This window comes from Chaetodon auriga, chromosome 6, assembly GCF_051107435.1.
Source record: "Chaetodon auriga isolate fChaAug3 chromosome 6, fChaAug3.hap1, whole genome shotgun sequence".
In the NCBI taxonomy this organism is placed as follows: domain Eukaryota; kingdom Metazoa; phylum Chordata; class Actinopteri; order Chaetodontiformes; family Chaetodontidae; genus Chaetodon; species Chaetodon auriga.
This window is the reverse complement of record NC_135079.1, coordinates 16,445,831-16,567,726: the sequence shown is the minus strand read 5'-3', so window position 1 is coordinate 16,567,726 and position 121,896 is coordinate 16,445,831. Positions and strand designations below refer to the sequence as shown.

The following is a 121,896-nucleotide window of genomic DNA, read 5'->3' as shown; positions in this document are numbered from 1 at the left end:
GGCTGCTCAAGATATTCCAAAAATAGACCTTCCAAAAATGTAACGATTTGTCAGAGCAAGTTATGGCTACTATACTGGGACTGCAAGAAGTCTGACTGGTTAGCTTGTGTTGCTTGTGTTTTTCCCATTAAGTTCCATTATTTATAGTGAAGACATCTAGCAAGCTGCAGGAAGGCTCAGTAAAGCCATCATCACTGCAAAGTTTCTGCTTGCTGCAATCACCAGTCTATCACAGCAAGTATAAGTTGAAGTGCAGTTTGGCATGTATGGAACAGTTCCTTTGTTTAATTGTAAGTCCAAGACAAACCTTTAACTAAACGGAAATTAAATCTTGTGCATTGTGCTGTAGCAAAATAAACATCTGGTGACAAATAAAGCCTGAGGTCGCAAAGGCCTTCATTCAAGGTTTTTGTGACCCAAATGTTGGACTTGTCAATAAAAACTTTAATGTCAAACTGCCACCCATCCCAGTGACCTGCTCTGATAGGAAACAAGTTTTATCCCCTTGTCCCATCCATGCAACTGATCTTGTGAACTTTCCAAACAGCTCATCAAATCATCCACCTGAATAATAATAATAATAAAAAAAAACATTACACAATACACCTCTGAAGCTTTTAATTGGCTATTGAAAAGATAAACAGCTGTGACTAGTGGTGATTTGGCCTCAGGGGTGGGGTTTTTCAAACATCTACTCAAGTCACATATAAATGCAGCAGTGCACGTATGTGGTACACTTAGGGACTGTCCAGGTCAAACGGCTGTTAAACCATGGCAAAGCGCAGGTGTGCCACATCTTTAGTGGCAATAGCACTGCTAGGGTGCTTAGTTGGCACAAACGTTGAAGCTCAGGACTCAATCTGGCAGAAGTCTCCACCACAGATGTCAAAGGGTTCTGCACCTCCGCAGGCACCACAGGTCCTTCCTCGTCCTCCACCACCAAAAGCTCCTCAATATCCTCAGCCACCACAGGTCCAACGTCTATCACCACCGAAAGCTGATCCGTACCCTCAAGTGCCACAGGTCCAACCTCTTCCACTGCAGAGGGTTCCTCAGCACTCTCAGATACCACAGGTACAACCTCCTCCACCGCAGAGGGTTCCTCAGCACTCTCAGATACCACAGGTCCAACCTCCTCCACCGCAGAGGGTTCCTCAGCACTCTCAGATACCACAGGTCCAACATCCACCACTGCAGAGGGTTCCTCAGCACTCTCAGATACCACAGGTCCAACCTCCTCCACCGCAGAGGGTTCCTCAGCACTCTCAGATACCACAGGTCCAAGATCCACCACCGCAGAGGGTTCCTCAGCACTCTCAGATACCACAGGTCCAACATCCACCACCGCAGAGGGTCCCTCAGGACTCTAAGATACCACAGGTCCAACCTCCTCCACTGCAGAGTTTTCCTCATTACTCTCAGATACCACAGGTCCAACCTCCTCCACTGCAAAGGCTTCCTCAGTACTCCCCGACATCACAGGTCCAGCTTCCTCCACAGCAAGGGGTTCCTCAGTACTCTCCGACATCACAGGTCCAACCTTCTCCACCGAAGAAGACTCAATATGATAGAGCACCACAAATTCTTCCATCATGGCCACAATTCCCTCAATATTCTCCACCACCAAAGGCTCCTCAAAATTCTCAAGTTTCAAAGGTCCAACCTGCTTGGCAACTTCCTCAGTATTCTCAAACACCACAGATCCAAGCTCCTCCAGCACCACAGGTTCCAAAATATACTCAAGTGCCAAAGGTCCCACCTCCTGCGCCATCAAGGTTTTCTCAACATCCTCAAGCATCAAAGTTTCCTCAAGTATATCCTCGAACATTTCCTGATTTTAAATCTCCTGAAGAGCTGCAGGCCCCTCAACCACATCAACCATATCAACCTGAGGAAACACATGAATTGCATCAACCATATCAACCTCAGCAACCACATGAAACACATCAGCCATATCAACCACATCAACCGCATCAACCATATCAACCTCAGCAACCACATGAAACACATCAGCCATATCAACCACATCAACCGCATCAACCATATCAACCACATCAACCTACATCACCACAAGAACTTTCCATTTACCAGCCCAGTGCACCAAAGCAGCCTTCTTTCCAGAGCTGTGAGGTGGCCGAGAGCCAGCGAGTCCCATGTGGACCTTCTGATATTTCCGCTGCTGCATGTGAAGGGATTAGCTGCTGCTTTGATGGTCGACAGTGCTACTTTGGAAAAGCAGGTGGGTTTTTGACAAAACTGTTATTGTTCACCAAACAACAACCGGAGGTGCTTTTCTAGTTGTTCTGGTTGTTTTTGTTCAAAAATGCAATCCAGATCCAGTAACTTTACAAATGAGGCCGATATGTCACCTGATTTATCATCCTTCAGCACAACAGAAGAAATTACTTAAATTATTCTTTCATATGCTTAACTTTGATAAACTTTCCAAAAAAAAAGAAATCTGATCAATTACAGTCTAATTTTGTTATTCAGCCATGTTAGCATCATGGCTCTGGCAATGGCAATATTGGTCATGCCACCACTTTCATACAGAGTGAAATATCTTGAAGATCTTGGATGTGTTGTTGTGAATTTTCGGATAGCTATTGAAGCTCTCTGGTGTCATCATCAGGACACAATTTAATTTTTTCAGTATCTGCAAAACTGTCATTCCTGTCGGCTTTAGCTGCACTCTAACTGGTGCTAGTCTGGTGCTAGAGATGGTGAACATCAGCATGTTTAAACTGTCATTATGAGCATCTTAGTATGTTGATGTTTGCATTTGGCTCATTGCACAGCTAAAATAAACTCTCAAATAGTGAATCAAATCTTAGTCTTGTTACATTTGCTTTGGTCAATAATATCTAATCTCCCAACCAATCAATACCTGTTTTGATTCACCAGTGACTGTCCAGTGCACCAAGGATGCCCAGTTCATTGTGGTGGTGGCCCGAGACGCCACTCTGCCAAACCTCGACCTCGAGTCAATCTCACTGTTGGGACAAGGTCAACACTGTACACATCTTGACTCTAATTCAGAGTTTGCCATCTACCAATTTCCCGTAACTGACTGTGGCTCTGTTGTCATGGTAAGACCTTGGATTTTCTGTATTTTCCAACCAATAAAGACAGCTTTGAAAGATTGTTATCCCATTTTTTGTACCTTTTGTAGGAGGAGCCTGGTGTTATAATCTATGAGAACAGCATGTCTTCCTCATATGAAGTTGGGGTCGGGCCTCTTGGAGCCATTACCAGGGATAGCAGCTATGAGTAGGTGATCATTTTTAAAGATGTTTGCAGTGCCAAAATAAAAGTTCTGACCAAGAAACATAATGGCAGTTCTTTTTTTCAGTGTGCGCTTCCAGTGTAGGTACATTGGCACTTCTGTTGAAACCGTGGTTGTCGATGTATTGGATGTGCAAGAGCCTCTTCTACCAGTTGCTGCTCTGGGACCCATCAGAGTACACCTGAGATTGGCTAACGGACAATGCAATGCAAAGGGTTGTAATGAAGGTAAGTGTATGTTAGCCTTGCAGCATTGCCGTGTTCGTAGATCATTTGATAATGTTGGCTGTCACACTGAATGATTTCTCTGCTCCCACAGTGGATGTGGCCTATAACTCGTTCTACATGGAGGCAGACTATCCTGTGTCCAAAGTACTGAGGGACCCTGTCTACGTGGAGGTTCAGCTCCTCGAAAGGACAGATCCCAACCTTGTCCTGACTCTTGGTCGTTGTTGGACAACCACAAGCCCCAACGCTCACAGTCTGCCCCAGTGGGACATTCTGATAGACGGGTAACTAAAACACCAGTTTACGCTGTAATTTGCATGACAACATGTTCAGTTTTTGTCATAGTTTTAATGCAATGAAAACATTGACTTCCTAGTTCATTTTCATTTCTGTGTCATCGCATTAACCTAGTCTGTTCTCCATCCAGGTGTCCATACAGAGATGATCGCTACTTGTCCACACTGGTTCCAGTTGGTCCCTCCTCTGGTCTGGACTTCCCGAGTCACTACAGACGTTTCATTTTCAAAATGTTTACATTTGTGGACCCCAATTCAATGGAACCCCTGAAGGAACTGGTAATGAAAAGTATTTTATATATAGACCAAATATTTTGTATTGCTCTGCCAACACTGTTTTCCTCGTTCAGGTGTACATTCACTGCAGTACAGCTGTTTGCTCTGCTGGACTGGGACACTCCTGTGAACCATCATGCTTCCGAAAAAGTAAGAGATGAGTTTAGAATCTGCAGAATTCAGGAGCAATGTGCACTTAAATCTTACCATGTTTGTGTGTCTGTCTGTAGAGAGAGCTGTCAAGGCTGAGGGGCAGGAGACGTCTGAGCCAAAGGTTGTGGTTTCTGTTGGACCTGTGATCATGAGTGCATCTGAGCAGTAAACAGCACCGTCTCAAGCTCAGGAATTTGGCTGGGGCCATTTAGTGAAAGATTTGGGAGAGTAACATGGTTCAGTTACTAATGGTAAATGCATGTATTTGTAATGTTTGCAAAATGACTGAGTTAAAGGTGTGCTGCAGGAAGATCGCAAAGTTACTGTATTTATGTTTGCATTCAATATAACTGGCCATGATGTGCTTTAAAAGCTTACGTTATAAAACACACCTTTACAGTCTAATGGAATTTTGTCACTATGTCAACACTATGTCAGCAAGGTGTTTGGTGGTTTAATTGGCAGTGTTTGAGGCTGTATTTAATGGTGAAGTTGAATCGGACTGCAATATATTAAAAGTGTTTCTATTATTTTGTCTACCCTCATTTACATAAAGGAGGCAAACAGAATATCATTAACGTCTATCAATATGATGAAATTCAGCGCAATACCACAATTACCTACAGCATCAAAAATAAGCGTATAGTTAAATCAACTCCTGTCTTACTTTGTTGGTCATTTTCTGCCAACAAAAATAAATGTAAAATGCATTTTACGATTCACAAAGATATTATATGGATTAGACTGCACAAAAGTACCTTATTATTGGTAAATCATGTTCTTCCAAACTGCGAGAAAAGAGGAGATACAGCAGATGGTCTGAAACAGTAATGCATTACATTATATTTGATTATTTTTCCTGGAATCTGTGCTATTCAAATAAACATTCACTGTTGATTTTAATATTGAATTTTTAAGAATGGTGTTTCCAAAACAATAAAAGATGTAAATAAAACAAACCATAATTAATCTTTTGTCAAAATGTTTTCAGGAGATGAGTCATAAGTGTTGTATTGGACTTTCCTGTCCTCAACAGAGTCTATGAACAGTATTTGTCAGCAAACACACAAGCAACAAAAAGATAAAATTGGCAAAATTAAAAAAAAATGTCATTTTGATTAAATTTATCCCATACAGTCAAGTACCCTTTATATAGAGCAAGTTATACATTAGTACCACTTTGCAAAAATACATGTATAATACATGCTTGAAATTGTACTTTTACTCATAAAAAGTATTTGCAGCAAAATGCAACTCTTATTATTCATTATACCTCATTATAAAGAGGGCCAACTTTGTGTATTCATTTATCACTACATGCATGAGTAAATTGCTGTGTAATTTAATCTACAAATGCATCGTATTCATTGTGTTGTGTTATCATATATTATGTATATAAAAAATAAATATCTGAAGGAACTCATGACTACAGCTGTCAGGTATATTGTGGAATAATCAGTATTTACAATATTGCTCTCCAGAAGGCTGTTGTATAGAGGTATAAGGTTGTAGTACAAAAGACTTAAAGTCCCATATTTTGTTTTTTATTCACTTTCTGTGGAGAAGCTCCAGGGCTTGTTTTGACATAGCATGCTCACCACCACAGTCTGTCTTTGTCCTTCAGCCTAGAAAGAGACTTGTTATAATTTTCAAGTTCAAACCAAGCTGTGCAACTATGTAGAAACAATGTGAATTTTATTTTCAAGAGGATTTTCTCTTTAACAACATGGATCTGATCAGCTGTGATGCTAAAAAAGTTAATTTTCTGGAAGACTGTATGAGTTCTGTTCCCAGAATGAACTGGAAAAAAGGGTCAATATTTTAACACTATGATTCCACAAACTGAATAATTTCCGACTGATTGTTTTAATCAGCAACTTAAACCTTCACTAAGGACTTCAAATTTTCTTTACAACATGTTATCACCAGCCTTTTTGAAAACATTGTACTTTAGTAGAGGAGACCTTTGAGATTATTTACAGCTATGCTGAAGTGTGATCACAAATTTGAACTTGGCATTGGTTGTTTTGTCATTTTCCTTAATTTTCCCTGAGAGATATCAGTTGTTGTGTGATATCTCGTCTTCCTCCTGTAGTGGAGCATCAGGCAGTGTCATAACACCTAGCAATAATTGTTATAAGCTAAGTAACTTATGCCAGATATACAGTAATGTTAGCTTAAAAGCTCAAGTTAGCTGTCTTTCTTCATAAATACCAATTAGATGTTCAAGGCAAATTACATGATGTCTGAAATTTCGGTCAAATCAAATGCATGATTGTCCCAGACAGTGTGCAGGATGTAATTTTAAAAGCTTTAGCATACATCATGTTAGGCTATTAGCAACAGCCAGGTGGTTAGAGAGTTGTCAGCTAGACAACTATGTATAGAACTATTATATTCAGGGCTCTATACTTATATTTTTATGGACACATGTGTATTGAGTTAAAAACAATTAGGGACACAGTTCAATTTCAATTACTTTTCAGTTTAGGATTTTAATGCCATTTTGCCAGTGTAAAAACTTTAAGGGTGTTTCTCCTTGCCTTTCCAAAACCAAAAGAACAAAAACAGAAGTGTAAGGAATGGATTAGACAGTGTGTTATCTGCTATAATTTATCTACAGTAGTAACTTCCAAAGCCAAGGAACACATTATTAACTAACTACACTGTTTTGTAAGTCTACAGGACATGTGAGAAAGAGCCCCTTTGATGATTAGAGCATCCCCTGTGGGTATTGCCTCACTGTGTGGAGGCCGGTGCTGGATGCTATCAGAGTCTAGACGTACGTTAGCTGCTCTGTCCCGCTCTTTCTATTGGATTTGGGGAAACTCCAACAAACCCTGCCAACATTGCTTGAGATAGCATTGTCAAACAATTAGCGTCAGGCCTCATTCTAAAAGCCTTTCCTTATGTTAAAAGGGAAAAGATGAGGTTTGAAAAGACGGACAAGAATTCAATAATTCTGATCTTACATTTTCCATATTTATGACAAACTGCCTCTACACTGCATCCAAGAACAATTCTGTCTCTTGTTTCCGTTCCTGCTACACTGATCATCTATTGGTGAGGATGCTGGCAGTGTGCCTGGGACATGCAGCTTTAGCGTCAGTCTGTTAGCACAGTATCATGTTTGCAGCCATCAAGTGTATGTTTAAGATTCTCATTTGGAATTTGGAAAGGAATTTGAGAGAAGAAATATGAGTAAGACCGAGGAAGGAAGCTTATGATTTTGCACTTAAGTGAAAACTATCAAACTTACTGTGGACAGAATAGAGTCTTGTTTACACGCATTAAGTCAGTCTTAGCATAAAAAATTGTTTAAATAATGAAATGTAGGTACATGTAAAAAATCTTTTTCGGTGTTAAAAATGTCCCATCACACTCTCACACAAACATTCCCTTAATCAGTACCACATAGTGAGGTATTCACATTTTAAACAATAAAAGACTGCTGATGTTGACTCAGCAAAATCATATGGACCAAGTGGGAAGTTAGTTTTCAAATTCATTCAGAAAATTCATTTAGCTGTAAGTATTTACAAAATATCACATTATCATCATTATTACCCCACACTATTGTACAATCAGCAGTTACTATAACTAGATAATAAAAGTCCTGTACCTATTTCATCTGTTACCTTGTTAGCTACAATAATTATATAATAATGTATAGGCTCATATCTACAAGTGCCTTCCTAGACTTACAGATGCATTTATGCTTACATGAAACTTGGTGGCATGCTTGTCTTGCAGTGGATTTAAGGCTCTCTGTTTAGGAAACTTCAGCATGGTTGTATTTAAATTATGGTAGTATGAGTGAATATGTTCATAATAGGCTACATAGCAGTGAGGCAAACACCCAGACAGGCAGTTTGGGCTGAAATTCATATTATCGCAAACTGTTCCACATTCAGAGGAAAGATCAATATGTTTGCTATCATGCACCAGCAAAATAAACATTTGGTGACAAACAGCAAGGTCACACAGACCTTTGTTAAAGGTTTTTGTGACTTGTCAAGAAATACTTTAATGTCAAACTGTCATCCACTCATGACCTGATCCGATAGGACACGTGTTTTTATCCCCTTGTCCCATTCATACAGCTGATCTTGTGAACTTGCCAAATGGCTTATGGAATCATCCATCACCTGAATAATGTGATAAAACATTACATAATACACCCCTGAAGCTTTTAAGTGGCTACTGAAAATATAGGAAGCTGTGATTGGTGATGATTTGACCACTGAGGTGGGGTTTTAAATCACATATAAATGTGGTAGCACCCGTAAGTGGTACACTTGGGGACTGTCCAGGTCAAACTGCTGTTGAACCATGGCAAAGCACTGGAGTGCCACATCTTTAGTGGCACTAGCACTGCTCGGGTGCTTAGTTGGGACAGAGGTGGAAGCTCAGGACTCAATCTGGTCTGCACCACACTCAAAGGGTTTTGCACCTCCGCAGGCACCACAGGTCCTTCCACCACCATCACCACCAAAGGCTCCTCAATATCCTCAAGCACCACAGGTCCTTCCTCGTCCACAACCACCAAAGGCTCCTCAGTATCCTCAGCCGCCACAGTTTGCTCCCCATCCGCAACCACCAAAGGCTCCTCAGTATCCTCAGGCACCACAGATCCCTCCTCGTCCGCAACCACCAAAGGCTCCTCAGTATCCTCAGGCGCCACAGATCCCTCCTCGTCCGCAACCACCAAAGGCTCCTCAGTATCCTCAAGCACCCAAGGTCCAACCAGGTCTACCGCCAAAGGCTCCTCATTATCCTCAACGGTTCCATGATTCTCCACAGGAGCCGCAGGTCCCTCAGCCACAGCAGCCTGCAGTGCCACAGACAGCTTCTGTGAACAGGCCAACTGCTGTGAAGCAGCCTCCTGTCCAGAGTTGTGAGGTAGCAGAAAACACAAGAATCCCATGTGGACCTCCCGATATCTCAGCTGCCGGATGTGAAGCCATAAACTGCTGCTTTAATGGCCGACAGTGCTACTTTGGAAAGGCAGGTAAGGTTTTGAAAAGACTGTTGTTCTCTTCAAAGACAACTTTTTTCTGGTTGCCCTATGCTGACTGATTAAACAGTGTACTGTGAACCTCAATGGAGTATGCAAAAAGTTAAAGTATGATTGTACTTGAAGAATAATCTTGTAAAAAGGTTTTATGTTTTTCACATTTAGTCAGTAATATGTAATCTTTCAACCTATCAATGCCTGTTATTGTTTCACCAGTAACTGTCCAGTGCACAAAGGACGCCCAGTTCATTGTGGTGGTGGCCAGAGATGCCACTCTGCCAAACCTTGACCTCGAGTCAATCTCACTGTTGGGACAAGGTCAACGCTGTACACATGTTGACTCTAATTCAGAGTTTGCCATCTACCAATTTCACGTAACTGACTGTGGCTCTGTTGTCATGGTAAGACCTTGATTTTCTGTATTTTCCAACCAATAAAGACAGCTTTGAAAGATTGTTATCCCATTTTTTGTACCTTTTGTAGGAGGAGCCTGGTGTTATAATCTATGAGAACAGCATGTCTTCCTCATATGAAGTTGGGGTCGGGCCTCTTGGAGCCATTACCAGGGATAGCAGCTATGAGTAGGTGATCATTTTTTAAAGATATTTGCAGTGTCAAAATAAAAGTTATGTCCAAGAAACATAATGGCAGTTCTTTTTTTCAGTGTGCGCTTCCAGTGTAGGTACATTGGCACTTCTGTTGAAGCTGTGGTTGTCGATGTATTGGATGTGCAAGAGCCTCTTCAAGTTGCTGCTCTGGGACCCATCAGAGTACACCTGAGATTGGCTAACGGACAATGCAATGCAAAGGGTTGTAATGAAGGTAAGTGTATGTTAGCCTTGCAGCATTGCAGTGTTCGTAGATCATTTGATAATGTTGGTGTCACACTGAATGATTTTTCTGCTCCCACAGTGGATGTGGCCTATAACTCGTTCTACACGGAGGCAGACTATCCTGTGTCCAAAGTACTGAGGGACCCTGTCTACGTGGAGGTTCAGCTCCTCGAAAGGACAGATCCCAACCTTGTCCTGACTCTTGGTCGTTGTTGGACAACCACAAGCCCCAACCCTCACAGTCTGCCCCAGTGGGACATTCTGATAGACGGGTAACTAAAACACCAGTTTACGCTGTAATTTGCATGACAACATGTTCAGTTTTTGTCATAGTTTTAATGCAATGAAAACATTGACTTCCTAGTTCATTTTCATTTCTGTGTCATCACACTAACCTAGTCTGTTCTCCTTCCAGGTGTCCATACAGAGATGACCGCTACTTGTCCACACTGGTTCCAGTTGGTCCCTCCTCTGGTCTGGACTTCCCAAGTCACTACAGACGTTTCATTTTCAAAATGTTTACATTTGTGGACCCCAATTCAATGGAACCCCTGAAGGAACAGGTAATGAAAAATATTTTATATACAGTATAGACCAAATATTTTGTATTGCTCTGCCAACACTGTTTTCCTCGTTCAGGTGTACATTCACTGCAGTACAGCTGTTTGCTCTGCTGGACTGGGACGCTCCTGTGAACCATCATGCTTCCGAAAAAGTAAGAGATGAGTTTAGAATCTGCAGAATTCAGGAGCAATGTGCACTTAAATCTTACCATGTTTGTGTGTCTGTCTGTAGAGAGAGCTGTCAAGGCTGAGGGGCAGGAGACATCTGAGCCAAAGGTTGTGGTTTCTGTTGGACCTGTGATCATGAGTGCATCTGAGCAGTAAACAGCACCGTGTCAAGCTCAAGAATTTGGCTGGGGCCATTTAGTGAAAGATTTGGGAGAGTAACATGGTTCAGTTATTATTGGTGTGAAATGAAAGACATTTATTGTCTGAAGAGCCAAAAATGTGCCTCAGGCAGAATGAAATGGATGTATTGTAGTAAAATCTGTATTAAAGAAATATTGGCTTTGCTGTGCTGTAAAAACTTCATAATTATGTGTGTGCTTAATATATTTTTAATGTTGGTGACGTTCTAACAAGCCAGAAGCATTGGCAGTAATAATATTTTAGTTAGTTAGTTCTTTAGCAAAACGAAACACAATAGGCATTTCAATAAATGTTTATTGTAAATAAACAGTAGATATCCTATTTCGATGTCCTGATGTCATCTCAGAATCAAGTCTTGACCTCACAACATTCATGTAATCTTACCAGCGCTCTGTCTGTGTCGCCTTGGTCAGCAGACATACTCATTACTGACCAGACTTTTAAGTGCATTGATGAAATCCATTAATGAAATCCAACATTTTAGGATAATGCTTTATCTTGTGAGAGGTTGTAAAAGGGCTCTGTCTTTACTTTTGGTGTTAAATGTGATTTAGTTTTTGCAGCTTTAATTGTAGTGTTTTAAACATGACATATAACGATGGTGCTTTATTAAAACAAATTGTAAACTTGTGCACTATATACAGTGTACTGAATGCACCATCACAAAGACATTATTAACAGTGCACATCTTCACAAAAACAATTTTTCCTGATTGATGTTAGCCAGAGGCCTCTGATATTTTTATCTTATTCATTTATCTATTTTACATTCACAGATAGAGCATTAATGTGAACTAAAGAACACCCTTAAAATCTCTGTGGTCTGGACTTTTTTTGTAACAAGGACACCAAGAGTACAGAAAAGAGTTATACTGAAACACCCCGTATGTATAGGTAGAAAAAAAGTAATTAAGTCCCACTATTTGCAGCATTACTTCAACTCTCTTAAACTACAACACCAACTCCACAAAAGTGGGACACTGTGTAAAAGCCTGAGTTCCTGAGTCCATGTACTAAAATCCTTTGTACAATCATGTGCTCACAAAGTGGTGAACCTCGCTCCATCCTCCCTTGTGAGCGACTGTACATTTGTTATATAAACACATAATTATGTAGTGAAATTTTTATGTTCGAGTCATTCAAAACAAACCTTTTGAAGGTTTATATACTGAATGTTTACTTAAGATTGACTTTATTTTGTAACTGATGGAACACAATACATAGACAACCTTCAGCATGTTTTATTTAAACAAGTTTGAATGTACTATTGCCAAGTTTAAATAAATTCTCATTGTTCAGTAAACCAAACAATCTGCAACACTGATAAAAGCTTTGAAACATTTGTTTTGCATCATACAAGGCTCAAATGGCATTTTACAATTAAAGATAGGTTTACAAAAATGTCTGTTTTCAATCAAATGTGCTTTTACAGATCTGTCATCTAAATGTACACAACACTTGAAATTCTGAATGTAATGTCAAGGAAACCAGCCATCAGATTCCTACAATGGTAAACACAGCGACCCTAAGTGATGTGGAGGAGCATTAGCTGAGAGCTAACGTGTCATCATGATGCTTCTGTGTCCAAAGTGGCAGCTTTATTTTTCCAAGGAGAGATGTTACATATCTCATATACTTTGATTTGATGGTGACATTATCCCACGTCACAGTAACTATCAAAATATAGATTTAGTCAAAAAAAAGTGTCTTCTATACAATCAAATGAAAATACTCTTCTATTGTGACACATTATTTATTGCAGTGAATCAGATTCAGTATCAAAAGTATGAGTTGCCTCCCACTGAGCTGAGAGTGTGGCCACCAGGGGGCGATGCGACTTCAGAGGAAAATTTAAACTGTCACAAAGATCCACCAGTGAAATATCCACAGCCAGCAAGTGGTTGGGATATTAAACTGGACAGTACTTGTAACATCACAGCTTTGATCAGTTGTTTCTGTTCGTTTGTGAATCCTGAACTCAGATTTCTAACTGAACAGAAAGGTGATTTAATCGCATTACACATTTTCTGGCTCATGTGTTTGTCAGTCGACGGTGAAATACTTCCCCAATCCCCCAGTAACTCCTCCTTGTCAGTTATTGATCAATGATTGTCTTGCAAGTGAAATCTAAGTGCATTTACACCCCAACCTTTCCTCCTCCGGGTCTAAAGTTAACTAACGTGACAAATGTAACAGTTTGCAGTGAGAAAACAGTGTTGTGGCTTCTTATCAAAAATGAAACATGGACATTTTATTTGAACAATTTCAGGCACGGGTGACAATTGTTTGGTGTGTTTTCCTTTAACAACAGAGCAGGAGAGTCTTTGTTAGTTCTTGTTTTGTAGGTCCTTTCCATATACTCGTATGTATGTGGGTTTACCATCAATCACATAAAAAAAAACAAAACAGAATCTAAAGAAAAAAACAAACAAAAAACAGCACAGACCCCTCACCAAAATGTGTGCATGAAACGTTTGAGTCCTCTGTTGCTCTTTTCCTGCTCTTGAATGTTAAACCAGGCAAACACAGTGCGAGCCATGTGCGCTCACGCTCTGCCTCTCCACGTCAGTCAGACTTGTCCTTCTTTTTGCCTCCTCCTACGGGAACTTTGCTGGCTACCGCAGAGCCGACAGCAGTCACTCCTCCAGCTACGGCACACACTCCTCCTTTCACCAGCCCCACTCCCATGCCAGGCACGGCGGCGACAGAGCTGACGGCGGTCTTGGTGATGTCCAGGCTCTTTCCTCCTATCCAGGCCACACCGCCCACGGTTGCGCCTAAAGCTCCCTTGGTGGCACCGTACAAGCCCCCCGCCAACCTGCCAAACATGCCCGGCTGTGTCTGTGGGTGGTCTTTGTTGTTATCTGATTGAAAACAAGAGCAACGTTTTAAGATTCAATATGTCACAAATAACAACAAAGAGAAAGAGGACAGAAATGCTACAAACTTGGGCTACAAGAATTATTTACATTTATCTGATTATTTTCTAAATTAATGGATTGCTAAACCTAATGTTGCCAGACACGCACTATAACAGTCTGAGCCTGTCAGTGGCAAAAATGAGCACTTTTAGCGTACACTGATGATGCCAACCACCTGGAGGGATTACATTGCAGCAGTTTTGTGGCTGCAGCGCTTTCACTAAATACTGAAAAAAAGCTTAATAAATTTTTGTCTCCATCAGTCACTTTGACACAAAAATGTGGCGAAATAGGGTTCATAGCCAAATGGGGGACACTGAAATCATCTAGTAGACATGGACCAGCACCGATTGAAGACTCTGTACACAACATCACTTCCATTAATTGAAAATGAAATGTAGGTCAAGCTGAAACGAGTGCATTATTCAACAACATGATAGAGCACATTAATGTATTTGTTTATTTTGTAATGTGTAGGTATGTTGATCTTTTAAATCATGTTTATGTTTAAAAACAAATAGTATTTCTCTCTCGTTATAGACTTAATGTGCCAAACTACATATTCGAATAGTTTCTAACCAAAGTCCAAAGTCATTTTTGGTCCATTTTGACAGCGCTACAATGAACGGACTGTTTCAGTTCTATGATCATTACATTTTTTTAACAGCTCTGTTTCGCTCTTTCAGCTTAATTGATTAGATTTTAATTTTATGGGCTGCTGAAATCAAACACAGTGCACTCAAAACTGTGTCTGCTAAAATGCAGAAAAGTCAGTTAAAATGTCTTTGCCAAAGAAAGGACACAATCATAGCGGCTGACTACGGCAGAAACAGCTCATCACTAAGTCAAAGCCATAATCCTTTCATACAGTTTGGCCCACATCTCGCTCTCTGACTGAAAACTGTTCAACAACACACCCTCTGAACACATGGGGGTGAATAAACAGAAACGCCTCACTGTCAAAGGACACTCGCCACTGAACGTACCTGCTGCTAATGGCTCATCGTTGAGGTATGCAGGCGTATCCTCAGGCACCTGCTCCGCCTCACTCATCTCTCTGGGAAAATAAATTACCAAAGAGACAGTGAGATAATTAACACAGATACACCATAGGGAAAGATATGGGAGGAGGTTCCGTCTGGTACCAGCTTTCCTCTTCCTGTCTGTCTGTTATGATGTAAACTCTGCTCAGGTCTGTGCATGTTGCTGCATATTTGTCTGCTTTTACTCCTGTTAGTATGTCAAGATGGCAACAGCTGAAACATGACTTTTGCTTGTTTTTTTAATCCCTTAAAATGTGCACGGAGACGAACTCCTGGTTCACTTTGTTCGACCTGGTGCACATATGAGCTGATTTAGTGCGATTGTGATATGCTTACACATATGTGTGTGAATGTGTGTGTGTGTGTGTTATTAAAAGCCCTTGTTCCAAATAGACAAAATGTCTACAGGTGACAGTCTACAGGTGAGGAATGGAGTTGCAGGATCTACACAGTGTGTAAAGAAAATAAAGGAGCTTGCTCTGGGTGTGCAGCTGATCCTCAAACAAGGCAGACCTGTTCCCAGGGTCACAGCGGTACGGCAAGTTCAAATGGGGCTGAATTTATTAATGATGATACAATAAACAAAAAGGATTGATGCTGAAGTAACATGAAAAGTAATCAACACTGACACAAGCTGACAGAGTGGAGGACGGAAGGAGTCAATGATGCCTTGTTAATAAAGTGATGAAATCTGCTCAGACAAAGACGAAATTCAGCCATTGCGTTTGATGGACAAAGGGACTCCATAGACGCGTCTGCCAGCTGTGGTGGCATTTAACTGATGGGTAAACAACATTATCAGCCCGTGTATCCTGGTTAGCTTTCACGTGAAATGTTTTAAAGGCATATCTGGCTAAAGGCTGGACGTACAATGCGAAAGTTGTGGTGAAAAAATTAGCTAACGAGCTGCAGCTTAGCTACGTTAACTTAAGCTAACGTGAACCTAAAAGCAGCTAAAACACGACAGACACGGATGCTTCCCTGAAAGTTTGAAAAAAACCTGTATAATTTAATTTAGCAAAATTGTTGCCGTCTCATTGTTAAATGTCGAATAGACTGAATTTCGTGGTTCTTTAACTCGTCTGTGTGGTTGTTTTGCCTACAGACGCCAGAAGATAACGTTAGCTTGTTTGTAGCATCTTCAAGCCGAGACATCCAAACAGACACGTCACCCCCGAAACACAAAGCATCACTTTCACATTTTTCACCTTAAACCAGTCGATTTTTAGCAATATTTAGTTAACCTATCTGCGGATAGTGACGGTCATAGGGGCTTTCTTTGAGGCAGGCAGATCAGATAACATGCCTCACTTTTATCACACTTAACGCTCGCGGTTGTGCTGAAGTTGTCATGGCTGACTCCTCTCAACTGAACCCCAAATAACATTCAGCTCCTCCAGCTCTTACCTTGATCTGTAACGCAGACAGGCTGAAACACGAAGCGTGAGACTTGATACGAAGCAACCCAAATAATGCCAAGGTTCAGGGACATGCACCGATGTATCTGCGCCTGGTTCAGCTCGCTAAATTGTTTTGTGCCTAATATTTTGGAGCAGCAGCTCCTCAGTCTCCACCCATAGAAACACCCAGAGGTTCACACTGTCCGCAGCCTGGAGCTCCAGCTGCTGGCCGCCTGCACAAAAAACAATATGTGTGCCATTTAAAATGTTTTTTTTATATTTTAGGTCACTGTTTGGCACGCACAAACAGGGGATTTTGTTTTCAAATTCAGGCATATTTCATGACTAGGAAGAAAAACATCCCCTGCTGTTTGGGTTCCACATTCAGACTTTATTTCACGGTGAATTCATGCATATGTGAAGGAAAATGAAAAGATGAAGGTTTGTTTTGAACGAACTGTAACTCCGGCGGGAGAATTCACTGACCCAAAACCCCTTCAAAACACAGAAAACCTAAAAACACCCCCATAGGGCGAAGTGACGCACATCCTGTTTTTAAAATCTCCAACCAAAGATCGTCTCTTTAGTAAAGAGATGTCACGGCACGGTTTAAAAAAAACAAAAAAAAAAAAAAAAAAACAATCATGCCAGAAACAAACACCCCTTTACACAAGAAACTGAAATGTATTTTCATGGGAAGAGCGCACAAAGAAAGAGGAAAGAAGCTGATTTGTGGCAATATTCTCACTGAAATGATCAGGGCTTTCAAGCAGGCCTGCTTTTATTTGACTTCCTGTTTGAACATTTACATGGTACACATTCCTAATCAAAAATTTACGTTTAAGCACATTATATGATAACATGTTGATTTATCTCATTATCCCATGAAAAACAAAGGGGTTTTTCTTGAGAAAAGCTTAACTCAGTTGCTCCAGTTATCAACATGCCATCTGCTGTATACATGTTGGCACTCCTGATTTCTGATAAACAAATATAATAAGAGAGGAAACAGCCTTCTTTTTTCTGATGATAACAGCTTGATTATCTCATTATCTTGAAACAACAGAGCTCCTTTTCTCGAGATGATGAAATCATTAACTTGTGATCTTGTGTTAACTGCATTCAAAGTTAAAAAATAACTGCAGGCATTGGCTGCCCTTGTTGTCAACTGGTTCCTGATCTGATTTGTTTCTGTTCCCCAACATGTCTGTCTGTAAGCAGAAACTGTTTTAGAGAGGTGTCAGGTGTTTCTATTTTTATGTCTACCCCATTTATATCAATGAGAGTAGGTTGAATAACAGATATTGCTGTCTAAAATGCTTTTCAACAGCACTTTCATGAAGGGAGGGCTTATTGCATGGCTGTTAGACTGTGTTAGTTTAAGTGAAGTGTACCTGATGAATTTAGTGTATTTTTTTAAATTTTTTTTTAAATCCACAGTTTCCTCTTGTCACCCATTTTAATAAACATTTTCACACAGGAAAATTTGACATGTCACTGTAGGAAAAGCGCAGATGGAAATGATAAAATCAGTGATGGCTGAATTCCATTTAGCTGCTTCAGTTTCATGCAGTGGAAGAAGCATTCACATCTTTTACATGAGTAAAGATAATAAGACCACACTGCTACAAATACAATAGTCTGCTACAATAAAATACTCTGCTACAAGTGAAAGTACTTAAGTAGAAGTGTGGAAGTATAATCAGGAAAATTATTGAAAGTAAAAGTACTCAACACAGAAAAATTGCGCCTGTGACTGTTTAACTATTATATAGCCCAAGTAGCATACAGTTTACATGCTTGCCACCGTATGTTATGTCTATGACTGTCAGGGTTAATGGGACGCTGCGGCTGGGAAGCGGAAACACAGAACCACGTGACCCCAGTTGTGTTTCCCGCCTGTATTCGTAATGACTTATTTAGGACCCGGAAACAGCAGCAGAGTGACAGCTCGCTCCTGTAAAACCTGCGCTTTAGACAACGCGTGGATAAAGTTCCTGTATTTCAGAAGAAGGAGACACATTTACTGCGCCCGAATCGCTCCGGACTGCAGGATTAAACCTTCAGTTTTAGGCCGAAGTTTCCTTTTTGGACGTGAAACATCCCGAGTGGCTCAGCAAAGTCGTCGCCGTCTGTGCAGCATTGAAAAGGTCCGCCGTCTGGACAGACAGGTAGCCAGTGATGTTAATGACCGCCTTCTTATAGCGTTAATTATTATTATTATTATTATTATTATTATTATTATTATTATTATTATTATTATTATTATTGCCATAGAAGGTAACCACCGTTTGATAACAAATATAATTATTCCCTCCAGTTTCGCCCGCATCTGTCTGTAAAAGAAGTTCCCAAGTATTTGTTATTTTACTCAATATTCACAATAATATTATATTATAGTGAGACCATCCTCAGGAAGTCTTTTCACCTGGCTGACACTGCTCACTGTGAGGAGACAGCTGATGAAAAGGTGTCATGCAGGCCTCTCAGAGCCCCTCCAGTCTGTTTTTCGCTTTCTTTTTCCGCCTGGATGTTTGGGCTTCACTCTGCAGAATGATGTGTGTGCACATTTTGACACCAAAAGACTGTTTTCAGTTTCTCTAAGCTCACGTTAAATCTCACGTCAAGGCGTGCAGGTATAAGCAGGGCCTGGTGACATCATCATGTGCCAGTCATGGTGCAGCATGCAGTTTAGTGACGTGGAGCTGAAAGCCTCCAGGTCACACACACACACTGAGACATTTGTGTCCAGTATTTAGATTTTCTGGAATAAAACATATTAGCTTATTAATAGATTCTGGGAATTTTACAGTAATAATCTTTAGCCACACCAGACATTATTCTCTGGAGAGTGTTTACTGTCTCAGAACCACTCAGTGAACGCAGCAGGTGCAGCTGGTCGTGTGCACACACAGCAGATGTGTGGTATTTTTAAATGAATTGCTTAATCTCTCATGAAAACGTCTAAAATCTTAAAAACAGTTACATCCACTGTGAGATTTCTCACTGCGTCTACTCTGCATCTAAAACAAAACAATGCATCTTATAGTGGTGTGCCAAAGCAGACAGGGAAAACCAACTTTTGTGCTCAATTATCAAAATAATAATGAACTTTCTGCTCATCAGGGAGTCAAATCTCCGTCTGCATAGTCTACTTAGCATGCAACATTCCCATTTCCTGTTTCAGTGATGTGTTGTCTTGTGATATGTCTGTCCTGGTGTCACCCAGACTGCTGGCTGCATATCGACTGTTTGCTGATCAAACAAAGTTGATAATAGTAATAATGGTGAGACTCTAAACAGCTGATCAGGTCTGGAGAAGGCAAAAGTTGCTGATTTTCCAAAATGATGTTTTTCATGTGTAATGACAGCTTTGTTTCCAGCAGGCGGCAGTGTAGCCTCACTGTGTGCTTCTCCTCTCAAAGACCTCAGACTGAATGCAAGGAATGTGCCAACATGTTTTTTATTCAGCACTTGTGCAGCAGTGGAAAAACTTTGAACATCCAAAAGCAGTCATTATCTTTTTTTTTTTTTTTTGGTCAGGATTTGGTCAAACATACTTACACACATCATTTGATGCATTGTGTCCTCACTGACATGCTTTGCTAAAAGGTGATGGCCCCTTTTTGTGTAAAGGTAGTGTGTTTTCTGAAGGCCTGTTCTGTAACAAAGACTCGCCCTTTTGATTTTTGACATTTTCTGTATCTATACAGTCACCACAGTTTCAAGGTAGAGACCCAAGATTGCTGTCAGCAATTCACTATCTGACCAAATGTGAAATATGGTCACAATCTCCCCTTTTGTTCTGAAATTATGGTGTTGAATAATGGCCAGGAAAGTGTTTCTGCAGAACGTTATGATGTCCTGGGGATGATGACCTTTGACCTTTTGGATATAAAATGATATCACTTCATCATTTTATCCTTTTGTGTGAAATTTTTTGGACTCTTGAGTTATGGCCCAAAATGTGTTTTGTGAGGTCACGGTCATGTTTGACCTTTGACCATCAAATTCTAATCAGTTCATCCTTGAATCCAAGTGAACGTTTGTGCCAAAAGAAAAAAAAATTCCCTTCAGGCTTCCCTGAGACATCGCGTCATGATAACGGTTCGTACGGACAACTTGAAAACATAATTCCTCCGACCACAGCTGTCGCCTGCACCGAGACATGACACCTCAATGACTTTGATGACCCCGACAGCCTTTATTTTTATATTTCTGCTTCGTGTTTTGTTGTATGTCACCATGTGTAGTATTATGAGTGGTGTCTTAACATTTTGTCACAGTGCGAGCGGACACCTCATCCCTCCAGGGAGCATCGTGGTTGTACGAATAACATCACGTCCTGTGATTGGCTGACTGGTGTTTAATTTAGGGCTGGTTGGTCTTCAGAGGAGTAACAGGACAGGAGTCGCTGGTTAGCCAAAATTAGCTCTCCACCACCCTCCTTCCTCTCTGTGTGCGCAAACAATATACTCACACAAATTAGGACTCGCTGCTTTGTGGTGGTTGAAAGTGCAACAAAGATGCTACACAGACTGATATGTCATTAGTGAGCAGGTGGGCTAGCAGGACCGAGAGCTGCTGCCTCTCCAAGTAAGTAATGAAGAGGTTTCCATGGTTACCAGGCTGCCTGTTGCCATCCCTGTGTTGGGGAGGGGGGGGTCAAAGTCAGCTGTCTTCAATTCTGCTGTAAGTGGAGGGTTAAATGCTGGGGTTGCAGGGGAAAGGCCCTCATTAAACTTAACCAAATCCTTTAAGACACAGCTGACGAGTCGCTCCAGAGACGTTTTAACACAAGACTGTCCACAGGTTCAGACTGTCCACGGGTTCAGACTGTCCCCGGGTTCAGGCTGTCCCCGGGTTCTGGCTGTCCCCGGGTTCAGGCTGTCCGCAGGTTCAGGCTGTCCGCAGGTTCAGGCTGTCCGCAGGTTCAGGCTGTCCCCTGGGACAGGAGATGAGGATCTGATCTTTGATGTATCAGCTCCTCTTTTAAGTAAAGGGTTTTTAGGTTTGTACTTCTCTGAGTTGTGTGACCAGTTTACATTATGAGTGACGCCCTCCGTTCTCATGGAGATGATAATGCAGGGATGCACTGAGGGACGTTTTCACACGAGATGTTCCCTTAGAAAGGATGAACTGATTAGAATCAGGTCACTGTGACCTCATAAAACGTGTTTGTGGCCACAAGTCAGGAAATCCTCTGCTAATTATGACAAATTTTCACTTAAATATCTCATCCGATAAAATGATGAAGTGATCACATTTTATATCCAAAAGGTCAAATGCCACCTGCACTCTCACATCATAACGTTCTGCAGAAACATGTTTCTGGTCATGATTCAACACTGAAGGGTTGAAGGTGTGTGTGAATCGTCCATATTTTACAGTTTGTAGCTTCTTTGCAGCAGCGCCCTCATCTGAATCGTTGTCGTCCACCTCGATCTCATTGGGTCTGCTGATATTGAGCTTCAGGTGATCATCGTTGCATCATGTGATGAAGCTCTCTATCAGTCAGCTGTAAAAACAAACAACCGTCAATGAGCAGTGGACGTCAAGGAGGAGCATCTGTTTCATTTTTGATGTCCGGACGCAAACCTTTTCCCGCTGCTCTCGGCTGGTGTTTGGCTTTTGGTCGCAGCCTCTTAAGCTGTTAAAGGATTATCTGTTAGCCTGACTTTCTGGGTGGTAACGGTGAGCGCCGAGGTGTGCCCAGTGTTGTGGGACCATCCTAATTAGATAACTGTAACCCTCATATGAGCGGCTGCACTCCTGGTGGTCCCATACTGGGACACACTGGGACTCACTGGGAGACACTGGGCTCAGTTTTTTGAGTGTGGAGAACAGGCAGTGTAAAAGGCCAAGCAAAAGTGTGTGTGTGTGTGGTGGGGTGGGGGGGGGCTCTCAAATCCTCTTTAAGCCCTTTGTCATGTATACAGGGATTTATTTGCCATTAAAGAACAGTAACACATTTGTGCCACAATTAGGTCTAAGTGGACATTTAAAACACTGAAGGGCAGTTTGATCTCTCAGAAAATCAGCTTGGTGCACCTGTGCATTGGACTTTTTTTGAATGGAAATATATATATATATATATATATATAAAAAAACACAATATCATTTGAACCTGTCCTTGATTTTTGCCTTTTGCTGTTTTCAGTGTTTGCCTGACGACCTGCAGCCGTCTCAGCACAGTCGTTTTCTCTAGAGGAGCTCCCATGTTCAAGTTTCTCCTCTCTTAACATTTTCCCAGGAATCAAGTTGAATTTAGTAAATCCATAACATTGTGTTTTGTATATTTTGAATAACTATACTGTAGAATTCAAAACTACAATACGACAAGCAAATGCACACGGCATTAAAACTGTCAATTTTCATACCATGAAACCGGTGTACCGCCGCGACCCCAGTGTGCAGGACGTTTTCTGCAAGTGAAACTTTCCCAGATATGATCGGGGTCTGATCGTGTGGAGGTTTTGGGTCTGCTGCTACATCCGTGTGAGCCCTTAATAACTGGGCTGGTGATTTATTGCCTGTACTCAGCAGCGTCTTTTTGAGAGGAGCCCAGACAAAAGCCGAGACCCTCGCCCTCCCGCTGTTTTTAATAGTTCTTTAGGATGTGCAGGGGACAAAAAAACCCACAGTGGTTCAGCCTTGGAGACAGAGTGAAAGAAGATTGAGTACCTACAGAGAAAGTAGTTTGGAGATTTTTAAGATAGTTCAAAGTTTTCTATAAGTGTGTATTAGTTTCAAGCTTGCTGCTGGTTTTCTTTAAATATTCATGTTTCATTGAAAGAAAAGCCTTGAGACATCATCGTCCCATCGCTTCATATTCCTAAAAGGCTGCTGTTTTCTTGTCGTGTTGCCACTCCAGTGACCCCTCCACTCGGCTCCCGTCCCCTCCGGAGGGCGATAAGGCGCTGCTGGAGAAAAGCTCGTCTTATCTCCCCGCTGCCCTCTGAAGCAGTCGTGTTTTATGGGTTGTAGCTCTTTTGTTTGCTTGTTCGCTGCCTCTCCCTGATCACTCACACTCATTCCTCATGGAAGTTGTTTGAAGGCCTAGAATAGCTTTGGAAAAGAAGCCCCCACCTCCTCCCCCCTCCTCTCCTCTTCTTCTACTCCTCTGTTCCCTCTTTATTGAATCCCGCCTCCGTATCATTTATCTCTGCACCCCCTCCTCCTTTTTCCTCCGTTTGAGGGGGCCGTTAGGGGGCATCCTCTTTTCTCTCCCAGCTGGGTTTGTTGACACACAGTCAATCTACGGTTCCCTTTCACCTCTGCCACCCCTCTTTTTAACTCGCACCCCCAGCCCACCCCTCGACTCTACCCTCCGCTTTCCCTGAACAGTAAAGCTGCCACAGCTGTGGACTGTATTAGCATAGCTGCTGAGGAGCAGAGGGGGGTTGCTAAATATATTGCAGCCATTACCTTTTGTTCAACAGTTGACAGTTTTAAAACATTTCAGCCTCTCTCTGTGTAAAGGCGCTGAGGAGAAAAGGATGCCACGATGATTTCAGTGTAACAGCTTTTTAAATATGGGACACAGAAGACGGAGGGAAAGGAGGGAGAACAAGTGGAAATCACTGAAAACAAGCCGCTATCTAATGAGTGTGGTTAGGGGGAAAAAGGAGGGAAATTAAAAGAGAAGCACAATTAGAAGTAAAACATTATTTTCATGTCCGATATTCAAATGTCATTTGGACAAATGAGGCTTTGAGCTGATGGCACAGAGGGAAGGAAGCTTATATTAGAGCTCATCAACCTGGAGCCATGTTTCATTCAGGCTCAATGATCTGTTTTTCTTGCTCTCAACAGGTGTTGGAATGAACAGGTCCAGGTCCAGCTGGGATAAAAAAGCCCCCCAGCCTCCGGTCACTAGAATAACTCGCAGCTCCAGCTCCCAGGCCAGGCACAGCGACCCCCCACAGAACCAGGACTCCGGGCCGGGTCCGTATGGAAAACAACGAAAGAAGCAGGCGGACTCGGCTCTGGCCCAGGACCTCAGTCTGATGAGTGTGAGCGGACAGGACGGCGTACCGACGAGGTGAAGACACATTACAGTACCTGTTTTACTTTATTTAAAAAAAAAAAAACAGAAACCAAACATGAGAACAGAAATCAGGGAATTTTTCTCAAGATCAGTGATTAACAAACAGAAAAAACATGTCTGTTAGTAAATACATACCGTATGCTCGAGTATATCTCTACATGATTTCCTGTCTGTGATCCACTTCAGAATAAGACTAAGACTCTACAGCCACTCTAGTGTGCCAGTCTGTCATGTAGTCACTGAGATATTTCACAGGAAAAGTGGAACATTTGACCTGCTGGTGGCACTAGAGCAAAAATGACTCCTTGGCATCCTTCCACACTTCTTGTGTCATGTGGGTATTTTTCCCTCATATCTTTCTGGAAGGCCAGGGTTGGTGCTCATGCAGTACCTCAGGAAGTCATAGACAGAGTTTCTATCAAGGAAATCAGCAAATTAATTCTTTATATAATCTCTGATTTGCAAGTATCTGCAGAGAATCCTGTTTGGGAAGATCATGTCTCTCGATTATACTTTAATTATTTAATAAAAAATCATTTTGTTGGATCATGTTATGGGATGGGGATGTTTCATGCGTCTTTTCTTGCCTTGCTCTCCAGTAAAGGACAGATGTCCAAAGGCAGCAGTGAGCCTGTGCAGGCTGCTCCGTCCTCTGGGTCCAGACCTGGTCAGGGCAGGCCACTGGCCTTTCCTGCCAAGTCCTCATCCCGGGGCGGTCTGGCCTCTGTGGCTCGGCTGGTGAAGCTCGGCCGCTGTAAGAACGTGGTGGTGGTGGCTGGAGCAGGAATCAGCACAGCCAGCGGCATCCCAGACTTCAGGTTGGTGTCTTCTCTTTACTGCTGTACGAGTCTTTCAAAAGAGATATTAAACCCTTGAGATGATACAAGTGACTGTTAGCTGCTCTGTAATGAAAGCATCACTGGGATATCCCAACATGTGCATGTCAAAATGTCTGTACCTTCTTTCAGAACTCCAGGAACAGGTCTTTACGCCAACTTGGAGAAGTACAACATCCCTTATCCAGAAGCTATTTTCAACATCGACTACTTCTCCAACGACCCGCAGCCTTTCTTCTCCCTGGCCAAAGCTCTGTATCCTGGCAGCCACCGACCCAACTACATACACTACTTCATCCGCACACTGCACCACAAAGGCCTGCTGCTCCGAATGTACACCCAGAACATTGACGGACTGGAGAAGCGTGAGTGAGATCTTACAACGTGTCACTGTTTTCTTTCCTTGTCCTTGTTTTCTCTTAATGTCCATCATAATATTTGCTGACTTTCTTCACAGTGTGTGGCATCCCCGATGACAAACTCGTGGAGGCTCACGGTAGTTTTGCCACCGCTTCCTGTCACCTGTGCTACACTTCGTACCCAGCTGAGGAAGCTAAGGTACGTCCGACCCCTCGGTCAAACGTGATTCAAACTGACAGTAAGCTCCTGTGTTTAGTAAAGCTTCTGTCATTTCCGTTGGTTTCCCAGCACGCCATAATGAACGACAACGTGCCCACATGCTCATTCTGCGCTGCAACAGTCAAACCTGATGTTGTGTTTTTTGGAGAGGACCTTCCTCAGAAGTACTTCCTCCACACTCAAGACTTCCCCAAAGCGGACCTGCTGATCATCATGGGCACATCTTTACAGGTAAACACTTTGAATATCTGTGTCAGTACTTCAGATGGGTATTTTGTGTCCTCGGTTGTATCTGAGCAGAGATTCGCTGTTCCAGATTGAGCCGTTTGCCAGCCTGGTGAACACAGTGCGCTCCACTGTGCCACGCCTCCTCCTGAACCGCCACGCTGTGGGTCCCTTTGAGAAGGTCCCTCTGCGCAGAGGAGACCACGTGGAGCTGGGTGACCTGGAGGACACAGTCAGGAGGTTTGCAGAAATGCTTGGCTGGAACGCAGAGATTGAAGAGCTGATGAGGACTCAGGAAACACCGGTGGGTCCCATCTTAAGCTCTGCACGTCGTAAAGTAGTGTGGGATCATGGGAGTTTTTGTCTTCATTGTTGAACAACCCTCATTACTAATGGAAGTCTATGTGATGTGACTCAGGCAGGAATGAGGTCATGTTTTATAGCTTTATTCACGCTGGATTTAGTCACTGGGACGCTCCTTTGAGTTGTCTTTTAGACATTTTAATGTGTAAATGTTACATGTCGTACTTTTCAGAGCACTCTAAGATTGCAACATTCCTATGTCATTATCAGACACTGGACAGATATTGTCCTTTTTATCCCATGCATTCTCCCGTCCTTGTCAAAACCTGATACCTACATTACCCAGAATGGATCTTGTGTGTTATGCTAGTAGCAGCTAGCTGAGGATCAGGCTACAGAGGTCTGGTAATTCTTTCAGTCTCCATTCAACTTCACGCACAGTCAAGCACTTGGGGCAGGTTATCAGATGTCGTGCGCCTCCTTCTGGAGCCACAAAGGACTTAAAAACCCTTCTCACGCATGCAGTAGTTCCCCCCCATCAGACTATGATGTGTAAACTATGTAGAGGTTATGACTTTTTCTTTCTATGCCAATAATCTCCCTCTTTGCAGCAGAGCATCCCTACAAAGATAAGCAGCCCTCCATCAGTGAACGTCCAGACGCCGTGCCAGAGCAGAGGAGCCTCAGAGCCTCCCGTTAGGATGGAGACATCCAGGTCCAGACCAGGAGCTCCAAGAGCAACCAGCAGCGGCGGCGAGGAGACGGACTCCGAGACGGACAGCAAGAGCTCCGCCTCCTCCTGCCAGAGCAACTGATGCTGTGAGACAGTGTCCCATTCAGACTGTATCCTGTTCACTGAACACGCATGCTACTGTTCAGTTGCTCGTTTTCTTCTGCTGGGAAATGGAAATCATCTTACCTCTTCATCCATCCACGAGTCGGTTCAAACTATGTTCATATGTGAATTAAGACATAATTTCAAATGCAGTTTATCAAGCTCAACAAGCACATTTAAAGCACTTATTATAGAAGGAGGGTCCAAACAAAACACTAGTACATCAACGAGCCCTGTAACAAAAATTCAGAGGTTTCTTCAGCTGTTTTTATATGTTCCATGTCAGTAAACTTGTTAATGTTTAATATCAGCACAACACTGTATTTTAAGCAATATTTAATAAAGTATTGTGTATTTCACATCTTCACTGTCCTTTATGGTTTATGAAGTATGGGTCCAGAAATGACAGCTATTCTTATGACTCAGTTTATTAACATTTCAGTGGAAGCCTCACTACATAAAAGAAGTGTGTTGCTATTTACAGTATGTAAAGAATGTGCAAAAAGAACAAAACCGTTCCCATAACATATTCTTTCTACACAGAGGAGTGATCAACATGCAATTTAGATTCATCCCACTATGATTGTGGAGGGGAAAAAAAAAGAGCATAAAAGAAACACAGTGATCCACAGATTCATGACAAATGAGAGAAAAACCTGAAGGCGTGAGAGGAGGAACAGAAGATGGCCACTGAACTGTTTTGATAAGTACGAATGTTGAAACGTTGCAGACGAGGAGCGCTGAAGTTGTTTTTGAGGCTCGTGGTGACCCAAATGCCTCGCTAAGACACTTAATGTTGCTTTTCCCTTGAATTTATGACACACCAGTATGTCTGAAAAAAGTCACATGATCCAAGAAGGTGAGTCAAGGTCGAGTCACCTCCTCTGTGCCTGTGTGAAGTCCAGATGATTGAAATATTGGTTTTATTCTTATCTGAATTACTCTGTGTGAGCAGGCAGTCGTGGTGATTCACAGGTCTGGTGAAAAGTGTGCTCATGATTATTCACTATTCAACAAGTGAACTGTCACCATTTCCTGTAATAAAGACACATGTTCTCTGGTCAAAGTGATTTCCACTTCCTCTGGATCAATTATCAGTCATCCAGAGCAGGCTTTCAGGTTAAGAGCCGAATCTGTATCAGCAGAGAGCGAAGTCACTCAGTTTATACATACACTAAGACTGGATTTATATAAAATTAGCAAAAATTTCAATCTAGAAAAAAAAAACCCACATCACTGAGAACTGATTTTAACATCATGCAGATTTGGCAAAAGGAGTGTGGATTACAAAACAATCACTGCAGTTTACAGAGTTCTTCATCAAGAGGCAGAAACAATCTGTTTGCTATCGTCCACCACGTGTGTGATCGTCCAAAGTGTTGATTTTAAATGAAGTCGTCGTCGTCTTGTCCAAAAGCCAACAAGCCCTGAATTCAGAAGGTTTCCTTGGCGACTAATTGGTATACAACATTCATGATAATGACACGACCACGTATCGACTCGCTGAGAGCAGCAGGAGAAAAGTACCCACACCGACGCTGCCTGACAGCTAAATATACATCAATCCTGTGGTCCATGCTGGACAGGCCCCATGGTTTTAAACCAGAGCTACATGCACTGTCTCATGATTTCATGTTTAAATGTGTGTGTATAATGTGCACTTGAATCATCTAGAAAGAGTGGACAAAATCATCAGGTAGCAATAAAAAAAAAAAAACAAGCCCAACTTAAAAAAGTGAAAAACAAAAGCACAGGTGAAGGAATGATTATTCAGCCTCCAGCTCACTTGTGACATAACAACAGTTCTTTCAGTGAGACACACGATCCAGCAAAAATTATATTATTACCTCTATTCTCTCTACTTAGGGAGCAATAAAATAAACGATGAAGGTGCAACAGTAACCATGGAGGCCTCTTATGCGTTATGATGTCACTGCAGAGTCTTTCTGCCACACGTCAACTTTAGAGAACGGCGGCGACGGTGCCTCCAGAGCTTCCTGTGACGTGTCGAGCTGCGTCCCAGTTCAGGGCTGGATCATCAGAGGTCACATTAATACACTGAATATGTCCCACTTTAAAGGAAACTGACTGACTGCCTCTCTATTTTCTTCTTGGAGGCGATTCAGTGCGGCCCTCTATATCCTTTGCAAACCCGTGAACAGCTAAATGATTTGGTCAGGTGATCCTTCTCAATGTTAAATTGTGAATTATCGCTTATCAGATTTTGCATTTGCGTTCAGGTGGTCATCAGTCACTGGTAAATATATCTAATGGATATTATGTGGATACTTTTACCTGCGTTTGTTATATGAAACATTAAAATTCGTGGAAATAGGAGCAGAAACTTTTCTGATGTAGATCTTCTGATTGACGTCTGCTTGACACTCTTTATGCAACATGTAACTGATGTCATTTAGAAGGACCCACCTTCAAATGATCCAGACCTTGAAATGGGACATAGCTTTAGGTGTGTCGGGGCCTTCGCTTAGCCTGGAACCTGTGGCCTGGGTGTGCAGAGGACTAGTCAGAGTCTGATCCTGAGTTGTCCTCAGGTGGATCACAGAGAGTTTCCTCAAGAGGTGCTAACGTCCCGTCGGGCCTGACCCCCATTGGCCGGATCACGTTCTGCCTGTGGACACAAAAAGAAAAGTGTCCCGAGGTTAGATGTGGGACCTCAGTGGACGTGACTGTCTTCACGTACATTTTCAAAGTAAACAAACCTCGTAGACAAAACCCACCTCAGTTCAGTTCAGGACCCTTTGTGTGCACGGACAGTCTTAAGAGGGCTTTCCCCAGTACATCTTTACTCTCTTACATGCAGAGCTCAAGGACCCTCTCTCGACAACCCCATTCCCCCCCACCATGGACACTCGCCCCTGTCTGGCCGTCCTCTCTGCCCCCCTCCCCTCCTCTCCTGTGGAAGTTTAATTACAGGATCAGTGCTCAGACTAATCTCCTCAAAGCCACGGCTGCCCCTTCATCCTAATCCAATTATACCTGCACTGTGTGTCACCACTGCCTCTAAGATGATTTATCAGAGAATTATCCATCAAAGATTTAAAAAGGAGCCATTTGCATTCATTTGAAAGAGAATCAGATATCAAATGGCCATGTAATTCCTTCTGATTCCCGCAATTAAACTGAACTTAACCCACAGGTTAACTTCTGTAAATGGTTACGGAGGAGACCTGTGATGTGGTCAAATCTGAAAATAATAACACATCTTTTCAGAGATGAAACCAGAGAGAGAAGCACCAGCAGTCAACAGCCTCCCACCACTCATCAAAGTCAGCAGGTGCAATGAGGACTAACAAGACAAAACAAACAAAAACACGGAGCATCAACTCTGCCAATTAGAGGAAAAAAAAGAAGTCCCTCCACTCCTCCTCCTCAGCAGTGACAGATGTAAGAGGGGATGGTGGGTGGGGATGCAAAATATGTGCTAATTGGAGGACCAGTTAAGCATTTAGGGGAGCACATTCTTGCAGGGCCCTGACCGATCTCCTTAGAGCCCGCACTGAGGAAGCACCTCTCCGTCCTCATCACATATCCTTTACAGAGGAGGAGGAGAAGAAAGAGGATGCAGCCTCGGAGAGGAATCTTCCTCTCCTGGGCACACGTGCCTCATTACAGCTCAACCCCCTCTTTGGCTCAACAATGACGAGGTCAGCTTTCTTACGTCTGCACATTTGTCCGCCTGTGTCTCTTCCTCTTCGTCCACGTTCCACCCGAATTGCTTTGTCTAGTTATGCCTCTGTCTCAGTCCACTCCCTGTCTGGCCAATGACTGACTCCTCAGCATGAGAAGAATAAAGCCAGGACACACCTGTTATTAAAAAACCTGAATGCGACACATAAAGGAGCCGGGACAGACAAGCAAGCTGTATGCGCCAATTAGGTGATAATTACCAGAGTGGCTGGTAATGATGGTGCAGTGGCGTGCCGGCAGCTTCCCTTTACTGCAGCTGAATGCTGCGGCGTGCTGGCAGTCCAGGCCTAATTGAAGCCGCAGCTAACGGCGAGAGATTCTTCTTTTGATGAATGGGTTGGCAGGCAGCGAGCTCAGTGTTACCTTTGTACAGGCTTGACTAACTGTAGCCTCCGCTCGCTAAGGAAAGGTCAACACAAATACAGCGCGGCTTTTTGCAGAGGAAACAATAAATAATATGAATAATTTGAACAGGGGAAGCAACAGTTGTCCAGACAGGAAAAGTTAATCATCTCTGAGTCTTTGCTAGAGAAACACAATCCATCATTCGTCAAAGACTTCTGTGGCATCTTCTGTTTGTCCTGTTTGTTTCTTAGCTGGCAGAATATCAGAAACATTCTTTACCCCAATCCTTCTATTGAATTTTCCATTCTATACAGAGGCCAGAACACAGTGCCAAAACATTTTTATGTGGATCCAGATGCAGGTGCAGAGGGTACCTCTGCCAGGATCTCCCCAGGTGTGTTAATTAGTGGACATGTCTCTCCTACCACAGGTATATTCCAACAAACATCTGGACCTGCACCGGCAGGCTGCTCTGGTGCTGCGAGGTTTGTTTTCCACCACTGAAGAGTCAGACAAGGCTGGTTCAAATGAATGAGGGACGTGGTTGTTTTAAGGCATAAAAAGATTTAAACTATTTCCTTCGTGTTTTTTTTTTTTTTATCTGTACTACTGGAAAACACAGAAATAAATCAGAATAAACTTCAGACGTCGTCTGACTGAGGAGTTTAAGATGCTGACCATGTTAGTGAAACATCCCCAGTTCAAGTCTGGGCAGGGACCGTTTCTTTCTTCTTTCCCCCTCATGTCCTGTCACCTCTCTACTGTCTGCTTCAGACAGCAGAGCTCCATAAAAACAAACCTGCACAGCATTCGTGTTCTCTGAGTCCTTTCTTCTTTAGTATATTTACCTTGACAACTTGTCGAACATATTGACGAGTTTCTGGGCTTCGTACTCCTTCTGCTCCTCTGTCATCTCTTCGATGGGGTTTGGCATCGGCTCCTCCACGTGACCCGTGATGGGGTTGATGCTGGAACAAACGCATGAGCAAGCTTAACGTACAGCTGATTCATACGTTACCAATACACACTAATGTGCTGAAGAAGCTGATGTGAGATTGTGCTTTATTCTGAGCCCTGTGCAGAGCACTCACAAGGGTTTTGCAGATTTGTATTCCTCTGTGTCTGAGTCTTCATCCTCAGAGTACTGAGTCTCTCCTCTTCCTCCTGCGAGAAGTCCTCGAGCCACCAGGAGTCCTGCTGCGTTTCCATATCCCGTGTACTTCAGCAGGTTGTCAACTGCAAGACCGCACCACAGACACACAAAGTCATGAAGTGACACGTGAATGTTAATGTGCCACGATGAGCTGTGCTGTACCCCCCCACCACCACCAACACCTGACCACTGTGCCCCCCCAACTCACCGCTTTCTTTGCAGAGGACAAAGAGAAACTCTGCAGCCGTCTGCTTCACACCCATGTCAACATGCGTCATAAGGCGAACCAGCTTGTTTCTGATGGTGGTACCAATTTCTGGCCTGATCTTCACATCTTTCAGTGGGGGAAGTACCTAGAGATGCAGAGGTTAGGATCCTGGTGAGATTTCAGTACTTTACTGAGACACTTCAGTGAGGCAGATGCACGCTGTCCAGATTATAGGAGCACATAAATGCACCAGAAATGTCATATACTTCATTATAGTCAGTTTAAACGTGTTGGCGGCTACTGTACCTGAGCTTTAATATATCTGCGGATCTCCCTGTGGTGTCTGGATCCTTCAGTCAAAAGGTTGAGCACCGGAGTCAAACCCTCTTTGTAGTTGGAGCCCTGCTTGGAGAGACACAAACCACAGACACTTCACAAGCTGAAACAGTGGACAGATTTTAACCCAGGAGTGAGGAACCTCTGTCATCACGCATGCGGCTCTCAAGTCTGTTTGATCTGGCCCACGCAGCCATTCATTAATACTAAAAAGCAAAACTGAATAATAAGATAAACCAACATAAAATAGCAGTCCCTGAATGCAACACGCCCACAGCAATTACATGATCATGGCGCCTGTCAAGGAAACAAAAGGAGGTGCAGAGTATTGCAGTTTTTCGGGAGAAATAGACGAACCAGTTTGTGGTGAGTGAGCAAACAGCTGAGCAGCTGAAACCTCAGTCAGAAGGAGAATTCGTGAAGGAGTGCCTTGTTGTCAATTGTTCCCAAGTGTCAGTTTCTCTGGAATAATTCACAGAGATGAAGAAAAAACCCGTTGCGGAAACTCAGTGACTGTAAGTGTGTGTGATTTGGCCTTCATGGTGGACATTAAGAAGAACCTCTCAGAGCTGAACCTCAAGCTCCAGCAGCTTCTCAGCTCTCTGCTTTCAAATGTGAAACTAAAGCTGTGGCAAGTGCAACTGTACAGGGGTACCACAAATGTCACAACACCGTTTCAGTTACAACACATGGAAATTTACTCCACTTGTATTACATGTACTATAATACTGTATGTTTCAGTGCTCAGACATATTGGACAAGTAATCAGTCATTTTCAGTGTGTAGACAATGCTGCCGGTTCTCTCTGTATTCACGGCAGGGGATGAACTTTACCTTGTCGATCCTTTTCTCCATGAAGTCTAGTAACACTTGGACTGCATCCATGTTTTTCCCTCCATATTTCTCTTGTCCTCCCTGGATGGGAACTTCGATGAGGACGTCCAGGCAGGACACAGGCAGGTTATTCAGCAGGTTGACGGCATGGCTGGAGACAAGAAAAAAAAGAAAATCACATAGATCTTTACAAAGACTTGTAACAGTCGAGTCAATAAAATCTAATAATAAAAATAATGAAGCGAAGAAGATGAGAAAAAGATGAAAGCTTTGGAACAACAGCTTTTGAAAAAGCTTTGGAGCATTTTGTCTGTATTATGATTGCGGTGAATACTGCCAACACCAAATATCACAGGTTTATGTTGGTCAGTAGGTCGGAATCCCAAAACCATGACACCAGTTCAGCCACACAAGAGGAATGTCAGTCACTTATACATGACACTATTGAAATTTCAGTCTATAGCCACAGATGCATTCCTGCATTAAATTACCCTGAGTATAAGATACTGCTGCAGTATTACAACAGCTAAGAGTATTAAGAAGACGAAACACCCAACAAGACACCAAAGGGACATCTCCGCTGTCCTCTATCAGACCTATCAGTCTTAATTCGCAGTGAGCTTCTCTCTCTCTCTGACAGCTGCTCGGTGGACACTCAGCGCTCGTCCAGAGGGGTGCTTACATGCAAATCACAAGGTAGTTTGCTGAGTGGTGGAAGCACTTGGTCAATCTTTGTCCTTTTCTATGCAAATCAATTTCAAATGAAGTTTGACAGCAGAATTCTAGTAAAATATGAACAGAGGTGAGAACACACATTTCCATACTGTAAGCTCTGAAACACTGATGCATTTCACAGGTTGTAAAGTGCAGAGCGTCTTCACTCAATGTTCAAGGTGTAGCTCACTTAAGGACATTAAACTTCCCACCTGTGTGCTTCCTCTGTTTTCTCCTCCGTCTCAGTCTTCAGCATCAGCAGATGACGCAGGATGGCAGCGATGAGTCGGAACTGGTGGTCATCCTCCTGTCAAATCAAGAATGAACACAAACCTGAAGTCCAAGCAGACGGTTTCATTGTGCAGAGATGAAGCAAAAACAATGAGGTAAAAATACTTCTTGGCTGTCCTGGCCCTTGAAGGGCCAAACTGGCTAGACCTTCTCACACATTACATTTATGTTACTGACAGTGTGTGAGCTGATGTGTTTTAAGTGTATTTCTCTTCCTGATACAGAATGTAATTTAACAAACATGATGAATGGTTAGTAATAGGGATAATTTGGCTGCTGTGGGGGGTCAGATGTAATATCTTTGTGAGATAAACCTTTACTGTGACATAACACGCTCTTACACTCACCTCACCACCAGTGTAAGACAGTGTGAGGTTGAACAAGGCTTTGAGGGCTTCCATCGCTCTCTCATTGTCCTCTGCAGGCATGGGCGGGGCCTGTGGATCTGGACGGGCCGCTTCGTAGGGACCAACCCAGCACACATCCAGGGTGTGCTCCAGCACCTCTGACAGTAGTCTCACAGCATGCCACTCTCTCCTCAAAACCCCTCTCAGATCAGGTCTCAGGGCAGACAGCAGGAAGAGGAGGCGCAGGGAGAACAGGCCCACCTCGTGGTGCCATGTGTGCGCCACACGCAGGCTGGCACACAGGCCGTGAGCCAGCTGCACATCCACACTAACCTGCTGAGCTGCAGGACTGTTGTACACCACGTTGCATAGGCACTTCAAGGCCTCCACCACCACCCTCTCCTCCTCCTCTGACTGTGAGTCTTCCTGAGAGCTTTTCTGGCTGTCACCTCCTTCCTCCTCTCCAGCACGCAGCCTCGCCATCCCTCCCAGGATCAGCATGCCCTCCCTGGTGGCCACAGGTGCGAGGACACGCTTGTCTCTGGACAGGATGCGGAGTGTCTCCAGGCATGTCTTCTGACAGCTGGGCTGCACCTGCCTGCCGAGTACCGTCAACACGCTCTGACACAGCTTCTGAAAAGACACAAGAGTGAAAAGATGTTAGATTAAAACATCACTTGATAATCTAATAAGTGCTCAGATAACTCGTACTTACACTCCGCAGGGTTTCTTCCTTTTGATCAAAAGCGAAGGTGCCACTGTTCTGAAATAGATAAGATGCTCATTGTGGACACGAAACAACCCAGCGAGGAAAGCCACAGACATATTCAACATGCTTTAATACAAATAAAGCCCGAAATGGAGATTAATGCAAAGGTATTTCCCAGAAACCTGCGAGAATTAGCTGAAGTCTGCGAAGTTAATATTGCTTTTACTCACAACTCTACGTGCAGTAACGTAAGCTAACATGATGACTGGGCGGGCGGCATTAGCATTACAGTCGACAAGACATCAAGGTCCTGTCTGCCTCATTCAGAGGTTTAGCGTGATATGTTTAACAACGCAACATTAGATATAATGTGACAGTGCTATCAGCTTAGCTTAGCTGGCTGGTAGGATGTTTAGCTAACTCAAAGCTAGCTGTTTAGTTAGCTAGCTAATGTTAGCAGCGCCGTTTGTTTTGGGTAAAAACGAGCAGAGCCGCGACTCACCTCTCGATTGTACTGCTGAAGAAGCTTCTCGATGTCCTCCTCGTTGGCAGTTTCAAGCTGCGACAGGATATTATTTAAATCCATGGTGGATATCTGAAGAAAACGGGTGGTTACCTTGGCTTTGATGTGACCAATGAGTGTTATGCGGCTAGCTAGCTAGCTGGCCGGCTAGCTTAGTGTGTGTGAGTTACAGTCAGGTCCGCTGCTGTCAACAGAGGCACAGCCCTGACTGTCTCCATCACCGGCGGGGCTGTCCTGCCTCTGCGCTGGGCTTATTCACTGTTTCACAAGTAAACACTTTTCTGTTTATCTAAATACTCCAGCGAATAGTCTGGTAATTATAATGCATAATATAAAAGCGATCACACACACAAATCTCTTCAAGCCTTTACACCTGTTCACCAGTTTTATACTAGTGAAACATTTAAAGAATGAAAAAACTTGGGAGCATGTCTGAATAATAATTGTAACAATAAGAAAAATATGCAATATTTTGGTCTGACAAAAATGCTGAAATCAATATGGAAGGAAACCTGCAGAGAAAACATAAGTCATTCACAAGATATTAAGCTGATGATTCATTTTTATTTTGTGGCTCATGTTGCAGAAGTTAAAATGAGGGAGGCGACTGTGAGCCTGTCAGAGGTTTTGGGTCATCACAGTCCCTTTTGGTGTCAAAATGCTTTTGTTTGGGGGAAGTTTGCCTCCGTATTCTTCTCTGATGGTCACATCTGTTCAGTCACTCTCGCTGAATGATCATGACTGCTTGCATTTGTTTAACAGCCTGGTGTTACTGACTCAACAGTGCCTGTGAAACAGACCCAAAAGGCCCATAAAAATATATTTATGCATGTACATTTCTGCTTATTTGAATGCAAAATAAACCCATATAACTCTGTGAGGCTTTATGAAGCAGTGGATTCATTACTCAGCTGAATCTGAAATGTCTTAATGTTTTGTAGATGTAGATTTTGTGAGCGAGGCAGTGATGCTGCAGAACTGTCTGTACAAAAAAAAGCACAGTTGGGCAGCTTTCATGCACAGACTCAGACTTTCTGGAACCACTCACAGAATCTGCAGAAAAAAGTATCTCTTTGTGAATCAGTGACACTTTTCACATCATTAAATGGAATCAGGACATATTGTGGCTGCCTCACATGAACGTCCTCCAGTGTTTGAACCTTAGTTGTTTCCTTGTGGAGTTTGCGTGTTTTCTCTGTTTCTGTGTAATCCTCCTTCGACAGTCCAAACACATGAATCTAAACTGGCAATAACTGTGTGGAGTGTCTGTTTTCCACCTCAAAAAGGACCTCCATGACCCTGAACAGGAATATTTTATATTGGAAACTGAACCCCTGGATGTGAATTTAGTGTGATTTGTAATTGGTGAATTCTATTAATCCACTGCGATTTTGCATTGCATAAACACTGCCAATATAAAAATATGAACCCAGTTTGAAACTTGAAATAATATTTTTCTGTTATTTTAATCTCATATTTTCAGATGCATCTCTTGATTTTTAGTTCTATTATAGATCATAGAAGAAATCCATTGTGCTTGAATGAGTGTTATCGACTTATTTTAAAGCACGTAACTATCTTTAAAAAATAAAAAGGGAGGTGCTTTTTATGAGCCCTGTATAAGCAGAGTTTTGGTGATGTCAGAGATGAAAGCCACTGATCTGGGAGAACATGTTTCTCACAGCTGACAGTGATGTCCTCGTGCACACCCTGGACCACCAATCTTCCTCTGAAATCTTCAGCGGATATTGATATTGACACTCAGGTCAGGTGATTAAATCACAATAGTGAGTCGCCTTCTTTTTTTTTTTTTTGCTCTTAACAGAGTTTCTGCATTCAAAGTCTTGGTTGTGAATTCTGTAGGATTTTGGAGAGACACAGCCCAGAGGATCTATTTTCCAATAAATACAAACCGCGGCAGGGGTCGGAGGTCAAAGGTTACGGGACTGAGGTGCAATGACCCCAGCACAGCAGGACATTCTCTCTATAGAAATGTAATTCTTTCTGCAGTGTGGCCCTTGTGCTGCTGCCCAACCCCCCACCGTGTTGTCACCACATGGAGAGAAGTAAAAAGACGACTCCAGGAAACGCTTTTCCTTTTCCAACATCAAAATGTAAAGTACAAAGTACTGCTTTTCTTTTTTTTTCCAATAACAGCTGTGTTATAGTCACACACAGAAAGTATGGAAAGAGCAGTGCTGAAGAGATTCATGTAATTCAAGACTCTTTTCCAGTGCTTATATTAATTATGATTCTAAAATAACATGTTTACAATTGTGTTAATATTTGGAGATGTTTTGTCATTTGGTGGACTTTTACACAGAAAGAAAAAAAAGAAGACAATTTGACAAACATGACTCACTGTTTTAAATTGTGAAATTATTTATGTGGCAACATTTTTTGCACATACACATCAGCTTCAACTGCAATAGTTTAACAGTCACCACAGATGGTTTCCAGTGCTTTTATTTACAGAAAAGTGACTAGACTTCATGTTACTGTACACTTTGATATTTTCCCTTTTTATAAATACCCATAGGGTAATAGGTCCTCAGTAGCTTTGAGTGCATTATAAAACACACAACCCTAGGTTAATGTGTCTTTTACTAACCATACAAAACAGAGAACAAAGTACCAATTGTAACATAGAAAATAAAGGATACACCATGTTACAAAGTTAAAGAAAATACATATATATATATATATGTATGTATATATATATATGTAGAGTCACAGGAAAACAGCAAAAAGATTGCGGCAGAATACACTCGCACAGTTGTTTTTGAGTCACAGCATTCAACCATTAAAAAAACTATCCAAGATGAGGACACCTGAACACAATGATCAAGGTCTTTCGTGAGTTTATACGATGTTGTATGTTTTAGTCTTTGTGCCACTGTATGTAACTGGTGTCCCAAAAGAACGTTAAGGCAGTACAGTTCATCCACATCCCGGAGCAAACAAATCTGCTGCAATGAGTCCAACGACAAGATGCTGCGCAGTGCTGAGCAACAAGAGGAGACAGCGGTGTCACTGAGATTGTACTGGTGTCAGTAACAGCTTACAGCACCCTGATCCGTCAGTCACTGACAAAACTGACTGAGGGTTGGTGGGATGATCTGCACGCTGACATGTGAAACTGACGAGGGAAACTCTGGCAGAGGTGTACATTCCTTAAAACAAAGGCACAGCTTGGCAGCAGCATTGCACTCTTAAAATGATTTTGCTGCAAGTTTTGACAATCTACATGATTCGAATTGACATTTTTCTTCCTCCAGCAGTGAGCAAAAACATCAATTCTTGGATACATTTCATTGAACCTCCGCACAAATGACACCACAGCGATTGACATAATGAGTCTTTTCCAATTGTCAGTACATCCACACCATGATTCCTATTACCTTGCATTGGTACTCTCCACTCCCTGCTCTTATCTTTTTGATGTACTTAATCGGTAGTGTTCAGAGACTTTGCATCCACCAATTCAGCAGGCCTGGGGTGTGTGCACTGCTCTCCAAAGCAGTGTTTACGGGCTACTTCGCCCAGCCTGTGGTGGCCTCTCCGTTGATGTAGGCAAAGCCGGGGAAATGCTGCGAGTGCTCGTACTCTGAGTTTCTGCGTGGGCCCAGGGGAGAGTACATGTCCCCAGAGGTGGCATAGCGGGATGAATGCATAGGTGGGCTGGTGTAACAGCTGTTAGCTGGTGACACATCTGGCCACCGGGGGGCAACAGGTGCAGGGTGCAACCGAGGAGTGCTGCCCATCAAGCAAGGCTCCATTCGAGACATCTGGCCGTTGAGCTGGTACTGTGGAAGAGAAGAAGAGAGAAAGAAATTATGGTGATGGGAGCATAAAATATGGAGCAAATATCTGAGCATAATCCTCTTGCTAATCCTTCCTGGCACATACTGAAAAGAATACAAAGACAATATATTTAATATTTGACCTCATCAGCTTCATTGATTTTTGTAAATATCTGCTTATTCTGAATTTGATTCAGCAATAAGTTTCAAACAAGTTGGGACAGGAGCAACTAAAAGACTGAGAAACTTGTGGAATGCTCCAAAAACACCTGTTTGCAACATTCCACAGGTAAACAGGCTCATTTGTAACAGGTGATAGTATCATGATTGGGTATGAAAGGGGCATCCTGGAAAGGCTCAGTCGTTCACAAGCAGATAATTATTATTAATTATAAAGTTATAATTGCATTTCCCAAAATGCCAGACTATTCCTTTAATCTAGATCAACATAAACTCTCCCAGGTTGAAGAAAAACCAAAAACTGCCAGAACATCTGCAGAGCACACCTCGGTGTCGTCAGCAGCAGCTGCAGCCCTGCTGGCGTCATATTCGATGCTGTGTTCGCCCTGTTGAGTTGGGTGTGAACTGACCCTGCTGATGGTAATTTCCTGTCAAGGGAAATTGCTTCCCAAGTTGTACCACAGTGGTCAAAATAGAAAATGAAACCACTTAAGAAAATTAGAAATCATCAGAAAACGTAGTTTTCCTGTGTTACTTTTGTTGCCTATGGTGACTGAACCCAAACGGACTAAATCTGCCTGTTGATGAGAATATTTCTGACAGATGGGGATCCAACAAAGTTTTGTGTTCGTCCCGGCTTCATCCCCACGCTCTGACACAGACAAAGTACAGGCATTGTGCCCGATTTATGCTCAGACAAGCTTAAAAAAAAGTGGAAGTAGGACCCTTTTCCTTTTTCTCACTAAATATAAACACGACAGTCGATTCCATTATAAGAGATCACGGCATGGAAAAAGACAGTCAGTGCAGGTCAGAGAGCAGAACAGACGGCTCAGCTGCCTCTTGTTCACAAGCAGAAAAGAGACCATTGAATAACAATATTTTAATAAACGCCCCCTTGCCCTGCTCTGTGGCTACTGGCTCAAACAGATGAAGAGACTATTGAGAGCTGGAAAGAGGAGTAACAGAGCAGGGCCCCTCTTGGCCCCGGCCGAGCCACCTTTCACTGTCTCCTTCCGCTGTGAGGAGTGGGTGATTCGGGGACTTTTAGAAACACTGCGACCGCTGAGGCCCAGCTGATCTCCTCCCACTATAAAGGCAGCGGAGGCTGGAGGGCCCTTGACAGGAAATTACCATCAAAAGAGTTAACTCACACCAATCACAGCACGAGCTGTAACATCAGCGATCCCATCTCATCCCAATAACCTTTTTTTCCTCATGTTTTAATCTTCAGTCTTCCATTTACACTCTTTAACAGCTCACATTGTCCATTAACATCTACATATTTCTGTACATATTGTGGATGCAAACAGTTTAGCCATTAGTTCCTGTTTAGACATTTAGACACAGTCATATTCACAAAAAACATCACATCCATTTTGTTTTTGTTCTTCGACTAATGTGACACTGAGTCTCATCCCTTTCTGTGGACATCAGCACAGTCTGCAGCCTTCACTGGACTGTGACAACATGCACTGACTCAAGTCCTCTACTTATGTACAATTTTGAGGTACTTGTACTTTAATATTTCCATTTTATGCCACTTTAGACTTGTATTTCACTTCATTTTAGAGGGAAATATTAATCTTTTTACTGCACAAAGCTTACCTGACAGCTACTTTGCAGATTAAGATTTTACATACAGAATACATGATTTTATAAAATATATTAAACTGCTGTAGATTAAAACAGTATGTAACAGTATGTAAAGTAGTTAAATGTTGGTCCACCTCAACCAACTGCAACTGTAAAATGCACCTCATATGTCATGTATAAATAATATGTCGAGTTCCATTCAAAAGGATTCAAATTCAGCAAGCAAATTCATTTCTGATTTAAATTCATTTTAAATGCTGCTGAACTCAAGGACTGACCTGTGCAGACGACCGGTGGTAGGCGGAGTAGTGGAGGGGGGCTGGGATTGCCGGCTCATGGGCCAGACTGGGATACTGGCTCTGGATGGAGTGAGGATGCTGGTTGGTGTAGCTGCCATAGTTGTAGCTACCAGTATACCTAGAATAGATTGAGCAAAATTCATTCAAGAAATCCTCCAAAAAATGTTTCCAAAATGCCTTGAAAATGAAATTTAATACTAAAATCATAATTACCCATGTTCCTCTCTGTGGGTGTAGACTGGCATCCGGTGGGTGGAGGACGGAGGTGGGACTGGAGCGGTGCTCCTCATACAGGACAGCTGCTGTCCAGCCTCTGGAGTGGAGCCGCCTGCTGTTGTCACTGTGTATGTAAGGGACCAGGTATATGACTGAACAGCGCCTGGTAGACACATATATGGACACAGGGACAAATGTGACGGCGTAAAGGACCTATGTGTGGCGAGATCTCTGCTGATTTTGGATGTTTGTGTGTGGCTGTGAGGCCTGTCTCACCTGTGGTGGAGGTGACTCCGGTGTACTCCGGGGACACGGCTGCTGTCGGGGAGCTGGCGGAGGAAACGCCCACAGACTGGACTGACCGGGCAGGAGAGAAGGCTCCTGGAGACGGGGAGGTGGGGGTGGTTTCCGTCAGCGTGAATTCCTCCTCTCTCTCGGCTGAAGGTGTCAGGAGAGGACAGACCATTAGACAACATGGATATCATGTAAATTAAAGTCTGTGTTTACTTTGAGAGGGTTGAACTCTTTGTGAGGCGTAGCTGACTGTAGCTGACAATTCACACTTCTATGATACTGTATGTGATGATGAGGAGAGGTGACTCGTGTCGGTGTCACAGTGATTTATCTGTGATTCTAAAATCTTGGGCTAGTATGTGTAAAAACCACAGCAGAGCATTAAACACATTAAAGATCAGAGTTTCTGGCTAATGAACTGATCTTATGCTCCCAAAAGTCTCATGACTTCAGCAGTTTGATGTTTCAAGATGTAGAGTAAACACTTCTACTTCTACTATGTTTTCTTAAATAATGAGCAATTCCAGATTATTTTCATTACTATTTAATGAGATGATTATTTTTGCAAATGTTAGGAAATTGTTAGAAATGTACATCAAGCTGATGTCTTCTGACAGTGCAGAACAAAAACTATTTAGTTTATTATAACAAAGAAAAACAGCAAATCCTCACAAATAATGAGCCGAAACTTTTGGGACTTTTACTCGAAAAACAATTCAAAGAAATAACAGTTCAAAATTCTTGGAAATTTCCAATGACACAATCTTCTTGCAACTGTGCTGTCATTGATTATTGATTAGACCTGGGATGCACCTACTGATTTTTTCAGTCCCGATACCGACACCTGGGCTTTGGGCGTCGGCCATTATGGACCACTGATCTAATACAAGTGTTTAATAAAGAGGCTCACTGTGTGGACAAGACTATTAAATAACTTCGTAAAATAAAATGTAACAGATAAATAAAAATGAACTGCATTATTATTTATTAAATTAATGACACCCAATATCTGATCCAGCTCTGTGAGCCAGCATCGGACTGATATGTGATATCAGTTTCGGTGCATCTCTGGACTAGACCTCCAGGTAGTGGTCTCACCTGTGCTGCCCTCTCCCTTCATGGCCCTCATGAGGTCGTTGGCTCTCTCCTGGCAGTGCAGGGACTCCAGCAGGTAAAGCACATAATCATCAAACATGAGGTGGATCAGGTGGAAGGACCCTGCGCACAGATGGACAGGATGAGTTTTACACAGAGAAAGAAGTCTTAACTGTCCAAAAGAGTCTGAGGGTGTGTGGAAGTTACTGTGTGTTGAAAAGTGACAGATTAACATGGTGAGGGTGAGATGCAGTTGGGTGGGAAAAAAAAAAAACCCCAAAGTCTCTCCATGTCTGAGACATAAATGATGAAGACCATTAAGACTGAGGCATTTCTGAAAGCATCCGAGTGATGACATCACATCCTGCAGACTGACAGGAGGGCCGCTGTTATTAAAAAGAAGTGAGCCAGATTTTTTCCGTGTACCGAGTCAGTGCCAGAAATATGTCAGCTGACCCCGGGGTCGTGCGGAAGATGAGACCTTGGCATGTGAGGAAGTGTCACAATTGTCTCATTGTGCCGGTCGCTGCCGCCGCCGTGCGCATAATAAACACTTGTGGCTATTCAGGGGAGTGGGGTGTAATACTGACCGGTCATAAAATGGAAAAGACAGGCACACACATCGGGAGAGGGGAGGGGCGGCTTTTGTTAATTAGCTGTTTGTGCACGGAGACCTGCTTTCTCAAAACACTGCAACCAGCTGTGTCTTTGATATTCACAGACGGGCCCAAAGGACACAAGTGGAGGAAAGACAAGCCATTTTCTTTTCTTTCATTTTTACAGCTCTTCACTTATTGCTAACCTTGGCTGTGCACAACAAGCAATTAAAGCAGCCATTTTAGTTGTTTCTCCTCTCAGAGTTGAGATTCAAACAGCAGAGGAACCTTGAACCTAAATGGAGTTTAGAAATGTAGACCAGCTTTGGCCGTCAGTGGTGACACGGACATACAACGACTGAGCCTTTCCAGGATGCCCCTTTCATACCCAACCATGATACTGTCACCTCTTACCAATCAACCTGTTACCTGTGCAATGATCTTTAACTGGAACTTTTTGCAGGGACATCTGTGTATTCTGGTGTGACTTTATTTTTCAAAACTAGTTACAGTGCAATATTCATGATGCTTATCACTTATGAATAAGGAAAGATGGCACGTTGATGTTTAGTACAGACATACACATCATGAAAAGCAACTAAATTCTGCCTTAAGTGAAGCAGAAACACAGAAACTGTAGAAACAGGCAGGTTTAAGGTTCTCCTTGACCTCCATGTTGCATTGCTCATCTAATGGTGATTTAAGGTTTCAGTAAAAAGTCTCTTTCTGATGGGTGATTATAAAAAGCTTGGGCTGTGTTTTAGGACGGGAGGATTTATTGTGGCAGATTTTATTTGCAGAGCATGTGACGGAAGACAAAGCTTTTTCTTTGCAATGAAAGAAGTTGTGTTTTTATCTGACCAATGTTTCACCATTGCAACAATATTTCTCAAACCTGTGTGGTGTGGGGCCTTGCATGTGCGGGACATAACCCTTTTTGCATGCTCATGAAGCACCGTTAAAGTTGTGTATTTCCTGTCTGGTGCATTAAAGGATGATGACAAAGCATTAGCAGCTCACCAAAGCTGGGTGCGCTGTGGAGGGTCATATCCCGGATGACTCTGGTCCCGAAACACGACCACATCAGCAGGAACTGTTGGGCCACCTTCTTCAGGCACCCGGGCCTCTTGCCTGCCACCTAGAGAGAACATTTCCATGAGAAAAGAGGGGGAAGGGTCGGGATGCCGGGGTAGAATTAACCCCTAGGTCCGCATTGGGGCTTAACCCTCAGGAACGAAAAACATGTCAACAAGTCAACTATTTAATTTGCCCCCGGGGACACGCCTTCCTATTGAACTATTGTCTGGGCAGTCCAAGACGTTGCCAGGACGACCAAATTTTACAAGCCCATATCTGGCACATAATGGACGCAAATGGGAAGCTTGAAGACATCATTAACTGGGAGGATTGCAACGTAAGTGCCTCTGTGTAAGAAAGACACGCAGAGACGAGTGGCTTCCAGCCGCAGGTGTCTCTTTAAGGGCCAAATAATCTGACTTGTGCTGCGCAAACACTTCAAACATTTAGCTAAAAAGACTTCTCGGCATCAAACATGGAAAATATCTAAGCTTCATCTGTGCAACATCAACAGAGGACATCACTACTACTGCTTCATGCAAAAATGCTGAGTCAGACTGGGCTTAAACACCCGTGTAAGCCCAGTTTTTGCCGTCTGACCTTGACGACACAGCGGTCCACCATTGAGTCCAGCCACTCGATGTACGCCTCGATTGGAGACTGCTCCTCCAGTAGACGGTCAAACTCCTGATACACTGCGACAGGAGGGACAACGTCAGGTTACATAACATTTCACATCACTTGAAGGCCGACAAACAGATAAATTTAGACACAAACGGCATCTTTGTGCAACAAGTTCTACGCATCAGTGACCTCCGACCCCGTCAGTACTGATTCAGAGGCGTGAGGCTGCAGTGAATTGGAGATGCTCCGCAGGGTGTTTCGGAGGAGAGTGAACTTGTTTAACCTTTTGGTCTCCATCATTAATACTTTGACTCTGCTGGTCGTGGGAATGATTGTCCCTCTGTGTGTTGTTTGTGTAGAGGTAGCGTGTAATTCTCTGTCTGTGTTAGAGTGGAATCATCTTAAACGCATGGACCTACAGTGGATAATAAGCTGCCTGTGCTCATCTTGTGAGTCCTCCATGGTGTAAAGTGTCTGCTTGGTGATGCTGTTCAAGTCCACATTCCTCCAGTCCTCCAGCATTTGAAAGGTGATGTCGGCACTGTTTATCACAGTCCGCGACGCCTGGGGACAGATAAATCAACATTATTACTTACACAAGCATACCCATATTCCTTATCAGCTGTGTTTCTTCATATGGATTTTATTAAAAAACATGACAGGCACCTGACATAGATGGTTTAAGGATGTTTGTCGCTTTAGAATCTGAGAAAATCTCCTGGATACTGGAAACAAAAAAAGGAGAAAAAATATGGTCAATCCCGCACCATCATTTGAACTTTCTCTGTTCAAAATAAAAATATCAAGATGACGAGATGCGGGCTTTATGCTTACATTCAAATTTGATATTCCTCAGGTTTTCTGGAAGGTCGTGAAGTGCTATTTTTAGCCACTCATCGAGCTGTTTGGCAAATTTTCGAATAACCTGAGTCAAACTGTGAGGGTGAGGGAAAACATAAACATATTTAATACCTGAGACACAATTTATAATTTCATGTAATTAGAGCAACAACAAACACTTATTTTCATTACGGATGAATCTGCTGCTTTTTCTCTTAAATAATCAATCCACTTCATATCTATAAAAACAGTTAAAAAAAATGTCTTCTCCCAGAATCCAGTTGTTTTTAAGTTACTTTTTTTGTCCAAGCAGAATGAAAACAAATTTAACTTTTAATGAGGAAGAATGAAATGCAGTGAAAATGCAGTGAGTTAAAATACTGTTTCCAAGCTTCAGCCTTTAAAGTCCATGGTGTTATTAATAAAACAAAAAACTTGCAAGGTAGCCTGTTTGGTAAACATCTTAATTCACTGCATTAAATCATAACCATGATATTACTGTTTATGCAGCAGCTAAAAAAACTACCATCCTACCCCGTATCAACAGCTGACAGAGTGAGGGTCACAACACGTGCTCACCTATCAGGTAGTGCTTGCAGGACGGTGGGCATCAGGACCCCCGAGATGGCCTTGTAGAGGATGGAGTCACAAACGCCCACTATGTTCACCACCGTGGGGGAGCCGAGGACGGGGAGCATGTGGGGCGGCATGCCCTGCCAGAAGTGCAGCAAGAAGCTTTGGACCTGAAAGCACCGCACACAGCACGACATTCAGCATCACAGGAAATAAAAGTTCAGCGACACGCAGTCAAAGTTTCTGCTGAAACACATTTGAAGTGTAAAATGGTTAAAAACAGAAGAAACGTTGCCTCGTCAAAGTTGGCTCGAATGACAGTGTCCAGTATCCTCTGACAGTGTGTTCTGTACATCATGATGAAGGTTGACACCTGTGGGCAACAACAGAGTATTAATCTCATTGCATCACGAACTTAGTGGCTTTTCTCTCCTTTGGTACGAAAACAAGAAAATAAATCTTGTACAAAGCAAGTGAAGCAATAAATACATGTTACAGGTCTAGGCTGGAGCGGAGTGATATAAAACGAGCTTTAGAGATCAGCAAAACGCAAACCATTTAAAATCATGGCCCCTCTTTAAAAGCTGGACAGCTAGTGCCTGTCCTTTGTCCAATGCTAGATCTTATTATCTCCCCCAAAAGATTAAGAGTTAGTGAGGAGCCAGCATATAAATCCTCAAGGTCCCTCTCTAAATGCAAACCCAGTGAAGGTCCCGGGGCAGATAAAAGGCTGGAGCCAGAGGGGGCGCAGAGACGGTGAGATGGCAGGGAGAGGTGGGAGGAGGGGGCTGTAAGGATGGACTTTTAAAACTCCTGTTTACCCTCTCTTCTGGCAGGCTGGCAGGCAAATTTAGGTCTTTGACATTTGGAAACTCTGGGAGGAGCGTCCCCAGTTTGGAGCGCGGTGAATACGCCACTGTCTGCTTCGTGACCTCTTTCTTCCCCGTCTCGTTCACCCACGCCGCTCCCTTCTTGGAGTACATCACGTCATAATACTGAGAGGTCTCCTTCACCGCGATGCCGTAGTAGTGGTACCTGAGGAGAATTTTAATTTAGAAGGTTAATTACAAGCAGGGTGATTATGGGCTAAATCTGGAATGAGAAACAACTCATGCACATTTAAGAAAAATGTAACTATTTGTTGGAATTTGTGCTAAATTTGTTCAAAAAAAAAAAAAAAGATCCTCTCTGATTATTATCTGATACAGTTTGCAGAACTTTGCTAATATCGAATGTGATAAATTCTTTGTATCAGGTAAAAAAAAATGCACTTTTTTTCATATAAACTCAGAAACTGTGGGCGACAATGGTCAAAGTGTTTGTGTGTTTTATGCAGGTGGTTCATAACAGACTAAAATCAAGCCAACTTACTTAGACTGCCCTCTCGTCCCCAGTCTTCTGGTAGTCAGCGCTGGAAACTGTTGCCTTATGATCTGTTCATTGTTGGAGAGAAGGGGTTGTCGGTGTGTGAGAACTGCAGATATATTGAATTCATCTTAGCCTTTGACAGTAATGTATGAAAGTAAAGAGAAAAAGTGTGTATTTGTCTCTTACTGGAAACAAAAAAAAATAGTGCATAACAGAAAAAAAGGTCAGGGTTTGTTTTACTTCTAATACGCAGCAAGTAGAAGACGTTACTTGTCAGAAATACTGCATTCGTACAGTATCTTCAGCTCTTTATGAGAAAGTGTTTAATAAAGTTTGTCAGGAGAGCAACATGAAAGTCTCATAGCCGTGTCCACAGGGAGGTCTGTGAGGGTGAAAAAAACGCTTTGAGAGCCATCCATTTATGACATCCAGGGGTATTACTTTTTTCCCCCTATATCAACAGTCTCCCCTCATCTGTCCTCCCACCCATCCTCTCTCCTTCTCACTCTCTTTCTCTTCTCCACTCCCTCCTTCTTCCTTTCCTCTCTTTTTGTCCAAAGAGATTGGCTCCTTGGTCCAGCTCCTGGTGCAGAAACTTTAGCAAACAGTGTAGCTCTCCATTGTGTGGGATGAAAAAAGAGGCCAAGCTGTGAAGTTTCTGTCAGGCCCCGCTTGATAAATGAGCAGACAGGGAGGCAGTCCGGGCCCTCTCTCGTTTTTTTGTCCTGAATCAATGAAGCCTTCCTAAAGGACACCCCACACTGCTCCAGCCACTGATCTAACATTCCGCAACATCTCACCCTTCCAAATTTCCTTTAATTACACATTAATCCAGGCCCCTTCTCTTTTTCAATATCTTCCGACAGGAGCTGCGGAGGGGCGGGGGTGGGCTGGGTTGGGGGTTGGGGCCGGAGTCCAGAGTACAGGGGATGGCTGGGGGTAGGAAGGCTGAGGAACTTCTTGGGGTTGTGGGAACAGACGAAAGCACATCTCCTTTGGCTCTGGATTATGTGTTCAGTGAGCGACCGCAGAGCTTTGCTGCTTCACACTGAGCTGCAGTTGATATTGCTTCAACAGCAGCCAGGGCTGCAGCACAAAAACCAACCCAGGCATGAAATGGTCAGACTGATGCTGATTTAGTGTGTGAGATTAATGCCTTCACAGGGGCTTCAGCATCCCAATGTTGTTTTGTAACTCCGTCTGCGAAGTCACTTTGGTTACAACACGTATTAAAGCCTCGAAAAGCAGAGAAAATACTTTGAGCTTTGATGACCCGCCGACTGCACATCATCTGCTTCGTTAATCAAACATTTTAAACAGAGACACGGACTGCAGATGCTACCGAGCTGATGACTTTCATTTGTTTTTGAGATGTTCAAGGATCATTTTGAGTTAAACTGGATGCAGGTGAGAATGATGAGCTGCCAGATCGTTGAACCTTCATCTCCACTGAGGTTTAAATCTCACCTTTCCAAAGCTGGCTGCGTTCACAGGCTGCGTGTCGTGCTTTTCACTGAAGTCTAGATAATGCATGTAGAGGGCACTTCGGGGGATGCACACACCTTCGGCGATCTCATAGTTCTCCTCTAGCCTGTGAATGATGATAGGAGTTATTAAATACAGGAGTTTGAGCATTGGTGATATGAATGAGATGAAACGAGAGAACCACAACTTCAGACAGGCGTCCTGTGATCACAGCGTTTCTGCTAAAAATGATGAAAAATGTACAGTGGTTTACTGTAAATGTTTAGGAAGCCAGATGACTGTCATGTCAGCGAAAATAATACATGACCATATGACGTTAAAGTGCACATTTTATTTACTGAAGAGGGGATATTAGTAAACAGAATGCATACGTGTGTACCAGATTTACCCAATAGGACTAATATCTATCTGTATTCTCTGGATGAGATAAAATGCAACACACGACAGTTGATGAGGAAAAACAGTCCAAACAGAACACTGAATAAAAGCACATACAATGTAATATCATATAATATCAAACAACAGCAGCTTCGTGCACGTTAAAGCAGCTTCTATGCTGCACATTCACGACACGTAATCACGTCACGCAGCATAAAGCATCTACACACACATTTAACACTGCAGTTAGCACCAAACAGCTACGGTCTCATCCGCCCCAACAGGACTGAATGTTCATGTACTCTAATTAGCAGACACGAAACGTGACAGCCCAGAAATCACTGATCTCAGACATATTACGCCGACATCAGCTGCTCCTGTGCAGCTGTAGCACTGAAATACATTCACTGCTTTGAATGAGTTCGGGCCAATGAGAAGCAAATCACAACTCCATAGCTGTCTGTGGTTGTCAGTGTCTGTAAATTGCTTTTTCCTGTGTCTGTTGGATGTGTATGAAGCAGCTAACACCTGAGCCAGGCTCTGGATTGGTTCATCTCTTATCTTATGTTCCTCCCTGCTATGCTTGGACATACCTCCTCCTCTCACGTTCCTATCTTTTGTGGAGTCCCCCAGGAGTCTATACTGGGTCCCCTTTTATTCACCATCTGCATGCTACCCTGGGCCAAATCATGCATTGACATAATATTGATTGACATTGCTCAGAGGATAGTAAGCATCTACATGTCCCGATAAAGCCCGGTACCATCGGGGCATCTTCCTTACTGAAATTAAAAACTGGATGTCCAAAATTTGCTATTTTTTGTCATTGTTTTTAATTATTTTATCCTGTTTCAGCTTTTATGTTTTGGATTTTCTTTGCTTTTTGGTCCTTTTTTTTGACATGTTGTTGTAACTTTGTTTTAAAAGGTAAACACTTGATAATCCTTTAGTTTTTTAGTGCTGCGATGCTTTAAATTGGATTATTTTTGCCCCCTAATAGTCCAGCAAATTAAGTATGATTTCACTTGTTTTTGTGAAATTCTATGATATTTAATTCAGTTTTCATCATTTATGGCATTGAATTGTTTTTATTTCTTATTTTTTAAATTTTTATTGTGACCAATAACTATAAGACATCCATCCGTCCATGTAAAAAAGTGCTAAAAGAAGAAAAAAAATAGTCATATTTGAAAATGAGAGTATTTACTGCAGCTTTCTGAATGTCTGGAACAACTTCATCACTAAATCAAATACTGTCATAGGAGGAGCAATGCCTCCTTGGTACTTTCAATCATTCCTTAGCCCCTGAACATTCAACAGATGACACCATGTGCAGTTTGTACCAGCTCACTTCTCTGATGGTCAGAACAGGAAACCGATGTTTTAAGGAGCAACAGATTGATGACAAACAGGTAAATTCAGAGTGTGGACTGGACTTATGGAACACACATGGCCATGTAAGAGCCTGGCCTGTTGTTTTATGAGCCATGACTGCATTGTTTCATTGAGCCATGGGAGACGATCTGTTTGACCTCACCCAACATTTCCTTTCACTCTGAAAGCTTGAAACTGTCTCCTGAATTACAGTCATTGCCATACGACTTTATTGATAAATAAATGCATTTTCAAGACTGTTAAATTCACTGATGGTTACTCTGTAGTGTTGTGATGTAAATATATAAACCTTGTTTTAGTGAGTGGTCAGTCCTGTGATCTAATGTATTCTTTCTGGTTTAACAATGAAAACCAAATCATCCATCTAAAACTCATCATCACGGTTGCAAACATACAGGTACTGTTTACTTTCACTGTAGCATCCTGCTAAAATCAAAGTTAAATTTACAGTAAATTTCACTGTGCCTGCAAGAGAAAAATGCTCACTTCGCACAGTGAAGTGAGGCCAATTACAGCAGCATTTATGCCGATAATGCTTCTCTTTAAAATGGCACATTGACCCAACTCATGTTCCTCACAGCGGGTCTCAGCCCCCCACAGTGCAGGTTAAATCATTATAAATATTAATTTAAGCCCGTGAGCATGTTTGAACGCTATTAAGTACAGGGTGTCATCAGTCATGAGGCTATGCAACAGGCAGGCGTATAAACTAGAGGCATGTGTGGGGTTTTACATTCTACACATGCGGAGGAGGTGAAAGATGTGTTGCAGGTCGAAGCCGCTCGTCTTTTAAAGTCCGTCTGTGTGAGACGTCTCTATTGAGTGATGATAAATAAACCATCAAATCTAGTTTCACTAGATTATCATGATCAGATACATAATTCAGATTTGAAAAAATAAAATGTTTCATATACTCTCATTTTTGTTGTCACTTAAAGCACAAAATTTGTTCAGCATGAACAAACAAAGGAAAAAAGAGGTATTTCAAAAAGCAGGACGTCACTCACGGCAGACAATGTAAATCTTACCTCTCCTGACATAATATGGCCAGAAAAGACACCAGCGTGCAGACAAACTGGCGTCCACAGTATCATCTGTGTGTGTCATGTAAAACTACTCAGTTTAATGCTTTTGATATCGAACACGATGGAAAATGATGAAGGAAATCCTTCAGACTTCACCACCGCTGCCAGGATCAAGACAACGAGAAACTCTTATGTATCATTTTAATCCTTGCCAAATAATATTACACTTAATATTCAGCATAAATGTTTGAATGGGTAGAATATAACGTTTTTTGGAGGCTGGCATTATTGTTTTTACACTAATTCACAATATTTGCATTTGATTAATGTTGTTTGACATAAAAATATGGGACTTTTTTTCTTTCTTTTTTAATTTTCACACTTGATGAAAGGAAAAAAAATCACATAAATGTATTTTTAACAACTTACCATTCCAGAGTAGCCGGTGTCGAATGTGGTTTTGAGGCTCTGTTGTTTTCTTTTTCTTCATCTGTAACATTCAACACATAAAATCACAAACGTGGCTCCAAAGAAAGCTGACATGACACAAGAATGTGCAAAACACGTATGTTTTTCTGTGCAGACGTGGTTAAATGACATTCATTGTACTCGACACTAACAGTGCGATTACTGAATGAGGTCCAGGCAACACGACAGCAGTTAACAGTCTGGTTTTAGTGTAACAGTGTTGGTGCTGCTTACGTTCATCGTTGGACATGTTCCCCAGAGACGCGTGACTGGAGTATCGCTTGCTCTCACTCTCGTTGAGGCATCTTTCAATCCAGCTCTCTAAAAAAGGCACAGTGGAGCACAGGTCAAAGAGCTGGACGCTAACATGACGCCTCTTAGCACAACTCAGAAAAACAATTTTATCTTCTTATTTAGACAGACGTGAGGGTGAAACGATGAATCTGGTCAAAAGAATAGGATTCCTAAAGATGTAAGTGTCATTTGGCTACAGAACAAACAGAATTTTTACAGCAGTTTTGGTGTTTTTTTTTCTTTTTGTATACATTTTCTGCCAATCTAAAAATTCACTTTCTTGAGTAAACTCATTTTGTCCTGCAGCTCCTGCAGAGTAGAGCTAAAGCTGAATCTACATAAACAGTGCAAATCACTGCCTATACAGGACACTTTAAATGTCACTAATGTGACAGGGCGAGCTGACAACAATCGATTGTATGGGCAGCGGTGCAGCCATGGCTCTATTTGAGATGTTTTCAGCAGGGCGGCAGGAATCCAGCATTGTTCCCAGGGGACTACGAGCGTACACACTTGCTTAAAAGAGCCTGTGCACATTACTGAAGCAGTCTGGTGGAATAGAAGCCATTGTCCTGTTTTAATTTCTACTTAGAAATAGCTCAACTGGTGTGCTTTCTGTGACCGAGCAGCAGCAAAACACCAAAGCTTTCATGTCGCAGCAGCCTGACGAGCAGAGTGGAAATCCATTTGAAATTCTTGCTTTTTTTCTCGTATTCAGTGTTAGATAAACGTAATTAAGAGGGAAATGGCTCATGAGTAATATTCATCTTTTATTGATGAGAGCAACAAGTTTCTTTTATCTGTTCTAATAATAAGCTGCAGTTTCTTTTGACCCAACCACTCGTACTTAACTGAATGTCCTAAAACAGAGCAATAAAAAGTACAATATTTTCTATTAAGTCTGGTGAGTAAAAACTATTATGTAACTTCTGGAAAAGTACTCTGTGTTCTTTTACTTCAGTGCACACAGTACCAAAATAAAGGTATTTAACCAGTTAAGTTACTTCTGAGCTCTTCAACAAAATAAAAACTGAAAATGTGTTTATCTATTTTTTTCTGCATCTGAACTGACAACAATCACCACAGCAGCTGTTGCTAGGACAGAGTGTTGGCAGGACGACCTGTTGGTGCAGCCCGTGGAGGGATTCAGAGGAGCTCACAGATTTTCCAAAGTTTTCAAAGTTTACACACGATGAGGAGTCTACACCTCGATGTTCGGCACGTGCTGATGGAAAAGGTCAGACTGGAGTTTAGAGTCCCGTCATCGCTGCACAGGAGCAGAAAGTGAGAACTCACAGCCTCCGAGCACAAACTCTGACTCTCTATCCTCCAGAAATATATTCACTACGAGACTGGTCTTAACGGCTGTGTTTATTCTTACCACCTTTAACATCACTGCCTGATTACTGGCCTATCATAATGCCTGTTACCCAGTTTAGCAAAAAAAAAAAAAAAACACCTGTGCATTTGCGTTTTAACTTTGAATACAACACTATGAGTGTCACTGACGGCCTTCTGACGTGTCTCATCGTTCACCAACCGTATTTGCTTCTTTCTCCCTTAAAACAAAACAAACAAACAAACAAAAAAAAGCTTGGAAATGAAAAAGGGAATCCACTGAAGTGAGGCTAATTCTCCACAGAGGCTCAGACCTCAAGCTTCATTTGCCACAGGGACAGATAAGTTGGGGATCTAAATAATTGGATTAAATTTGATCAGCAAGTGAAACGGATGTTCACTCATTTATTAACACACATTCAGGGCTAAACTACTCCACACTGCACCAGCACACTACAAATGTCATTTTCTTTAAAGTGAATTATTGAGAAATGCTTTGATTTAAGATTTCCATAATCTCTTTCACTAATTTTAGTAAATTGAGCCGCTTCTCAGCAGATAAGCAATTGTTGCATCGTTTGTTTTATTTTGAAGTTCTCTCATCAGAAAGGACATTAATCATTAATGTCTCTGAAAAACAAATAATGTCCTCAATTCTTCCAGATGAGTTCAATTCTCAATAAAATCAATTTTGAAGCTGAATAAATGCTTTAGCTTTCAAACTCTGGACTCAAAAAAAAAAGGGAAAAAAGATAAAAGAGGCCAAAAAGCTGAAAAAATGCGTGCAGCATGATGTGCACTTGCTGTTTTTATTCCTCTGCTGCTGTTGATGAACAGAGATTTTTTTTAAATTGGTTTCACTGAAAAGAAAAAAACAGGCAGAAGCCTCTTGGCTGAAACATTAAAGGAAATTTAAGAGTTATTTCTCTGCTTTCTGTGACTTTTCTTTAGTCAACTGTGTCTGACAACAATAACAGCACGACTCAAAAAATGTGTCACCAAACGCACTCATTCGTAAATAACTGCAGGAATTAAGAAAATTAAATAAGTGACAAAAAAGGATAAAATCAACAGCCAACGCATCCCAACGCAGAGCGACTACACACAAAGTTTGAGACTTCCAGAAGAGCAGCAGCAGCTCACACAATGTTTCTGAACAGAGGCTCGTTTTCTCAACACAATCCACACAAAGTGAGCAGAGTTAGGCAGGACTGACCTGTGGAATCCATATCAGGCTCCTCCAGCAGCCCGCAATGCATCCTCTTCCCATCAACGACACTGGCTCCTCCAAGAAAATGGCTTAGTGCACGTTTCCCCCTCCTCAGCGGCTCTCCCCTCGTCTCGCTCTGTGTTTCCGTGACCACTGCCCGTCACAGGAGATGTTGAGGATCTGAGGTTCACCCAGAGAGGGGTGGTGTTGGCGGAGGAGAGGGGGGGGAGGTGGGAATAAGGGAGGAAAGGGGGGTAGAGACTCCAGAAATCCAGCGGGGGGAAAGCCAGACCCGTCAAAATGTTTGCTGATGTTTCATGGGAAAGGGGCTGATTTTATAGGAGCCCTGATGGGGACATGTCATTGATAGGCTTGGAAGGCTGATGAATGGCCCCAAGTCAGATGGGGATGTGGCAAGGCTCACTGGAAGTCTTTTGTGGGGCTGTTTTGAATAAGAAAAGCTCCCTCCCAACGAAAAAAAAAAAAGAGGCTTAGATCTACGCAGTCCTAACACTGTGGCCTCCCCGTCTTCCATTATGGCATTTAATACGTTTTTATACACCCCAGAGCTCCATATAAACATACATCCCTACACAACCACCGCTCCTGCCTTTCCGTCTGATTTTATCTCCCGTTTCACATCCCACACACACTTGTTGCCGCATTTAGTCTGTTTCTCACCCCATTCCACCACCACACCATCTTAGTGATAACTTTTCCACAGAGTTGACGCATCACATGCTCACACACACATCTGAACATGCTAGAAACTGCACCAGTGTGAATTTTCTGGTGGAGTTGTCGGCCTCTTTTTTTTTCGCTGTGGCAACCTTATTTTTGGTGTGCCTCTGAGAAGAGGGAACGGTCACAAAGGGGGGGAAGTAAAAGTGCAAAGCCCGAGGCTGGGAGGGCTCTGATGGAGTGCCTGAGAGCTGGAGAAGGGAAAGCTGTGATTAGAATATGAATGGAACCACAGGAGAGGGGGAGAGGAGAGGGGAAAGAAGAGGGGAGAGGAGAAAGGCGGATTATGGCTGAATTACTCACCACACCGTGGATAGCAAAGGAGGACTTTCTCTATCAGTGCGCAGGCGTGGACACCACTGCCGCCACTCACCGACACACCGTGGGGACACCTGGGAGCACGTGTGGGACAGGGTGACAGCAACATCGCACGGGACACTGTGCACAGGGTGTAAAACATGTCTGCATCCATTCAGGCTCATGCAGGGAGAAAAAAGCTGCCGGAACGAGTGACGGGTCAGGAGGAGAGAACAAACCTGTATCATCACAACAGGAAATCATTTCGACTCGTCTACAAGGACTCTTAGTGCGTAAGATTAAAGAAGAAATATAGAATAACACCCACTGACGACACCATAATCAAAGGCGTTAATGGTGGCTGGTGCACAGCCGTGACCTCAAAGGAGGATCTAATTAATTTCAGTCAAATAAGAAGAAGGTGGAGTCTGAATCTCTCTTAGTGGACGTCCTTCTTTTTTTTCATCCTGTTATCTGCTTATTAGAGCCTCATAAAATAGGACAGGTGCAGCCACCAAGAGAGCCTCCTCCACCCTTCCTATTCTCGCACACTCTGCCTGCACAAACGGATGTGTACTGCTTTTGTTCAGTGAAAAGGCCCCAATTGAGTTGTGTGTGTATGTGTGAGTGGGGGGCACGGTTACGCCACATACGACATGTTGGTGGTATTAAGGCTTTGGTTAAAAAGAGGAAACCCTAAAGCAACTTTCTCTTCCTATTCACATGAATGAGGGCGTTGCTCTGTATTCGTCTGTACGTCGACGCTCAACATTGTCGGATTTAGCCCCCAGCTGTCTGCTTATCGCATGAAACTCATATGACTGATCCTCCACCATCGACTGAGAAACTTCAGCCATCAGCAGGCTGTAAATAAAAACAAAAGTCCTTTTGATGGCTGTATGAACAGCCAATTAGCTCCTCAGACTCTCATATAAATGCAAATGTGTGGAAACATTTTAGCTGAACATCAAATTTAACATGAGCTGGGTGATGATTCAGTATTCAGATGATGATGAGTTGATTAATAAAAGAGTTAATTATATATTAAATATTTGTCCTTCTACAATAGTGAAGATCTTTGGGTTTCTTACTTACGAATTGATGAAATTATTGTGGACTTTTGGACATTTTCTGACATTTTAATTACACTATTATTCTGTGAATTGAGAAAATAAGTGACTGGTTAACAGGTAATGGAAATTTTATGCATTTGTTTTGATCCTGAAGATTTTGGTTTCTTATGATGCACTCCAGTGGATCACATTCATTTTATTACTTTATGTGATTCTGAATGCATTTGCCAAATTGTGACATATAAGATAACATAATAAATATCAAAACATCAACATTATTGGCCATCCCTCGTCTGGTGTTTCATCTCTGCTAAGTGCAGATGGTCTCCCTCTGCAGGCTGACCGTAAGCTCGGGCTCAGTGTATCTGTGCACTTTGTGTCTCTTTCTGATCTGATGAATTCAGATTCTTCAGCACCAGTAAACATTCGAGGTCTTACTCACTGTTATCAAGTCTTTAAATACTGAGTGAGGCCGGGTTACATTTTATTTGTTGAGAATAAATGTCTTTTTACTCTGTTGTTGCTGATGGTTCATTCTCGCCCAATCTGTTCGTTTGTTTGTTTTCTGGAGTTGAATTCAAAGTGCTTTTAGAATTCTTTATCATTATTGAATGAAATGCTGTTCGGTGGCCAAATCTCAAATTTTGGAGTACATGAACGCACCATAAGGGCTTCATTAGACTTTAATATTGAGACTGTACTTTCAGCTGTATTATCACCCAATTTCCATCCAAAGTAACTGACGTCACCTTGACGTCCAAACAGTAAGAAAACATGATACAACTACTGGAATGGATTACTTGTAGCTCAAGCACATTTTTGCTTTGATAGTCTTAAATATAAAGAACAAAGCCCATGATTGTTAAAACTCACAGAAGAAACACAAGAGCTGCGCTCTGTTCAAGGACTGCTGCCACTTCTTCCATATGTGTTATCATTCAGGCTTGATCAAGTACTGGATTTAGAGTTGAGTGTGTTTTTATAAAGTACCGATCTTAATATTTGCTATTCAACAGGAAATAGTACCACACACAGCAGCTGATTACGAAATAATCATTTTGTGTTTATTATGTACACATAGAAAGACAATAACAGTGAGAAAGTACCAACATAAATGAGACACTTGATTCTTTTGGTTTGGGAACACTAACAAAAATGGCAAAACACTCAGATTTTAAAGCTTTAGCCTGTTTCTTTCTGCTTTTACCAATGACTGTGTTTCAGACTTTGTAAATTTTGTCTGTCTCACTCTAAGCCTTTCACTCACACAGACTGTTTCTGTCCCTGTCCTGGTCACTCGTTGTAGCGCGACAGTTTGAGTCGTGGGATGATGTTCATGGACTGCAGCTCCTGGAACAGCAGCTTGCAGGCGTACGGGATGCGCAGGGAGGAAACATGGCAGGAGGACTTACAGTAGTGACACCTGGAAGGTAAAAAAACAAACAGAATCAGACTGAGACCACGACTGTTTCTGCTCTGCACTGTAAGATATTGAACTATTCAAGCTTTAGCAACAGCGTCCATTACATTGCACACCACTTTGAGGAGTTGAGGTGGAGTCATGTGACCTGAAAACCAATAAATTATTTGAATATCTCAGTATTATAGAGTGTGTGGAAAGATTTCACAGTAAAATCTGAAACCACAAAATTTGACCTGTCCTGAAGCTGAAACAGTAAAATTCTTCATTTGTGCTCCTGCTTGAACAAGGACCAGGGTTTCACACTCAGTAGCCAATCAGAGCCCAGTTACAGGGAGGGGATGTAGGCATGAAAAACCATAAAGATACAGATGTTCAATTTTTAAGTAAGATAATATGTGAATTCTGTGAGTTCCAGGTGTGTCTCACAGTGCTTCTTCAGATCTTAACAGGTAAAAAGTTTAGCCTCTTCATGGACTTCCAGAGAAAACAGATCAGCAGCCGTCGATACGAGCGTACAACTTACCACCCAGAGTATCCCAACAGGCCACACTGTCCGCACACGTCCACCTCAAAGGCGTCACTGGAGATCATGAGGCGCTCCAGCAGTAACATACTCGCTCCGTAGCCAATCAGACAGTCACGTTCCATCTCGCCCAGACGCAGACCTCCATCTCTGGAGCGGCCCTCCGTTGGCTGCCTGATAGCGGGACAGTTGTTACATTCAGGAAATGCAAACAGGTGAAACAGAGGACAGCAGTCTGATACCCGACTGTTCCTCCGTGTCTGAAAGCTTGAATTATTTTTGACAGTAACATTGACTTGTTGCTGTTTCTTGAATGTAATGATTGATGCAAAATTACAAAATGATAACATGTGAGGCACAAGCTAACTGCAGAAAGAACTTCAGAAAACTTCAGAAGAAACATAGGAAGATCAGTAGAGTAATAGAAACATTTACATAAGAGAGCAACATCGTATCTTTCTAATTTCCATGTTTTTAGAATAAAACCACAGAACGTACCTGGTGAGAACAGCTCGGGGGCCTCGGGCTCTGGCGTGCATTTTGTCGAGGACCATGTGCTTCAGTTTCTGATAATACACGGGCCCGAAGTAGATATAAGCCTCCAGAGGCTCCCTGAGGAAAATCCAGCATCCAACAGAAACATCAAGATACTGCATCAATAAAGTCAACACTAAAAAAAATATTTTTATTAGGATACAATTCAATGAGCAAAAAAAAAAATCTGTCTCTTATCAAGTAAAACATGCTTTTAAAATGATGCAGAAAACATCACAAGGAAGACGGTGCATTCAGGTGTCTCTGGAAAGCTCAGACATCCTAATCAGCTGAGTGTTTGATTCCACTATCTTTCCTTTTGGGAGGAAAAAAAAATCATAAAGTACGAAAGAAAAGAGCCACGTGAAAGTCTCCAAACAAGACGCAAGCAGCCCAGAGAAACTCGTTCAGGTCCTAAGTAAGTGTGGACATAATGAAAAAGATTTTACTTTTATCACGAAAAAAAAGCTCTTCAGCAGAAAACTGTTTAAGAAGCAGAAACAGCCTGTCGTCAGTCTGAGAGAAGGGTTTGTTATATTGGAAATGTTCTACAACAAGCTAGTTTTATTTTGACCAAAGCTGGTTTTCTCACTGTAAAACAAAAAGAAATAAAAATTGTAAAGAGCCACTAAGAAAATCAGCCAATAAATATGAAATGCTTTGGAAAATGCAGAGCAGTAATGTGATGAGAGCAGGAGCTGTGCTTAAAGCTATGAGAGATGATCTTTTCAGTACCCAGTGATCCCTGAGGTGACGTAGTCCTTGCCCTGGTAGTTGTAGCCGTAGCGGATGAGATCCTCACACACATCCTTCACTTTGCTGCCTCCGAAGGCCGTACCGTAGTGAAACCGGCCGTCCAGGACTCCTGCCTTCCCGGCCAGCAGCTCAATCAACTTTCCCACCTGACAGAATCAGACACACTCTTTAAAGGTCCACAAATAAAACAATGTTCATACCATGAAGCCTTTGTGATTTCCACTCTCTCCTGGCACCAAATGTTGATATTGTGGGTGCGATTAGATTACACGTGTACCCCTCGGGGTGGGACCGGCAGTCTAAGGCTGACCGATTCGAACAATTCCACCGAGGTCGCGCCCAGAGGACCCCTGACCCCGTCACATAAAAGGAAACACCTACGCTCATTTCGCTCTCAGGCCACAGAAACATCCTCCCGAGCCAAACATTTCTGAGTCCTTTCCATGACAACCACAGCGAGCAAACACGCTGGCACAGATAGCTTCAGCAGTAAAGATCACTCCAGTTGTTTTACAGTGTAAGGCACAAAAAGCAGGCAGAAACGGGGCCAAGTTTCATGTCATTCGCATTCTGCACCACCCCACGGTTCAGATGTACTGTGCACATTTGATAAAACTTCCACACACACCGCTACAGGCGGCGGCTCCGCTGGCAGCCGTCTCCGCAGCAACAAATATCTGTTTGTGAACAGTACGATTGCTGCTTAGCGGCGTCAATGGACGTGTGCTCTGGAAGCCAATGATAACCCGGAGAGGAGAGGGACGAGGATAATGAGGGTTTTGTCTCAGAAGAGCCGACGTAAACTTATGAAGAGCGACGGTCAACACAGAGACGGAGGTGATTCAGACTGAGGTCACAGCCAAAAACCGCAAACAACAACCGTCTGCTCGGGTTTAAACCAGACGTTCAATCACCAAGTATTCACCCAATCAGAGGCTGATTAGACCGTCCTGAGAACCGTTACACAGAATATTAGAGATGGAATGATGAGTTGATTAACCGATAAACCAACAGAAAACAAATTACTTTGATCATTTATGTAAACAAAATGCTGAACGATGATGATAGTAAACTTAATAACTTTGTGTTTTCAACTGTTAGTCAAACAGCTGAAGACGTCATCTTAGGCTGTCAGGAGGGATAACAGGCATTTTTCATCATTACAGACAAAACAATGAATCAAATAATCAAGAAAATAATCATCCGATTAATCCATGATGAAGATGAAAACAATGGTTAGCTGCGACCCTAGTTTGAATGCGTCACCTTGGGCTATTTCTGACATTTTCTAACAATGAAGGTGATCGTTAGTTTCAGCCCTCCAAAACATGTTCTGCCACAGCTGTGATGAGTCGTACCGTCATTCTGGAGGGATATCCATGAGGGTTCATGATAATATCTGGACAGATGCCCATGTCAGAGAACGGCATGTCCTCCTGTGGAACGATAAGGCCGCAGACACCTGACACACACACACACACACACACACACACACACACACACACAAACACAAACACAGAAAATAGACATAATAAGGTCAATGCACGCACACCTGCACATGCAGCAGTATGAGTGTCCCTTAAGTAATCAGTCAATCAACATAAAACTTAACTAAAATATGGGAATTAACTTGCTGCTGGTTTCAGCTTCTCGAGGATTAAACACGTTTCCCAGCTCACTAATAACAATCTGAAGACGTGAACTTGGGCTCGGAGAACTTGTGACAAGCATTTTACAGCCTAATCTGAAAAATAATACAGAGATTAAAGGAAAATAATCGTCTGTCTGACTAACAAATGAGTAAATTCCACTTTTGGTCACACTTAAATTAAACATCTTCACCATTAACTCGCTGCTTGTTAGCATGCATATAGGTCCTTCATTAAACATTATAAAGCACTTACCAATGGCTTACTCTGGGTGTTTGGGTTATTAAGGGTCAGGGTTGAGTTATTAAGATTGTAATTCATGTAATACGTTCTTATTTATTATCAGTGAGCAGTAATTTGGAGGCTACTGAGGGAAAACTCTTAAATAATGGCCTAGTAGTTGTAGAATGAGGTCATGCAGAATAAGGCATTACAAAGTGCTTTATAAGGACTAATAAACCCCCATATGATATTAACATGCATGCATAGTTAAAGGTGAATATGAGTACCTTAATATAAAGCGTTAGCTAACTTTTTGTGGCGTGTATTGCTGCTGGGAGGCTTGGTTCGGACCTCACACGACATTTCCATACTCATGTGGACGGACAGGGTCGTCTTTTGACGTGGGGGACGAGCACCCCGGTAGCCAGGAGTTTAAGTGTGAGTGCAAATGTTTGCCGAGGGGCCGAAGCACTCTTCCCTGGCCAGGGTAAACAGATTGTAGGCCCATTTGCAAATGAAAAAAAAAGAGAAAGCAGAGAGAAGAGAAGAGAAGGAGAGCAGGAAGTGGAGAAAGGTGCTTAGCTTGACAGGGAGAGCGGGATTACACATCCATGACTTTCAGTTCAACTCAGAGGAAGTGGAGGGGATCAACTGGAGAGGAGAAATTGAATCCGTGCACGTGGGAAAAATTCACTATTAGTCGACCAGTCAGCGACACAGCAGACTGTTGATGCCTTACAGGATGCAGAAACAGGATGTTGACTGGGAACAAGTGCAGCGATTTACTGGAAAGTCATCCAACAGCAGGAAGAAGGGGAGAAGAAAAGAGAAAAGGCGAGCACGGCAGGGCCAGAAGAAAAGGTAAAAGGGGAAAATAAAAAGAAAGAAAAGGCAGTAAAAAAATAAAAAAAGAAGAAGAAAGAAGCTTGAATATCGGGGTAAAAGTGAGATGAAAGAGGAAAGAGAAGGAGCAGGAAAGAAAGTGGAAAACGGAGGAGAGGTTGAAGAGAAAGATTCAGAAAGAGAGAGAGAGACACAAGTTTCCATAGCAGACATCCTCGGTGTTGTTTGTTTTGTGTGAAAGTGAATGATGAAAGAGGCATGAAATCAGCAGAGAAAGGCAAGACAACAGCAAGGGTCCAGAGCCCTCCATCACAGCTCATACAGCTCCATGCTGGCGGCTCGCACAATGGGCCCCTACTACTGACAACCCCCTCCACCTCTTCCCCTACCTCCACAGCTGTGTGTGTGTGTGTGTGTGTGTGTGTGTGTGACCGGTAAATAATTAACTTATTCTGCTCTGCTGACCAGGACTTATGAGACTAGTCATGAGTAGCTGGGAGATCTATTGCTGCAGCCAAATTCACTTCTAATAAAATAATAAAGCCCTGATTCAGGATTCAGTTCAGGGCTCTGCTGAAAATATGTGGACAACAAGAAAATTTGCTCCCCGGTGGGAAAACAAAAGGGGTTTCACGAGCGTTTCTTAATATTTAAGTCGTGGTGAACACCTCCACATGACTTCAAAGAGCTCTGATCTGTCTAACAGTTGCACATCTGGGACTTTCCATCCAGATCTCCTCCAGCTAACCCCCCGGCGACCCCTCTCTCTTCGTCACTATCTTAGACAGGAGACATTGTCCCACCCTGAGCTGACCGCCCAGTGGCCACAGCGTTAATGAGGAGAGTAAATTATGCATGGCGCCAGTTAGCTTTTTGATTAAAACATCATACTAGGCCTCTATAGGGGAGGTGCTGCAAAACAATGGAGGTTGTAAACACTTTTTCCCCAGTAGCAGCAGAATACTGCTGGGGTGTAATAAATTTGCATAGTCTGGCACCGGACAAAGAGCCAATTAATTGAAAAGAGCTCTTGAAAGATGAGGACAGGGGGGCAGTGACAGAGCAACAGCCACTGGGACTTGACTCAACAAATGCTCCAACACAGGGACAAGCAAAGTCTTTTTTTTTTTTTTCCTCTTCCAGTCATTTACACGCTGCTATGACAGGTTCAAATTCGAGGCTGTAAGCGGTGACGATGAATGCACTTCTCTGGATTGTGCACGTTTCTGTTTGAGCTCAAAGTGCCGCTCTTTTTAGGAGTGAAGACAGTGTTGATGCGGGCACCTTTCTGTCCGTGCCGGCTGCTGAACTTGTCCCCTATCTCTGGTCTCCTGGTCTGCCTCAGGAGGATCTTGATGAGGAAAGCATCTTCAGCGTTGGATGAGATCATGACCTTCTCGATGTACGAGTCCGTTGAGCCCTTATAGCTGCAGGAAGAGAAGGAGAGGTCGGACAATGTGACTTTACTTACTATGTACTGAAGCTGAACAGGCTGATCCACAGCGAAGTAACACAAGCCAAGTGAAGACGTGGTGCTGGGAGCTCTCACCTGATGGGCACGTCTCTGTACTGGGGCTGGCCTGGCAGGGTACTGCCCTCCAGTGGTGTCTGGGTGACCGTTGGCATGGACTTGTTCACCAGCACCTGCTTGTTCTCCACTCTCTCACCTGTGCCACATGCAACAAACATCACACAAGCTTAATAATGCCTTGTAGTCTGTTTATTAATCTCTAATAACAACAAAGATGACAACGGCATGTCACTCCAGCTGAAAAGTAGCTGCTTTGAAACAATATATACCATCAGGGAAATAAGCATTCAACACATGAACATTTTTTTAAACGTTCCCAATGCAGCTATTCACATGATACTGAGACCAGACATTGGTATTAACTCTACAAAATGACACAGAAGGTAACTGAAGAAATCCTAATATTCCCATCCGTAACAGAAAATCATGTGCAATACAGTGAAACAGGAAAAAAATATTGAAATATATTTAGTACTTTGTGGAGAAGCTTTTGTTTGCAATGACAGCTTCAAGAAGCTTCCTGTAAGAACACACTCATCTCTCACAGAGTTCAGGCTGGACTGAGGCACATGCTTCCACACAGGTGCTGGTGAATCCTGATCTTCAGTTCCTTCCACAGATGTTTTATTGAGTTTAAGTCTGTTTGACTGACAACACCTTTATCTTCTTCCTCTGGAACCAAATGAGAGTCTCCTATGCAGGATGTTTTGGATCCATGCCTCGTGCTCGTGTTTAATACTTGTTTTCCTGCGTCATTTCACTTAATTGCACATAACTTTTTCATGGATTGGAATGTTACGATTTCTCTATTCATGTAGTTTTATTGAGTTAAACGCCGGGTCTCTGTTACACGTGGATAAATGAAATGGAAATTAAGGAAAAAATGTTGACATGTTGAATACTTATTTCCCCCCCGACAAGTTGGCCTCCTCAGCAAGACGGACGGCATGTCGACCAGAGTTGTACTAAATGACCCTTTATCCAAACTTTACTGTCAAGTAGATTCTTGTTTAGAAGTCACTCTTGATGCCTCTTGATGATGATGATGATCAGTGTATACTGATGAAATTTTCAATTCAACGTACACAAGCACATGGAGTGCGCTAATTGGGTTGCTCATTGGGTCGTGGTGTGCGTATGGAGTATGATTCATGGAGTCTGACTCTACTACTGGCTACTGTTGTAATGCCATTAGTCAGTGCCAGACTGACAAAATTTTAAAGACCCTAATAAATAGAGACTTGAGGCCTTTTCCTGTAACACAGTGAATCTTTAACTGTGACCTCCAGTAATACTCTACAGGCAGGCGTAAACAGAATCAACCAATGAAAAGCTGTCACATGTTTTTTAGGAATCCCACCACTCTGACCCTCCTTTCAAACACTTCTGTCCTGGATCCCTTTAGTAACATGTTGAAGACATGATATTATTTCATGGGGCTTCACACACCTGAAAAACTGCCTGAAACATCAGTAACGAACTGATGGCAGCGGAGTAAACAGTAAAACACTGCACATCAACTCATCCCTCAAATGAATGTATGAGTGTTCAGTGAATCCTGTGGTGTCACTAATAATATAGTCAGTCACACTTATTGGAGCAGCAAAGCATGCTGGGTCTCTTCCAGTCCTGCTGCTACTCACCGGGGGAGCAGATGCCGTCAGCATCCAGGATGCTGTGCCTCCAGATGGGCTTCCGTGTGGCAGCATCCAGCATGGGCCCCATCACCTTGTCAAAGGTCTGGTTGGTGTAACGTCGCAGCGTGCACTTGGCGTTTTTATAAACAAGGCAGCGGCCAAATCCTGAATGGAAACAGAGAAATTAGGCTTTCTGTACGCTATCTGAACAGGTCGTTGATACGCAAACATGTTGTAAGAGAAGCCTCTCGCTAAGTGAAAACACCTCTGTCGAGCGAGGCTTTGTTGAGGACTAGAGCGTCCTCGATGTCGTAGCCGCTGTAACTCATCACGGCCACGGTGGCGTTCTGACCAGCAGGCAGCTTCTCAAAGTCAATTATCTCAATGGTTTTTGTTTTGACCATCGGCCGCTGAGGATACGCCAGCAGGTACATCAGAGTGTCGATACGATTCCTCTGGTTGTAGCCAATCGTACCTGGAGAGAGGAGACATGCAGAGTAGATGAGTGATTAGAATATTTCTGTGAAGCTCACTCTATGATATGGACCTACTGTATATCATTAGTGTTCACTGTGTATTGTATCATTATATTACAGCGTCTATGGAGATTACAGGTGTTTACAGTGTCGGGGCTGCGCCTAGTTAGCACCGTCTCAGAGCAGATGAGTGGAGGAACGGGGAGAGTTATGGCATAAAGCCTGGCCTCCCTGGAAGCCTTGACATTTGTCAGATGCTATTACTTCACAATCAGGCTACAAGCACCGAGTCTGTGATAATGGGCCCGAGACACACAACCAGATTTGCACATGTATAGGGCGGTCCACACAAAACAGACAAGGCAGAGGATATTGGGCCAAATATAGTTCCAGTCAGTGTTTTTGTAATAAAGGGGGGAGGGGAGCAAGGGACGGACGGAGGCAAAACGGTGGGGTGGGGGTGACCGTGGCGCTTACGAATGTTAGCAGGGCCGTTTGGGGAAGTTTTGGTTACCAAGGAGCTGCGGGTGCGCACTCTGTGGTCTTTCGCAGCTGAGCACACTGACCCCCTGAGCACAGCCAGAGCAGACACAATGAATTGCTAATGACACTCTGGGTGACTGGCAGGGAAAGGGCCTCCGCACACACACAGCACAAAAGAGAACCTACGCAAGCGCCCCATGTTTGATGTCCATGCGCATACACACACTGACACACACATAAGAAAAACACTCAATCACACATACAAATGTATTCTGACAAGAAGTAGAGCAGGAGCAGAGTTTTGGGGGAGATAAACCAGCAGGCTGCTTGTATCTATGGTGTTTGTTATTCTAATGTCCTTTTGTATGATTTTAACTTGTGCAAATAAAACTCTAAACTCTGAACCAGCAGATTTAGGGGGCTTAAGAATACTGTTGATGCAAGATTAAATTACTGTCAGTATCTGTGTTTGTGTGGATGCATGCACAGAGGTAAACACTGCAGCTGTGTGGAGGATGTTTGAGAAAGGATTTGACATCTTCAGTTCAATGGCCTGCCTGCTGACTGAAGCTACCTGCTCAGCTGAGTCTTACCCATGGCCTGCTTGCCCATAGCGCACTGGTATGTGTTCCTGGGTGACTGGTTGTGGTGGGGGTAGGGAATGAGGCCAGCACACACCCCGAGCAGCGTGAAGGGCTCGATCTCCAAGTGTGTTGTGTCTCTGCAGAAGTAAGAAACAAGCAAAACACCGGTGGGTTGAATGACATAAACTAATCAGGACAACCATGTCCCATTTCCTCAATACGCCAGGCCAATCGTGTGCTACTCACTTAGATATCATGTGTTCATAAAGGGCGATCTGACAGTCATTCTCCTCATTGACATCCAGGTATTCCACCAGACCCTCGTGCAGAAAGTCTTCAAAGTTTCTGGAGTCAAGAAAAGTGTGTTTCAGAAGTGACAAAATCAAATATTATGGATTCTAAAAGTCCAAACAGGAGTTCCCCTGACTCCCAGCCTCACCTGTAGCCCTGTGACAGATCTTCAATGTGTTTGTTTTTCACCATCGGCTGTCCCTTCTTCACTATGATGTACGGCCTGATGGAGAACAACAACACAGACCAAAGCAGAACACTGTCAAACTACTGATGAGTCAGTTTTTACACAAAGAAAAAATATTGGAAAATGGATCAAAATGTCCTGCAGAAAATCTGAAAATGTACCGTTCAAAGATCTGGATGTATTAGAGTGTAAACTGGGACATCAAAATGTGTCTTTTACTTTTTATTTTTTTAATGCCTTGTGTAAACAGTTCAGGTCCAAACTTCCCCACCTGCAGAGACGACCTCCATCAGAGGAGATGTAGACGCAGCGGTCGGTCAGGTTGGTGGAGATGGACACAAACTCGTTGATGAAACCTGCCCTGCGCATCAGTCTGAAGGTGTTGACCAGCTTATGATGATCTCGAATCACACCGAGAATGTTACCTGTTGACGTGATACAGACGGACAGGTGGAGAGCACAGAGATAAAGACAGTCAACATGTTTGTCGGCTACAGTCTAAAAAATCTGCAGCATAATCAAAGATACTGTGGGAATAACAGTAGGAGCATCAAGACGAAAGTTGAGCAGATTCTACTTTTGGGTTAAAGTGTGACTTTGAGGCTTTGTGATCATGGTTTTAACTCCACGTCCTGTAAACAGTGTTTGAACTTCCTGTCTCATAGACGGTAATGTGTAAGTTGGGGAAATGATCATTCTGTGTTCATTCTCTCAAAGGGGGTTACACAAGTTTCAGTACTGGGCTCTATCTTGTTAATATTTTATCAACCATGTTACATCCTCTATCATGAACTGCAGTGGCCATCTTTCTGCACATGAAACAGGTCTGTATTGATTTACTGATGCTGCTCACTCAGCCACTAAAATCCAACAACAAGCCTTTCAAAAATGCATCTTGCAGTTTATCAATCTGACACTAGTAGTGAATACAAACAAGACTAAATATGTGTTGTTCTTTACAGGCAGAGATATTGTGGAAAATAGTTTGCATATTACTACTGTGAATGGACACAGTATTGACAGTTAAACTTAAGATGAAACTTTGATTAGTCGACGAGTTTAGACGTAAGAAAACACCCAGAAAACAATCAACATTTAGCACAATTTACAACCTGGCCTTCATCATCATTTCCTTATTAAACTGGTCCCATAGTCGTTATTTGACCTGTTGAAACGACGCTCAGCTAATGCTCGAAGTCCCGTCCGCAAACACTGAATTTGGGGAAACTGCTTTTCGTTTCTGTGCTGCAAACATTTCACAACACACATTAGGTTTGAATGTCTCCGTTTTTAACTGTTTCCTGTTGTTGTTTGTTTTCTCGTTAACTATATTGGTGTGTATTTATTCTTTTTGAACTGTGCTCTTGAAATCACTGGAAATAAGGGCATGCCCTCAACGGTTCTTCGAGATTTAAACGCAGGTTGAATGAACGAAAAGATGAAACATTCACAAACTTTAACTGGAAACAAAAAGAGGAACAGCGTGCGTACACAGCACTGTGCTCTGAATGTCCGTGGCTGGTGAAAGCAGAGCTCAAGCTGCCTGCAGGGGTTTGTTCATATCGAGTGTGACAGACAAACGGCTGGAGAACAGAGGAGACACTGTGCTCTGCCTCTGTGTGAGGGCACATTTGCAGTGAACACGCTCTGAAGGGCTTTGACACCTGCTGCTACCAACTAATTAAATGGTATGGCAGCTAATATAATTTGACAGTTATCAGTGGCGAGACAAACATATACAGTAATTAAGGGGCCAAGTTCTGACTCAAGAATAATACCTGCTGCTGCCATGAAATTAATGACTTATCAGCCTCCCTGCAAAACACAAAATTACCTTCTGTAAACTAAACAGAATATTTTCCCTTCATGTTCATAAGCAATGCATTCAAAACAGGGAGGATTAGACTTTCGTTTCAAGTGATCTAAAGCAACAGCATCCGGTGTTAATTCTCTCTGTGCTTATTTACTTATTAGACTCTACTGGTGCGGAGGAGTTTTACCATTGAGGAAGACGAGGAAGACGCTGGGGTAGGAGAGCTCCTCTCCACACAGCAGGTTGACGTCTTCTACTCCCAGGTTGAAGGCCAGTTTGATGATGGGACCGTCCTCCATGTCAGTGGTGATGTGGGTCATCAGAGCCAAGTTCTTCACCAGACCACAGGCCTAAACACCAAAACAATGACATCCAATAAAGCCCAATAAACTGGTATTTCAATATAAGTAGGTCAATATAATTGACAGGCAGCGAGTCAACGTTGAGTCAAGATCAAAAACATCCAAAGTATGGGAGCATTTGATTCTTAACTTGGCTGAAAAGGTTGCGAACTGCAACATTTGCAAGGCTGGTCTTAGCTGGCATGGGAGCACATCAGTTTAGCATCTGAAGAGGAGGCATGCTGGCCCTCTGGAGGACGAAGAGTCGCCTTGATGAGTTATCAGGCTCGCTTCATGTTAAAGCCATGCTACCTCACAGCACGTGAGCTGTGACGTTTTCTGTTTTGAAATGTATTTTCTCTCGATCGATGAACTGTTTGTGTGTTATTCATATAACCTCCTCACTGCCAGGTGTGGCTGCTGCAGCTCACTCACCTCTCCCTCAGGGGTGTCAGACGGACACAGCATGCCCCACTGTGACGGCTGCAGGGAGCGCGGCCCGCTGACCTTCCTGGTCTTCTCAAACTGGGAGGAGATCCTGGTCATCATGCCGAGAGCCGAAATGTAGGAGAGACGAGACAGGACCTGGGTGACACCCTGGCGGTCCATCTTGAATCTCTTCAGAGACCAGTTACCCTGTGGTCAGAAAATCAGCAGTTTATTATTACTGTTCACACAAACCTCCAAATATTAACATCACACTGCTGTGATTAGTCCTGAGGTGTCAACGTCGTTTTAATATAAGCATTACACACGTCCAAAAAATTCAACCATCAAAGAGCTGAAAGAAAGCAGATAAAAAGTAACTAAATTATTGGTACAGCATCGATTCACCGATTCCTGTTTCATTCATTTTTTCGGTAACTCACACTGCACATTAATTCAGCAAAATAAATAAAAAGTTGAAGTTCATGTTTGGGTGTGTGAAGGTTCAAAAAAGTTGGGCGCTGTGGAAAATGTAAATAAAAAAGTGTTCCTGAGCCCATGTGGTAATCTCCTTTATACAGTCATGTGTTCACAAAGTGGTGAACCTCGCTCCATCCTCGCTTGTGAACGACTGAGCTTTTCCAGGATGCCCCTTTCATACCCAATCACGATACTATCAACTGTTACCAATGAGCCTGTTTACCTGTGGAATGTTCCAAACAGGTGTTTTGGAGCATTCCACATTTCCCAGTCTTTAGTTGCTGCTGTCCCAACTTGTTTGAAACATGTTGCTGCATCAAATTTAGAATAAGCTGATATTTACAAAAATTTTTTGGCATTAGGGTTGTAACTAAGGACTGTTTGTTGTAAATTAAAAAAAAAGGTAAGAAACAGATCTGATTACTAGTGCAGTCGTCCAACACTGTCCACAGAGACTGAGCTGAAGGAGGAAGCATTGCTCAAAGATTCTTCAGCAGGTTCATCCTATTCGTTCAATTATGTCTTGATATACTCACTGTGGATATGGCGTTGACCATGCCGTTGGTGATCTGATCCTGCCGCATGTGCTTCACCACATCAAACTGAGCCGCTCTCTGCTTGGGGATGATCTGGTCAGCGATCTTCTTCAGTTCAGAGTTGAACTTCTTGAACAGATCTTCAAACAGCAGAGACAGAAGCTAGAGAGGACAGAGAGAGGCCATCATCGGTGAGGAAGTTTTGCACAGATGTCATTCACCTGTTGAGTAAGAATTTCACAGACAGTCGTCAGTGTGTCTTCACACAGCCTGACGTCCTGGCACCCCACATCTGTTCCTGTCTCTAATCAGTGGCTGAGGTACGTTTGCAGTCGGATTTAATAACCAGGTGTGCCGGCTCACTGATAAGCCTGACCTGGCCTCCATCCCAGGTCCCTGTCCTCCTCCGCCAGGCCTACAGGAGGCAACCTCTCTCACAGCCCCCACCCACCCTGCACATTAGCATACATCAAAACAAACAGGCAGCGCTGCTTAAAATTAATAAAGAAATTAAGCTTCCGTTGCGCAGCCAGGCCAATTAGTTGAATGTCAGGGAACCATAATTGGAGAGTGAGGAGATTGCTGGCGTTGTTAGTGTGTAAGCCCCCTATTGAAAGAAGGCTCTGTGCCCTCCCCCCTCCTCCCATCTCCTGCTCCTTACACAGAGCAGGTTCGGGGGGAAATTAAAGGCCTTAAGACAGCAGTAATTACATTATCAGAGCCGGGCCTACGGATTAGCTCAATCGCTCCAGTCAAGGCAGCAATTCTATTGTCACGGTGTTGAAAAATCCCCATGCTTCCACAGCCTCTGGATTTCGGTGCCACTGCATATCTCTCTCCTGACAAAGCCAGGCTGAAAGACAGGGGGAGGAGGGTGGGGGTGAAAACAAAACAAGGAAAAACAAAGCTCAGGGAAAATAATGAGAGTCTTATTAAAAGAAGGAGGCAGGAACAAAGATGCAGGTGAGAGATCAGGGCTGGAGCAGCCGCAGCCCTCTGGTCCAGCGCTGTGATCCATTTGCACTAAAGCATGCAAGCATTAGTGGTACTTTTCTATACATGTATTATTAATGAGCATAAAGCCTGTTTTGTTTTCTAGTGGCTCTGTGAGTAAAGAAAAGGTAGCGAACACCTTTCAGCGGACAGAAACGAATAAACACCGAGTTCGACAGGGTGCCTTTGGACGTCAACTGAACTCTGGCTCAGCGATGATTTCCTGTTGCTCAGCGGACAAATGAACAAACGAACTGAACGTCATGTTTTTGTCACATAATGACTGAATATTAAATTAAGCATGGCATCATATGTATAAGCAGTGAAGGAGACCACAAGGTGCGCAGAGGCTTACCTGTCCAGCCAGCTCAAGACGCTTGTTGCCGTAGTAATCTCTGTCGTCCACCTTGTTGTCCCCCTGAGCCAGGATCACCCTCCGCACCATCACAGCCAGGTAAATACACTTCGCCCGAAAGTTAAACTCTTTGACCTGCAGACAGAATACAAAATGATTACACCCTGTGGAACATGCCCAGTGTAATCCACGATCCCTGTCTGCCGCTTCACGTACGGGAACGTGTGTGAGGATGAGAGACGCCAGAAGCTCTCTGGCCTCCTCCATCTTGGTCTTCTTGGGGCCTCCCCACATGCGCTGTCTCCGCACTTTATTGCCGAGGTACCTCAGAGCCTGAAACACAGACGCAGCAGAGCGGTCAACAGGAGGGTGATGTTTTCAAATAGTTCTGATATTTGGGTCAGTGCAATACGGGAGTTTCAAAGCACAGGCACACACACACACATACATACGCACACACCTGACTCAGCATGCCTGCGGAACCCCCTAAAGATCTACAGAAAGGTCAAAGGTTAATGAGGCTGACTTGTAGCAAGACCACCCACCCTGTCTGCCACGATGCATAAAAAGAATATAAAACATAAACACATGAATATGTTGAGGACAACCGCGTCGAAAAACAAGTTGTCTAATTAAGAGAAATCCCAAAATATGTTACTTGATGAAATCTTGTGTCTTAAAATCTGATGTCTAAGTGTATCATATCACGAGGAAGAAAAAAACGACAACAGTCAAATTTGGTTTAGGCAGATTACTTATCATAATCTGATAACAATGTTTCTTAAGCCTTATCTGCCTTTAATTATATAGATTTAGGCGTCATTGTGCACAATACAATGACCCAATGAATACCATGAAAAGACATCATGGAGGCTGGCAGACAGAGGAACATGAGAGCTGCAGCGAGCGGTTGCTAGGAAGCAAATATGGCCTCATCAATGCATCAGTGGTTCCTCTAACAACATAATCTTTATGAAAAACAAATTGGCCGATTGCATTCATCTGTAGATGTCAAAGAAAACATGCAGGCCTCCTGAATAACCCATGAAAAGCATTACTTAACTGGCTGGTAAGACAAAACCTTAGTCATCTGATGACAGAGAGACAAAGAAAAGACCTCGTGTCAACGGGCAGGAGCCGCTTGTTTCTGTGTCTGAACAACATCCTGCTCCTCAGACAAAGCTGAGGGGCATATCATGGCTGACTGATAATTCAATCTCATTTATTGACTTATAACAAACAGGAAGCTGAATCATATTGTAATCACGTTTTCATGCTATCCTTCCTTCAATTTCTGTTGTCCAAATTAATCATACTGATCACTTTTAGTTTTTACACAAAAAGTTCAACATCTGGAGATGTTGGTTATTTGAATGGTTATTTCTTCCAACGTCTGCTTCTTTCATATATGGACTTACATGTGATATACACATTTCTGATAATCAGAAACAATATTCCGACATGTTGGGAAAGTGGTAAACCTCGCTCCATCCTTGCTTGTGAACGACTGTCCAGGATGCCCCTTTCGTACCCAATCATGATACTATCACCCGTTTTTGGAGCATTCCACATCTTTCCCAGTCTTTAGCTGCTCCTGTTTATTTATGCTTTACACAGCGTCCCAACTTTTTTGGAATTGGGGTAATACATTATGACTGCTGTCATGTCTGTACACTACGTATGAAGGTGGTTAGCTTAGCTTAGCACAAAGCCTGCAAACAGGGGGAAACAGCTAACAGTTGGCTCTGTCCAAAGATAATTAAATCTGCCGACCAGCATCTCTAAAGCTCGCTGGTTAACATGTTAGATCTTGTTTGTTTTAATCCCTACAAAACACAGAGAGTAAAAACAAGAAGTTGTGGTTTTACAGGGTTATGTGACTTTCTGAGTGTTGTCATCACAGTGAGGTTACCGGGAAACCAGGAAAGACTCCAATTAGTGAGCTTTAGAGGTGCTGCTGGGCAGATTTTCTCACTGTTGGGTAGAGCAAAGGTAGCTGTTTGCTCCTGTTTCCAGTCCTTGTGCTAAGCTAACATAACCATGCAGATATGAGTGTTATGAAACTTGTCATCTGAAAGTGAGTAAGTGTATTTCCCAAATTGTTGGCCTGCTCCTTTAAGAAGCAGGTTTAAAAATGCTGGATCCTACGTATCCCATAATTCCTAGAAAGTAGGAAAATAACAAATTTAATCTATTGATTAGACGGTCCTGGTCTGGTAAATGCTCCAAACAGGGTTCTGTCAGGAGTCTCAAGTTCAGGCTGAGAAAACATCAGTTATTTTCTAATTTCCTTCTTTAAAATCTACCAAGATGAAATGAAAGTTTATTTTCTCAACATGTACTTTCAATGTTTGCGCTACTTTTTCTTCTTGGTCTTCTAACTTTTATGATTTCAACCACATCACACATGGACCACTGGGGCACCTGAGTCTGTGTGAAGATCTGGGCCTTCTGACACTCCTCCAGGCTCGGGGCGAAGCTGGCCATGACGTGCTCCTCCGTACCGATCATCTGCACGATCTCCTGGTCGCTCTCGACGCCCATGCCCTGAGAGAAGGCAAAGAGCGTACGACAAAACACCAAAGGCCTTTTGGTGAGGTGACATGACATTTTGCTACTAGCAAGAAGCAAGAGGTGAGCCAGGAGGCATCAGGAGAAGAAGTGTGTGTACAGGGAGGGAGAGGTGAGCTGGGAGGCATAAGGTTGTCTGACATTTGCTTATGGAAATGTGAAGCTGTGGGAACTGATCCGTCTGTCCCACACTGGTTCTGAGGTTGTTTCTGCAGCCAAACACAGGGAGAGACGGGGAAGAAGTCACCCAGGATATACAAGTGCACAGCAAACAGAGCGGGCACGCAAACAGTGTCCTGTGGATAATAACTTCAGCTCCAAACACTCCACGCTCACAAGTTGACATGTTTGGAGAGATCGCTCCTCAGAGGGGAAAGAAGTTAATGATGCCAGCTGGCTAAGTGACATTTTCATTGAGAGCAAAGGGCAACGCATGAGAACGAATGTGATGAAGAACGGATGAAATGCACGCGAACCTACAACAAAACTCTCACATATCCACGTATTGTTTACGTTGTGTGAAATCATCTAGTCCAGATGATTCCGGGGGCAGAGTTTAAACAGATAAAATGACTCTGGAAACAAACAGAAGCTTATGTTTCAGCCTCAACATAAGAAAAGCAGAACAAACGCAGCTTCATCCACAGTCATCTAGCTGTGTTGTAGCACCCCCTACTGGATGCAGAGCGCCCCTTAGCTGCATCAGTGCTCCTCCTCATCATCCCTTTACCTTGAATATGATGGCAATCGGGGCGTCCTCCGACAGCGTGTTGTGTCTCAGGTAGAATCTGCCTTGTTTGACAATCATGTTAGTTCTGCTTTTCTTCTCATGAGTGGAGCTGGAAATAAAAACAAAACAAAAAAGGTGAAGAGACAGAAGAAGTACCATAACATGAAGCTGTCTTTCTTTCAAATGCAACGAAAATCTGTCATCACACTGAATTCATGGTTAGAGGAGGTGTTGTTACCTGGTGACCGAGGCTCCAACTGCACCCTTCCTGTCCTGCTCGACAATGATTCTGTTTTTGGACAGCTGCTCTTGGATCAGAATTACTTTCTCCTGACCTTTCACAATAAAATAACCCCCTGCAGAGGAATACAGGATGGTGTATATTATCAGTCACTACCATGAAAATGAGCTGATCCTGAGACGGTGAGACTGTGTCACCCTTTGTGTACCTGGATCCAGAGGACATTCATTGAGCTTTGAAAACTCCATGGGCGTCTTCCCTGTGAGAACACAGTTGGAGCTTCGCAGCATGATTGGCATCCTGAGAAAAGCACAAATACAATAATGACAAGAGCGTTTGAGTAAGACCACTTCACACATAATCAGATTATACTGTGTATGACTGGTGACTGTTTTAGAGGAGTTCAGATGATGGCTTTTGAGGGGTCTGAGATGAAGCCACCAGATGTGACACTCTGGGACTATGATACCTTCCAATGGGCAGTGCATTGCGGATGATTCTCTGACTGCCACGAGTGTACTCGATGTCCACCGTGATGGGCGCTGAGTACGTCATGTCCCTGAGACGACACTGTGGAAGAAAACAGGACCGATGAGCTGGAGCAGCAAACATAAACATATTTAATTATCAATGATATAAAAACAGAGAAAAATGACCCGAGAAGCTGAAACCATCAAATAATTGGTCTTTTTGCTTCCACAATTGACAAATTCTTTTAAAAAAAAAAAAAAAGTATAGCGAGACAAACACTACTATAATTACTGTAGATGGAAAACCTGCGATTTTCTTTAATATTGCACCACAAAACAAACTCACCTCATGAGGAGATACTGGTCTGGTTACATTGAAGCTTTCTTCGACATCAGGCATGCCGACGTAGATGTTGAGGTATCTGGAAGGAAAACATTGAAAAACTCAAAACTGACTCTAGAAGCTGCTTCATGTATGAGTCACTCGTGTTTAACTGCTGTCAAGACAATGACAGGTCGCGTGACTTACTTGAGGTACCACATGGGATCCGCGTCACTTGTGATCTTCTCATTTGCTTTCATTATTTTCTTTATCTAGAAAAGAAAACATTCATATTCACATAAATGCAGCTGTGACGCGCACACACTCACATATTAGGGTCGTGTTTTACCTCCACGTTGATGAAATAGTTGAAAGAGTCAATGTGCTGCTTCACCAGTCCTTTCACCTGGACAACACATTGAACGACAGGTCAGAAAATGACAAGGAAACTATGAGCGAAATAAGTTTTGTGATGTTTGTAGCGCTGATTTTCCAGAACATGTTTATCAATTAATATCACAATCTAAAATTATACATGTCGTGATGGAGGATTTATAGACCAGATGTTGGTCAAATTCAGTCAAATGTTTGGGATGCACAGCAGGTGGATGACAGTGTGTTCTGTTACCTTCAGAAAAGCTGGTAACAGTTTCCATTTTTCCTGTCAAAAAGAAAAAAAATGTATTGAAATCAGCATTTTTTAGGACTGCTGTTAACGAGCAGTGACACATTTTTGACCCTGCAGCTGTTGCTAATTCCAGACAATGACCTAAACAGCTGTCAACAAGCTGTAAACTGACAAAATGAAAATAAACGTGACTCTTTTAACACTCGAACACAACAAACTGACGCACTGTTTGTGGTTTAGGGGTGTGCAGCGCTCCACTCTGTAGTTACAGCTGTTGTTTTTCTGCGCTGCTAGCCACCATGTTAGCTTCTCTGTTCGCGTGGTGGGAAACTTTCAGGCTTTATTTACTCTAAACTCACCGCTACAGTGTTGACAGGAGCCGCCAGCTCCTGAGGAGTCAAGTCACAAAAGTCTCCTCCGAGCACCTCCATGGTTACTTCTACAGTTCAACGGCAGATACAGTAACCTGTGCTCATACTGTCAGTGTTGATATTCGGCGTCGGAAGTCGCTCCAACGTGCGCATCTCTTGTGTGTTCCACTGTAAAATGTCCGTGCGGGCGGAAACAAAGGAAATGTTCCGCTTCGCCGCCTTCTTTTTAAATTGAGATTCAGCTTCAATCAAATATTCACGTATTAATGTTTGTCACGAATGTCAAAATTTCCCTGGTATGGGATCAATAAAGTCTTATCTACCTTAAGTTATAAAAATAGAAAAGAAAATTTCTGGTGCAAAAAAAAAGGGGTTGTTTAATCAGGTACGGAGGATCTATGTATGTATTTAAGTAAGACCGATCACCTATCATCACACAAGCATAGGTGGTAAATCGATAAGTAACCTACATTTAAGCCTTTTATGGGAATGTAAACATTTAAGTTTCACGTGGCTTTGGTTTGTTTGTGTGTACGCAGACCTCACTGTCAACAGATTTCAATTTCACAAAGAAACTGTATTTTTTATTTTTTAGCATTAGTCGTGAAAGAGCATTAAAATACTGCTCATACTTTAATACATGCATAATGTGACATCATTCCTCACAATAACTATTTTTTGATGCCTGAGAACCTTTAAGCCAATTACGTATTATAATATAATGTAATGGAGTACTGCATCATTGTTACAGCCACTTTCAGTCAACAATCTGAGCATTTCTTCCACATGGAGCTTAATTCGATGCATCGTTACAAAGAAGTGAATGAAATGTGTTACAAAGGTTCAACTTTTATTTGAAAAATCATCAATCACTTTTACTGAAATACCTTTTAGTGAAAAATTAAACAAGTTTACAATTGTCCTTATAAAAATTACAGACATGTACACATCAATGTCCTGCACTATACCAAGAAGGTCTGTGGCATTTTAATCACACTGCATGTGTGCCTCAGATTCTTGGGCATGAACATTATATATGAGTATATGTGTATCACTGTGTATCAGAGGATCCTCCACATCAGTGCGAGTGCTGCCCGTGATGCCTGTTGTTGCTGCTGAGCAGTTTGGGGTACGCCGTCCCGAGGGAGCGTCCATGTCTGACGACCACCAGCTCCATCTGACACTGGTCGATGTTGACCACCACTGTGGTGCTCCTCTCTGTGTTCATGAGGAAGATGATGGTGAAAAGCGCCATCTCAAACTCGGGGCTGGTCCCGATGAAGGTGCTGCCAACCGGCTTCACCAGACCGTGCCAGCTGAACTGGAGGTTCAGAACGTGGTCGTCTTGATCGGGCTGTGGAGAGACGTGACAAAGTCTGATACACTTGTGGGCAGACAGGCAACAGTTTATGTTGGTACAGAAAGAACTGCCTTTGTTTTGCCTGATGTTACACTTACTAAGTCATGGTCCCTGGCCTTGTATCCTTTGTAGTCCAAGTGCGCGTTCTTTTCTTGCAGGTAGAACTGGATCCAGTTGTGAAAACCAATGATTTCCGTTGCAGATTTTGTCTCTCCAACAAAGACATGCTCAAACCCACAGGAGTCCAGGCTGGTAAATATTTTAGTTTAGAAATACCGCAGAAAACAAAATATTACTTCAAAACAAACATATCATTGTGCAACTGGAGTAGCCTTGATTGCTTTCTGTACACACACTGATTTCATGACATGATGATCTGCTGGTGTTTGGCAGGATGTGTCAGTGTCTCACCCCATGTTTCTTTGTCTGTGGTAGAGGTGGAACCAGATCAAGCGCAGCTGATTCTTGAACTGTCTCAGGTTAGAGCTGGACTTCCCTTTACTCACCAGGTACTTATGAGCCCTCTGTGGAGGAATCACATTTATGACATACACATCAACGCAAACCCAACGCTGCCGCAAGACAGCTCAGCTCCCATGAGTTGACTCAATGCAAAAAACAGGCCTGAACAGACAAAAACACAATTCATGTTCACATGTTTACATAGAATATAACAGAAAACATAAACTTGACATCTTTTAATGACAGGGAACAAAGTTTGGTTTTCAAACTTTTAAAGAATACTCTAATTATACTATCAGTCTACCATCTATAAAGAATGTATCAACCTTCAGTATTTGTTGAAAAAGCTACGACTGAGGAAATACATATTGAAACAATATTTAGATATGGTACTACTCTTGTATATACAGTGGAGCTGCAATAATTAGTCCATTAATTGATTAGTTGCCAACTATAAAATCAATCACCAACTATTTTGATAATCAATTAAAATTTCGAGTCATTCTTTAAGAGAAAAAAAGTCCAAATTCTCTGATTCCAGCTTCTGAAATTTGAATATTTTCTGATTTCTTGACTCCTCTGTGACAGTAAACTATCTTTGAGAAAAAAAACAACACATGGGGAGGTGATCTTGGGCTTTAAGAAACACTAATCAACATTTTCCTCCATTTTCAGACTAATTAATTAATCAAGAAAATGACTGACAGATTAATCGATAATAGAAACAATCGTTACTTGCAGCAGTTAATTTATTCCCAGAGCTACTTTTTTCTTTACTGTGTGTTCATTTTATTGTCATTTTTTTCTCTTTGTTCCTAGTTTAATTGTTTCAAATGTGATTACTCCCTGTCTACATTTTTTCTCTTTGATTATACCTGCACTATGCCCAGTCAACAGATAGGGACTAAACATTTCACTGCACACTGTACTGTGTATGAGTGTGTATGTGAATCTGATCATTATATAGGAAGAGGTCATTTTTTCCCCCCACTATTACATAACATAGCCTAACAGTTGGTATGAGAGGCCTCTTTATCTTTCAAACAAGCTTGATTAAGAGAAAGAGCGAAACACTAAAATGCTTAATTGTCCTCTGGAGAAGAAGCACTCCGACTTTAGTCCTGATGTCAAGTAGCCATCAGGTTCATCGACCAGTCGTGTCTTTCTTCCAAATATAAGTACTGCACGTCCACATTTTTCCACCGATCGTCTTTGGGGAGGCCGCTGAGGCCAACGCAGCATTCCACAGCTGCACACAGATGTTTCAGATGTTTTTTCTCTCTCTAACATCACAAAGTGTTCATGTGTTCAGCGCTGCTGTGAGGTAGGCAGGAAGAGAGAGAACCCCCTCTGGAGTTCAGCTGCATGCTCAGAACCACAAAATTTAGGAAAACAGCAAACCGGACACAGTCAGAGGGGAACAGAGCAACTTATAATATATTTATATGTGTGTGTATTATCTGAGATATTCAGACAGAAAACAAACAGGTGTAAAAAATGAGGTGCAATAGAAACCAGTACCAGAACTGCTAATTGCGCAAGGCTTGTTAGGTGAAACTGGTTGTAACATATCAAACACACCTTCATGACTTCTGTCTCTAAGATGGCATCCAGGAAGAGATTAGTCTCTGTCAGCTCCTCTGCTGTGACTCGTTCGGCCACGCCTGTGGACCGCTCATAGTTGTCCAGGAGTCCGATGAAGCCTGCAGAAACAGAAATGAATTTTCATTTATCACAGTGAAGTCTGCAAACCTTCAGAAAGAGAGTTCTGTTTCTGTCTGGTGCAGAGAAACTTACGGGACAAGGTGGTTGTGTTCACCAGTTTGTTGTCATTAACATTGGAGAACAGAGGCTGTGAGGCGTGATCCTGAACAACATGGCTGCCCTGGTTTACATAACCAGCTCGGCCCTGGACAGTTCAAACACAGAGAACATCCTTGTAAAAACAGAATGTGAGCGTCGTCTGAATAGGAATACAGTCCATACCTGGACAGAGATTGTGTAGTCTATCCCAGGGGTCATGCGGTTCACATCCAACCTCCACAGCTCATTGAAAATATTGGACAGTTCCTGGTTTACAGCTGGTCTGTTTCACAAAGCCAGACAGGACAAATACTGAACACCACATGTTGGCAAACACAATAAATGCTGAGAAATATTCTTACTGGCTACTGTACCTTGATGCATTCAGTCCACTGAGAAACACTGTCAGAAGGACAAGGACTCCACAGAACCTGTGCAACACACATTTGAAACATTTTCCATAAATAATAATAATAATGATGATTAAAAAAAAAAACACCAAAACGTGGGGGGGACCCTGTTCTGATTTAATCTGGTCTATTGTCCAACAGTAAGAAAAAAGAATATATGTTATAAAAGTCCCATAAACTTCAGCAATGCAGCCAAACAATCTGTCCACATCATTTTCAGATTAGTGTTTGTACAAAAATAAAGTTACACACCTCGCAGCCATGATACCTCTTGCGTGCCTCCACTCCTTCAGCTCGGACCTCAGCAGAACACTCACTGGTCTCTTTCCAGTCTCCGCCCGCACCGCACATTAACTTTCACTGACTGCGCATGCGCACATCTGGAGAAATGCTCTCTGACGTCCACGTTTTAATTGCACAGCCACCAGAGGGTGCTTCGCCTCATTGATCTGTTCATCAACTATAGTGACATTTGATCGAACAGCCACATCTCACCTTCAACATATCAGGTGTGAACTCTCACACAAAAAGGTAAATACCAAATTCTTCAATGTAATCACCAGATTTTCGGTCATCTGTTCATAATTTATTTGATTTATTTTTCTGTTTCGTCTGCCATTTGCTTTTAAAGAGAGAGCACAGAGGAGGGGAAGGGGAGGTGGGAGGTAATATGACACCTGAACCCTTACATTGACAAGAGGCAATTTATTTCTTGTCATCAGCAAGAAATTCAAGCAGCGATGAATAATGTGTTTTTTCATTACAACACCTCTTGTTATTAGTCTTTCATGGAGATGAAGAGGGTCAATATGAAGTGTGAAGTATTCATGTTAAGGGTAAATATAAACACATTTCATGTTGTTGTCACAGAAAAATAAATTCAGCGTGTTAGAAACTGAAGAGTCATCTAAACATATTCAGTATGTAACTATGTCCTAAAGGTTTTTTTTTTTTTTTTTCCCCTTTACAGAGTGGGTGGGTACAAAGTTGGGTGAACTGTGAACTGCAACTTCAGAACCCCCCAAAAGTGAAACACGTCTCTTGACAAAGATAATTGGTATAATCAAAGTGCAAAAGACATATTTAAAAAAAAAAAAAAGCCAAAACATGAGGACATGTCTCACCTCATCAAACTCTGTATTTTCATGCTGTTGGACGATCACATTTTCTAAGGAGCACTCTGTGAAGTTGTAAACCATGCAAACCACTTTGTGTCACATGTTTCATATTCTGCTTCAGTTAAGTGATTGTGTGAAGTGGGGTCAATTATGTAACTGTTAAAAAAGAAAAAAAAAAAACCTTCAAACCTCTTCAGGTTTACTCAGAATATGTAAAAGTCCAACTAACAGCAAAATTTCTTCTCTCAAAGTGAATATCATTTGGAAAGAGGTATTGTGATTTTACCTTAACTTCTAGGTCTGGGTCACCTGACATGGCAGAATGTGTTAAATTAGGGGGTGCTTTACTATATACTGGTTATCAATGAGTGTCAGTGGTCTAATGCAGCCTTGTTACCTCTGAGCTGTTTGCATGTGGTGCTTCATTTTTCTGTCCTCCCTCCTCTTACATATACTTGTCTTGCAGGTTACTCAGCTCAGATTTCTCAAAGTTCTATAATGCAAATACAGAAGAGTGCAAATGATACGCCTTTTCATTTATTGCCTTATCTGTAGTGAAGAATTCACAATTATACACTCTTTAAACGGCCATATTTTTAGAACAAATTGTTTTCTTTTCATCATTGCTCAGTGAAATCAGCAACTTTCCCATCATGTCTTCTGTCCTCAGGCGGTGCTAAAGACTCGACCGTGTCCTTTTGAGGAAAATCCAAACTGATTTACATTACTTTATTGATCTTAAAAATGGATAAGAGTAAAAAAAAAAAAACAACAGTCTGTCTTCTCAGGTATGGCTGAGGGTTGCATTACAACATTATGATTTTGAAAAAAACAAAACAAAAAAACAGACTTTATCTTATCTCACAGATCTGAATACGCTTCTCCAAAAATAACTCTTGTCAGCCAATATGGTTCCATTAAAAATCAATTTATAGTAAAAATAAAATAAACAAGCTCTTATATTAATGTGTTGAATTGCAATACCATGCAATGATATTCTTTAGCCTTTGTACTGTAGGATATGTATTGGTGCAAATGCATGTAGAATATTACTGTGAAATGTTCAGTGTAGGATAAAATATACTGTGTGACCATGTCCATTTAATTAGCAAGGTTTAGTTCTGTAGAAAACAGCAGCTGTCGGAGTCACTACTTTACACTAACTTCTAAAAATGAGAAACTCTCCCCAGCATATTACTTCTGAATGAAGTCCGTCTCTTTTTTTCCAATATTTCTACAGTCAGAAGGCAATTTAAAAGACATATATTAAAATCTATATTGGCATATTTTAGATGTCTTTTTTCCTGCTGGTTGACACTTGATGTCAAAGATGCCACTACACAACCGAGTACAAAATATCTCCAGAAACCAGCTGGCAGGCAAGCAGTGGTGTTGCCCTAAATGTTCCATCAGACCAAAGTAACGGAGACAAAGTTCAGGAGTAATAGTGGCTACTGGACTGCAGGCTTCCTCAACACCATCGCTTGAAACTGAAAAAAGAAAGACGCTATAATACTTTTGGCTCATCTTCGAATGCAAAACTAAGAACAGATGTGGGAGCGATCTTGGGTTTCGTTGAGACCGGTCTGCATGTGAGTGGAGAGGGTTGGCACAGGGTTTCAATCACAGCAGCGTCGGCTCTCAGGGTGCTGACAGTCTCATGCATTGGAGTCCTCATCTGTGACGCTGGGGTTCGGTGAGTTTGAAGCCTCTTTGAAGAAGTCGTCATCTTTCAGCATGCTCTGGTAAAAGCCATATGCAGAAAAAGACAAGTCAAATAAAAACCACAGTGTCTGCTGGGACAAGCGCAGTAGAGGACCTTTAGGATTCCTACCGTCAGGTTCTGAATCCCCTCAGAGAAAGCTCCGATCTGTCTCACGGTTCCCTCAGAGTCCTCCATCTGTGAAACAAGAAGCAGCTTTCACACTGAATCAACTGACGCCTACAGCTGAATACAGAAACTACTCAGTAAACAGATTTCAGATATAGTGTAGATGCAGTTAGATACATAATTGTTCATGTTTTCATTGGCATAAAATCATCACCAGACCCTCTGAAGAGCAAGCTCACCTGTTCTAGCCTGTCAAGGTCATCCTCGTAGATCTGCAGCTCGAAGCCTTTCTGAAAGCTTCGTCCCTTTGGCATCTCCACATCCATCGGACACACGTACTCCTCGCTCTCCTCCTGCTTTTTCTTTCTCAGACTGCTGAAGTTACCAAATGACAGTTTCCTTGGCTGGTATGAACGAGGAGAGGGAAGACAAAGATATGTAACACATCAAATCTTCTTAATCTCTTCAGGAGCAACATGATAGTAAAGGTACAGCTTATATTTTACAGATTTAACAAAACCATTCCAAGTAAATAACTTCTTGTATTTTCTTTCCCCTGTAACCCCTGTAAGAGAAGTACCAGCAGTACTGTCTTTATGCAGTACTCATCAAGAAGTCGTGGCGTACCTTGACCTTAGTGGTGGCAGTAAGCAGAGTGTAGTCTGGGTTTTCAAGACACTCCTGTTTGAGCTGCTGAGCTTCTGAACCGATGAGCAGGTTGAAATGTGTGGCGAGGTGGCGACGCAGCAGTGTCTTGTTGGGGGGGATGTTCAGCAGCAAAGCCATGGTCTCCACGTTGAACCGGGGTTCCAGAACCTGGAGAGAGAGGACGTGTTTTAGGAGTGGACACTTTTAGGAGAGGACCTCCGTTTGCCCAGGAAGACCGAACACTGTCTCACCATCAGGCCTCCGTGCACACCGCTGCCTCTCAGGTTGGGAGCGTATTCAGCGAGGTCCACAGACCGAAGCCACTCCATCACCCGATGGTTGGTCCACTGGGAAATCTCTGCTGGAGAAATGTTGTTCTGAGAAAGAGGATGAAAAGAAAATGTTGACACACAGCTGTGCATTATAAAACGAGTACGTCACATAGAGCGGGCGGCTGGCTGTTAAAGGGAACGCACCTCGTCAGATGGCCTACGACGCAAACAGTTGGGCTCATAGTTGTTGAGTCGGAGCACTTGTATAGCTCTCTTGATACTGAGGTGATGTAGGACACTACCCACTTTCAAAGAAAGCAGGTCATCCTGAGGGACAAGGTTAGACATCAGTGACTTGCTGTAAAATTCAAACAATAAAAGCAAACTTCAGCTATGAAGTAAAGAAACATAACTTTTGGAGCAAAAAATGAACATTCCCAAAGAAGCCTCAGTAAAGTAATCCCATTTTGACTTCAGTGCTGTCCCAAATACGGAGGGTGAGGGCAGGACATCTCCAGTGGAGCTCATCAGACCATCTATGCAATAATCCTAATGCGAGATGGCACCGGAGTAGTCAGCCCTACTTATCCGCGGGGTCTGTGGAGGGAGCGCATGTGTCTCGCCAACACTCACCACTGTCATGTAGTGCAGCATGCGACCGTCAACCCTCCCCTCATCAAACTGGGTCTTATACTGAGGGAGACCGATGTCATCCAGCCATCCTGAGAGACAAAGGGAAAGTGTCACGAGAAGGACATCAAGTTGTCGGTCATAATTACCTCCGCAAAGGATGTATTGATGTTTTTGGCCTGGCTTGTTGGTTTGTTTGTCTGTCAGCACGATGACAGAAAACTACTGGTTCGCCACATTTGGAACAACACTTTTTATAGAGCTACAGAAACGCAGAAATACGATTCCTCCATGTCACAATGCACATTCACTGGTAGCAGTAATCCTCTGGGGGAGCACACACATGTAGTTGCCCAAACTTCATACAGAAAGCAGTCATTATGGAGGACTTGGACAGTGGTTTCATGGGAGATCCGCTACAATTGCAACATCGCCACATTTGGAGCAACACTTTTTACAGAGCTACAGAAACGTAAATACACAACCAACAACTGGTTCGTGTGCAGGACAGGCTGCTGGTACTCACTCGTCACCCAGTTGTAGTCCAGCTTTCCCTTGTTGTCCTCCTCCTCCGAGCCGAGGGCCTGCAGAGCCAGCTGCAGCTTCTTTCTGTGCAGCGGGTGTTTGATTCCCAGCTCCTAAACATCCACAAGAAGACATGTAAGGATTAAATACAACATCCCTGAGGTACTTCACTGTAAGTTCAGCAGCAAGAATACTTTGCTTGCCTGCCAGCTTTGCTAAACTTATTAAATTCTTCTGCTTCATCTCACCCTCTCCAGGTCCTGCTGTGAGGCCTGTAGCAGCGTCTGTCCAGAGGAGATCCACACACGAGCCATGTTCACATAAAGGCCGAGACCCTGCTCCTGCAGCCAGTTACACACCTGATCCTTTGACCAGCGTGCAAAGGGAGCATCAACATCACTGAGAAAAAGAAATGAGGACAGAAAAGCCAAAACTTTCAAAAGCTATATCATTGAAGCAGTATAAAAAGTACTCATTGTCAGTATAGTACATGCATTTTTGATGTCTTTGTTATGCCGACAAAGACTGCTTTGTCGAAAATCATCACATGATTTCTGAATTTCATTGTGCACCGCAGTCTCAAAACAAGGAAACCACATTGTGAGTCTCATTATTCAGCCTGAATGCACAGACTTACTTGTTGACTCTCTGGAGGTCACGAGACCAACCCAGTCTGGGTCCCGCTGTGGCTCGTACTCCACCCCTCTTGAACTCACCCTCTGGTAGGTTGTCGTCTAGGTTGAATGTGGTAGACTGACTCCTTTTTAGCCTTGAAAAATAAATATGACATTCAAGTCTACATATTAAAAAACATCCTCACGATCATATAAAATCAAATACTTGATCAAATACTTCAAATTCTTTGGTCATGGATTTTAATTTTTACGTACTTATTAGACTATTCTGTTGTATTCTATTCTACACTACTTTATACTCACTTCCCAAAGAGTTTCTTTATTCCTTTGGATTTTTTCTTGCTCTCTGGGGTCGTGGGGAGTGTGTGGGTGCTGTCACTGTTTGCCGACCTCTGCGGCAGCCCGGCCAGATCCAGGTGGTCGGTTCCCTGTCGCTCTGTTTCAGCTGTATAAGCAAACGGCAACAGAAAATCATCAGCATCACGAGCAGCAGTGTGACAGACCTGCAGTGATCGACAGAGACGGAGCTGTGGCACACAGCCAGCGCAGAGACCCAGAAAACACTCCGACCGACACATGACGTCTCCTAGACCTGGGCAGACTGGGAGGTCATGGCAGTGCGCGTTAAAGCAGTTTCCTCTCTAGTTTGCATGCATTAGACTTTGCTGGAATAACATAGTTGTATTGTATTAGATAAAAAGGAAATTCATTAGTTGGTTTGTTTTAGATTTTTAGTGGGAGGCCTTCAAGATCCAAATAAAGCAGTTTAGCTGTTGACCTGGATCTCGACACGGTTTTCTGTTTGGGGAAGGGACTGACAGAAACACAAGAGAGGAAACAAATACATGCAGGCACACAGACTGGCTGTATGTGGCACATACATCTGTGCAGCAGTGGGTGGTGACAAGGGTGTGACGGTTTAAGCGCTGCGGCTACTGACACGATAAAAAGACGTCAGCTGAATGGATGCGTTTAGAAAAGGAATAGGTGTAGAGTGATACAGCAGGTATTCTTTGTTTTCTTCAGAGAACTTCTGCAACCCTACAGTGACCCGAGGTCTATACTGTACCTAGCATAGGCGCACTTGCACTCCGGCTGCGATCTTCATGTGTTACAAAGCACACACAACACACGACAGGGCCCAACAGAGAAAGAACAAGACAAAGGGCAGAAATTATGATTGAAATAACTACAGGTTTGGAGAGGTGGAACACAGGCACACAAGTGTGCGGCACACACGAAAAAGCACATCCACAGAACGAAGGGCATACAACAGCACCAAAATGGACTTCCATAATTAAATGGGGACCACAGTTTGTGTGGGTTGCAAATTATGGTCTTGGTCCATATAGTATATTCCAAGGGAGTGGCTTGGGAAAATAAAAAGTGGTCCATGGTGGAAGAAAAACCTCCAGGAAAAAATCTCTCTCTAGTAAACAGCCAGTCAATTCCACATGCCAAAATAGCACCACTTTGTAGACTTGGCCTTATCTAGCTGCTAAATCATGTGCTTTGCTCTTACCAAGATTAGGAGTACTGGCTGTCTTCTTGCCCCCACGGATCTTGAAGAAACCCTTTCCAAAAGATGACCGAGCCTTTCTCGAACCAAAGCTGTCGTCCTCCGTGGTGGCCGGCAAGGTGGCAGAGGGACTCATGGGCGGCTTTTCACTGATCTTACTGATCTCTTCACTCGTATTCTGAGAGAAGAAAAGACATCACTCCTTTATATCTGTAATGTTCATACTGTCCTACAAGTACTGGTCAATTACAATAGTTACTCTTACTGTTAAGTTAAGGATGTAGACTGAACACGGCATGTGAGATATTCTAAAAGCTATAAAGACTATGAATGCTGTGGTGTCACAAAGTAAAGGTACGCATTCATGTGTTTGACAAAGTTCACTGAAACAGGACATTTCCCCACATAATTAAACACGTTTTCCTCCTCCAAATGTGTAACTTTTACCTTTTCATTACTGCTCCTATCCAGCTGGTCCTGGCTGCCGGTCTTTGTAGTTTCTGGGCTGCTGAAATGACAAACCGGAACAATGCACACTTTACTCGTGGTGGTGTAGTGGACTGTCTCCACAAGAGTTTTTCACTCACATGGTCCTAGGAAGCAGCAGTGAGGGCTGAAAAAGATATGAACTGCTGCTATACATGTTCTTCATATTTAAGAAGTCTGATGACACACTTCCTCACGCTGTAGCCAACACGATTAGTCTGATCAATTACTCAAAATGAAATGAATAATCTGATAATCAATTAATTGTTTCAGTCATTTTCAAGCACAAATCTGATTTCGAATCAATTATTTAGAAACTAATCAATTATATGGGGAGCAGAACACAGTAAAAGGTGAACTCTGTTGCTGTTAGTAGCCTGCTTGTCAGTGAACTGCATGCCCTTAAACTGATGAAAAGATACCACTGTATTCATTTTAGAATTGAGTGTGAGAGCAAACTATGTGAGACTCACACTGATCACATGAAACAGCACCACATGTACATGGTACTTGTCCAAACTAAATGAATCTGTGAATGTTTCGCCAAACTTGCAGCGAATCAATACAGGTTAAAGGGGAAGTCTCTTCACATTTTACCTTTCTAAACCTGTTGGTGCAGACTCTGATACGCGTTCTGGATCTGAAGGGCTGGGTGTGGGTGAAGGCTCTTCACTCAGTCCATTGAGGATCTCCAACTACGCACAGATCAGAAGAAAAAAAAGAGGACAGGAAACACACTGTCACAAAATCCAAGTATGCACGGCCTTAAAACACATATTGTCCTGAGGCCATGACAACACAGTGTTCTAATTCTGCACACAGGCTTAGAGAACTGACAGGAGACGTTATTCAATTAATTGGATGTCGAGCCCTTGAACACTCATTTCGCAAGTGCGAAATTTCTGTGAGCCACTAGTGTTTTACTGAGCATTTTAGAAATAAATGAGATTTGAAGGTTGAGGGAAAAACAGAACAAAACAAAAAAATATTATTCATATTATGCTCCACAAACCTCATCTGGGCTTTTCCTTCTTAGTTGTTCAACATCTGTCACTTCAGGATTTTCTGACTCCACAGAGTTGACTGACAAGAACGCAGTGGATCCATCACCAGGACTCTCGACGTGCTCGTTGTCTTTGGTTTTCTCTGTAGTAGAAAATGAATAAGACCCAACTGAGAACGACCATACGGTTCAATATGATGTTCTATTTGGCATGGTTCAGTCCACCCCAAAGCTCAGAACATGGAGTGTATCTGACATCGACTGCCTCCAGACAGAACTTTAAGGACAGCCTTAAGTAAAGTCAAATGAAATTTGATGCAGAAAGCTACAGAACAGTGATGCATGAACAAACATGTCAGCAAACAGCAAGCTCAGAGCAACACAAAAGGAACTGTGTAGCTAATATGCACACTAAAAATATTTGCTTATTTATTGCAAGTCATATCATCATCACAAAACTGAACAATGTTATCTCACATCACAGATTTTCTTCATATCGTGCAGGTCGAAAGTGAAGAAAAGTTTAAACCATGCGAAGCCCCCTATGCTGCTGTTGAGTGATATTTATATTGGACATTACATTATTCACCTGCTCTTACTGAGGAGTTATCTCACCTTTCTTGCCTTGTACTGACATCACCATGTCCTGAACTTTCTTATACCGCAGCAGTGACTGCTTCAGTTCTTCAATCTTACGATCCTGCAAAGGAGAAGACAATTAAAACCAAAGTGAGGCTGACTTTTCGGGGGGGAGCTCAATCAGTTTGCGTGACCACAACTTGTCAAAAGTACCTTCTCTTCATTGGCTGCCATCAATGACTCAACTGCCTTTTTCATTCTCTGCACTTCCACATCTAGTGAGGAGAGAACAATGGTTACAACAACTGTAGATTTCAGGTGGGGTTGGATGATAAGGCTGAACACACAGGGTGTAACTGGAGGGTTGAATACATTCACGCCACACAGACAGCAACATGACTGTCCAGTCACATCACAGCCAGTCTTTGACTCCTTCAAATATATACACCTTATTCTTGTGTGAGCAGGTGTTTCACATACTTCACTTTGGTAGAACATTTTCATCTTTCAGAACACACACTCTGCTACAAGGATGTGTGAGAAGTCACCCCCTAACAAAATAAAGGTACCTCAGTGTGATCTCTAACAAGAGATTAAAACACTTGTCAATACTTTTAAATAAAGATTTGAAGACGTGTGAGATGGACATTTTAAAAAGAATAAAAGACTCCTGTACAATTGAGCCATGTTGAGGGAGTCTGAACGAAAAATGAAATTGTTCTACATGGGTGAGAGGTCACTGATGGCCACAGATATGAAGACAGCACTCACAACATAGATTTTGTGACACAACATTGAACATGACAACATTACGGGTTAGCAGGGCACACACTGGCTGCTGGTGTGAGCAGTGGAGGATTTAGAGGAGCTTGAGGAGAGGTACTGAGGGGGTACAGGAGGTGATTATTCTTGGACGACATGAGGCAGGAGGATGAGTGAGCAGCCTGAACAGTTATGACAAACAACACAATTCATTCCTCATTCCTCTTGAAAACACATAGCAGACATTCCTCGCTGCTGTTCCATGTTGGACACAGATACGCAGCTTTGGGACGATCTTGGTTTTGTTCAAGTCCTTAAAAGGTGGACAACAGACTGGTGATGTGGCGCACTGTGGTCAGGTATTAGCACTCCGATGGGTTATGATGGACAAGCAGAGTTCAGATGGCTCATGCTCGTTCATGCAAACAGGGGTTGGGATGGGTGCAGTAATAAAAGTGCAATAATAAACACAAGCATAAAAACCCCCCTTACGTTTTTCTTTCAGCCTCTTTCTAAGAGTTTCATCTGGATGAAAGACTGAACAGGACAAAGAATTATGAAACAGAAACTGGTTGGTTGCAGATTCTGACTTCTTGCAAAACTAAGCCTGGTGCTTTTTTATACTAACAACAGACATAACCAGTCAATCATAGAAAAAACAACCTGAACCTGAGTTTAAACATTGTGCATGCTTATCTTTAGTAAGGCTTGTGATTCGACAAGCTTTCCCACCTCTCTCTGTGGGATCTGCGCTGCTTGAGGCGATGGCTTTGAAGCCTGTCTCATCCTGTAGTCTCCTCATCTCTCCGTCTTTGCCCTCAAGCTGCCTCCTCAGTATGGCTAGCTCCTCCTGTTCAACAGAGGACAACAGTGAGGAGATTTCCTCCATTAAGACAGGACCTCCCCCCACCTCAACTCCACACTACAAACAAACCACAACACAAAGGTTCACAGATGCTGACGTGGCGTGCGGGCATGCAGGCCACACCTGCTCTGAAGGGCAACATGTGAGTGGAGTGGTGATCAGTGATGTCTGGGAGGACGACAGGAGGCATTATACAAAAAAAATACATGTTTTAGTGGCCAGAATAGGAATCAAGCATGGAGACAGACAAATTGTAATTGTAAAGAGGTTTTCTTAAAGATGATCAGAAAGAAAGGAAATTAATGGGACAAGTGTGAAGAGGGATAAAGAAAGAGAAAAAGAGAAGTCTTGCCAACTCAAAAACCCAAAATGAAGGCATACCTGTGGTCTGAAACTGGAGCAGGTTTAAGGAAGTGGTATTTCTGACTACACTTGACTTTTTGAATTTTCACAGTTCAGTAACTTAAGTGATTTCATTGTTTGCAAAGTGACATAATCTTGCCTATAACGGGGGAAAAAAAGTGGGAAAAAATAAAACTTGGAAAACTGCTGCAAACCAGATTTGATGATTTTTTTTCCTTCAAAAATAAAAACAGAAGAGGAGCCAAAGGGAGAGGTCAAAAACCATAATCATACAGCAAGCACAACAGTCATCCTGAGAAAAGCCAACCTTCATAGCCTGGAGTTTGTGCTCCTTCCTCTGTTTCTCATACTGCAACTGGCCCATTTTGATTTTCAGGCTAGAAAGCTTGGCCATTAGCGACTAGCAGTAGAGAGACAAACCAAGGAAGAGAGAGAAAATAGAGATGCAGGAAGCAAAAGATAACAGAGTCAAGAAGGTGGAATACTCAAGATGGAAACCAAGGTATTTAGATTATGAAGCACAGTTTACGAGCAGCTTTATGCTCTATGGGTGAAAACTGCACAGGTGCACTTCCTCCTTAAGATATACAACCACCAATACCCTCGCGTCCAACGAAGCACAACAACCATCAATAACTCAATTCAGAATTGAGTTAACTGGTTAAGAACTGGTTAAGTAATGAATTAGACCAAACAATTTTTAACTATTATTTCACCAGCAAGTGGGGTTCCTGACCAAGGAAACAGTCAGAGGTTAGTCATGAATCATTTTTCATATAGACACGGGGGGTTTAACCTCCCTGTGATAACTCACCTTTGTGGATTTAAGTTTCTTTTCGTACTGTAGTTTTTCACTTTCCAGCTCTGTCAATCTGTACCGTAGTTCATGAATTTCAAGCATCAGATCCTGGAAGAACAGAAAGTGCACATCACAGAGTGGCAGTGAAAGAGTGAGCAAATTCCTAAACTACCTGTGACACTTTAATATTCTATTTCTTTTTCAGCATGGATTTCATTATGGCAGCTCTCACGTTTTACAATTTCAGTTAAAGTTCAATTAAAAAAACTGTACACCCATTTCAGTCTACACAACTGGTTCAATACAGCGCAAACACACTCTATGTGACAAGTGCAGATGAGTGAAGGGACTGAATTCCTTGGAGAGCGGACGCGTCAAAGCAGCAGCAGTGATAAAACGAGAGGAAGCTGCTTGTAGAAGCGAAGTGATTTATGTGCAGTGAGACGGAACATGTGCAGCAGCTTTTTGGTTCCAGTGGGGTGGAAGAGACAGCTACAGCTACAACAATAACATGATGTGTTTGAAAGCTTTCCAAGGACTCTGTACGGTTCATCTGGGAGCAGAAATCTCCCCATCTCCAGTAAACAAATGACATCTTAGTGTTTGTAAAGCCTTTGAGCAGAGGAGAGTAAATTCAAATAAGGACAAAAGCAAAGGTAATCCATGCCACACAGCAAGGTTTCTCATGTACAATCACAACAAACACGGCATATTTCCCATGGATAGTTCACTAAATGTTGACGTTTCCTTGAAGTGAATATTTATCTGACTTTTTTTTTCTTACTCAACACACAGCTGCCTTCAGACTGACAAGAAAATAACAAGTCCCTTTGCCACACAGGTGTTGGACAACATGAATGAGTGCTTGTTTGGTGTGTGGGAGCAAATTAAGTGTGTGTGTGTGTGTGTGTGTGTGTGTGTGTGTGTGTGTGTGTCTCTGAGGTGAGAGAAAAGGGACACAGGCAGAAACAAAGAGAATTCCTGTGCTGAGAATTAGCTCACATACCTCACTGTCCCTAAACCTGTCACAGTCGAGTCTGTCCTTCTCCATGGCATTCAGCTTCAGCTTTAGGTTGGACACTTCAGACATCAGTTCTAGCTTCTGGGTCTCCAGTGCTGTTCTGCAGAGCAGCTCCTACAATGACAGAAGAGATTATTGAGATGCTAGATACATCCAGCACTCTGTATAGTCGCGCTGTTTGTCTTGTGACTACTCCCAAAAATGTGAAGGTTCAGTACTTTGAGCTACAGGCAGACATGGAAGTCTCCACAGCTGATAAGGAGCATAAGAAGAAAGCCATGTTACACCCAACGCTTGTGGACGGGACACAGCAGCACACTGGTAAACATGCATTTATCTAACACAGCAGACACTCGCTGACAGAAGGACATGAAGTCACATCTTCCAGTTAAAAGTTAGTGTCCCTTCCACACATGCGGTTACCTCACGCGCCAGATGGTTTGTTACACAGAACCATCTGGGAAGTCAGACAGCTTGGAAGAGAGCAGGCGCTTTGAAAAAGAAAATACTTGGCAGGTGATTGGATGAACCATCTGTCTATCACCGTCTATCACAGTCTAACTTCAACCATTTGGAACAACAAACCATACGACGTTGTAGCAGGACAGCCAGGAGGGAGAAGAGTGAAAACATCTTCCCCTTCAAGAAAAGTCTTTCAGTGAAGAAATACTCTCCAACTCTGATCTAACTGTTGTTGTGGTAACACCTACGCCAACCTCTTCAACCACTGCCGTTTTTGAAGGAACAGTCACTTCCCCTGCTGTGGACACACCTAAACCACAGCCTCCTGTAGCCTATGTAGTTCCTCATAGGATGCTGATTGGTCTGAAACAACTGTCGTTTGCCACAAACACATAACTTGAAGCCTGGCAAAATGATATTCAAACAGAGCTATATTTCATACGACATATGAAACAGACACACACAGACAGACCTGTTGCAGCATGTCCTCAGTGGCGTTGAGTTTCTCCCGGTGCTCGTCCAAACACAAATCCAGGTCTCGGATCTTCTCTCCCTGAGCCTCCACTTGGTCTGTCAGCACACTCACCTGCATAGAACCGATGAGACACTCCTTTCTTATTCCTGGCTCACACAGATACTTTGTTTATTAGAGATTTGAGTCTTTGTGAAAGTGGTAAGATCATCTAAGCTTTGCAGGATGGATACCTGAAGAACCAGAGACTCTTTATCACTCTCTAGTCGAGACAGTCTTTCCTGGTAGTGGTCACCCCCACCCAGCGAGATGTGCCCATTGGACTGCAGGGATAGAAGAAAATATGGATCAGACAAAGAACCATAAGAGGAATAGATCTTTGGCCTGTTTAAGTGCAGACAGAAGTAAGTAGTACTGCTAAGCTAAAAAACTCAGCTGATCTTAACAACTTTGAAGGTTTTGGTGTGTGACAATGATCTCAGATGCTATGTTTCAGATTAAAAGTGCGACTGGCTGCACCGACTTACTCTGCACAAACAAAACCTTACATGGCTCAGAAGAAGGCCCACATTCAGACCGCTGTACACAGAGTGAGTTACAGCATTACACAAAAGCTCTGGCATTTATCTGGCCTACAGCCCATCACTCTCCCAAACACCACTATGGTTCCCAAGAAGTCAGCATGTTTCTTGCAGTGCACTGGCTGTGACATTGGCAACACCAGCATTTCATCTTGCATTCCCACAGAACTCAGCAGAGGAGGACAGTTATGTTTTCGCTTAGCAAACCAGTGACAGCTGACGGCAACACAGAGGAGAACAGCTAACACTGGAGAGACTGCGGCGAAAGAGTAAACACCCCTAATCAGCTGATCTGAGGAAGCAGAGGAGGGAGGGAGAATGAATGAATGAATAACTAAAGGATAGTATTACACTGAGCTTCATTTCAATCAATAAATGTGAAGTGTCGCCGATCTGACCCCTTTTGTGTATTCTCCCCATAGAGTTTTAATGTGGCACACAGAATGAAGACAAACAGAAGCAAACCAGATGTGCTGAAGCCTGTTTACAGCACATTGTGTCTAACCATCACAGACAAAACCTCTGCCATGGTTACACAACTTAAACTGATTCAAACATCGGAAGCATTCTTTCCTCCTCAAATACATCGAGGATGAAAAGGAAAGAAAATCTCAAAGTTACCTGAAGCCTTCAAAAGAACCTGAAACTCAGCATCAGATATGGCGTCACCTTCATGCTGTAGTCCTATGTTTTACAGTTATCACACATTGCAAAGCACATTCTTGCTTTCATTGGACGATGAAAGCTCCAAACCCCTACCAGCTGCTTTATGTAATCTGTTCAATGCCTGTAATAAAGAAATCTTAAGAGTGTCATGCAGCATGTATGCATCTTTCCTCCACGTCAGGGCCTTACCAGGTGACCATGGAGCCACTCGACCAGACTGTCAGCTGTGGACTCAGGGATCTGACAGCGTAGACTCTCCCTTTCCTCCGTGTCCATCAACTCAAGGACGCTCCGAAGGTCTTCCAAAAGGTGAAGTGCCCTCAGGCTGCCCATGAAAGGAGAGGTGGGCGACTGGCAGTCAAACAGCCCATTGGAGTAGTCCAGAGCCTTGGAGCCTAAGGCACAGAAGGACAACAGGAGTGAGGAACACACGAAAAGAAGCTAGAATCCAAAGGAAAACAACACATGTGTACCATCTTGTACTTAACTGATTATTTAGACAGGTTTTTCTAACCAAAACTACTGCTCTAAGAGTACAAAGAAGATGACAAGAGAAGGTTTTTTTAGCTTAGGTTCTCACTGTGCCACACAAGGGACAACACTTCATCCCCTTTTTATGTATACTAATGATGTTGTTGTTGCTAAACGGCAGTCAGCCATCATAGGCTGAACTAAAGTGAGTAATTCCAGTCACATTATTTGGAGACGGCCATTAACAGTACTGGTTTGACATCTGATCCTCTGGAGCCACAACCAGTGTTTTCAAAGCCCTGTGAAACATTATAGTGAAGAAAGGCATTTCAAATGGTCCCTCGATGCACAATGCAAGTTGGTATTTAAACAAACTTAACAACACTGCGACACTGGTGATCATGGCTACAAGCCACACGGCCTAAATGAGCCCAGAATAAATGCTAAATCCTCTCTGACAGACACAGAGCTCCAGGCGTCACATGACATCTATGTAAAATGTCAGCTCTGCAACAAACCATCACAAGAAACAAGATTAACTCTTATCAATGCTGACTGAACCTGGAGGACTATTTCTGCTTTATGTTTTGACACAACTATTAAAAAAGGAACCACAACTTAACAGCATACATACTACAAATCCTGTTAAAAAGTGATGTTGATGCTTAATATTGTAGGAGACCTTTACCTGCTATAATGCCGTCCATCTGCTCCAGGGCAGCTGCCAACATGTCGCTGGCATCGGACATCATCTTCAGTCACTGCTAAAGCTGGAAGGAGCAACAAAACTGTGTTAAAAAAAAAGCACCACCCTATTGAAAAGAGCCATCAGAATACAGATGTTGCACTGATATAAGACACAGAAACGTGCAATCGAGCTCCATAAAATATCAGAAACTGAAAAACGTTGATCAGTGTTTCCCAAAGCTCAAGGTGATACAACAAATCTGACATAAAACTGAAAGGAACTTAGAATGAAAACATCCATGATTGTTATGGCTAATAGCCCAGCAGCATGATGCATATTCACAGTTTAGTCTACATTATAACAAATCATTGTGGCAGCTGCTCGGTGCGCTTGAGATATGAATGTCAATTTTGTAGAACAAATCCAGCAAGGCAGTTACAATGGTGTTCAGCTGTCTAGGCTACAAAGTGCAGTGAAGCTGCTGTTAAGCATGTGATTACAAAAGGTTCCCACCCAGGAATTAGGCTGTAACTGCAGTACATCCTCGACAACCCTGCATGCCTAAAAAAAAGGACTGTGCCTAGTAAAATAGCATGTTGGTGAGAGGTGTTTGACTGTGCAGAAGCAGAGCAATATACAAGAAGAAAGTTTGATAACCAGGGGTCAATGGCAGCTAAAAAAACAACTGAAAGAAAATAATATGTGCTTGCAGGTGTTTGACCCTCTTGAGCTCTATACTGCAGAGATCTTATGTTAATTTTGTCAGAGTAAGACTGATGAATAATGCATTTCAGAATATCAATCAGACCATTTCCCTAAAATATTGGCACAACAAATGTCCTGCCAATAGGACACTGGACAGTCTGTCTGCAGCGGAGTGAAGATACATTTTAGTGTTCCAGTCTTGGACATCTTCCCAAGCAGCATAACAGACCCTTTATCTTTGTTCGGCCGTTTAATCAAAAGGCTCTGCTGTACATTCATGCATGCTGAAACGTGCATGCACATGCACTCATCTGCATGCACACACACATGCACACTCCTCTTCCTTTAATCAGCTGCCTCACATCCTGGGAGTGCCCGACACTGGGACGCAGCACCATTTTCAAACTTTATGGAAACCACCCCCAGGCTGTTATTTAAGCATTCCTGTGGTCACATTTTCCACTATGAGTAAAATAAGCGTGCCCTAAAACATAAGCAGCGTCACAACAGACAGTAGGCCGAGAGACCTGAGAGGAACCAGCATGCCATCAGTCAGCTCTGTAGTAAACTGCTGAGTGGTTTCAAACAGTAAAATTCTGAATGTGGGTTTAAAAATGCTCCTCTCCGGCTGCCAAGAGTCACTGCTGGTCCAACTTCTTGTTCAACTGAGACAAGCAGACATTTAAAACAGGCAGAATTAATAGTTATTTTCAAAGGGAATTTTACAATGTTCTGCTAGCAGCTCTAAGTGTTTAGGTGAGGCAAAGAACTTGCAGAATTGAAAAGATGAATGTAAATGTGTTTTCAAAGGGAACTTATCATGCCCACTGAAAGACTAGCGATGGTGTTAGACCCCGTATCAGCAGTAATACATCAATGACATCTTATCAGACAGACATGCAACATTAGATAGATGATTATGAACACATGATGATTATGAACACATCGATGTATGCACAAACATTCAAAAGATATGATGCTGAAAGAAAGAGAATTTTAATTAGAATAGATGCTCCTAAACACAGCAGATCCTGGGAGGGGACCTGCTTTACTGTGACGCCTCAGAAACTGAGTCCATATCGTGGTGGATCCGTTGAAAGAAAGAACGAGGAGGAGCAGGACCAGCTCACAGCACTCTGACGGTGAATAAACAGCAGAAGACCGGTCTTTAACAATGGATAACTCAGACAGAGTTTGGATCATGATGACTCAAACTGGAATGAAGGCCTGCAGGGCACCCCCCTCAAAACCCTGACTCAGCTCTTCTCTCACAACAGAAAGGCAAGTATGGGTTAAGGTTAACACGTGGCTTTCAGCAAATATACTTCAAACACACCCAGCCAAGACCAGACATGCTGCTCAGTAACCTGCTGTCCATGTGTCAATTAATGTCAAACAAGTGTAAAGACCCTGTCTGAGCACTTCCATGGCATCGTCCTGGGGTCAGTCGACATAACGAGTCTAGAAAGATCTCAGCACAAAGAATGTCCGGGATGCCCTCACGGTTTGTGTATATACAAAGACAAGAGGGCTGTCTATCAGGCTTACTCAGCGTAGGCTATGGATCAGAGAGTTTTCATCATTTTCTTGATTAATCCATTAAATGTTTGTCTATTCAATTTCAGAAAATGCATGTTAATTAATCAAGAGGCTTTAAAATGAAATATTGGCATCTGCCCGAGATGAAGATTTCTGCCAACATGATGGGCCGATAACATGACACAGGTGTGTCTGTGGTGTGGAGACTGTTTGAAGTGTCTGAAACAGATAGCAAATTTACTATATGGAATGATTGCTTGGCATCTGTGATACAAGGAGGAGCCAAATCCTACAACACTACAAATTCAACTGCCCACCTTAAGAGCTGTCATCCTGATCATTATGATGAGTTTCTCAGGCATAAAGACAAACGAAACCAGCTAAAAAAAAAATCTGTCAGCAGATATATGCATGTCTCAAAAAGCATTGTATTTTATTTCTGCAACTGCAGTGAGTAATCATGATAAGAGTACCCATAATAATACCTTGATTCCACTACAGGAGCATCTTGATCTCTGCAGTAAGGTGAGAAAATATGTGTATTGGTGTCAGCAATCTGCCAAAATGAGTTCAATATTATGCATCCCTGGTGAAAACGCCCCTTATAATTTCCAAGAGCCCAAGAGGACATCTTCACATTGCTTGCTCTGTCCGACAAATTGTCTAAAACCCACAAATATTCAGTTAACTATAACATTCGACAAAGAAAAGCAGAAAGTCTTCATATTAGGGCAGCTGGCGCCAGGGAATATTTGTCATTTGTACTTAAAAAATGATGAATCAATTATTAAAATAGCTTCAGATTCATTTTCTAATCGCGCTGATTGTTTTAGCACAGTGTGTTTTATTCATTGTTGAACTGAAACAACATCACGGACGATACATCCGTACCTGCATTGCATAAATTCCAAATGTGCTGCTATCAAAGGAGACATCTCAAAAATCCCAACAAGCAAGCATCACTCTCAAAAACAAAGTCTCACTGTCTGCCCTTCTATAAGCACCACTTACACCAACCTAAGACACACAGAGGCGGGTATTGTTCATGGTACTGGGCTATTTTGACTGAGAGGCATGAGGAGACAGAGGCAGAGAAAACTAACTGCAAGGCAACGCTACAGTACACATGGCATTTGCAATAACACCTGCCTGCATACTCTTTTCAGACCCAAAGAGCCTCAGAACAAAACAAAAAGAAAAAAAATGCATTCGAAAAGCAATCCTGCCCTTTGGTGAAAACAGCCATATAATTCATGGAGACATGCACAGAATAATGAATATAGAGGGTGGGGGGTGGGGGGGCACTATAATGGCTTTTTTCAAATCCTTCAGCTCTGCTTCCTTCAGGCAGGGAGAACCATCATAACCCATCCACAATGGACAGAGAGCTGAAGCGTTCCTGGGATAAAAAGACCATCTTGAAACTCCCCAGTCCCGAATGACCACTTAACTATGCTCTCGCACACACAGGATGCAGAAAACAAATCAGAAGCCTCAGGGCCGCTTGTTTCTAAAGGGGGGAAAGTGTTTACAGTGGCCATGCAACTCGATTTAACAGCTTGTGTCAAGTGACAGCGGTGGTAAAAAGGCCCTGGGAGAGAGGAATGTACACTCCGGGCATAAATCCGACTCTAGTTTGATTCACAGTCTGCTGTGATTTGATCTCACGACAGGGCTGATGTCAATACCTCCAAGTTTAAGAATGCATGAAACGAAGCAGTGTGTGTGTCCACTCATCCACCGGATGCACACACAGTCAGGGACTCCAGCAGCCGCCTGCAGGGCGCTGCTCTGGAATAACCTGCAGCTATTTCCAACCCGAGTGAGCACACAGAACACATCATCACTAATTTTACACCACCGAACAACGAGGCCTATATGAAAACGACACATGGCTGCAAAGCTGAAGGAGCTCTTTTTTTTTTTCCTTTAGACAAGCTGGAACTAAAAATACGAAGACCACAAGGCATCCATGCAATGGGTGATGCAGTGTGAACACACTGAAAAAAACATGGAGATTGAGGGTTTCGAAATAAAGAACTTCCATGTGATAAAATCATCCATGAATGTTTCCTGCCTCTATGAATGCACACGATCATTGCAGCCATTCATTTATGTTGGCCAGCAGCACACATTCTTTTCATATTACTCGCAACTGCACCGGCCGTACCTGAACTTGACTTCAAAGTTATTCATCTTTGAGATTTGTGCAAAAGGAAATTCAACACTGAATAGTACACAGGTGGTGCAGAGGGTTTGGTTATGGAAATCACAGGAGCTGAAGGTTTACACACAGGTGTAGACAGGACTACAGCACAGTCTTTGATACTCTCTCTAAATAACTTCCTGGCATTTTGCTCTGGCTTTCCTTAATATCTGAACAACGTGAAACATGTTGAAGGCCAGCCCTGAGTTAAATCACACTCCAGACAGTCTTCCAGCCTGCGGCGGTCGGAGGGGAACCAGGAGCTCAGACGGTGCTGAGCTGACGGTCTACAGTGACTGGAGGACAGTCACTGAACATCTGCTTCTCACACAGCTGTTTAGGAAAGCGTTTGAGAAGGGAAACCAAACAGTTAGGAGGAGGTCGACTGGAGGGCAGTACAACAGCTGATCAAATTTCATAGCTTTGAGGGAAAAAAATCCAGACAGTAAACTTCGGACAACCTCGCTTCGTAGACGGTTTGGTTCAATTCACCTTCACCATCATTTTCACTCCAGCAAAGTAAGCTGAGCAGCCAGCACCGCCAACATCAAACCAGATGAAGTGCAGAAAAATGCAGAAGAGGTGGCCTGGAGCGCTGGGAGGAACTCACCACAATGTCTGGCACAGTCTGGAGTTGTGGCAAAGTCATAAACCGACGTTAGACTGACTTTCTCACGTCAACAAAGCTTCTGCCCGCAGTTACCCAGTCCTGCTCTACGGGAGTCCATCTTTGCGAGGTCTGAACTTTAACTTTGGCGTTTCTTCCAGATGAAACTGTTAATCAGCGTAGCGTCGGGCTGAAGCGGACTGCCAGCGGATAAATGCAGTGAAACCATGGGAACATTTGCTCTCGGTGTGTTCTTGACGGGCTAATGCGCAACAAGTCAAGGAAAAGCGGAACGTGACCAACTTCTGAAAAAGGGACCGTTAAACTTTTTACGTGAAAAAACGTGCTTATTCCCGTGCGCGAGCCCAAACAGCCGTTTGTTTCGGACGTTAGCAACTCCTGAACTGAAGTTAGTGGAAATATTAAAACGCAGCCTAAACACGCGCTGATTCACTTACCGAAACTTAGTACGAAGAGATTCCCGTTAATTCTCCCTCTCTGTTATTCAAAGAAGTCCACAATGCTTGTCTTCTGAACTTCTACCCACCAGCGCTACCCCAGACCGTCCGTCCACGACGCTACGCCATGATGTCGAAGTGACAAGATTGCTGGAAAACTTGGGACGTCATGGCTGGAAAATCCCGCCCTGCTGCTGCCTGGATTGGTTTGGGAGCAGGAACACTTTATGTGATGGGAGTCCTGGCGCATTCACTGTACCATGAGAAAAATGGGAAATGGGAGATGCGTGTTTCTTGCTGATTGAAACCGTTCGCTGTTAACGTTAGCAATGAGACTACTTGAAAAGAAATTATTATTATTATTATTATTATTATTATTATTATTATTATTATTATTAGTAGTAGTAGTAGTAGTAGTAGTAGTAGTATGACCAATAATATAGTTATTATTTGTATCCTCTTCAAATCAAGTAAAGCCTGCATTAAGTCTAAAGCAAACACAACAATGCCTGTAAAAATATTGCAATGTACTAAAAAATCATACCAGTCTTACGTGCAACATGTTACACATTTTTATTGCTATTATCATTTATAAAAATCTATTTACCGGCGTGAAAGCTAATCGGGAGCAACCGCAATCAACAGTTGGCGGTTGTAAATATGGCTTGAAAACCTTCCACGTTTTTGCTAAAACCTGAAAGCAGCATATTCGTGCCTGTGTGTCAGTTGTAAAAAGCTCAGGAGACATCAAGTGGCCCCTGAGAGTAAGTGAAGTATCCTCACAAAGTAGCAAATTACAATGTAAAAACAGTCCAAGTCAACTAAAACTTACGAGTTTTATTTAATATAAGTACAAAAGTATTAACTGCAAGCTGAACTCAACCATTTAGAAGTGCTCAATACACAGAATGGATCTTTTCAGGTTATGTTACATATTGTTGGATTGTTGTTACCGATATATGAATGTTGTATTACATTACATTACTTTTATGGTATTTGGTAGTTTATAAGATGCAAAGTAATTAGTTACTATAGCTGTCCGATAAATGAAGTTTAATAAAAGCACTAAGTGGCACAAAATGGAACTAACTCAAGATTAAAGTACAAATAACTAAAGAGTGTAGTAAAATACAGCACTTACTTCCCACCACTAGTATGTGTTAAGTATCTACTGTTTGGGCCCAAAACTGGACAGCTGATGTGCATTTAATATCAGGGCAGATGTTACAGGGTCCCAGACAATCAAGGGACAACATCATCATAAACTCACTGTATATTTTGAGTCTGCTGCCTGGTCCAAGTTAATCTGGCCACAGGTGTAGAATGGATATGCAGTAATATAATATGAGTAGGACAAGTACAATTTCATTGTTTCATGTTAGTCATGATGTATTCTATAAGGAGATGCAATCAGACTCAGATACACAGAAATGATCAAAACTACATCAAATGATGCAGGAAGGAAAACACAAGCAAAACCATAACTAAGCACAGATCCAAACAGCAGAAGAAAAATGATACAAAATGAAGCAACAAAGCAGCAACGAATGCTTTTCATATTGTGCCAACCTAATAATCCCATATCTAAATGTTCTAGTGATCTCCAGTGTTTGCCTTGAAGTTACTCTACAGGCTGTGACATAATTTGTCACAGCGAGTGGAAGCTGTGCTGCAGAATGATTCCTGGAAATTTCAATCCAAACATTGACCGGCTCATTTCTCTGCTCCCGGTGAATAGAATACCCCACTTCAGGTCAACCGTGGGTTCCCAAAACGGTGTCCCTCCTCAGGGGCCTCTCCACCTTCACAGTGCTGGGGTCACATTCCAGCATCTCTCTGATCCAATCATCATCCAGCGCTCCCTCTATGAACTCCTCCAGACTGATGACAGCTACAGACATAACAAGGACAGACGGTGAGCACAGACAAAGAACGCTGCGAGTGTTGATATTAGTGAGAAAGAGCTTAATGGCATACATAAAGGTATGCATATGTCTTTATGTAAGAATACAAAGAATACAGGTTAAGGATTAGGCCTCTTTTATGTTTAGTGGATTCAGCATTATTTTGATCTTTTTGTGCACATTACACATGCTGTAGTTTATCTTCCATTAGATCCAATACCTCAGCTTTAGGCATGTGCTTGCTTCATTTCCTCCACTGAATAACAGATTTGAAGACTTCTCCCAATGAATAAATGACTTGTGTTTCTTCAGGCTTGGATCACAGAATTGGCATAAAGGGTTTAAGATGATAATATAAATATATTTACCTTCTTGTTAGGCTGTTAAGCCTGTGTGGTTGATTTATTGAGGGGGGAAAAAAAGACACACTTGTGCCCTATCACTGTAAGGCTGAGTGTGACGTCTTTGTAACACTACACCATGATCTCAAGCAGAAAGGGAAAATAATTTCCTCACCGTTATTGTCTTTATCTAATCGCACAAATATCCTGTTGGTACATTCTTCAGGTGTGAGTGGGTTGGGTTTGATTAAAGCAGCTGCCATGTTCATCTTATAAACGGCCTGCGAACAAAGGGAAACACATACCAGTTGGACTGAAATACACCATCTCATAAGGAAGCTGTAGTTTGAAATGTGCACTAAGTCCTGACTTTTGCTTTAGACAGAGTCACACACACACCTGCATGATCTCCAGCATTTCCTCCCTTGTAATGGCTCCGTCTCTGTCTTTGTCATAGAGCTTAAATGACCACCGCAGCTTCTCCACAGCTGAACCTTCAATAAGCATGCTGATGGCCATGACGTACTCCCTGAAATCAACCACCCCATCCTGAAGAAAAGCAGTTGTTGGTTGTTTTATTGTTATGATAGAACATAGGCATTACTGTCCTGTTTGTTCAGACTCATCAGATACACAGCTGAAAGTCATTCAGAGTACTTTGCCTACCCCGTTACTGTCCAATGTGCGGAAGATCTGCTCTGCATACTCAGCCGACTCGCTGCCCACTGTTCCATTGCAGAAATGTCTTTGAAACTCATGAAGTGTGATCAGCCCACTTGGGCATTCATTAATAAACTTTCTAGGATAAAAAGACAAAGAATACACTTTTTTTTTAATAAAGAGAAAAGAACAATTTCAGTTACAGTACACAAGAGGATGTAGAGGCAGTTTGGATGAAGGGCCAGATTTGTAGCAGGATTCTTTTTATAAAGAATTAAGAGAATTAAGGTCAACCCATCCCGAACCTGCAGAGATTATACGTGTTTGAAAGCTCGTCTACACCCTGCGACGTGAGTGCTCAGATAATTAGGCCAAATGATTTTGAACCACTGTACAACAGCATGGTAAAGTGGAGCTTATCAGCAGTGTGTAGTCGTAGTAACAGTGTGGAGATGAAGCAGGGCGAGAGACACTTTTCCTCAAATGTATAGCACAGATCGCATGGCAAAAAAATGGAATAAAAAAGTTTTTTTTTTTTTTTTTTTTCATTGTAGGAAACAAAAAGCCAAGGAAATGCTTTGAAGGCACGTCTGGAAAATAATTAGAAAAAGACACCAAGCAGTTCTTGAATGTTGCTTCACCCAATACCTGCAGTTTAAGCTGCACGTGTACAGAGTAACTATACATGTTACAACTTCTCACAGCTCAAACAGGAGCCTTGAACACTTCCGCTCCCCTTTAATCTAGTTCAAACAGCTGTCTTCTGCCTGAATACACCACAAGCATAGAGTTAGTTAAAAGCTTTTCTGCTGAAACGTCAAAAGCCAAATGCAAGTCTTACCTGAACCATTCGTACAGCTCTGTAATATAAGACTCCCCTCTCCGACAAGGCAAGGTAGCAGCTTGGCCCATTCTGTAACAGAGCAGCAACAGCTCTGCCTTCACCGCTGACTTAATATACACAACAAATCCCAGCTTATGCCATGCTTACTTAATTGCACCAACCACTACCTTATCACATTTGACAAATTACACAGAGCTAATCTCCTCAGAGGGGGGGCACAAAAAGGAGGGTTGAAATTGGATTCAGTGGAAGGCAAATGCAATTATTCAAAAAGCAGGCTGCTGCCTCTAAATCTACCTCACAGAGAGAGAGAAATAGAGATTTTAAAGTGGCATGAGCTTCAGGAAATGTTTTTAATCCAGAGCTCACAAAGTGTTCTTACTGGCTTTATGGTTGATCCGAACATAGATATCCGAAAATACACCCAGTTCCTGTTGAGGGTTAAGTAAACTAATATTTATTAACATGGCAACCTGGGAAGACAGCCCAGACATGCTGAAAGTAGCAGCAATAATGCAATAGACAAATACAGTAAATGCTTCCCCTGGGGCCCAAAATCAAACATCATCATCAAAGGATGAACCTATAAAGTGGCAGGAAGTGGTACAATGGAGGCAGTAACAATATAAGCCCAAAGGTTAAGGTCCCTCAACACCAGTCTGTCTAAATTTCCCCAAGTCTTTAAATCTCAAAGACCAACAACAAATGATACAAACACAGCATGCAGACACAAAACAGGGCATGAAATCAAAACATAATGTTGCCTAGCTTACAAAATCTACGGTTTTATTTCAAACAGAGACAGAAGCAAAATATGTGACATCTCAGTCGACGCTGAAGTGACGACGATGTTTTAGCTCTCTGGGCTAATTCCAGCTGGAACAGTGCCATGATTGAACAAGAAGAACAGAGCAATCAAATAATAATAATACAAAATGGACCTTAAAAAAGACCAGCCTGTGTCTATGGCACAAGTCCATAGCTCTTGTTGTTTGGTTAGGTAGTGAGTACTGAAGCCAACATGACTCCGTGAACAAGCTTCCACTTCATTTATGATGTGCACAGTATAACACGTTGCATCAAGTTAATCCAATAATACATCTGAGCCCTCCTTTCAGTCCGCGGAGCTGCCAGGTGGGGAGGCGGTCTCCGTATGCAACACAGGTTTATTGTGTGTCCGAGCTGACATGTCCAAAGGCACTTCGGACGCAGGCAGGAGGGTCTTCGCAAGTTGAGCTTCTCTGTCCACTGGCTCCTCGTAAATTCAAGCATCGGAGAGAAGACAATATTCTTCATGGTTCACAACAAACGTTTCTGTCCTTGAAACAAGTGTTCTCACTGGAAAATCCTTAACAGTCCTCATGAAATGACTCGAACTCGTGGGCCAGGATACCAGTGTCCACGATGGCGCAGCATAAACGCGACACAGTTCCATATACTGTATATTTGGGCAGCAATACAACCACTGTTGTTTTGACTGATTGGTTTAGGTACTGATGACTGAGAGCAAGATATACACAGTCCAAACATTTTTGACTTTGCACTTTTCATTGCATTCCCTATGAGACACCAGCAATGTACAACACAAAAGTGATTCAGGTCAAAGAAATGTGATTCGATGAATGTAACGTACACAACAGGGAACGGTATGTCAAATGAGCCCAAATCAATGCCTCAACTAATACAGCTGTATTTTAGCATGTTCTGATTTTCGTAAGACAGTTTTCATAACAAGCCAACACGATTTTCTTCCACTGAGCCTATGTGCAAAAACATCATTTCTGTATTTCCTGGCATTTACGCTGCTAATCTTTTGAAATATCACTGTGTGACAATGATTTGACATACTTTAGTGATTCTGCCACAATTCTCAGAAATGGATCACTATCATACACTACAGGTTACCACATAATGGCTATCAATGTCGTGTTAGTAAAATCCAAGATATGCATGGGAAAAAATAAAACTCTACAAGAGGTAAATGGTAACGGGATCCAAACGACTCAGTGACTCATTCAAGTTCTCAGCAAAGGTACAAGTCAGCAGTATGTTTTACACCTTTTTTCAAGCATGCATGATATGAGAGTGGCAATTACACAGGGAGAGAAAGGAAAATCTAGAAGTTATGGAATGATAGCGCTGCATAACATAATCCCTTAATGAACTTGTGCATGACAATGTTCTGCGCCTCTGACAAGCACATACAACACGACCATGGCTTCTGAAGGACTGTCAGTGCATAATAGTACATGAAAAAAAAAAAAAAGCAAACAAACAAGAACAGCTGAAGCTATGGCTTACCTGCAAGATTGTAAAGCTGACAAGTGTAAGAACACAGACCCACAGGTGACTCATTACAAAACATGACTCATACCAATGCACAGGATGGAGGGAAGCAGGAGGACAAAATACTTCTGTGGTTACTAAGAACTGTGTCACTGTAAGTTCACATGGGGCGGCTCTGTTCCTGTCACTCCCTGAGTTATCGCTCATACCATCAGACTCAAGACTCAACCTTACACACGTATTGATAAAATTTCACAGATGAGAAATGGGTTTGTTGCTCCACCGTTGCTACCGAACCTCCATTTCAGCACCTTTAAAGTGCTGTTTCACTTTGCATGAAGTTGTACTCTGGTGCTCATAAATCCATGAGTGGTCAACCGTCACAACTGGCTGCTGTCCAACAAATGAATGAAGCTGAATCATTTTTGCCAAGAATTGTTAGAGTTGGGGTATATAAAATCAAGGGCAGCCAACACTGGGGCCCTCACATCTATAGAAGTGTTCATACTACAAAAAATCGATTCCCCAAATCGTTGTTTTTTGTCATAGCACCTGGTATAGCAGTATTATAGATCAGATTGATTGCTTTGTAGTGTTGAAGCTCCACCAGGTGGCAGCATAATCTATGCTGTAAATGCAGTGTGACTGTACAGTATGAAGTACAGAACCACAAAAAGTCAATCTTGTTGATTTCTTATTCTGTCAACAGGCTCTTAAAATCCATTCAATCAACAGAGAACTTCCAGGAAGCAATCCCACAAGTCGCCTTCAGTAAATGTAGGACAAGTGAAATGCACAGCGTAATCTCTCCACCTCCTCTTGTGCAGTGTGCAGACAGGCGGGTGGGCAGCGTGAAGCAATAATCCCGATCACGCATTTTCACTGAGTGTCCGCCAATAACATCTGGCGGCTGATCAATCTGGGCATCCCAACTAAAAAAAAAAGAAAATATTCTTCCTACGCAAGCTATCCCTTTAAGACAGGTATGGCCTGAAGACATGGTGTTTGCAATAATACCAAATCTATACATATACAGTATGTTCAAGTCAGTGTACCAGAGAGGAGGTTACTGGACCATGGGAAATGTTCAGATACTGACAAGTTAAGAGGAAAATCTCTGAGAGGCGTGGTGACTCTCAAAGTTCGAGGTTATGGAAGTGTGGTCTGCCGTGGTACACTGGCTACCTACGGCTTGGATCCTGAGGGGTCACAGAGATGGGCCAGGTTGTCAAAGTGTCTTCCTCGCATTTCAATTACACATACAGTACCTAATCAAATTACGACCTTTCAAAAAACATGAAATTGATTCAGTGCATTTTTTTTTCTTTTTGCATTGTCCCTCCTAACTGTTGTTCAAATGCAGGTATGGGAGAGAAATGAAAGCAGGAATCCCGAGCCATTGTACATCACACCACTGTCATTTTTGTTCGTGGGTTCCTCAACCTCGTGAGGCATCCTAAGTTAACAGACGGTAGATGTAAGGAAAGCAGTGAGGAACAGCGTTTCAGGGCAGGCAGGCCGCTGTAAGGCTTTAGAGGCACATCCTCCTTCAGAGGAGGGAAAGTAAGTGTCCCTTATTGTCGACGATCCAGCTCCCTGTGAGAGCAGCCACACAAAGACCACACAGCTTATGTGAAAAAGGTTACTAATAAATAAAAAAATGTCCTTTAAAAAAAAAAAAGGAACGCTACGTCTTTGAACAAGCATTCAAGCAGTCCTCGTCATCAAAAAACTGACGCTCCGACTGTTTTTCAGTGTGGTACGACGTCACACTGTGAGAGCAGATTCTATAAAGACCAGTGCATCTCGTCAAAGCCCACATCCTCACCCAAGTTTGTGTCAGTCTCCAGGAGGCTCATGATCACTGCCATGGCTGCTTCATCATTGCTAAGATTGCTAAGACCCGGTCCAACCACGCTGTCCAAATCTAGCTGGGAGTTCTCCCCTGAGGTGAGATGACAGAAACAAATACAGAGTAAAGGAGTTATATGAGAAGGAAACTGAATATGGTGCAATGTACAATGTAGAAATAAGCTCATGAACAGGATCAGAGAGAGTACCCATGAGTGATTCTCCTCCTGAGAATGTTGCTCCCTGTGGCTCCTCTTCTGAGCTGGACTTTCCTGGCATCTCCATGTCTGCTGCCTCTCCATTTGGCACCTAGAGACCAAATGAGGAAAGCAAATTACAGCCCGAGCAGCAACATGGCAAGAGTTAAGTCGAGAGGGGGGGAAAAAAATGTAGAAGAATCAAATCTGTTCAGACTTTGATTTTGTCTTTCATCCTTTGGAAAAAATATCACCGCAATTTCCCAAGAAAAAAAATGCTATTGCTGAGAGATGTTTTTACAAAAGAGGCAGAAAACCAGACGGAGCTCGTTCAGTCGAAATGCCTGTTAGAAACACATTTCTCTGCTCCCATACTTGCAAACATCTTCTCTAACAAACAAACAAAAACACATTTTATCACAGATAACCAGGAAAGTAGAGGGCACTCCTGACTGGATTTTGGAAAAGTAAGATGGACACCTTCAGGAAAACCACTGTTGTGCATTCTTCTTTCAGAATACAGAGAACTACAGAACAAATATGAGGTCTACCTCCGAAGACTGACGGCACAGAGGGTAGCTCTGTTTTCACTGTGTAAAAATCGCTCTGACTGCATTTTAACCGGTCAGTTGCTCTGCAGTTCAAATGGAACGCACCATCACATGCACACATGAAGGCACATCGCAACAGAGCTCAAGCACTTTGACCATATGCTGAAATCCCGTATTCTTTAGACTGAGACAGTATTTTTTGGGAGGTTGAGTTAATGACTGTGATAGATGCACCTATGATCAAAGACGTGTATGTATGAAGGACTTACATTGTTGCTGATTTGACTGTGAGTTTGTTGACACTTGTCCTGTGGGAGACTGAACGGGCTGACACTTCCACTGGAGGGTGATGAGTTCATCCTAAAAGGGACGCCGATACAGACCAACTTAAAACAGTAACATCTACACCAACTGATACGCACAGCAAGTGCAGCTGTAAAAAGACTCCTGCATTAATGTACGTGCTAAAAAGTCTTGCTGAATCTCTCTCTTTGGAATTTACGCGTCTGTGTTACAAAAAGTAAGCAGGACATACTCTGTGAGGCCACACCTGTTGAAATCCAGCAGCTCATTGGCAATCTGGGTCCCTATGCTTCCAGCATAGATCATAGATCCGGGTGTGGTGGAGATGCCTGGTATAACTGGAAGGGACTTCTTGCCATCTTCTATTAGAAAAAGTTGAAATTGGAAAAATGTTGGGAATGAAAGGAACACACGATATGTACTTGACAGAGAGTGACGACTACACAATCTGCATTGTTAAGTATCACAGGGCATGAGAGATGTCGGCGAGGACTTTTCATTTGAACTGACCTTCAGAAGTCTTGGAATTACTTGACTGTTCAGACTTGTTTCCTGACCGACTGGTTCGACAGTGATCATGCCTTGTCATGGGATGAGAAAACCAGTAAGATCGGATTAACACACTGTGTATCTATTTCAGGTGCAATGATATTTAGATTATGCACAAACAGAATGAAGCATATACTCACGATATAACTGTGTTAGTCGACACTATGTATTCTACTTCTTTGGTCCATGGATTTACAAAACTAAACCACTGACTCTGCAGAGTGACAAAAGAGCCGTGTTTCGTTTTGAACTTATAGCAGTTTGTCTCTATTTTCTCTTTACTCCGCAGCACTGTGAGGAAAAACAGTGAGAGGATGAGTATTAGGACTTCAAAGTGGAAAATGAAGCATCAGTATCATTTTCTTCAGCCAGAGAAAGCTACAAGGACGGGAGCAGCAGACATAAAATACTGGGGACACCATCACAACTTGGGGACCGACTTGAATTTCCCAGTGCTTCAACACTGCAGCTGTATCGAGAATTTAAATTTGGTCTAAATAGGCCAACGTGACTGAAGAATGTAGGTCTCATCTCAGCAGACACTGGAGTTTACCTTTTCGATGTCTGTCGGCTAACTGCGGTAAGTCGTCTTGATGGAAGTACTCATAGCATGATGTACCAAGCAATTCTTGGGGAAGATAACCAAGAATGGTTGTAGCTCTGCAGAAGGAAGCATACGAGTGCATCACATCAGTGTGGCTTATAAACATCTACTGTAATTAGAATACAGTGTGCGCTCAAAGGCAGTGTCAAAGAAAAGTCAATGCAAGACATTTCAAATGTCTCATGGATTATACATTATGATAACAAAGCCCAGCACCAACAAACTAACTTGGTGAAATTCAGTTTTACCTTTGATCGACAAAGGTGAATTTGCCATCCATGGCATAGCGCGTGATGAACTCTGTGGGTTTAACTCGGACTTCTCCATTAACCTGCGGAGATGAATGGGAGTGGACACGTCCCACCGCCACGAGGCAGCTGAAGTGGGAGCTATCCTGCTTGTCTGACTCGCCCTCCCCCACTGCTCCCAACTGACTGGTTGGCCAGCTGCGCATGTAGCCTGTACAGTGGACCGTGCAGTACTTCTGCGACTCTGTAGGCACATGCAGACACAGATCACAATTTACATGCCAAAAAAAATGTAAGTTAAATGAATATTAGGTGTACACTGATGTAAAGACAACTATCAATGGATTACTTTTGATTCTCAGGCAAAGTCTTTTTTCTCTGATTTATAAGTGGGTTTTTTTTTTTGGTGTTATGGTGTTTTGATTTGACTGACTCTTGACTCTGAGGAGTCAGGGAGTAAATCAAATTGCACATTTCACTCGAACCAGGATCTTTGCCTCATGTCTCTCCCTCCATGCCTCCCTTTCAACTCGGCATCACAGTTTGAAAACGGCTGCTTTACACCAATACTTCTCGTCAATCTGATAAATAGTATTTAACCCTCAAAAGTACAAAAGCGATCTGCTGAATAATCCACTGGATAACTTCCCAACCTTTCTTTTTGGAGGTGCTGGCTTGGAATTCCTTCTCCTCCACTTTGACAGAAATTTTATTGTACTTCATTCGGCAGAAGAACGAGCGCCGGGCGCCTGAACACAGCCGCGCTGCACCAACTGGCAGGTCAGCCTGGACCTGCAGACCGGCTGGAGACATGACGGGAGTGTCAAATGTGCTCTCTCTCCCTCTCTCACACACACACGCACACATGCACACACACACACAAATAACTGCTTTACTTTTAGCATCTATTAGCCGTTCACGAGGGTATAATTCAGAAGCTGACAGCTGCTCCTTCACTTTTCCCATGTCCTTTGGGTGTATATAATCAAACAGGCTCTGTCCAATCAGCTCCGCCTGGAGGAACAACAAACAAATGATCAAACTGACATAAACATGGCTCTCATGCTGATAAAAAGAAATGTCAATCCATTCTGCATCTAAGGCAATTCCTGCTGACAAATAACAAATTGAACAAAGTGCATTGACTGTGGACAGTCGACCCCGGAGCACACCAGACACGGAGGCAGAAAAAGCAATGGCTCATTTCTTGAAGCTTATGAATGTCCTTTTACTCCAGTGTTCAATAACTATGATATATTTACATTACACCGTGCTTCATCTCCAAATAAAAAATTTGAGTACAACATCATCTTTGTTTTCCTGACCAAAGCAGTGTTGACAATTTCTTTCAAACAAGCATTTTCAAGGCAATTTTTGGAAAAACCTAAATAGATCTACCAGAATTTGTACTAAGAGTGGCTTTACAATATCAGTCTATTAAGTAAAACTCCAATACATTTAATTTCTAGAGGTGATATATGCAACTTAATGTCATATACTAATAAAACATAATAATCAATCTTGTATTTGGTGGGTTCCAGTCCATTAACACTGGTGCCAAGACAATGTAAGCCATCTGGTGTGTCCGGGATTTCACGTAAACAAAGATGCTACAGATACAGTAACAAGTGTAAAAGCGTTACCCGACTATAATTTAATATCTTCGTGACAGACTCTGAGACAAAAACCATTTTCCCACGATCACAGCCCACTACAAACAGGAACCCATCTGCAGCCTGCACGACAAAGAAACATGGGGGGAAAGTAGAGGGATCCAGTGTGATGACATGGTCAAAACAGAAGTAAGAGGTCATTGAGTAGATCTGCTTCTTTCTATTAATATATGCGAGTGCATTCAATATAGTTTTTAAACCAAATAGAGGCATTTTAATTGACATGAATACTCAGTGCAATCAGCTTTGAGGAGAACAGCCCAGACAGTGACTGCAACTCAATCACGTGAACAAGTTCAGATCAACTTGCCATTTTTTGTGTGTGGCTTCAAATGAACAGACCCCACAGAAAAGCAGGGGTGTTGCACCGCCTTAAGTTTGTAGCCTGATGTGGCTTTAAAATGAAATGTTTAAGACATCCTCAAGAGACTGACAGGTTAAGAGCTTCGTTTTTTTAAGATCTCCTGACAGTTGACTGAAGTAATTATCTTAAAAATCAAACGGGTGCTTTATTACAGCGGCAGTTTCTCAAATTGTGGGCACATAAAAAGCCAGATGTTTTTGTCAATGGTGCTTTTACCTTGAGGACAACATGTTTGAGCTCCTCATCAGGAAGGAATGATGGTTTGTAGTTGGCTTCAGAAAACGAACTTCCTGAGCCTGAAAACACAGACAAATAAAGTTATGTAGCCAGTCCAATGAGAGATTAATACATTTTTACATTTCATGTGGACATTGGGTTTAAAGAACAATTCCAGTTTATGACAACCTGGATCATATTTTCTGAGTTTCAGGCCATCAGCTCTGTTGAACATAGATGTACTTGCAAAGTTGACTGTTGAGAAGAAAATTGCTAAAAACAAGGCAGACAAGAAATACCACCATGTGATCAGACTGGTTTGGACAAACCCTCAGGTTAGTCAGACTTATGCATAAAAGAAAGTTGAGGATGGATAGATAGATAGATAGATAAACTTTCTCTCATATATATATATATATATATATATATATCTTGTTAGAGGTTTTTTTTGACTGTCTTTATTGTGTTTTTGTTGATGTACAATCGGGAGTCTGCACAGGATGTTTTATTTGAAAAATCTGCTGGAACTTCCTGTCTGGCTTGATCTGCTCTATGCAGGTTGTCATCTGTCAAAAATAGACTCGCTGCAGAGCAGAGCAGAGCAGAGCAGAGCAGAGCAGAGAGCTGCTTCTGAAGCAGAGAAGGAACACATCCGATGGAACCGCACGCAGCGATTGGCTCCGGTGGACGTGTGGCAGATGGGACGCGTCCAACTGGAATTTAGAGGTTAGACTCTGTCTGACCTCCAAGCTCACTGCTAAGAGCTTTGTGTTGTGGTGATATTTCAAGTTTCAAGTACCCCAATGGTACAAAAAATCCCTGACTGCAGAAAGTGCACAGAATGGTGCTCATACCAACAGCTCCAATGCTTGAAATGCAAAGCAACCGTCAATAAGTGCATTGAACAACATGGATACAACCCAAAATTGCGAGAATCATGCAAGTACATCAATGTCACCAAAACACTTTTAATTTTACTTATAAAGAAAGAGGTTTACATAGTCTGTTACTGTTACTAACCAAATCTGAATAGCTGCTGTATGCAACACTGTACTGAGAATACAAGGTTGCCATAACTGATAAAAATTATGGACAAAACATAAATAAATAAAACCTAAGTTGAAATAAACTGGAACTATTCCTTGATTAACTGAATGCATCAGCGATGACAAAGTCAGGGTAGATTATTTCTAACACCAGTGGCCATTGATTGAGTCAGTACCTTTGAGAGATTTGAGGTGCTGCACAGCCATTCTGAGCACAGTGAGCTTGTCCAGCTTTCGGGACATGGGGTTACAAGTCGGGATCATGGCTGATAGTTTGTCAATGAGATTGTTCATTTTGTCCCGTCTCCTCTTCTCAATTTGGCTGTGCGGTTCCCTGCAGGGACATTAAATAGGCAATAATTTAGATGATTAAAGGGTGTTCTCTCCTTTACATTTCCAGCCCGTCTGCATCACAAGGTGATGGACACGAGCAATGGATATTTTGAGATTGTTAATATTACAAAAAAGGGGAACTGTTAGAAATGCAGTGGTGTCAAATATAACCTACCTGAAGCATTTAATTTTGACATGTTGATCATCTTCATCTGACCTGCAGAACAGAGAAAACACACATTTGAAATGTGCACAAATGCACAAATAACACAGGTCAGCCCTCCAAGTCCTTAATTAGCACGCAGTACCCGTTTTGGTCATCTTCCATATCGGCGTCAGGTGTGGAAGCAGTTTTTCTATCCCTAGGAAGAACATTCATTACAATCAATAGCAATTAGCATTAGCAACCACTGGATTGATTGGATTTTATGTAAGACAAATTAAAGCAATCACACAACTCACTGGCTGTCCATGCTGCCCTTACGCTTCCGGGGTATCTCCATGTTCAAGGACATGCCAGCAGCCGAGGACGGGGTCATCAGGCTGGTCAAAGACATAGAACTGCATTGGTTTTCCTCAACCAGCACATCTTCTGAAACACACAAGATACCATGAGCTATAACTGGTCATATGGGGCCAGGGGGCTTTATTTCAACTGCAAACACATCAATGCGTTCCCTTGCAGTTTGGCATTTAATGCTTTAAAATCTGCCAGATTGTTCTTTCTCAGATGTCTTTGCCCAAACATGATCACAATATTCTTATTAGGAGCTCAGAAACAGCCCTGATGAGAAGTCTGCCACACCAATCCTTTGAAAAGGCCTGATATCAGCAGGAAGAGCGTGAATAAGGAGGAGACAGCACTATCTGTTGATACCGGGATGATGAAGATGCCCAATAAATGCACCAGTCACAAAACATTTACATCATGCAAGTATGGGAAATAACAGCAACAGCTCCCTTGGCAATCCACTTTAAAGAAATGACATTTGAATGCTATATTACTGATGTTATTGTCAGCGTGAATTGCATGCATGACTGTTTACTAGGATGGGGAACATAAGAAATGTGTCCGCTCACTTTCTGTGACTTGAACATTTATGGCACCAATCCTTCGAGTTCATGGATCCCCATTTCATTGGGAACAGCTACCATATTGCTACAGGGAAACCATGCCTCCTAATGCATGTAAGTCTATCAAGGCAGGAGGTCTGATGGTTATTCAGAAATAAAATCACCATAACTTGCTGAACTGTAGACAATAGGGATATCTTAATGTGATAAGAAATGATAAAACACTGCCAAATGAAAAAAGGGTGAAACGAGAAGGAAAATGTCTTCACTTTATGGTGAGAGGAAAACAGATTTCTCTTGGCTAACTTTTGACTACGAACAGCAGTTTTTGCTCTGCTGCTTGTGCAGGCAGGCTCCAGAAAAGACTGGAGGAGACGACCCTTAAACAGTGAGTGCTTTTATTACGAGACACCCTTGTTGTGGCCAGTGATTTGAATCTACTGCTTTCTGTTTCAGAACAAAGAAATCTTTGATTCTAGTGTTTACTTATTATATCGCATCCCATGTTTGTTTATGGAAATCCTTCATAAGGGACCGAAACACTTTACAGATTTATACTGTATGATCAATGTGAATTTAATGTAAATAATACTGTATGTATGATGATATACATTAACTGAGAAATGTACTACTCTGAAGTACTACATTCGGGTGTTTTGTATAGCATGAGGATTTCAAGACGATTTCTTATGAAGGTTTGGATTCTGTGTGCGACACTAATGTTCTGTTAATCAGTGAAATCACCTGCTGTCCACTCAGCTGCGATGGAGACTTGTATACAGTTTGTTCTCCCTAGCTCGTGAAGAATTCTGGGCTAATCGATTAATCAACTAAGCCTTTCAGCCC

The 121,896-nt window shown here is 42.6% G+C and overlaps 11 protein-coding genes across 28 annotated transcripts in view; 3 read left to right on the top strand and 8 right to left on the bottom strand.

The window, feature by feature from the left end:
* Positions 1-771: 771 nt before the first annotated feature.
* Positions 772-4,407, top strand: LOC143322049 (zona pellucida sperm-binding protein 4-like). Its single transcript, XM_076732929.1, has 9 exons — positions 772-1,227; positions 2,092-2,239; positions 2,905-3,089; positions 3,173-3,270; positions 3,371-3,513; positions 3,605-3,797; positions 3,941-4,088; positions 4,160-4,235; positions 4,316-4,407. The coding sequence occupies exons 1-9, from the start codon at positions 772-774 to the stop codon at positions 4,405-4,407; spliced, it is 1,539 nt and encodes a 512-aa protein (XP_076589044.1).
* A 4,163-nt stretch (positions 4,408-8,570) lies between these two features.
* On the top strand, positions 8,571-10,975 carry LOC143322043 (zona pellucida sperm-binding protein 4-like). Its single transcript, XM_076732914.1, has 9 exons — positions 8,571-8,708; positions 8,790-9,249; positions 9,472-9,656; positions 9,739-9,836; positions 9,938-10,077; positions 10,168-10,360; positions 10,504-10,651; positions 10,728-10,803; positions 10,884-10,975. The coding sequence occupies exons 1-9, from the start codon at positions 8,571-8,573 to the stop codon at positions 10,973-10,975; spliced, it is 1,530 nt and encodes a 509-aa protein (XP_076589029.1).
* Positions 10,976-11,296: 321 nt separating this feature from the next.
* On the bottom strand, positions 11,297-16,566 carry tmem263 (transmembrane protein 263). The gene is made up of 3 exons (XM_076733879.1): positions 16,391-16,566; positions 14,927-14,997; positions 11,297-13,883 (listed from the first exon to the last, which is right to left on the bottom strand). Exons 2-3 carry the CDS (start codon positions 14,991-14,993, stop codon positions 13,585-13,587), a joined length of 366 nt encoding a protein of 121 aa, XP_076589994.1. The 5' UTR covers positions 14,994-14,997; positions 16,391-16,566; the 3' UTR covers positions 11,297-13,584.
* A 1,734-nt stretch (positions 16,567-18,300) lies between these two features.
* On the top strand, positions 18,301-27,568 carry LOC143322065 (NAD-dependent protein deacetylase sirtuin-3). Of its 2 annotated transcripts, none has more exons than XM_076732958.1 (8): positions 18,301-18,554; positions 24,199-24,427; positions 25,033-25,251; positions 25,402-25,634; positions 25,727-25,827; positions 25,918-26,079; positions 26,165-26,377; positions 26,988-27,568. In XM_076732958.1, exons 2-8 carry the CDS (start codon positions 24,207-24,209, stop codon positions 27,189-27,191), a joined length of 1,353 nt encoding a protein of 450 aa, XP_076589073.1. In that variant the 5' UTR covers positions 18,301-18,554; positions 24,199-24,206; the 3' UTR covers positions 27,192-27,568. The 2 variants fall into 2 exon arrangements, with proteins under 2 accessions (XP_076589073.1, XP_076589074.1); XM_076732959.1 differs by having other exon boundaries at positions 18,424-18,554; positions 26,991-27,317.
* A 55-nt stretch (positions 27,569-27,623) lies between these two features.
* Positions 27,624-36,617, bottom strand: ric8b (RIC8 guanine nucleotide exchange factor B). Of its 2 annotated transcripts, none has more exons than XM_076732957.1 (10): positions 36,359-36,617; positions 35,863-35,910; positions 35,148-35,780; positions 34,722-34,816; positions 33,796-33,946; positions 32,932-33,027; positions 32,626-32,770; positions 32,356-32,500; positions 32,113-32,232; positions 27,624-29,840 (listed from the first exon to the last, which is right to left on the bottom strand). In XM_076732957.1, exons 1-10 carry the CDS (start codon positions 36,440-36,442, stop codon positions 29,732-29,734), a joined length of 1,626 nt encoding a protein of 541 aa, XP_076589072.1. In that variant the 5' UTR covers positions 36,443-36,617; the 3' UTR covers positions 27,624-29,731. The 2 variants fall into 2 exon arrangements, with proteins under 2 accessions (XP_076589072.1, XP_076589071.1); XM_076732956.1 differs by having other exon boundaries at positions 32,932-33,030; positions 36,359-36,557.
* A 2,120-nt stretch (positions 36,618-38,737) lies between these two features.
* rfx4 (regulatory factor X, 4) lies at positions 38,738-56,689 on the bottom strand. 2 transcript variants are annotated; one of them, XM_076734005.1, is made up of 18 exons: positions 56,540-56,689; positions 53,926-54,012; positions 53,653-53,713; positions 50,408-50,531; positions 48,944-49,005; positions 48,394-48,607; positions 47,868-47,945; positions 47,579-47,742; positions 46,994-47,094; positions 46,826-46,884; positions 46,579-46,723; positions 46,136-46,230; positions 45,479-45,596; positions 43,866-43,985; positions 42,750-42,911; positions 42,471-42,636; positions 42,237-42,375; positions 38,738-40,185 (listed from the first exon to the last, which is right to left on the bottom strand). In XM_076734005.1, the coding sequence occupies exons 1-18, from the start codon at positions 56,580-56,582 to the stop codon at positions 39,913-39,915; spliced, it is 2,211 nt and encodes a 736-aa protein (XP_076590120.1). In that variant the 5' UTR covers positions 56,583-56,689; the 3' UTR covers positions 38,738-39,912. The 2 variants fall into 2 exon arrangements, with proteins under 2 accessions (XP_076590120.1, XP_076590121.1); XM_076734006.1 differs by having other exon boundaries at positions 42,471-42,597; positions 56,540-56,686.
* Positions 56,690-59,684: 2,995 nt separating this feature from the next.
* Positions 59,685-80,230, bottom strand: polr3b (polymerase (RNA) III (DNA directed) polypeptide B). The gene is made up of 28 exons (XM_076733940.1): positions 80,049-80,230; positions 79,690-79,722; positions 79,411-79,467; positions 79,269-79,333; positions 79,086-79,161; positions 78,739-78,839; positions 78,478-78,569; positions 78,267-78,384; positions 78,029-78,137; positions 77,152-77,274; positions 74,944-75,060; positions 74,728-74,862; positions 73,380-73,541; positions 72,373-72,573; positions 71,784-71,946; positions 70,055-70,208; positions 69,745-69,819; positions 69,552-69,650; positions 69,315-69,442; positions 68,028-68,237; positions 67,769-67,927; positions 66,144-66,261; positions 65,879-66,021; positions 63,239-63,342; positions 61,860-62,026; positions 61,089-61,202; positions 60,591-60,764; positions 59,685-60,067 (listed from the first exon to the last, which is right to left on the bottom strand). Exons 1-28 carry the CDS (start codon positions 80,118-80,120, stop codon positions 59,938-59,940), a joined length of 3,399 nt encoding a protein of 1,132 aa, XP_076590055.1. The 5' UTR covers positions 80,121-80,230; the 3' UTR covers positions 59,685-59,937.
* Positions 80,231-80,415: 185 nt separating this feature from the next.
* Positions 80,416-84,414, bottom strand: endouc (endonuclease, polyU-specific C). Its single transcript, XM_076733391.1, has 8 exons — positions 84,348-84,414; positions 84,060-84,116; positions 83,869-83,968; positions 83,680-83,791; positions 83,464-83,585; positions 81,832-81,944; positions 81,519-81,669; positions 80,416-81,414 (listed from the first exon to the last, which is right to left on the bottom strand). The coding sequence occupies exons 1-8, from the start codon at positions 84,356-84,358 to the stop codon at positions 81,139-81,141; spliced, it is 942 nt and encodes a 313-aa protein (XP_076589506.1). The 5' UTR covers positions 84,359-84,414; the 3' UTR covers positions 80,416-81,138.
* Positions 84,415-85,729: 1,315 nt separating this feature from the next.
* On the bottom strand, positions 85,730-106,146 carry ppfibp1b (PPFIA binding protein 1b). Of its 9 annotated transcripts, none has more exons than XM_076733321.1 (28): positions 106,007-106,132; positions 100,492-100,573; positions 99,522-99,727; positions 98,319-98,408; positions 98,086-98,199; positions 97,137-97,265; positions 96,146-96,238; positions 95,639-95,731; positions 94,836-94,953; positions 94,596-94,640; positions 93,555-93,616; positions 93,378-93,462; positions 92,772-92,905; positions 92,357-92,454; positions 91,721-91,781; positions 91,277-91,451; positions 90,824-90,856; positions 90,058-90,199; positions 89,757-89,888; positions 89,368-89,518; positions 89,121-89,232; positions 88,598-88,686; positions 88,169-88,291; positions 87,944-88,069; positions 87,672-87,860; positions 87,284-87,448; positions 87,048-87,113; positions 85,735-86,955 (listed from the first exon to the last, which is right to left on the bottom strand). In XM_076733321.1, exons 2-28 carry the CDS (start codon positions 100,553-100,555, stop codon positions 86,872-86,874), a joined length of 2,979 nt encoding a protein of 992 aa, XP_076589436.1. In that variant the 5' UTR covers positions 100,556-100,573; positions 106,007-106,132; the 3' UTR covers positions 85,735-86,871. The 9 variants fall into 9 exon arrangements, with proteins under 9 accessions (XP_076589444.1, XP_076589446.1, XP_076589436.1 ...); XM_076733322.1 differs by having other exon boundaries at positions 91,721-91,778; XM_076733326.1 differs by lacking the exon at positions 95,639-95,731 and having other exon boundaries at positions 106,007-106,146.
* Positions 106,147-107,642: 1,496 nt separating this feature from the next.
* Positions 107,643-109,909, bottom strand: LOC143321938 (guanylyl cyclase inhibitory protein). Its single transcript, XM_076732698.1, has 5 exons — positions 109,753-109,909; positions 108,918-109,050; positions 108,651-108,800; positions 108,427-108,532; positions 107,643-107,897 (listed from the first exon to the last, which is right to left on the bottom strand). The coding sequence occupies exons 1-5, from the start codon at positions 109,821-109,823 to the stop codon at positions 107,761-107,763; spliced, it is 597 nt and encodes a 198-aa protein (XP_076588813.1). The 5' UTR covers positions 109,824-109,909; the 3' UTR covers positions 107,643-107,760.
* A 3,462-nt stretch (positions 109,910-113,371) lies between these two features.
* The window catches only part of bmal2 (basic helix-loop-helix ARNT like 2), a 12,081-nt gene continuing 3,556 nt past the window's right edge, over positions 113,372-121,896 (bottom strand). Inside the window, exons 2-17 of one of the 7 annotated variants that reach the window (XM_076732694.1) lie at positions 120,439-120,565; positions 120,285-120,338; positions 120,152-120,193; positions 119,820-119,977; positions 118,598-118,677; positions 117,988-118,080; positions 117,241-117,358; positions 116,998-117,147; positions 116,345-116,588; positions 116,046-116,152; positions 115,633-115,783; positions 115,454-115,524; positions 115,176-115,305; positions 114,910-115,000; positions 114,102-114,201; positions 113,372-113,986 (exon numbers count right to left, since the gene is read on the bottom strand). In XM_076732694.1, the coding sequence (XP_076588809.1) occupies positions 113,829-113,986; positions 114,102-114,201; positions 114,910-115,000; positions 115,176-115,305; positions 115,454-115,524; positions 115,633-115,783; positions 116,046-116,152; positions 116,345-116,588; positions 116,998-117,147; positions 117,241-117,358; positions 117,988-118,080; positions 118,598-118,677; positions 119,820-119,977; positions 120,152-120,193; positions 120,285-120,338; positions 120,439-120,565 (1,874 nt within the window). In that variant the 3' untranslated portion in view covers positions 113,372-113,828. Of the gene's footprint in view, positions 113,987-114,101; positions 114,202-114,909; positions 115,001-115,175; positions 115,306-115,453; positions 115,525-115,632; positions 115,784-116,045; positions 116,153-116,344; positions 116,589-116,997; positions 117,359-117,987; positions 118,081-118,597; positions 118,678-119,819; positions 119,978-120,151; positions 120,194-120,284; positions 120,339-120,438; positions 120,569-121,896 lie in introns of all 7 variants that reach the window. The other 6 variants (XM_076732693.1, XM_076732696.1, XM_076732695.1 and 3 more) reach the window with 6 other exon arrangements.

Coding starts and splice junctions, on each gene's coding strand:
- LOC143322065 (XM_076732958.1), top strand. CDS start 24,207: ATGAACAGGTCCAGGTCCAGCTGGGATAAAAAAGCCCCCCAGCCTCCG. Junction 25,828..25,917: donor ACCCAGCTGAGGAAGCTAAG/GTACGTCCGACC, acceptor TTGGTTTCCCAG/CACGCCATAATGAACGACAA. Junction 26,080..26,164: donor TCATGGGCACATCTTTACAG/GTAAACACTTTG, acceptor TCGCTGTTCCAG/ATTGAGCCGTTTGCCAGCCT.
- polr3b (XM_076733940.1), bottom strand. CDS start 80,120: ATGGAGGTGCTCGGAGGAGACTTTTGTGACTTGACTCCTCAGGAGCTG. Junction 66,262..67,768: donor TGACGGCATCTGCTCCCCCG/GTGAGTAGCAGC, acceptor CATGTGGCACAG/GTGAGAGAGTGGAGAACAAG. Junction 63,343..65,878: donor CAGCCGGCACGGACAGAAAG/GTGCCCGCATCA, acceptor TGTGTGTGTCAG/GTGTCTGCGGCCTTATCGTT.
- endouc (XM_076733391.1), bottom strand. Junction 81,945..83,463: donor TAGAGACAGAAGTCATGAAG/GTGTGTTTGATA, acceptor ATTCCTCCACAG/AGGGCTCATAAGTACCTGGT. Junction 81,670..81,831: donor CACAGACAAAGAAACATGGG/GTGAGACACTGA, acceptor AATATTTACCAG/CCTGGACTCCTGTGGGTTTG.
- tmem263 (XM_076733879.1), bottom strand. CDS start 14,993: ATGAGTGAGGCGGAGCAGGTGCCTGAGGATACGCCTGCATACCTCAAC. Junction 13,884..14,926: donor CGATGAGCCATTAGCAGCAG/GTACGTTCAGTG, acceptor GTTTTCAATCAG/ATAACAACAAAGACCACCCA.
- LOC143322043 (XM_076732914.1), top strand. CDS start 8,571: ATGGCAAAGCACTGGAGTGCCACATCTTTAGTGGCACTAGCACTGCTC. Junction 9,250..9,471: donor GTGCTACTTTGGAAAGGCAG/GTAAGGTTTTGA, acceptor TTGTTTCACCAG/TAACTGTCCAGTGCACAAAG. Junction 10,361..10,503: donor TGGGACATTCTGATAGACGG/GTAACTAAAACA, acceptor TTCTCCTTCCAG/GTGTCCATACAGAGATGACC.
- LOC143322049 (XM_076732929.1), top strand. CDS start 772: ATGGCAAAGCGCAGGTGTGCCACATCTTTAGTGGCAATAGCACTGCTA. Junction 4,089..4,159: donor TGGAACCCCTGAAGGAACTG/GTAATGAAAAGT, acceptor TTCCTCGTTCAG/GTGTACATTCACTGCAGTAC. Junction 4,236..4,315: donor ACCATCATGCTTCCGAAAAA/GTAAGAGATGAG, acceptor GTCTGTCTGTAG/AGAGAGCTGTCAAGGCTGAG.
- ppfibp1b (XM_076733321.1), bottom strand. CDS start 100,555: ATGATGTCCGATGCCAGCGACATGTTGGCAGCTGCCCTGGAGCAGATG. Junction 99,728..100,491: donor GATGGACGGCATTATAGCAG/GTAAAGGTCTCC, acceptor TCTGTGCCTTAG/GCTCCAAGGCTCTGGACTAC. Junction 87,114..87,283: donor ACCTTGACAGGCTAGAACAG/GTGAGCTTGCTC, acceptor CTTGTTTCACAG/ATGGAGGACTCTGAGGGAAC.
- ric8b (XM_076732956.1), bottom strand. CDS start 36,442: ATGGATTTAAATAATATCCTGTCGCAGCTTGAAACTGCCAACGAGGAG. Junction 32,233..32,355: donor TACAAATCTGCAAAACCCTT/GTGAGTGCTCTG, acceptor CGTTTGTTCCAG/CATCAACCCCATCACGGGTC. Junction 29,841..32,112: donor ATGTTCGACAAGTTGTCAAG/GTAAATATACTA, acceptor TTGTGTCCACAG/GCAGAACGTGATCCGGCCAA.
- LOC143321938 (XM_076732698.1), bottom strand. CDS start 109,823: ATGGGCCAAGCTGCTACCTTGCCTTGTCGGAGAGGGGAGTCTTATATT. Junction 108,801..108,917: donor GCACATTGGACAGTAACGGG/GTAGGCAAAGTA, acceptor GCTTTTCTTCAG/GATGGGGTGGTTGATTTCAG. Junction 108,533..108,650: donor AAATGCTGGAGATCATGCAG/GTGTGTGTGTGA, acceptor CTTTGTTCGCAG/GCCGTTTATAAGATGAACAT.
- rfx4 (XM_076734005.1), bottom strand. CDS start 56,582: ATGCATTGCGGGCTGCTGGAGGAGCCTGATATGGATTCCACAG. Junction 48,608..48,943: donor GGGACGAGAGGGCAGTCTAA/GTAAGTTGGCTT, acceptor AATTCTCCTCAG/GTACCACTACTACGGCATCG. Junction 46,231..46,578: donor CAGGCAGCTTATTATCCACT/GTAGGTCCATGC, acceptor CTCCTGTCGCAG/TGTATCAGGAGTTTGACCGT.